The sequence below is a fragment of the Oncorhynchus mykiss genome, chromosome 16, assembly GCF_013265735.2.
Source record: "Oncorhynchus mykiss isolate Arlee chromosome 16, USDA_OmykA_1.1, whole genome shotgun sequence".
NCBI classification, from domain to species: domain Eukaryota; kingdom Metazoa; phylum Chordata; class Actinopteri; order Salmoniformes; family Salmonidae; genus Oncorhynchus; species Oncorhynchus mykiss.
This window is the reverse complement of record NC_048580.1, coordinates 55,140,261-55,284,439: the sequence shown is the minus strand read 5'-3', so window position 1 is coordinate 55,284,439 and position 144,179 is coordinate 55,140,261. Positions and strand designations below refer to the sequence as shown.

At 44.8% G+C, this 144,179-nt stretch overlaps 1 protein-coding gene across 3 annotated transcripts; it reads left to right on the top strand.

Annotated features, from left to right (window-relative positions):
* The first annotated feature begins 29,087 nt into the window (after positions 1 to 29,087).
* sema3b (sema domain, immunoglobulin domain (Ig), short basic domain, secreted, (semaphorin) 3B) lies at positions 29,088 to 117,677 on the top strand. 3 transcript variants are annotated; one of them, XM_036947325.1, is made up of 18 exons: positions 29,088 to 29,379; positions 82,257 to 82,625; positions 83,766 to 83,923; positions 85,167 to 85,229; positions 100,675 to 100,794; positions 101,265 to 101,358; positions 101,775 to 101,894; positions 102,841 to 102,983; positions 107,693 to 107,807; positions 107,989 to 108,058; positions 108,242 to 108,386; positions 111,485 to 111,704; positions 112,017 to 112,108; positions 112,230 to 112,271; positions 112,507 to 112,658; positions 112,966 to 113,021; positions 113,564 to 113,703; positions 113,866 to 117,677. In XM_036947325.1, the coding sequence occupies exons 2-18, from the start codon at positions 82,439 to 82,441 to the stop codon at positions 114,364 to 114,366; spliced, it is 2,418 nt and encodes an 805-aa protein (XP_036803220.1). In that variant the 5' UTR covers positions 29,088 to 29,379; positions 82,257 to 82,438; the 3' UTR covers positions 114,367 to 117,677. The 3 variants fall into 3 exon arrangements, with proteins under 3 accessions (XP_036803220.1, XP_036803218.1, XP_036803219.1); XM_036947323.1 differs by having other exon boundaries at positions 29,089 to 29,379; positions 112,501 to 112,658; XM_036947324.1 differs by lacking the exon at positions 29,088 to 29,379 and adding an exon at positions 75,140 to 75,754 and having other exon boundaries at positions 112,501 to 112,658.
* Positions 117,678 to 144,179: the final 26,502 nt, after the last annotated feature.

Genomic DNA, 144,179 nt, shown 5'->3' with positions numbered 1-144,179 from the left:
GTAGCCTGTTTTCCCCATTTTGGTTGTCAGTGATTATTTTCTGTGTCTGTGTTTCGTTTTCATTTTGTGTAGTGTTCAATTAAAAATCTGACGAACACTTACCACGCTGCGTATTGGGCCGATCCTTCTTACTCATCCTCAGACGAAGAGGAGATTCATTACAGAATCACCCACCACAACCGGACCAAGCAGCGTGGTAACCAGGAGCAGAGGTTTCTGGACTCCTGGACATGGGAGGATATTTTGGACGGTAAGGGACCCTGGGCACAGGCTGGGGAATATCGCCGCCCCAGGGAAGAGCTGGAGGCAGCAAAGCAGAGCTATGAAGCCGGCTCAGCGCATCTGGTCTCCAGTGCGTCTCCTCGGCCCGGGTTATATGGCACCAGCCCTACGCACGGTGTCCCCGGTTCGCCAGCACAGCCCAGTGCGGTCTGTTCCACCCCGCCGCACTTGCCGGGCTACGGGGAGTATCCAGCCAGGACAGGTTGTGCAGGTTCTGGAGACCTCCAGTGCGCCTCCACGGTCCGGTCCATCCGGTGCCTCCTCCACGCCCCGGGCCTCCGGTGGCAGCCCCACGCACCAGGCTGTCTCTCCGTCTCCTCCCTCCAGGTGCTCCCTCCTGTCCAGCGCTTCCAGAGTCTCCCTCCTGTCCAGCGCTTCCAGAGTCTCCCTCCTGTCCGGAGCTGCCAGAGCCGCCCATCTGTCCTGAGCTGCCAGAGCCGCCCGTCAGTCAGGAGCTTCCAGAGCCGCCCGTCAGTCCTGAGCTGCCAGAGCCGCCCGTCAGTCCTGAGCTGCCAGAGCCGCCCGTCAGTCCTGAGCTGCCAGAGCCGCCCGTCTGTCCTGAGCTGCCAGAGCCGCCCGTCAGTCAGGAGCTTCCAGAGCCGCCCGTCAGTCAGGAGCTTTCAGAGCCGCCTGTCAGTCAGGACCTGCCAGAGCCGCCAGTCTGTCCTGAGCTGCCAGAGCCACCCGTCTGTCCTGAGCTGCCAGAGCCGCCCGTCTGTCCTGAACTGCCAGAGCTGCCCGTCAGTCAGGAGCTGCCAGAGCCGCCCGTCAGTCAGGGGATGCCGGAGTCGCCCTTCACTACGGCGCTGCCAGAGTCGCCCTTCACTCCGGCGCTGCCGGTATGGCCTGGTATGGTTCTCAATCAGAGGCAGCTGTCGATCGTTGTCTCTGATTGAGAATCACACTTAGGTAGCCTGTTTTCCCCATTTTGGTTGTGGGTGATTATTTTCTGTGTCTGTGTTTTCCACACGGAACTGTTTCGTTTTCATTTTGTGTAGTGTTCAGTTTGTTCAATTAAAAATATGACTTACCACGCTGCGTATTGGTCCGATCCTTCCTCCTCAGAAGAGGAGGACGAAAAGCATTAGTGTGGTGTGTGAGGGATTGTTTGTCATGTGTGTGGTGTGTGAGGGATTGTTTGTCATGTGTGTGGTGTGTATGGGATTGTTTGTCATGTGTATGGGATTGTTTCGTGTGTGGTGTGTGTAAGGGATTGTTTGTCATGTGTTTGGTGTGTATGGGATTGTTTGTCATGTGTGTATGGGATTGTTTGCCATGTGTGTGGTGTGTGTGTGGGATTGTTTGTCATGTGTGAGGTGTGTGTGGTAGAACATGTGGAGCTCATACTTCTGATTCACCTCCTCCACTGGGCACCGCAGCCAGTCAGTTCAGACAATTACACATGGTCCATGACACGGTGACAAGCATCATAGTTTGTCCCGGCCCTGTGTGTGTGTTTGAGTGATATGTAATACACCTTACATTTAGCTTTATACCTGCCCTTCGGGCTGAACAACACACTCTTGTGAAGAGAAAAGATGTGTGACTGTAGTGTATAGCTTTGGGGTTAGATGGCAGGCTCTTTATTCCGGGCCACGCGAGGCTCACGGAAATGTAATATCCTGCTGTTTATTTGGCCTGATTGGTCACAGATGATTCACCCTGCTAATACTCAGCACATGCATCCACTGACACAGCTATAGGGACATCACTCTGATGAATAGACCCTGTGGACAGGGGCAGGGTTCCCAGTGTACTATTAGTTCTGCTGTGGTGGCAGTCACTATGCTCCCATTTACTATGTAGTCAAGAGGGGCAGAGAGGAATTGAAATGGGGTTAGCACAGAGGCTACAGCACTGAAGTGATTCCCCTATAAGATGCATTTACCGTCAGAGTCCATTCAGCAGAATATATGCTCAAGCAGAACGTAGTGCTTCAGCGACGTGTCACCTTGTATCTGGGCTTCTGATTTTCAGAACCCAGACAGTAGCAGTGACAGGACTGTGCATGTTTAAAGGCAAATTGGTATGTGTGTGTGTGTTTAATGACACTATGCTGCATTCATGTCTGTGTTGTTACAGTATGTGTTAATAACATTTAGACTACGTTACCCAGCAGGCTGTGCGGGAGGGAGATGGTTAAAGAATGCCTTGCATGGCTAAACATGGAGTTTTCTAGCTGAAGGATATGTTCATTAAAAGTAGTTAAACCTACGTCCCGGTTTGTCATTATATAAGGAACAAACATAACGATGTCCACTTTAAATGGAGAATGTATGAATATATACAGTGCCTTCAGTAAGTTTTCTGACCACCACATTCTGTTGTGATACAGCCTGAATTCAAAATGGATTACATATGTTTTTTCTCAAACATCTACACACAATACTCCATACATGATTTTAGACATTGTAGCACATTTATTGAAAGTGAAATACAGAAATATCTCATTTACATATGTGTTGGTTCTCAGTGATGTGTTGTGTTGGATTTGCCTCATACCTAACGCTGCCACGCCCTGACCTTAGTATTCTTTGTTTTCTTTATTGTTTTGGTTAGGTCAGGGTGTGACATGGGTGATGTATGTGTTTTTGTCTATGTCTAGTTGCCTGTGTCTGCACTAGTTTGATATAGCTTCACGTTCGGTTTGTTGTTTTGTATCGTTTGTTACGTGTTCTTCGTCTTCATTAAAAAACATGTATTCATCTTACCTTGGTCTCCTCCATATGACGAACGTGACAAACGCTTTGTATTCAGGACATAAAGAGTAGACTACGTTACCCAGTTTAATGGCTTAAACTTTGTAACTGTTTTAAACTCACCATTGGCCTCGTTGTGAATTCCCTGAGCGGTTTCCTTCCTATCCGGCAACTGAGTAAGACGGGTGCCTGTATGTTTGTAGTGACTGGGTGTATTGATACACCATGCAAAGTGTATTTAATAACTTCACCATGCTCAAAGGGATATTCAATGTCTGTTTTTGTTTTTTTACCCATCTACCAATGGGTGCCCTTCTTTGCGAGACATTGGAAAACCTCCCTGGTCTTTGTGGTTGAATCTGTGTTTGAAATTCACTGCTCAACTGAGGGATGCTACATATAATTGTATGTGTGGGGTACAGAGATGAAGTAGTCATTTGAAAATCATGGCAAACAATATTATTGCACAGAGAGTGAGTCCATGCAACTTATTATGTGACTTGTTAAGCACATTTTTACTCCTGAACTTAAGCTTGCCATAACAAAGTGTTTGAATACTTATTGGCTCAAGACATTTCAGCTTTTCATTTTTTATTCATTTCTTAAAACATAATTCCAATGAGACTTTATGGGGTATTGTGTAGTAGGCCAGTGACACAAAATCTCAATTGAATCTATTTTAAATTCAGGCTGTAACACAACCAAATGTGGAAAAAGTCAAGGGCTGTGAATACTTTCTGAAAACACTTCAAATATTGCAGAATGACCTGTGATAGGACTGCACTTACACCCATCACTCGCTCCACACACACACACACACACACACACACACACACACACACATGGAAGGAGATAAATATGGAGAGGGTTAAGACCTGCTATTAATGGAGGGTCCAGGCACACATCTGCTTTACCAATGTGGGTCAGACAGAGAGAGAGTTTAACTGCTTCAACACAGAGACACCATATACACCCATCACAGCTAACCACAGAGGGTGTGGAGAAGAGAGAGGGGAAGGAAAATGGGAGGGAGAGGAGAGGAGGAAGGGGTGGGAAAGAGGGAGAGAAGGGGAAGGAGAGGGAAGGTGGAGCCAGAGAGAGATGGGAAGGGAGGAAAAGACGAGCACGATTGCAAAAAACAAAGAAAAAGTGGCCAAGAAGAAGGAAAGGACTAAGTTTATGGAAGGGTCCCAAAAAAGACTAATCAAAACAAAGAAAGAATAGGAAATACAGCAAATGTTCAAATTATGACACAGATTCCTATCAATGTGGAGGACATGTGATGCTCTAGTCATTTGTGTATCATTGATTTCACCTTGCCGGCCATCTGGTGGGAAGTATTTGCCAGACAGGAGCAGGGTCTTCCTCTTGATAGGAGCAGCATGTCTCCCTGGCTTCTGATTGGCTGACAGACAGGAAGTGTAGCAGAGGAATGTGTCTGGTTTGAGGATGGAGACCAAGTGCTCAGTGTTCAGCTCTACAGTTATTGAGTTATTATTATGGAGTAATGGAGGCTGGTCTGCCAGGAAGGACTAGGCATAAACTGTGGATGAAACTCAGGGAACCTTCCCAGGTGTGTGTGTTTACTGTGTTTGGGCGCGTGTGCATGTGTGTGTGTGTGTGTGTGTGTGTGTGTGTGTGTGTGTGTCGGGCGGGGATGTGTTGATGTGGGTTGTGTTAGAGTGTTTGGAGTTCTGACAGGTCCAGATGGACCCATAAGTAGGAGGCTCCCCAGTAATCTAAAGGAGATCAAGGGGGTAGAGTGGTGGTAAGGTGGTGGTTGGGTGCGGGGCTGGGGCTAAGGCTGGGGATAAGACTGGGATAAGGCTGGGGCTAAGGCAGGGGATAAGACTGGGATAAGGCTGGGGATAAGGCTGGGGCTAAGGCTGGGATAAGGCTGGGGCTAAGACGGGGGTTAAGGCTGAAGGCTGGGGCTAAGGCTGGGGCTGGGGATAACGCCAGGGCTGGGGTGAAGGCTGGGGCTGTGGCTAAGCCTAGGGCTAAGACTGGGCTAAGTTTGGGGCTGGGGCTGGGGCTAAGACTGGGCTAAGGTTGGGGCTGGGGATAACGCCAGGGCTGGGGTGAAGGCTGGGGCTAAGCCTAGGGCTAAGACTGGGCTAAGGTTGGGATAAGGCTAAGGCTGTGGATGGGGCTAAGGCTATGGCTGGGGCTAAGGCTGGGGCTGGGGCTAAGGCTGGGGCTGGGGATAAGGCTGTGGTTAAGGCTGGGGATAAGGCTTGGGCTAAGGCTGGGGGTTAAGACTAGGGCTGGGGATAAGACTGGGGCTAAGACTGGAGCTGAGGATAGGGCTGGGGATAAGGCTGTGGCTAAGACAAAGGCTAAGGCGGGGATAAAGCTGTGGCTGTGGATGGGGATAAGGCTAGGGCTAAGGCTGGGGCTGGGGCTAAGGCTGGGGCTGGGGCTAAGGCTGGGGCTAAGGCTGTGGCTAAGACAAAGGCTAAGGCCGGGGATAAAGCTGTGGCTGTGGATGGGGATAAGGCTAGGGCTAAGGCTGGGGCTGGGACTGAGAGTAAGGATGAGGCTGAGACTGGGGCTGGGACTGTGTGAGGCTGTTTGTGTCAGGCAGAAGGTGCTGAGAGGTGTGTGTTGGTAGAGAAACAGCACCAGGTTAGGATTGGTATCAGGAACAGGTCAGGAAAACAGATTAAAGAGCAGAGAAGAAAAGTTTGTACAATGTGATCGAAAAAGACGGGAGGGAGGGGGAGAAAGAAAGAGAATGATGAGGAAAGCAAGGTGGGTAGAGGGATTAAAGTGAGAGAAAATGGGGATGGGGATGGATAGATAGAGGAATGAATTTGAGGCGTTTGATATCATTGGTCCTTTCCCCCTGCTGTCATGATGCAGGTAATGTGCAAGTAAGGAAAGAAGGAAGGGAGAGAGGAGGGTAGAGTAAGGGGGAGAGGGGTCGGGGATGTGATTTCTGGGTGTCTGAAGTCTGGATTTGAGGTTGAGAAATAAAAGCAGCTGTAGTCTTTTAAAGCAGCACATTAAAACACATAGCAGCACTGGTTCCGAGGGGCGAGGAGGGTAAAAGAAACCTTGAAGTAACGAAAGAGAGAGAAAATACCTTATAAGACAGTGTTTCCCAACTCCAGTCCCTCAGTACCCCCAACAGCACACCTTTCTGTTGTAGCCCCAGACAAGCACACCTGACTCAACCTTTTGAGGGCCTGATGATTCGTTGTCCAGGGTTACGATAAAAATGTTGAGCCATTGGGGTACTGGTGGACTGGAGTTGGGAAACACTGGTATAAGAGGTTAAAGGTAGGAGCAGGGGAAACAAGTAAAAATAAAGAGGATTAGAGAGGATGATACAGGAGTTAAATGGATCCTTTTTTATTTAACAGTAATGTAGAGAATATGGTACATGTTGGATGGTTGGAGCTGATTGCTCAGATATTAACAGTGAAGTGAGTGGCTCATTGATTGTGGCTGAAACCACATTTAAAGCATCACGTGTCTTTCAGTGTTCCTTTTCTAACTCTTGTTTATTGACTTGCTATTGGTGGTTTCACTATGAGTCATCCTCTTACATCAGAGTCACTCGTTAAACACGTTGGGTTTCATTTACTATGCAATGAGCTCACCAGTGTGTGTGTGTGTGTGTGTGTGTGTGTGTGTGTGTGTGTGTGTGTACTATAAGTGAGGGGAAGTCACAGGGCAAGTCACTGTGTGGTCTAGTTGTGGTCCAGTTGAGTGGGTGTTACGATCCATGGTTCCACTGATCAACAGAATAAAACCATGCAAACAGACGCTGTGTTCTCTGAGGGGTGACAGGACAGTGGGAGGAGGTGACAGTAGTATTCCTCAGAACAGACAGACCATCAGTGTGTGTGTATATGTATGTGTGTGTGTGTGGACGTGTTTAACTATTCTTGTGGGGATCAGAAGTCCCCGCAAGAATAGTAAACAAACAAAAATTTGACCAATTGGGGACATTTGGTTGGTCCTCACAAGGTCAAATGCTATTTCTAGTGGGTTTAGGGTTAAGGTTAGAATTAGGGTTAGGGTTAGGAGCTAGAGTTAAGGTTAGGGATAGGGTAAGAGTACGGGTTAGGGTTAGTTTTAGGGTTAGGTGTCAGGGAAAATAGGATTTTGAATGGGACTTTTTATTTTTTATTTCACATTTATTTAACTAGTTGAGAACAAGTTCTCATTTACAACTGCGACCTGTCCAAGATAAAGCAAAGCAGTTCGACACAAACAACAACACAGAGTTACACATGGAATAAACAAGCGTACCGTCAATAACACAATAGAAAAAAAAGAAAGTCTATATACAGTGTGTACAAATGGCGTGAGGAGGTAAGGCAATAAATAGGCCATAGTAGTGAAGTAATTACAATTTAGCAAATTAACACTGGAGTGATAGATGAGCAAATGGTGATGTGCAAGTAGAAATACTGGTGTGCAAAAGAGCAGAAAAGTAAATAAAAACTATGGGGATGAGGTAGGTAGATTGTGTGGGCTATTTACAGATGGGCTATTTACAGATGGGCTATGTACAGCTACAGCAATTAGTTTGCTGCTCAGATAGCTGATGTTTAAAGTTAGTGAGGGAAATATGTCTCCAGCTTCAGCAATTTTTGCAATTCGTTCCAATCATTGGCAGCAGAGAACTGTAAGGAATGGCGGCCAAAGGAGGTGTTGGCTTTGGGGATGACCAGTGAGATATACCTGCTGGAGCACGTGCTACGGGTGGGTGTTGTTATCGTGACCAGGGAGCTGAGATAAGGAGCAGCTTTACCTAGTAAAGACTTATAGATGACCTGGAGCCAGTGGGTCTGGCGACGAATATGTAGCGAGGGCCAGCCAACGAGGGCATACAGGTCACAGTGGTGGGTGGTATAAGGGGCTTTGGTGACAAAACGGATGGCACAGTGATAGATTGCATCCAGTTTGCTGGGTAGAGTATTGGAAGCAATTTTGTAAATGACATCGCCGAAGTCGAGGATCGGTAGGATAGTCAGTTTTACAAAGGGTATGTTTGGCGGCATGAGTGAAGGATGCTTTGTTGCGAAATAGGAAGCCGATTCTAGATTTCATTTTGGATTGGAGATGTTTAATATGAGTCTGGAAGGAGAGTTTACAGTCTAGCCAGACCCCTAGGTATTTGTAGTTGTCCACATATTGGACATAGTCAGAACCGTCCAGAGTAGTGATGCTAGTCGGGTGGGCGGATGCGGGCAGCGATCGGTTGAAGAGCATGCATTTGGGTTTACTAGCGTTTAAGCAGTTGGAGGCCACGGAAGGAGTGTTGTATGGCATTGAAGCTCGTTTTGAGGTTAATTAACACAGTGTCCAACGAAGGGCCAGATGTATACAGAATGGTGTTGTCTGCAAAGAGGTGGATCAGGGAATCACCCGCAGCAAGAGCGACATCGTTGATGTATACAGAGAAAAGAGTCGGCCTGAGAATTGAACCCTGTGGTACCCCATAGAGACTGCCAGAGGTCCGGACAACAGGCTCTCCGATTTGAAACACTGAACTCTGTCTGAGAAGTAGTGGGTGAACCAGGCGAGGCAGTCATTAGAGAAACCAAGGCTGTTGAGTCTGCCGATAAGAATGTGGTGACTGACAGAGTCAAAAGCCTTGGCCAGGTCGATGAAGACAGCTGCACAGTTCTGTCTTTATCGATAGCGGTTATGATATTGTTTAGTACCTTGAGCGTGGCTGAGGTGCACCCGTGACCAGCTCGAAAACCGGATTGCATAGCGAATGAAGGTACGGTGGGATTCGAAATGGTCAGTGATCTGTTTGTTAACTTGGCTTTCAAAGACTTTAGAAAGGCAGGACAGGATGGATATAGGTCTGTAACAGTTTGGGTCTAGAGTGTCACCCCCTTTGAAGAGGGGGATGACCGCGGCAGCTTTCCAATCTTTAGGAATCTCAGACGATACGAAAGAGAGGTTGAACAGGCTAGTAATAGGTGTTGCAACAATGGCGCCGGAAAACTTTAGAAAAGGGTCCAGATTGTTTAGCCCAGCTGATTTGTACGGGTCCAGGTTTTGCAGCTTTTTCAGAACATCAGCTATCTGGATTTGGGTGAAGGAGAAGCTGGGGAAGCTCGGGCAAGTTGCTGCGGGGGGTGAGGAGCTGTTGGCCAGGATTGGGGTAGCCAGGAGGAAAGCATGGCCAGCCGTGCTTTAGCCAGGACTAAATTGTGTGGTTCCACAAGGTTAGCTGTACAAGAATATGTGTGTGAGTGCACGCGCGTGTGTGTAAAACAAAGATCAATCAGGATGATAATGTACCTTCATACATACACTCACTCACTCACTCACTCACCCTCTCTCTCTCTCGCTCGCTCGCTCCCTCTCTCTTTCTCATGGCATGACATCATTACACACAAACATGTGGACATAATACCCATTCTCCCCCTCACACACCCATGATGGTGCCTCTGTGGGTAACTGATGGTCCGTCTCCTCTCTGTGTCTTTGTTGCGTCTGTATCAGGTCTGTATCAGGTCTGTATCAGGTCTGTATCAGGGTTGATGTGAATAGTTGTGTGACTGGCAGCCTACAACATACTGCCTTCTCTTACAAAGCACATGGTAGTATTTACCTTCTCTAATCATTCCCAGTCCTTCTCTTCTCTCCTCTTCCCCTCTATCTACATGAATGGAATGATGTCATCCGCTCCCGTTTTGGCTTTTGTGGCCAGTCTGTGTGAGTGCAGCAATTCAAGTGTGTTTGGTGGGCAGTATGGGTGTGTGTGTATGTGTGTTTTGGATTTAGACAACATTAATAATTATGATAGAGCACTGATCTTCAGGACTGGGGAGTGATGGGGTGTAGTATAGAGGTAGTTGGGTTGGGGTGTGAAGGGGTGTAGTATAGAGGTAGTTGTGATGGGGTCTAGTATAGAGGTAGTTGGGTTGGGGTGTGAAGGGGTGTAGTATAGAGGTAGTTGTGATGGGGTCTAGTATAGAGGTAGTTGGGTTGGGGTGTGATAGGGGTGTAGTATAGAGGTAGTTGTGATGGGGTGTAGTATAGAGGTAGTTGTGATGGGGTGTAGTATAGCGGTAGTTGGGTTGGGGTGTGATAGGGGTGTAGTATAGAGGTAGTTGTGATGGGGTGTAATATAGAGGTAGTTTGTTTGGGGTGTGATAGGGGTGTAGTATAGAGGTAGTTGTGATGGGGTGTAATATAGAGGTAGTTTGTTTGGGGTGTGATAGGGGTGTAGTATAGAGGTAGTTGGTTTGGGGTGTGATAGGGGTGTAGTATAGAGGTAGTTGGGGTGGGGTGTGATAGGGGTGTAGTATAGAGGTAGTTGTGATGGGGTCTAGTATAGAGGTAGTTGGGTTGGGGTGTGATGGGGTGTAGTATAGAGGTCGTTGGGTTGGGGTGTGATAGGGGTGTAGTATAGAGGTAGTTGGGTTGGGGTGTAGTATAGAGGTAGTTGGTTTAGGGTGTGATGGGGTGTAGTATAGAGGTAGTTGGGTTGGGGTGTGATAGGGGTGTAGTATAGAGGTAGTTGGGTTGGGGTGTGAAGGGGTGTAGTATAGAGGTAGTTGTGATGGGGTCTAGTATAGAGGTAGTTGGGTTGGGGTGTGAAGGGGTGTAGTATAGAGGTAGTTGTGATGGGGTCTAGTATAGAGGTAGTTGGGTTGGGGTGTGATACGGGTGTAGTATAGAGGTAGTTGGGTTGGGGTGTGTAGTATAGAGATAGTTGGGTTGGGGTGTGATAAGGGTGTAGTATAGAGGTAGTTGTGATGGGTCTAGTATAGAGGTAGTTGGGTTGGGGTGTGATACGGGTGTAGTATAGAGGTAGTTGGGTTGGGGTGTGTAGTATAGAGATAGTTGGGTTGGGGTGTGATAAGGGTGTAGTATAGAGGTAGTTGTGATGGGTCTAGTATAGAGGTAGTTGGGTTGGGGTGTGATAGGGGTGTAGTATAGAGATAGTTGTGATGGGGTCTAGTATAGAGGTAGTTGGGGTGTGATGGGGTGTAGTATAGAGGTAGTTGGGTTGGGGTGTGATAGGGGTGTAGTATAGAGGTGGTTGGGGTGGGATAGGAGTGTAGTATAGAGGTAGTTGTGATGGGGTGTAGTATAGAGGTAGTTGGGTTGGGGTGTGAAGGGGTGTAGTATAAAGGTAGTTGTGATGGGGTGTAGTATAGAGGTAGTTGGGTTGGGGTGTGAAGGGGTGTAGTTTAGAGGTAGTTGTGATGGGGTGTAGTATAGAGGTAGTTGGGTTGGGGTGTGCGTGCGCTGTGTGTCTGTGTGTGTCGGTGTCTCTGAGTGTGTCTGTGTGTGCCGGTGTCTCTAAGTGTGTCTGTGTGTGTTGGTGTCTCTAAGTGTGTTTGTGCATTAGTGTGTGTGTGTAGACTCAGGGGAATTGTCTGGGATGTTGGCCATCATCACTGTTGTCTCTGTATGTGTCGGTGTCTCCAAGTGTGTCGGTGTCTCTGAGTGTGTATGTGCATTAGTGTGTGTGTGTAGACTCAGGGGAGTTGTCTGGGATGTTGGTCATCATCACTGTTGTCTCTGTGTGTGTCGGTGTCTCTGAGTGTGTCTGTGTGTGTCTGTGTCCCTGAGTGTGTATGTGCATTAGTGTGTGTGTGTAGACTCAGGGGAGTTGTCTGGGATGTTGGCCATCATCACTGTTTTCTCTGTATGTGTCGGTGTCTCCAAGTGTGTCGGTGTCTCTGAGTGTGTATGTGCATTAGTGTGTGTGTGTAGACTCAGGGGAGTTGTCTGGGATGTTGGTCATCATCTCTGTTGTCTCTGTGTGTGTCGGTGTCTCTGAGTGTGTATGTGCATTAGTGTGTGTGTGTAGACTCAGGGATGTTGGTCATCATCACTGTTGTCTCTGTGTGTGTCGGTGTCTCTAAGTGTGTTTGTGTGTGTCGGTGTCACTGAGTGTGTCTGTGTGTCTCTAAGTGTGTCTGTGTGTGTCGGTGTCTCTGAGTGTGTCTGTGTGTGTCGGTGTCTCTGAGTGTGTATGTGCATTAGTGTGTGTGTGTAGACTCAGGGGAGTTGTCTGGGATGTTGGCCGTCATCACTGTTGTCTCTGTGCTCATTTCAACAGAAGTAACCGTCTGTGACTGGCTGCTCTTCTCTCGTCTGCTAGGCTGGGGGGCTTACATAAGCCTTTTTACTGTCCCTAGGGGATCCCCCCATCTTCCTCCTCTCCTCCTCATCCTCCCTCCATCCAACACACCCCTCCCTTATCCCTCTAACACGCATACTCATCTCTAGCACATTCTCTCCATCCCTCCAGCAGGCTTACCTATCCTTACAACACAGCTCTCTGTTCTGTCCCTCTGGCACACATCCTTATCCCCCCGAGGAGCGTTCCTTATCCCCCCGAGGAGCATTCCTTATCCCCCCGAGGAGCGTTCCTTATCCCCCGATGAGCGTTCCTTATCCCCCCCGAGGAGCGTTCCTTATCCCCCCCGAGGAGCATTCTTTATCCCCCTGAGGAGCGTTCCTTATCCCCCTGAAGAGCGTTCCTTATCCCCCTGAGGAGCGTTCCTTCTCCCCCCGAGGAGCGTTACTTATTCCCATAACACACTCTCTCCCCCCCTGCAACATACCCATTAATTCCGAATACTTTCATCCCTCTCCCCTACAGTGTTTTCTGTAGTTAATGAATCTCTGTGCATTGAGATGTGCCTGTATTCCCCCCCCCCCCCCCCCCGGGTATGACGTAGTAAATATATCTTACCTTTCCTTTTTATCATTGTTCCACATTCCTCTATTTCTGCTCCTCTTTTCCTGTTCCTGTTATAGTCTATTTTCTCCTCCATCTTCATATCCAGCCCAGTCACTGTCACCGTATGAAGGCCAGCTCTGATAGATAGGAAGTAGTCAATGTGTAGAAGTGGTCCGTGTGTAGAAGTGTTGCTCAAGGACACTCAAACACTGATAAGTGACGGGACAAAACAATCTTACAGGGCCCACGCCCAGAAGAACCTTGAACACACACACACACACACACACACACACACACACACACACACACACACACACACACACACACACACACAATGTTATACCCACACACTCTCCTACATTGTAGCTGGCCTCTCTTTTCCCATGGCCCTATGAGTGTGTTTGGTCTGAGAGCGGCAGGGCTTATCTCTGTCGTGTCACAACAGCCCCGTTTGTGTTGGAGGGGATTTGCAACCTGTAGGGCAACAGGGCCACTTTGCCACCAGGGCAGGGCCAGGCAGGGCAAGGACAAGAGGACCACAGGAGCAAAGGTTAAGACTGCAGCACTCAAACAATACAGCCACATCACACGCAACAATGTTAGAGAAAGAGTGTGCAGAAGAGATGCCACACTGTCATACCCTGATCTGTTTCACCTGTCCCTGTGATTGTCTCCACCCCCTCCAGGTGTTGCTTATTTCCCCCAGTGTATTTATCCCTGTGTTTCCAGTCTCTCTGTGCCAGTTCGTCTGGCATGTTCAGTCAAGTGAACCAGCGTGGTTTTCCCCGTACGCTATTCTCTTTTGCTAGTCTTCCCGGTTCTGACCACCGCCTGACTCTGCTTGATCATCCTTCCTGCCCTGACCTTGAATCTGCCTGCTCTTCAGGACCTATTGGACTCTGAAATGGTTTTGACCTTTTGCCTGTACATGACCCTTCTCTTGCCTATCCCTTTTTGTATTAATAAACAGTGTAAGACTCCAACCATCTGCCTCCTGTGTCTACATCTGGGTCTCGCCTTGTGCCTTTGATACACACCCACTTCTACGTACCGTAAAGACACTCTCACCCAAATATCTTGTCCACTAAAATGTTGCATTTTTTCACATGGATTTAGGCAATCTTATCTCTTCATCTATTCCCTTTAGAACAAGGATAGGAGTCACTTCCGCTGCCTTTTGAGGTATTATTCAGTTAGCAGTTTGACAGGACACCATGATAGTGTGTAGTGTTTCTTTGGGGCTTTCTTTGGGTCTGAAGTGGCACCTGATTCCCTATGGGTCCTGGTCAAAAGTAATGCACTGTATACGGATTAGGGTGCCATTTCGGTAGCGCCGAGTGATTCACCAAAATGTTGGTTATTTCTCGCTTTTTAAACAACTAATTGACCGATGACAGTTCCATTTTTTTAAATTCCACTTAATTCATTTTTTTTTCTGTGAGTTCAATGTGCACATTGCACAGTTTCTCTAGAGATAAATCAGATCAAGCCCGAACTGTGTGATGTAGTAGGGAGTTGTAGTTTCCAACAGGCAAATATTCTACATAGTTTAGTGCAGGAAACTTGGAAATTAACTACAGTGTCCATAATCCATTGCGCGCCTACTTGTCCTGTCTGTGTTTCTTTTAGGCCTGCTATGGAAGAGATGGATAAATATGCGTTCGAGAGAGATAGAGAGCAGTTGTTTGGTGAGGTATCACTACCTGAAAATACATGATCTAAGTGATTGATTATTCGTATTCAGCAGTCATAAAAGGATGCCTTATTTACTTTGAAGAACTACTAAAATAGTGAATTTGTCAGACAGCATAGGCAGCAGCTGTATACAGATGATAGATTCTAGATTCCATTGATCTACATTTCTTTTTCCATTTGTTTTGTTTTGATTGTACACACCTGGTTCCCATTACATTTGAATTATTTCCCTATTTAACCCTCTGGAGCCATCATGGTTTTGTGTGTGTTTATTGTTGTCAGTTGTCTCATTTATGTAATTATGGATATTCGTTCCCCTTGTTGGAAGATTATTTTTGAGTAAAGTTACTATTATTACTCATCTCTGTGTCCTGCGCCTGACTCCGCCTTACCCACATCACCTAGACTCTGACAGAAACACGCACCATCAAATGGATTCAGCAGGTGCACACAGCCCTCTACCTATGGAGGAGCGTGTCCACCAGCACGCGACTATGTTGCAAAGTCTCTGCACAGCCATGGATCGCGTGCTGCAAACCATGGAGAGATGGGAGAGAGGGGGTTTTCCAGCAAACCCATCATCATAACCATCATAACCCCAGCTCCCACAACAACCCACACCGCTGTCCACCCCTCCTTCACCTGGATCCAGTGAGATTCGGCTCGCGCTCCCGAGGGTATACGATGGAACGGGTGCCAGGGGTTCCTACTCCAGCTGGGGCTCTATCTGGCAACCGTTCACCCAGCTCCTTCGGGACGCGAAAGTGTGAACGCCCTCATCTCCTGTCTGACTAGTAGAGCACTCGAATGGGCGAACGCAGTCTGGTGAAGGGAAGGACAGATGTTGGACAATTATGAGGATTTTACCCTCCGCTTCCGGGCGGTTTTCGATCATCCAATTGAAGGGAGAGGGGCGGGGGAACGCTTGTATCATCTCAGACAGGGGATGAGGACTTTCGAACTCTGGCCGCCGGCACGGGATGGAATGAGCGGGCCCTGATCGGACACTACATGTGTGGTCTACGCGAGGATGTTCGTAGGGAGCTAGCCTGCAGGGACACCACCCTTACCTTTGACCAGCTGGTAGACCTATCCATCAGGCTGGATAACCTGTTGGTCTCCCGCGGACATCCAGATCGGGGTCCGTCAGTTCCATCCCCCAGCACATCAGATCCGACACCAATGGAGCTAGGAGGTGCTGCTATGAGGGGAACCGGAGGGGGGCATTCCCTTCACCACCTTTGGCCACAGAGGACACACTGGTGGTCGGTGCTGGGGAGGTTCTCCAGCGAGTCGAGGCAGCAGGCAGGGCACTGGTGGATCATCCCAGGTGACTAGGCACCCGACTCACCCAGAGCTTCCTGTTTCGCACGTGTGTATAAAAACATTTCCTGAGATTTCCCCGCATTCCCAGCATAAGGCGCTAGTAGAGTCAGGTGCAGCTGGGAACTTTATTGATCGGTCATTTGTAATTAGATTAGGGATCCCTATTGTTCCTGTTGATGTGCCCTTTCCTGTACATGCCTTAGATAGTCGTCCTTTAGGGTCGGGACCGATCAGGGAGGTCACAGCTCCACTATGTATGATAACGCAGGGGAATCATAAGGAGAGAATTGGTCTCTTCCTGATCGATCCACCTGCATTTCCTGTGGTGTTAGGGCATCCCTGGTTGGCCGATCATGATCCCACTATTTCGTGGAAACAGGGGGCTCTCAAGGGATGGTCACGTCAGTGCTCAGGGAGGTGTGTAGGTGTTTCCATAGGTTCAACTAAGGTGGAGAGTCCAAACCAGGTCGCCACTATGCACAGCCACTCTGAGTGAAGGTGACTCAATTACCACCCCTTCGACTGGGGGATTGTGCGATAAATCTCCTGGTATACGCAGAACATCCCAGAGTCACGTGTAATCCTTTGTCACAGCAGGAGACGGCGGCTATGGAAACATATGTCTCCAAATCTCTGGGACAGGGATACATTCGGCTCCCATTACCTCTTTGCTAAAGGGGGGGCCAGTGCGACTGCAGTGGTCAGCTGGGTCGGACAGGGCTTTTGGTCACCTGAAGGCTCTGTTTACCTCGGCTCCCGTGCTGGCTCATCCTGATCCCTATTTGGCATTTATAGTAGAGGTGGACGCGTCCGAGGCTGGGAAAGGAGCTGTGCTGTCTCAGCGCTCGGGTACGCCACCAAAGCTCCGCCCCTGTGCTTTCTTTTCGAAGAAGCTCAGACCGGCGGAGCGAAACTATGATGTAGGTGATTGGGAGCTGTTGGCTGTTGTCAAGGCTCTGAAGGCGTGGAGGCATTGACTTGAGGGGGCTAAACACCCTATCCTCATCTGGACTGACCACCTCAATCTGGAGTACATCCGGGCGACAAGGAGACTGAACCCTCGTCAGGCAAGGTGGGCCATGTTTTTCACACGTTTTGTTTTCACCCTTTTCTACAGACCAGGTTCCCAGAACGCTAAGGCATACGCACTGTCCCGGATGTATGACACAGAGGAATGGTCCACGGATCCCACTCCCATACTTCCGGCTTCTTGCCTGGTGGCACTGGTGGTATGGGGGGTGGACGAGGACATCGAGCGGGCGTTATGTACAGAGCCCACTCCCAACCAGTGTCCAGTTGGGCATCTGTATGTTCCGTCTGCTGTCCGTGATCGTTTGATCTGTTGGGCTCACACGTCACCCTCCTGGCATCGGTCGGACAGTGTGCTGTCTTAGTGGGAAGTACTGGTAGCCCACTTTAGCTAAGGACGTGAGGGTTTATGTTTCTTCCTGCTTGGTGTGCGCCCAGTGCAAGGCACCTAGACACCTGCCGAGAGGGAAATTACAACCCCTACCCGTTCCACAGCGGCCGTGGTCACACCTATCGGTGGATTTCGTGACGGATCTTCCTCCGTCACAGCGAAACACCACGATCCTGGTTGTTGTGGATTGGTTTTCTAAGTCCTGCCGTCTCCTCCCTTTGCCCGGTCTCCCTACGGCTCTACAGACTGCGGAGGCCCTATTAACCCACGTCTTCCGGCACTACGGGGTGCCTGAGGATATAGTTTCTGATCGGGGTCCCCAGTTCACGTCTATGGTCTGGAGGGTGTTTATGGAACGCCTGGGGGTCTCGGTCAGTCTCACCTCAGGTTTTCACCCTGACAGTAACGGGCAGGTGGAGAGAGTTAACCAGGATGTGGGTAGGTTTCTGCGGTCCTATTGCCGGGCAGTGGGTGGCTTTCATCCCCTGTGCAGAGATGGCCCAAAACTCCCTCCGCCACTCCTCCACTAACCTATCTCCTTTTCAATGTGTACTAGGTTATCAGCCGGTCCTGACACCGTGGCATCAGAGCCAGATTGAAGCACCTGCGGTGGACGAATGGTTTCAGTGCTCGGAAGAAACATGGGACGCTGCCCATGTGCGCCCGCAATGGGCCATCAGGCGGCAGAAGGCGAGCGCCCTGCAGGAAGCTGGGTCCGCGGTTTGTGGGGCCATTTAAAGTCCTGAGGAGACGGAACAAGGTTTGTTATAGGTTACAGCTCCCTCCTGATTGCAGTATTAACCCCTCGTTCCATGTGTCTCTCCTCAGGCCGGTGGTGGCTGGTCTGTTCCAGCAGTCTGAGGTGCGGGAGGTTCCCCCACCCCCCTGGACATCGAGGGGTCCCCGGCGTATACTGTGCGAGCCATCATGGACTCAAGGCGTTGGGAGGTCCGTAGGAGATGGAGGACAACCTGGATCCTTCCTTACTGCAGGAATTTCACCGTCTCCAACCGGCTCGTCCTGCACCTCGTCCTACGGGTTGTCCCCGAGGCCGGTGTCGGCGCGCTGCTGGAGCCGCGTGTCAAGGGGGGGGGGGGGGGGGGTGGTTACTGTCACGACTTCCACCGAAGTTGGTGCTTCTCCTTGTTCGTTCGGCGGTCGACGTCACCGGCTTTCTAGCCTCCACCGATCTACATTTCTTTTTCCATTTGTTTTGATTGTACACACCTGGTTCCCATTACATTTGAATTATTTCCCTATTTAACCCTCTGGAGCCATCATGGTTTTGTGCATGTTTATTGTTGTCAGTTGTCTCATTTATGTGATTCTGGATTTTAAAATGGATTAAAATGGATTAAATAATTTTTTTCCCCTCGTCAATCTACAGACAAAACCCCATAATGACAAAGCAAAAACAGTTTTTTTTATAAATGTTTGGTGATATATACTTTGTTAAAGCTCATTTGGCAGTGATTACAGCATAGAGTCTTTTGGGTATGACGCTACAAGATGGCAAACCTGTATTTGGGGAGTTTCTCCCATTCTTCTCTGCAGATCCTCTCAAGCTCTGTCAGGTTGGATGGGGAGCGTCGCTGCACAGCTAGTTTCAGGTCTCTCCAGAGACGTTCGATCGGGTTCAAGTCCGGGCTCTGGCTGGGTAACTCAAGGACATTAAGAGACTTGTCCCGAAGCCACTCCAGTGTTGTCTTGGCTGTGTGCTTAGGGTCGCTGTCCTGATGGAAAGGGAAGCTTGGCCCCAGTCTGAGGTCCTGAGTCCTCTGGAGCAGGTTTTCATCAGGGATCTCTCTGGACTTTGCTCCGTTCATCATTCCCTCAATCCTGACTAGTCTCCCAGTCCCTGCCACTGAAAAACATCCCCAAAGCATGATGCTACTACCACCGTGCTTCACCGTAGGATGGTGCTAGGTTTCCTACAAACGTAACGCTTGGCATTCAGGCCAAAGAGTTCTATCTTGGTTTCATCAGACCAGAGAATCTTGTTTCTCATGGTGAGTCCTTCAGGTGCCTTTTGGCAAACTCCAAGTGGGCTGTCATGTGCCTTTCACATGCCTTTAATTACTCTGAGAAAAACGGTAGACTTTCAGGTACTCATTACTACTAAAACAGGATCTAGGTGGTAAGTATAAAGATCCAGTCCATTTAAAAAAAACTGGACACTTCAATGTTGCCATGTGAAAATCCTGGCGAAATGCATAGCACATAGAATAAAAACGGTTTTACCAATACAACAATTACTTGAAACAATTGAACATTATGAAACATTGAAGATACCAGGCCTGGTCATCATAGCAGATTTTACGAATGCGTTGGATAAAGTACGACAAGAATTTATATTTAAATGTCTGGATTACTTTAATTTTGGTAAATCTCTTATATAGTTGGTTAAAGTTATGTATAGCAACCCCAGATGTAAATAATGGTTACTTCTCAGAAAGGATTGAGCTTTTAAGAGGAGTAAAACAAGGCTGTCCATTGTCTCCATATCTATTTATTATGGCCATTGAAATGCTGCTATTAAAATTAGATCCAACAAGAACATCAAGGGGTTAGAAATCCAGGGAATAAAAACTAAAGTGTCAATGTATGCTGATGCTGAAGTTATTTCTTAAGTCCACAATCTGGATCACTGCACAGTCTCCTTGACGATCTTGATCACTTTTCTAGCCTCTCTGGATTAAAACCTAACTATGACAAATGTACCATATTACGTATTGGATCGTTAAAAATACATTGTTTAAACTAACTTGCAGTTTACCAATAAAATGGGAGGATGGAGAAGTAGACATACTTGGTTTTCACATTTCAAAAAATATAAATGAACTTACCACAATTAATTTCAATAGAAATGTATTCAAATAGATACGATTCTGCAACCATGGAGAGGTAAATACTTGTCTATTTATGGAAAAATCACATTGATTAACTCTTTGGTCCTATCACTGTTTACTTGTTTACTAACGGCACTGCCTACTCCAGATGACTCGTTTTTTAAATCTAATGAGCAAAAAATATTTCATTTTATTTGGAATGCTAAGCCAGACAAAATTAAACGTGCCTATTTATAATGAATATGAGTTTGGGGGGGGGGGGTAAAATTGTTAAATATTAAAGCTTTTACACCTCTCACTAAAAGCTTCACTCATACATAAATTATACTTCAACCCAAAAATGGTCTCCAGTAGATTATTAAGAAAGGCTCATCCTTTGTTAATAAATGGCCCTTTTGCCTTCATACAGATTACAACATCTCATTCCAAACTAATTGAAAATAAATGTTCATTAAAGTACTTAAAAAAGCCATATTGTACAAAGCTGGTTACAATTTCAGTTTTATCCTCCAGAAAATATATAACAAATATTCTGGTTAAATTCAAATATACTGATGAATAAAAAAAACATTCTTTATTGATTATTATATTTATTATATATTATATTATTATATATTATATTTGTTAATGTTATTATGAATATATAAGGAGGGGTCCTGTCACATATGCAGTTATGGAAAATATATGGGAATATCTGCTCAATCCAAATTTACAACCAACTGATTGCAGCACTACCACAAAAATGGAGGAGGCAAGTGTAAAAGAGAGAAGGCAGGGAACTTGTTTGCCTGCCAGGTATTAAAGATACAAATTGGCTGAAAGGAACTAGCATAAATAGAAAAATATACCAGTTTCATCTGAGGACAAAAATGTTGGCAGCTGCGCCATACAAATGCAAAATATAAAAGAGGACCTTTCGATGTACCAATTCCATGGCATATACAGTGCCTTGCGAAAGTATTCGGCCCCCTTGAACTTTGCGACCTTTTGCCACATTTCAGGCTTCAAACATAAAGATATAAAACTGTATTTTTTTTGTGAAGAATCAACAACATGTGGGACACAATCATGAAGTGGAACGACATTTATTGGATATTTCAAACTTTTTTAACAAATCAAAAACTGAAAAATTGGGTGTGCAAAATTATTCAGCCCCTTTACTTTCAGTGCAGCAAACTCTCTCCAGAAGTTCAGTGAGGATCTCTGAATGATCCAATGTTGACCTAAATGACTAATGATGATAAATACAATCCACCTGTGTGTAATCAAGTCTCCGTATAAATGCACCTGCACTGTGATAGTCTCAGAGGTCCGTTAAAAGCGCAGAGAGCATCATGAAGAACAAGGAACACACCAGGCAGGTCCGAGATACTGTTGTGAAGAAGTTTAAAGCCGGATTTGGATTCAAAAAGATTTCCCAAGCTTTAAACATCCCAAGGAGCACTGTACAAGTGATAATATTGAAATGGAAGGAGTATCAGACCACTGCAAATCTACCAAGACCTGGCCGTCCCTCTAAACTTTCAGCTCATACAAGGAGAAGACTGATCAGAGATGCAGCCAAGAGGCCCATGATCACTCTGGATGAACTGCAGAGATCTACAGCTGAGGTGGGAGACTCTGTCCATAGGACAACAATCAGTCGTATATTGCACAAATCTGGCCTTTATGGAAGAGTGGCAAGAAGAAAGCCATTTCTTAAAGATATCCATAAAAAGTGTCGTTTAAAGTTTGCCACACGCCACCTGGGAGACACACCAAACATGTGGAAGAAGGTGCTCTGGTCAGATGAAACCAAAATTGAACGTTTTGGCAACAATGCAAAACGTTATGTTTGGCGTAAAAGCAACACAGCTCATCACCCTGAACACACCATCCCCACTGTCAAACATGGTGGTGGCAGCATCATGTTTTGGGCCTGCTTTTCTTCAGCAGGGACAGGGAAGATGGTTAAAATTGATGGGAAGATGGATGGAGCCAAATACAGGACCATTCTGCAAGAAAACCTGATGGAGTCTGCAAAAGACCTGAGACTGGGACGGAGATTTGTCTTCCAACAAGACAATGATCCAAAACATAAAGCAAAATCTACAATGGAATGGTTCAAAAATAAACATATCCAGGTGTTAGAATGGCCAAGTCAAAGTCCAGACCTGAATCCAATCGAGAATCTGTGGAAAGAACTGAAAACTGCTGTTCACAAATGCTCTCCATCCAATCTCACTGAGCTCGAGCTGTTTTGCAAGGAGGAATGGGAAAAAATGTCAGTCTCTCGATGTGCAAAACTGATAGAGTCATACCCCAAGCGACTTACAACTGTAATCACAGCAAAAGGTGGCGCTACAAAGTATTAACTTAAGGGGGCTGAATAATTTTGCATGCCCAATTTTTCAGTTTTTGATTTGTTAAAAAAGTTTGAAATATCCAATAAATGTCATTCCACTTCATGATTGTGTCCCACTTGTTGTTGATGATGTTGTTGTTGATGTTGTTGATTCTTCACAAAAAAATACAGTTTTATATCTTTATGTTTGAAGCCTGAAATGTGGCAAAAGGTCGCAAAGTTCAAGGGGGCCGAATACTTTCGCAAGGCACTGTAGTTTATGATTCAACACCTAGATTCAATATAAGGTATTATATAAAATTAATAATTATAAAATAAAATAATAAAACACCATCATCCCAGACACCCTGGACCCACTCCAATTGGGCCGCACCCAGTTGGTGAGAGTATGCAACAACACATCCACCACACTGACCCTCAGCACAGTGACCCCTCAGGGTTGCGTGCTTAGTCCCTTCCTGTACTCCCTGATCACCCACGAATGTGTGGCTGAGCACAGCTCATCATTAAATCTGCAGATGACATGACGGTGGTAACCCTGATCACTGACAACGATGGGAAAAAATTATCTCACTGTTGCCGCTTGTTATAGAGCCCCCCCAGCTCCCAACTGTACCCTGGACACCATATGTGAATTGATTTTCCACCATTTATCTTCAGAGATGGTACTGTTAGGTGACCTAAACTGGGATATGCTTTAATCTCCGGCCGTCCTACAATCTAATCTAGATGCCCTCAATCTCACACAAATTATCAAGGAATCTACCAGGTACAACCCTAAATCCGTAAACACGGGCATCCTCATAGATATCATCCTGACTAACTTGCCCTCTAAATCTCAGCGATCACTGCCTCATTGCCTGCGTCCGTTCTGGGTCTGCGGTCAAACGTCCACCCTTTATCACTTTATCACTGCTCCCTAAAACACTTCTGCCTTTCTAAACGACCTGGCCTTGGGTATCCTGGAAGGATATTGATCTCATCCCGTCAGTAGAGGATGCCTGGTTTTTCTTTAAAAATGCCTTCCTCACCATCTTAAATAAGCATTCCACTGTCAAAAAAAATTAGAACTACAGATGTAGCCCTTGGTTGTCTCCAGACTTGACTGCCCTTGACCAGCACAAAAACATCCTGTGGCGCACTGCACTAGCTTCGAATAGTCCCCGCAAAATGCAACTTTTCAGGGAAGTCAGGAACCAATATACACAATCAGTTAGGAGAGCAAAGGCTAGCTTTTTCAAACAGAAATTTGCATCCTGCAGCACTTACTCCAAAAAGATTTGGGACACTGTAAAGTCCATGGAGAATAAGAGTACCTCCTCTCAGCTGCCCACTGCACTGAGGCTAAGAAACACTGTCACCACTGATAAATCCACAGTAATCAAAAATTTAAATAAGCATTTCTCCACGGCTGGCCACACTTTCCACCTTGCTACCCCAACCCCGGCCAACAGTGCTGCTCCCCCTGCAGCAACTGTCCCAAGGTGCCTACCCCCCCGCTAAAGTCTTCAAAAGCCAAGTGAACAAACAGATCATGGACCATCTGGAATCCCAACGTACCTCCTCCGCTATGCAATCCGGTTTCCGAGCTGGTCAAGGGTGCACCTCAGCCACGCGATATCATAACTACCATCGATTAAAAAAAGAGTACTGTGCAGCCGTCTTCGTTCCACCTGGCCAAGGCTTTCGACTCTGTCAATCACCGCATTCTTATCGGCAGACCCAACAGCCTTGGTTTCTCTAATGACTGCCTCGCCTGGTTCATTAACTGCTTCTCAGATAGAGTTCAGTGTGTCAAATCAGAGAGCCTTTTGTCTGGACCTCTGGCAGTCTCTATGGGGGTGCCATAAGGTTAAATTCTCGGGCAGACTCTTTTCTCTGTATACATCAATGATGTCGCTTTTGTTGCTGGTGATTCTTTGATCCACCTCTATGCAGACGACACCATTCTGTATACATCTGGCCCTTCCTTGGACACTGTGTTAATAAGCCTCCAAACGAGCTTCAATGCCATACAACACTCCTTCCGTGGCCTCCAACTGCTCTTAAATGCTAATAAAACTAAATGCATGCTCTTCAACCGATCGTTGCCCGCACCCTCACCCGCTCGCCCTCCTAGCATCACTACTCTGGACGGTTCTGAATATGTGGACAACTACAAATACCTAGGTGTCTGTAAACTCTCCGTCCTGACTCACATTAAGCATCTCTAATCCAAAATGAAATCTAGAATCGGCTTCCTATTTTGCAACAAAGCCTACTTCACTCATCCTGCCAAACATACCTTCGTAAAACTGGCTATCCTGCCGATCCTCGACTTCGGCAATGTCATTTACAAAATAGCCTCCAACACTCTATTCAGCAAATTGGATGCAGTCGTTCACAGTGCCATCCGTCTTGTCACCAAAGCCCCATATACTACCCACCATTGCAACCTGTATGCTCTCGTTGGCTGGTCCTCGCTACATATTCGTCGCCAAACCCACTGGCTCCAGGTCATCTATAAGTCTTTACTAAGTAAAGCTCCGCCTTATCTCAGCTCACTGGTCACCATAGCAACACCCACCCGTAGCACGTGCTCCAGCAGGTGTATTTTACTGGTCATCCCCTAAGCAAACACCTACTTTGGCCGCCTTTCCTTCCAGTTCTCTGCTGCCAATGACTGGATCAAATTGCAAAAATCACTAAAGTTGGAGACTTATATCTCCCTCACTAAATTCAAGCATCGGCTGTCAGAGAAGCTTACCGATCTCTGCAGCTGTACTCAGCCCATCTGTAAATAACCCATCCAAACAACTACCTACATCATCCCCATATTTTTTTATATTTTTTCTACTCTTTTACACACCAGTATTTATACTTGCACATCCTCATCTGCACATCTATCACTCCAGTGTTATTTGCTAAATTGTAATTACTTCACCACTATGGCCTATTTTTGCCTTACCGCCTTACTTCATTTGCACACACTGTATACACATATACACATTTTCTATTGTGTTATTGACTGTACGCTTATTTATTCCATGTGTAACTCTGTGTTGTTGTTTTTGTCGCACTGCTTTGCTTTATCTTGGCCAGGTCTCAATTGTAAGTGAGAATTTGTTCTCAACTGGCCTATCTGGTTAAATAAAGGTGAAATAAATGTTAAAAAATGAAGAGGTGTGGGAGTCAGGGTTGTGATAGTGGTGGTGTTGGGAGGACAGTGTAGAAGGGAAGAGAGGATCGTAAACAGAGAGCGGAGGAGTGGATAGGAGTATATCAGTATAGCAGCTCAACAGGCAAGGGAGGGAGGGATGGAGGGAGTTGGAGTGATACACCCTGGTCTGGCTGATTCCTGGTCCGGGTGCCTGCCTGTCACTCCTGGATCCGCCTCTTGGACAGCCCCCCAGCCTCATCCTGGGAGCATCGCCCAGTCCACAGCACTGGGAACACCCCCCAACCCCCTTCCCAGATCATTGTGTTTTCCATCTCCCAGAGAATGATCTGGACCGCCTGGCTTGGTCCGTGGTTGGCTCAAATGTAGGAATGTAAAGGGTTTCCTAGCCACCCGTTTGTTTTGGTACCATTTAGGACACAACCTTCTTCTCTTAGCAACCACAAACATGTCTCCCACCGTCCGTAGCTATAAGGTTATTGTTCGTTCTGTAGCATTCTGTTGGAGTAGTTGGGATATTATCACTGTGAATGTTTTGGAGGGAAATGGAGGTGAGTTGTAGAGAGTAAATCTGTCTATCCTCTCCTCCATGGTCACCACATTAATCTTTAATGTAAAGTTGTATCTTAGATTCTTATGCGGCTCCTCTCTCTGCTTCTCACTGACCAGGCCTGGGCCTGTAAGGGAGAGACGGGGAAACATGCCCAGGGTAGTCTTTGAAGTGTAAAATACAAGCCTTTTTATGTTCAGATGTTAAATATTCATATATAGGAGGCAAACATGCGTCCTGGAGAGGAGAGTGTGCTCTTTGAGTTTAGAGAAAGGTTCCATGCGTAGATGGTTGTCTGTGTGGGGGGAAAGAGGGTAAATGTTAGGTATAAACATGTAAACCGAAATAAATAGGGAAAATAGCTATGTATTTTTCATACACTGCTTGGGAAGTGGGATGGTATGGGGCAGATATTCAGTGTGAGACTGTCCTCTCTGTACCTCTTCCAATAGACCCTCACTCAATAAATTCAGTGTCAGAAAGAGGGCAAGTTTATCTGGGACCTTTGTATATTTCATCTGAATGCATACATGTGTCTGGGAGTCTATAATGTACCAGTGTGTGAAAATGTGGTGTTCTTGAATGAACCACTGTCTTTTTGTATGTGTGTGTGTGTGTGTGTGTATACGCGTGCGCGTATGCACTCAAATCTGTGGTGTTCTTGAATGAACCACTGTCTTTTTGTGTGTGTGTGTGTGTCCACGTATAGTGTGTGTAAGAGGTGGAGAGAGAGGGTAGGGTAAGCCATTGTATAGTATGTGTAAGAGGTGGAGAGAGAGGGTAGGGTAAGACATTGTATAGTGTGTGTGTAAGAGGTGGAGAGAGAGGGTAGGGTAAGCCATTGTATAGTGTGTGTGTAAGAGGTGGAGAGAGAGGGTAGGGTAAGCCATTGTATAGTGTGTGTAAGAGGTGGAGAGAGAGGGTAGGGTAAGACATTGTATAGTGTGTGTGTAAGAGGTGGAGAGAGAGGGTAGGGTAAGCCATTGTATAGTGTGTGTAAGAGGTGGAGAGAGAGGGTAGGGTAAGCCACTGCGATGCAGAATTAAGGACAGAAAGGTCTTTCTAGGAGTAGCAGTGTGTCAGACAGACAGACAGACAGACAGACAGACAGACAGACTTTATAGTTGACGACGGCATGCTAGATGGAGAGGTTTGGGTATAGAGGCCATGCGTAAATAGAGAGCGAGAGAGAGGGAGGGACAGAGGGAGGGAGAGAGAGAGAGAGAGAGAACAAGAGAGCGAGAGAGCGAGGGAGGGAGAGAGGGAGGGAGGGAGGGAGGGAGGGAGAGAGGGAGGGAGAGAGAGAGAGAGGGAGGAAGAGAGGGAGGGAGGGAGGGAGGGAGAGGAAAGGTGGTTGAGTGAGATGGAAGGAGGGAGGGTGTCGGTTGAGACTGGCTTCTTTGTTCTAAGGTCATAGTGTGCTGGAGTAGTGAGAGAACATGGGGGTATGGCTGGACTAAAGACATACGGCTTGTTCCTGGTATGGGGAGCATCTGGAACACAGACCATAGTAGGACTAAATAAATCTAACAACAATTAACAGTCACGGCACGGCATACACAAAATACCTCACAAATCCATTCAGAGAAATTTAGCATAATCCACAAAATCTGTAGGAAAAAGTAGAATATGAATCCCACACTACAATTAGCTGTACTAAAAAACAATGTAGGCAATGATGGCTGTGTTTGTGTGTGTGGTCACAATGGACAATGTGGGCCAGGTGCTGTGGCTCTGCTTATGTTATACCTGTGATTGTGTTGATGACAACAGTACCATGACCTTTTCACACGCATACGTCCGCGTTGTGACATCAGAGTAATCCTGACAGTTTATCTGCCCCGAGTCTGGTGTCGGATATCATAGACCTACTTTGACCACACACACACACACACACACACACACACACACACACACACACACACACACACACACACACACACACACACACACACACACACACACACACACACACACACACACACACACACACACACACACAAACACCTGCTGGTCCAAGCATCTGCTAGATGGCAGAGAGACTGATGTCGATATATGAATGTGATCATTGATTGTGTGTCTCATGTTCAAGGCCACTGTTTTTCCTTGTTCAATATTCTATGATTAGCATTCGATGTGTAGCCTCTCTTCCAAGGACCATGTGTGTGTGTGTGTGTGTGTGTGTGTAATAATGAGTGCTGCTGACTGGCATTACTGACTAGTTCCCTTCCACACCCTCTAGAGATGGACGTCTGCACGGTGCCAGTGAGATGACAGCCTGTCCACAGTGTGTGTACGACCCTGCAGCAGATGTGTGTGTATGTGTCAGATTGGCTTGCAACTGATGTTCTGCCACACCCCTATGTCTCAGAAATGGTAAATGAGAGTATAGTGTGTGTGCCTTTTCTCAACAATATGGTGTCACTGTTTGTTTTCAGCTATTTACATTTGATATATGTGCGTGTTATTTTCTGTATGTGTGTGTGTGTGTGTGTATGTGTGTGTGTGTGTGTGTGGTTAATATGTTGCTGTGGCTCCAAATCGGTTGTGAACAACCGGGTTAATGATTAACCTCTTTAAATACTTTAAGTGAGACCCAGATCCAGACTCTCAACCTACTGTAGACTACAACCCAGTGTCAGCCACATACTTAACCCTTACCCTGACCCTCAGCATCAGCCCAACCCAAGAGCCATAGCTAGCCAAAATAGTTCCCACTCTCAGAACCAGTCAAATGAAAGTGAAGCTACAACACACGTAGAGCCACGTAGAGATCACACCACTGAGCAGACACAGAGAGAAGTCAAAGAGCCAGCTGTAATAACAAAACATGTGGGACTTGGGGGGTGGGAGAGGAGAAGAGAGAGAGGGAACGAGAGGAGAGAGAGGGAGAGAGAGGGAATGAAAGAGGAGAGGAGAGAGAGGGAATGAGAGAGAAGGAATAAGAGAGGAGAGGGAGGGAAGGACTTTACCTTTGGACCATTACAGAGGGAGTGGCTTCAAAAGAAGGAGGAGGGTGTGTGTGTGTGTGTGTGTGTGTGTGTGTGTGTGTGTGTGTGTGTGTGTGTGTGTGTGTGTGTGTGTGTGTGTGTGTGAGAGAGAGAGAGAGAGAGGGAGAAGGAGAGGGAGAGAGCCGTTGAGCAGTGGGAGAGTGATAAAGTATATCAGTCAAAGAAAGAACCAAAAGGCAGAGGGAAAGAGTGTGAGAGAACTACTATGCTCTGTCCCACTCCATGAATGTATTCCCCTTTTCTACAGCCGAGAGAGAGAGAGAGACTACCTTTCCTTACTCTGGACTCTACTGCTCCACCATGGCACCTGTCACAGACAAAGAGACACGGACCTAGGAGCGCTACAGTACCAGGAACACACAGAGTAAGACATTCCTTTCCTTATTTCCCAGTGGTTGTTATTGGGGTGTGTTTATCATGTGTCTGTTTTTTAAACAGTAGTTTGGGAGCAGAGTGTTTGTCAGTGTGGTTGTGTTTGTGTGAGTGAACTGGTCAGTGTTGTTGTAGTGGAGTTAAAGGTTCATGTTTGCCTTGCTCACAGCCTAGTGGTGTTTTTCAGTTGGAAAGTGTGAGAAAGTGGTCCTTTTTCAGTTGGAGATTCAACATTTCTCACAACAGTTCTCTGAAAAGCCAGTGCTTGTGCTAGAGTGTCAGTTTGAAGTAAAAGTAAGCATATTTAGTACATATTTCCATTTGCCTGTTCAGATGATTTTTCCTAATATTGACCAGCGGGACAAAAGAGGATTCTCTCTCTTTACACCTGAAATCCCATACAGCCCAACTCTCTCTCTCTCCCTCCATCCCTCCCCATCTTCCACACGGTCACTTCTGCACTTTCATCTAATTTAGCTCTGGCTTTTATCTCCTTTCTGCACGTTTTGTAAATGGCTAATTTTAACGAAGGGAGTTTATTCCTCTCTTTCTTTGTCTCTTTCTCTCCTTTCTCTAAAGAAGTGCAGATTACATTGAGAGTCTCCCTCATACAGGCAGCTAATATCTGAAACCAATATTGTATTTTATCTGTGTGTCTGTGTCTGTCATCTCCAATAATCCTTGGTAGCTTCAGCCTTTTAACCCAGTGTGTTACTCAAAGACCCCATCTCCCCCTGGATACTGAACGCTCCTGAGCATCTCAGCTTAACAGTATGACTGTGTCTGAGTCTCTATGGAGTGCTCTACTGTAGACATCTGTGGTTCTAGTCAGTCTATTTCTCTGCTTCTCTCTCTCTCACTCACTCACTCACTCACTCCTTGTGGTGAGTGCAGGCCAGAGGCTGGGCTACAAAGCGGCGGTGACTTTGGCGGTGTGGTGAGACTCTGTGTCTGTGTGCTTTGGGCTGGACGGGAATGTTACACATCACAGGGAGGGAGGGAGGGAGATGTAGAAAAATAGAGAGTGGAATAGGGAGAAAAATAGAGAGAGTGGAATAGGGAGAAAAATAGAGAGAGTGAAATAGGGAGAAAAATAGAGAGAGTGGAATAGGGAGAAAAATAGAGAGAGGAAGTGGGAGAAAAATAGAGAGAGTGGAATAGGGAGAAAAATAGAGAGAGGAAGTGGGAGAAAAATAGAGAGAATGAAAAACAGACAGAGAGGAAGAAAGACATACAGTAGCAATGCCAGTTTTCTTTGTTTGAAATATTTAATGGATGCTTGCTGATCTTTTGAAATATTGACTTGTTTGCTGCAGCTGGAGGGTCTAAAGAGGAGACAAGTTGTTCTGTCATTCACATAAAAAGCTAAATGCTGTCATCATCAACATTTTATCAGATGTATTTTTATTTTCAATCCAGTTGAATAAATGTAACAGTACAGGCATTTGATATGATACTCACTGCAAAACTAAATCAGATGCTTCATCATTTGATTTACACTGCTAATGATCCCTGGTAATGATACACTGCTAATGATCCCTGGTAATGATACACTGTTAATGATCCCTGGTAATGATACACTGTTAATGATCCCTGGTAATGATACACTGTTAATGATCCCTGGTAATGATACACTGTTAATGATCCCTGGTAATGATACACTGCTAATGATCCCTGGTAATGATACACTGTTAATGATCCCTGGTAATGATACACTGTTAATGATCCCTGGTAATGATACACTGTTAATGATCCCTGGTAATGATACACTGTTAATGATCCCTGGTAATGATACACTGCTAATGATCCCTGGTAATGATACACTGTTAATGATCCCTGGTAATGATACACTGTTAATGATCCCTGGTAATGATACACTGCTAATGATCCCTGGTAATGATACACTGCTAATGATCCCTGGTAATGATACACTGTTAATGATCCCTGGTAATGATACACTGTTAATGATCCCTGGTAATGATACACTGTTAATGATACACTGTTAATGATCCCTGGTAATGGTACACTGTTAATGATCCCTGGTAATGATCACTTGCCCCTTATGTTTTCCCTTGAATTAATCTGTAAAGGAGGAAGAACGGTTTGAGAGAAATGGTTTTAGGGAACAACTTGGCAAAGGAAGACTGTTTATATAAACAAAGAGCCTCATACAGTAGGTACAGTGAGGTCAGGAGTGTTCTGACCAGGAACAACTTGGCAAAGGAAGACTGTTTATAGAAACACAGAGCCTCATACAGTAGGTACAGTGTGGTCAGGAGTGTTCTGACCAGGAACAACTTGGCAAAGGAAGACTGTTTATATAAACACAGAGCCTCATACAGTAGGTACAGTGAGGTCAGGAGTGTTCTGACCAGGAACAACTTGGCAAAGGAAGACTGTTTATAGAAACACAGAGCCTCATACAGTAGGTACAGTGAGGTCAGGAGTGTTCTGACCAGGAACAACTTGGCAAAGGAAGACTGTTTATAGAAACATAGAGCCTCATACAGTAGGTACAGTGTGGTCAGGAGTGTTCTGACCAGGAACAACTTGGCAAAGGAAGACTGTTTATAGAAACACAGAGCCTCATACAGTAGGTACAGTGTGGTCAGGAGTGTTCTGACCAGGAAAAGCTCCTGATCCTCTAGTTATATAAGATCACAGTGCAACCATGTGGGATTGAATAGCCTGACTAGATCAGTTAGCGTCATCAGGTACAGATAACATGACAACGATACACTGAACCAGGGTTGAAACAGAGGCTAGAAGGGCCAATCTCAGTTCAGCATCAGAAGCTTTAGGGTAAAAGCAGTTCAGAACAGTGTACTAGCAGTGTACCAAACAACAAGGAAGTCCACCTGACCTTTCTCTCTCCTTCAGATGTATATCAGTCATAGCAGCCGATCCCGTGCTGCGGGCTCAGTGCGAGAGGGAGGGGAGTGACTGTGACATGGACTAAACAGTGTGGAGAGTATGGGTGGGTGGATCAGAAGCTCTTTGGCAAGCTGAAGCCTCATTCCCTGCTTGTCTTGGACACACTAATGCGTCCTCCTCTCTCTACCTCTGCTTCTCCTTATATTTGCCTTAATGTGCAGAGCCGTATGTGTGTGTTTGTACCCTGGCATATGTGTCTACATATACAGCATGTGGCAGAATTTGTGTGCAGTGTGTGTGTGTGTGTGTGTGTGTGTGTGTGTGTGTGTGTGTGTGTGTGTGTGTGTGTGTGTGTGTGTGTGTGTGTGTGTGTGTGTGTGTGTGTGTGTGTGTGTGTGACGTGTGACGTGTGTGTGTGACGTGTGTGCGCATTTGGGGTTCAGGCTGCAGGTGAGAATCCATCACCTCCACTATGGAGAAAAAGCCAGAGGTGAAGGAGAGGAGAATTAGATAGCTTTACAATAGGAGATGAGAAAATAACGAGTCTCTCCCCCTCTTCTCCTCCCCCCATCGGCCCCTCAGAGCTGAGGTAAAGGGAGCGTTCGCCTGCCTCGGGGGCTTAGAGAGGGGATTTGGCTGTTCTGCCGGGTGCCTGCCTGATAACGAGACAGCCAGGCCTGCTGATACGCTGCTGAGTGCAGTACAGCGCCCCTTACCTGTCACTCCTCACCTGTCACACTCTGGTGCCACCGGCGGCCGAGATGACACACACACACACACACACACACACACACACACACACACACACACACACACACACACACACACACACACACACACACACACACACACACACACACACACACACACACACACACACACACAGGGCCTACCACAGAGCTGCAGGAGTGTTTTTGTGTGCAACTGCAGCATCTTTACAGTTTGGTGTGTGACAACTCCCAGTAAACCTCTCAGTCAACGTAGAGAGGAAATGAATCCAGGCTCTTGCGGCACGTCTGGTATTCCATTCAGTGAGCATCACACTATGCAGTTAAATATTTTCCCCTCGCTATACTCACACCTCTCTGTCAGGCTAGTTTAGGATAGGAAAAGCCCATTCACCCTCATTCAGGCCACAGGATGGATATATTGTATAAAGCATGTTATTCCCCCCAGTCCTCTCCCATCTCCTTCTCATCCTGTTGTGGCAGTGCCAGTCAAAGTTACAGCTGTTGGGATACAAGATTCATATTCAAGTCAAAGCCCTTAACTGCACCTAGCCATCAATAACAGAACTCCATGAAGAGAGAGGAGTGGAGGGGAGAGGATAAGGGGAAAGAGGAGGGGAGGGTGATGTAGGAATAAGAGAGGAGGATAAAGATGGAAAGAGAGAGGGAGAGAAGAGCTGAGAGTATGAGAAGAGAAATCAGCAGGTTAGAGGAGGGGGAATAGAAGAAATTAAAAGGGGAGCAGAGCAGATCTCTTCCATTAATGTGATCCTCCCTCCTCCCCTATTCCTCTCCTCCTTTCACCACCTGTGTTCTCACTCACCGCTGTTTACCCACCCTTCCTCCCTTCCTCCCTCCATCCCTCCATCCCTTTCTACCCCATTGCCACTTAATCCTCCTCACTATCTCTCACCCCCATCCTTCTCCCCTACCCCTTATTTCACCTCTCACCCTTCTGACCTCGGTCGCTAGCTCTCCCCGCACTCCACTCTCTCACTCCCCTATTCACCCTTCCTGATGCCTACACACCTTCTGGTGCTTAAGTTATTAGCCAGACCTAATCAACCTGCAACCATGCAGTATGGGGTGTGATCTGTGATTTTGTGTGTTTGTGTGTGTGTGTCTATACTGTATGTGTAGGGTGTGTGTGTCTATGTGTAGGGTGGGTGTGTCTATATGTGTAGGGTGTGTCTATATGTGTAGGGTGTGTCTATATGTGTAGGGTGGGTGTGTCTATATGTGTAGGGTGTGTCTATACGTGTAGGGTATGTGTGTGTGTCTATATGTGTAGGGTGTGTGTGTGTGTGTGTGTCTATATGTGTAGCGTGTGTGTGTGTGTGTGTCCTTATGTGTAGGGTGGGTGTGTGTGCACACGCGTGTGTATGTGTATATGTGTGTTAGGGCCGGGACAATACCAGTATTGTGATACTCGTTAGTATCGTGGAAAACAGACTTAATGTTGGAAACAAACATCATTATGTTTTCGTCCAGAGTCGCATTTATTTATTTTCCAAATTATAACACTCTATATTTTACATACAGCAGTTTTTGAAAGGCCTAAAGAGTTTGGTTTCCTTCGTGTTTTCATTTTTGACATGGAAAAAATATAACGATATTGGTATCGTCCCGGCTCTAGTGTGTATGACTGCCAAATGCATGTGTGTATAGGGTGATGCTGGTGCAGAATGGATGTGGCCAGGCTATGGCTTTTAGCCCATCCTCCCAGTCTCCCAGCTTCTCTCCCAGCCATCTAGCCTGCTAATTGAACCTGTCCCAGGAGGAGGGATCATTCCACATTTTTAATTTGGCTTTTCCTCCTGATAAAGCACCACCCCCACTCCTCCTTCTCTATCACTCTCTACATCGCCCTCTCTCTGTCACAGTCAGACACACACACACACACACACACACACACACACACCGAGACACCCATTTATTTCAGTGTAAGCCAAAGCAGCAGTAGAGGGCTTAGTCTACCCAGCTGCAGCCAGCAGAGATAGACTCTCTGAAGGTGAACCCCATAGTGAGGGAGAGGAGGGGACGAAGGGCCCTTTTGAGTTGTGTGTAAGTGTTAGTGTGCATGTGTTTGTGGGGAGGGTATGTGCTTTAGATCTGTGAAGAGAGAGGCCTTTAGATCAGAAATGAAAATAGAGAACAGGCACATTTATTGATAGTATTATATCTGTGTTTGTTTACCTACATGTGCATTATATTAGATGTGTGCATAGTTTAGGTATTTGTGTTTCTGTTAATAAGAACTTATACTGGAACAACAAACAAATGCATTGAAAAGCTTTCTGTTAGCAAATTCCACAACAAAAGGATTAACATGAAAAACAATACTTAAGCCAGTTTGCACAGCAGAGACATGGTGAAGCCAATAGACCGAGGGGTAGGGAGTACAGTAACAACACACTGAACCAGATCCCAGTACAATAAGACTAGAGACTAACGCTTCCTTTGAAGTGGTCCTCATTACAATGTAATTCTGTAGATGGTAATTAGCTAGATAGCTAGCTAGCTAGTTGGTAGACCTAACAAAAATGCCAGAGAAGCTAACGTTAGCTAGCTACTCTAGCTGGCAAATACTACTTATGCTAAATCGTCCAGCAGAATTCATGTATACAAAAAAGCTAAACAAATTGCATGGAAAACTTACTTTATGTCTCATGTGTTGACGTTTTTGTCTTGTCTACAACACTTTGTTTCTTTCACAGCAATCTTTCATGTCTGGATTTTCTTTAATGTCTGGATTCTTTTTTTAAACATATTTTTTTATCATTATTTTTTATTATGAACAAAACAAATACAAAACCAGAAACATACAAAGAAGAGTACATAAACCTAACAGACAGAGTATTACATATCGAGACACATGTTCAATTTGTCAAAAAGTTTGATGGTACGTATTGCTTTTTTGTTTTTACACTTCCTGATCATTTTGAAATAAAGAACGTGAAGAGGGGTTTGTTCTCCGCCCACTTCCTTTTATGGATAAAGAATCTTCCATAAAAAATAAACAAATGAACAATGAAGTTAATTCAGGGTCCATATCATTTGGATCAAAATAAAACATAATATCAGAGTCTTTCAAATTAACATTAACAGGGGTTTCTTTTAAAATCTTCAAACTCACTCCAATATATTCTGACATGGTAATATCTTGACATAGTTTTCTTATATACATGCTATTACATTTACATGTCAATTCTTTCTAACTGAATTGAGAATACAAAATCCTCAACAGTTGCACTTGGAGTACTGTTATATTCTCCTAAAAGAAGAATAGCACCTTTAGGGACAGCTCTAACAACAATTTGATACTCCTCGGGAGTGAATATAACATTGTGTGTTCTCATGAATTCTGGATAATCATATAGTTGTCCATCATTATTCAATAGTTGTTTAACCCAGAAAATGCTGTTGTCAAACCAGTTCTGGAAAAAAAGACTTGTTTTTGTATTTTCTGTATTTGTTATTCCAGTATATCTATGTGGGGGAAATGATGTTTGTGTATGAGGTTCCAAGCTAGAAGTACTTCTTTATGACGGTCAGAAAGCTTAATAGGGATCTTACCCACATAAATGTTGCATTTGAGTAAAACCACCAATCGGTTGGAATATTAAATTAGGGATTATATTCCAAATGCAATCCATATTTCTTAAATACTTTTGTATCCATTTGATCTTGAAGATTATATTAGAGGTGTTAAAATCCAGAGCATTCAACCCTCCCTCGCGTTGGGTGCTACGTATTGCCGCTTTTCTTAAATAATGAGGTGTATTCCTCCATATGAAGTTAAATCATTTAGTATCAACCATATTAGTTACTGACAGAGGAACATCCAAGGCAAGGCAATAAACTAATCTGGACAAACCTTTAGATTAGTACAAGTCCAGATAAAGAAACATCTCTTAATAACCAGGAGTTAAATCTCTTTCTAATTTTCTCTACAATAGGAGAGAAGCTTAAACTGGTCCTTTCTTTCTGGTCTTTGTTAACTTTAATACCAATATATGTGATCACATCTTTTACAGGGATATGACATACTGAGTTTAAGTCCCATCTTTTACAGGGATATGACATACTGAGTTTAAGTCACATCTTTTACAGGGATATGACATACTGAGTTTAAGTCACATCTTTTCAACGCAAATAACTCACAAAAAGAAAGAAAGGAAAAGAAATCATCCAAGACCTCCGAAACAAAATGGTATACCTCCACAAGTCTAGTTCATCCTTCTGAGCAATTTCCAAACGCCTGAAGGTACCACGTTCATCTGTACAAACAATAGTACGCAAGTATAAACACCATGGGACCATGCAGCCGTCATACCACTCAGGAAGGAGACGTGTTCTGTCTCCTAAAGATGAACGTACTTTGGTGCGAAAATCCCAGAACAACAGCAAAGGACCTTGTGAAGATTCTGGAGGAAACAGGTACAAAAATATCTATATCCACAGTAAAACAAGTCCTATATTGACTTAACCTGAAAGGTCGCTGAGCAAGGAAGAAGCCACTGCTCCAAAACCGCCATAAAAAAGCCACACTACGGTTTGCAACTGCACATGGGGACAAAGATCCTACTTTTTGGAGAAATGTCCTCTGATGAAACATAAATAGAACTGTTTGGCCATAATGACCATCGTTATGTTTGGACGAAAAAGGGGGAGGCTTGCAAGCCGAAGAACACCATCCCAACCTTGAAGCACGGGGGTGGCAGCATCATGTTGTGTTGGTGCTTTGCTCCAGGAGGGACTGGTGCACTTCACAAAATGAGATGGCATTGTGAAGAGGAAAATGATGTGGATATATTGAAGCAACATCTCAAGACATCAGTCAGGAAGTTAAAGTTTGGTCACAAATGGGTCTTCCAAATGGACAATGACCCGAAGCATACTTCCAAAGTTGTGGCAAAATGGCTTAAAGACAACAAAGTCAAGGTATTGGAGTGGCCATCACAAAGCCTTGACCTCAATCCTATAGAACATTTGTGGGCAGAACTGAAAAAGCGTGTGCGAGCAAGGAGGCCTACAAACCTGACTCAGTTACACCAGCTCTGTCAGGAGGAATGGGCCAAAATTCACCCAACTTATTGTGGGAAGCTTGTGGAAGGCCACCCGAAACGTTTGACCCAAGTGAAACAATTTCAAGGCAATGCTACCAAATACTAATTGAGTGTATGTAAACTTCTGACCCACTGGGAATGTGATGAAAGAAATGAAAGCTGAAATAAATAATTATCTCTACTATTAATCTGACATTTCACATTCTTAAAATTAAGTGGTGATCCTAACTGACCTAAGACAGGGATTTTTTTCTAGGATTAAATGTCAGGAATTGTGAAAAACGGAGTTTAAATGTATTTGGCTAAAGTGTATGTAAACTTCCGACTTCAACTGTACATGTGAGAAGGCTTTAATACACTCATTAGCTTTCCTGACTTCCTTATGATCTTTCATAAAAAATGGTGGTGTCGTCAGCCAATTGTGAACATTTTATCTCTTTATTTTGTATCTGAATACCCATGAAACTATCCTTATTGATATGAAGTGCCATAACTTGTGTGAACAATCAAAATAACAGAGGAGAAATTGGTCATCCTTGTTTAAATCTTTGTCTTATGTCGAATCACTGTGAAGTTCCATGGGATAATTTAACAGAATTGTTTTCATTACACTTTGAAAATGTTGACCAAAACCCCAAAAATCAAAGACTCAAAAATAAAATAATGTTCAACTGAATAAAAAGCCTTGTAAAAAAGCCTTTTACAAATAAAATAAAGTATATGCCATAATGTGCACCTTGTAGTCTATCATGTCAAATACTAGTCGAAAATGATTACATAATATACACTTCCGTTCAAAAGATTGTGCTCACTTACAAATGTCCTTGTTTTTGAAAGAAATGCAAAAATGTTCTCCATTAAAATAACATCAAATAGATTAGAAATACAGTGTAGACAATGTTGTAAATCACTATTTTAGCTGGAAAGGGCTGATTTTTAATGGAATATCTACATAGGCGTACAGAGGCCCATTATCAGCAACCATCACTCCTGTGTTCCAATGGCACGTTGTGTTAGCTAATCCAAGTTTATAATTTTAAAAGGTTAATTAATCATTAGAAAACGCTTTTACATTGTCCTGATTAAAGAAGCAATAAAACTGGCCTTGGACTAGTTGAGTATCTGGAGCATCAGTGTTTGTGGATTCAATTACAGGCTCAAAATGGCCAGAAACAAAACTTTCCTCTGAAACTTGTATCCCGGAGTCGCCTCTTCACTGTTGACGTTGAGACTGGTGTTTTGCGGGTACTATTTAATGAAGCTGCCAGTTGAGGACTTGTGAGGCATCTGTTTCTCAAACTAGACACTCTAATGTACTTGTCCTCTTGCCTAGTTGTGCACCGGGGCCTCCCACTCTTTCTATTCTGGTTGAGCCAGTTTGCGCTGCTCTGTGAAGGGAGTAGCACACAGCGTTGTATGAGATCTTCAGATTGAGCCTGTAATCGAACCTGCAAATGCAAGCTAAAATAGTAATTTACAACATTAATAATGTCTACACTACATTTCTGATCAATTTGATGTTATTTTAATGGAATAGCTTATCTTTCAAAAACAATTACATTTCTATGTGACCCCAAACGGTAGTGTGTGTGTGTGTGTGTGTGTGTGTGTGTGTGTGTGTGTGTGTGTGTGTGTGTGTGTGTGTGTGTGTGTGTGTGTGTGTGTGTGTGTGTGTGTGTGTGTGTGTGTGTGTGTGTGTGTTTTGGGCTCCGTCCCTGTCATGTTCATAAAGTACTCTATTTTTGGAAGAGAAATATAAATAATTATTTCGTATTCCTGCACCTGTCTCCTATCATTATACAACGTGACATCTTCAAATTCTTGAAATAATATCCTGTTTTGTTTGTTGGATGCATAGATGTTCCCTAATAACATTTCACTGTTCAAATTCACTGTTAAAATGAACCAACATCCAGTGGTGAGTCTTACGACTGATGACCTTCCCTTTAAATGCACCCCTTATAACTGCTATATTGTAGAAAGTCCATGTCTGCATTGAACCATTTGCAATACATGATAATAGCCTTAAGTTTGAGTAAATTACGAATACCCCTGACCTGAATTGAACAAAGAGATAAAGACAAACTTCAACCAACAACCTTGTTATGCTAATATAAGCTTTTCCTAAGCATATGTAACTCAAAAGGATTTCCATCCCATTATTGACCCCTCCAACAAAAAACAAAGAAATACTGGTCATAAAGTTACCAAATTATTCTTACTCCCACAAGGGGGAGACATTGTGCAGACCTTACAATAAGCAGTTATTCACCCATACTTACTGTTAGTTTACCAGTTTTCAGGTCAGCCTTTTCTCATTCACTTACTATAAAATGATGCTTTTCACCTGGCAATTAGGCAGTGTTTAGGCCTACGAGTTCTGTCTGAGTCACATTTCTTTCCCATCTATCCCATCATTTCTTTCCTTCCACACTGACCTTCTCAACCTGTTCTTTGCGAACTGTCACATGACCTCAGTGTCCACAAATCTGGGCCCTTTCAGTGTTGTTTCGAGGGTGTTGCGCACATGGGTAGATGTTGACATAAATGATTAACAATGTTAAAAATAAATGCACCAATTTATTATTTATTTATTTAACCTTTTTTTTAAACTAGGCAATGCCAATGCATCCCATCCAAACGTGAGAATGTTCCTCAACAGTGAAACCCTGGCAAGGTTACATGATGGAATAAGAGTTTGTCCTACGAACTTTTGAATTGCATTTATACACTATTTGGAAAGCATGAATGACTGTCTCTCAATTTTAACCATACCTGTTTATTAGTGTATCAACATGTTTTATCGATGGTTAAAGTAATTGACCCTTTGTCAAATGCACTGTTAATTTATCTAACAATTTAAAGATCTTTTTTCATGTGAACCATTTGTGAACAAGTTTTTGACATTGGGCCGGGGCATTAGAATCCAGAGCCCTTTATTGCAGCATTGTGAATTGCAGCAGGGTTTTGAATTGGCTACCACTTATCCCATGGTTTGTGCAGGCTGAAATGTACAGGCCCTGAAATATGATGCACTGGGATATATGGTTGGGATGCTATCGGAAACTTTAATATTTGTAAGAAGCAAGGTAAAAAGCATTCGTTGTTACACTGCAGTAGTGCAGGGGTAACTACTGCACTGAAACCATACAGGTGTAACTACTACACTGAAACCATACATGGGTAACTACTGCACTGAAACCATACAGGGGTAACTGCTGCACTGAAACCACACAGGGGTAACTACTGCACTGAAACCATACAGGTGTAACTACTACACTGAAACCATACATGGGTAACTACTGCACTGAAACCATACAGGGGTAACTACTGCACTGAAACCATACAGGGGTAACTACTGCACTGAAACCATACAGGGATAACTACTGCACTGAAACCATACAGGGATAACTACTGCACTGAAACCATACATGGGTAACTACTGCACTGAAACCATACAGGGGTAACTACTGCACTGAAACCATACAGGGGTAACTACTGCACTGAAACCATACAGGGATAACTACTGCACTGAAACCATACAGGGATAACTACTGCACTGAAACCATACAGGGATAACTACTGCACTGAAACCATACAGGTGTAACTACTACACTGAAACCATACATGGGTAACTACTGCACTGAAACCATACAGGGATAACTACTGCACTGAAACCATACAGGGGTAACTACTACACTGAAACCATACAGGGGTAACTACTGCACTGAAACCATACAGGGGTAACTACTGCACTGAAACCATACAGGGATAACTACTGCACTGAAACCACACAGGGGTAACTACTGCACTGAAACCATACAGGGGTAACTACTGCACTGAAACCATACAGGGATAACTACTGCACTGAAACCATACAGGGATAACTACTGCACTGAAACCATACAGGTGTAACTACTACACTGAAACCATACATGGGTAACTACTGCACTGAAACCATACAGGGGTAACTGCTGCACTGAAACCACACAGGGGTAACTACTGCACTGAAACCATACAGGTGTAACTACTACACTGAAACCATACAGGTGTAACTACTGCACTGAAACCATACAGGGGTAACTACTGCACTGAAACCATACAGGGATAACTACTGCACTGAAACCATACAGGGATAACTACTGCACTGAAACCATACAGGTGTAACTACTACACTGAAACCATACAGGGGTAACTACTGCACTGAAACCATACAGGGGTAACTACTGCACTGAAACCATACAGGGATAACTACTGCACTGAAACCATACAGGGGTAACTACTGCACTGAAACCACACATGGGTAACTACTACACTGAAACCATACAGGGATAACTACTGCACTGAAACCATACAGGGATAACTACTGCACTGAAACCATACATGGGTAACTACTGCACTGAAACCATACAGGGATAACTACTGCACTGAAACCATACAGGGATAACTACTGCACTGAAACCATACAGGGATAACTACTACACTGAAACCATACATGGGTAACTACTGCACTGAAACCATACACGGGTAACTACTGCACTGAAGTCATCTAGGAAGGGTACCCTACTGAGCATCGAGAGGGGGTGAGATGTGGGTGAGTGATGGTACAACACTAGGCCTTACACTTGCCTATTTATGTCCCCTCAGTCATTGCAGTATGAATGTGTGTAGCCTTGGTGACGGGCTGTGTGTGAAGTGCTGTCAATGTTCCCCAGGGCAGAAAGCATGGCAGGTATACAGCAGGGTATTCACAGATATAAAGATAGTCTGTTCTCCCAGGGTGGAGGCCCAGAGAAGGGAAGGGGTGGGGTGGGGTCTTTCCATGTGGCCCCTGATTGTGATATGTGAAAGGGATGGTGAGTGGGTACTGGGTTGCCAAACACAGGGGCCCTTTGTGTCCTTCACCGCCTGTATGTTTACCAGTCACTCCGCGCGCCCCCTACCAGAGACCAAGTTCATTAAGCAAGGCCCACAGGAGAGTGTGTGTGTTTGGGGCGGAGATGACGACTGTCTGAAACGTGCATTCCCTGGCTGATTAGAGGGATAGGGAGTGTGTGTGTGTGTGTGTCTGAGAGAGTGTGTGTCTGTACGTGTGACAGCGTCTGCGATGGATTGCGTGTGTGTGGAATGTGGCTGCTGACGAATGCACAGGGGAGTGTTTGGGAGGAAGAAGGGAGGATGAGGAAAGGAATGAGGTAGAACAGAGAGGAGAGGGGACAGTGACAGATTGCTTAGAGATGTGTTGTAGCAGGCCATTTCAGCCTAGCATATAGCCTTTCCCAGCCTAGCCTGAGTTTGGCCATGGTGTGTCTCGTTCCGGCAGGTTGACATTTGTTGTCATGACTCTTGGAGGTAGAACTGAGCCATTAGATAGGTCAGCTGCATTCTGGAGGGCAGGGCAAGTCAAAATGTGCAAGTCAAAATTGTGGGTCTTCATTTATAAGGTTAGGGCTAGGCATGAGGTTTAGCAGTGTGATTAAGTTTAGAGTTAAGGTTGGAGTTAGGTTTAAAATCAGATATAATGACTTTGTGGCTGTGCTAGCTAGTGACCACTCTACAGAGCTACCTCCAGAACAAGATTAATGACAAAAACGCTAACATGCGTCGTTCCGCCTCTTTCTCTGTGGTAATAGGGATGGACAGAGAAGGTCCTCCTAGGTTTTAGCCAAACATACAGGACTACCCCCCTCTCATCCCCTCGACACCCTCACCTTTAAACTTTCACCTCCGCCCTGATAGGCCATTTAATACCCCGAATTATGACTTCCACTGGAGGCCATGCTATTGGTTAAAATCAAAGGTTAAGCATGACAGACGTCACACAGTATGCTGTGTGTGTGTGTGTGTGTGTGTGTGTGTGTGTGTGTGTGTGTGTGTGTGTGAGAGAGAGAGAGAGAGAGAGAGATAGCTGGGGTAGTGAGTGACCATCAGGCAGGAGGAAACTCAACGTGGGTAAATGGGCAAGTTGAGACTTGATGTGACACACACCTTATTTGCATTCCCAGGCATATAGTTCTGTAATTACCTCTCGTTACGGTAAGAGTCCATTTGAACAGATGTATGCATACCTGTCCACATGTGCCAACACAGCACACTTAATCACAAACTGTAGGCATACCAGAACACAGAGACACACACCCCCTTCACTAGAGTCCATTGGCCTGGCTTGACACACAGACACCCAAAGCCCTCAATAACCCTTAGCTGTAACCCCTCTTTAATGGAGAAGTGTTGCTTACAGATATGGGAAACAATGTTATGAATAGGTGAGTCAGAGTATGGTTAAGGTATGGTTAAGGTATCAGTTAGTGTAGGTCTTGTTGTGTGTGTGTGTGTGTGGTGTGTGTGTTTGGGGCCTCCTTACACACACTGACACACAGCAGAGCCCACCCTGGATATGTGAGAACCTCACTCCCTCCACTCTGGGGCACTTCATCACCTGTCAGTCTCACTCACCTGCAGGGAGCGCAGGGAGGGGAAGGGTTAACCCCTGGTTATCATCATCATCATTCCTCTGCTCAGTGTCTCATATTAACCTTACATTGTGTCCAAACCCTGCTCTGATTCAAACCCTGCTCTGATTCAAACCCTGCTCTGATTCAAACCCTGCTCTGGTTCAAACCCTGCTCTGATTCAAACCCTGCTCTGATTCAAACCCTGCTCTTAATTCCAGCCCTCCTTTCAGTGTTGTGCATAATGTTGCTGTGCCGTCTCTATGCATCAGCTAATGCGCGTCAGGGAGCACAGGGCTGTGTGTGTGTGTCCATGTGTGAGTGTCAAGCCCTAACACACACTCTCCACGGGGCTAGGTTCTCATGTCCATGTTTCACAGAAGACAGGTTCTGAATAATGGAATATGGCTGAGGAGCCAGAGAACGAGAGGAGGTGGAATGAACAGAGTAGGAGAATCAAATCAAAATCAAATAAAATGTATTTATATAGCCCTTTGTACATCAGCTGATATCTCAAAGTGCTGTACAGAAACCCAGCCTAAAACCCCAAACAGCAAGCAATGCAGGTGTAGAAGCACGGTGGCTAGGAAAAACTCCCTAGAAAGGCCAAAACCTAGGAAGAAACCTAGAGAGGAACCAGGCTATGTGGGGTGGCCAGTCCTCTTCTGGCTGTGCCGGGTGGAGATTATATCAGAACATGGCCAAGATGTTCAAATGTTCATAAATGACCAGCATGGTCGAATAATAATAAGGCAGAACAGTTTAAACTGGAGCAGCAGCACGGTCAGGTGGACTGGGGACAGCAAGGAGTCATCATGTCAGGTAGTCCTGGGGCATGGTCCTAGGGCTCAGGTCAGTTGAAACTGGAGCAGCAGCACAGCCAGGTGGACTGGGGACAGCAAGGAGTCATCATGTCAGGTAGTCCTGGGGCATGGTCCTAGGGCTCAGGTCCTCCGAGAGAGAGAAAGAAAGAGAGAAGGAGAGAATTAGAGAACGCACACTTAGATTCACACAGGACACCGAATAGGACAGGAGAAGTACTCCAGATATAACAAACTGACCCTAGCCCCCCGACACAAACTACTGCAGCATAAATACTGGAGGCTGAGACAGGAGGGGTCAGGAGACACTGTGGCCCCATCCGAGGACACCCCCGGACAGGGCCAAACAGGGAGGATATAACCCCACCCACTTTGCCAAAGCACAGCCCCCACACCACTAGAGGGATATCTTCAACCACCAATTTACCATCCTGAGACAAGGCTGAGTATAGCCCACAAAGACCTCCGCCACGGCACAACCCAAGGGGGGGGGGGGGGGTGCCAACCCAGACAGGATGACCACATCTGGGAATCAACCCACTCAGGTGACGCACCCCCTCCAGGGACGGCATGAGAGAGCCCCAGTAAGCCAGTGACTCAGCCCCTGTAATAGGGTTAGAGGCAGAGAATCCCAGTGGAAAGAGGGGAACCGGCCAGGCAGAGACAGCAAGGGCGGTTCGTTGCTCCAGAGCCTTTCCGTTCACCCTCCCACTCCTGGGCCAGACTACACTCAATCATATGACCCACTGAAGAGATGAGTCTTCAGTAAAGACTTAAAGGTTGAGACCGAGTTTGCGTCTCTGACATGGGTAGGCAGACCGTTCCATAAAAATGGAGCTCTATAGGAGAAAGCCCTGCCTCCAGCTGTTTGCTTAGAAATTCTAGGGACAATTGGGAGGCCTGCGTCTTGTGACCGTAGCGTATGTGTAGGTATGTACGGCAGGACCAAATCAGAGAGATAGGTAGGAGCAAGCCCATGTAATGCTTAGTAGGTTAGCAGTAAAACCTTGAAATCAGCCCTTGCTTTGACAGAAAGCCAGTGTAGAGAGGCTAGCACTGGAGTAATATGATCAAATTTTTTGGTTCTAGTCAGGATTCTAGCAGCCGTATTTAGCACTAACTGAAGTTTATTTAGTGCTTTATCCCGGTAGCCGGAAAGTAAAGCATTGCAGTAGTCTAACCTAGAAGTGACAAAAGCATGGATGAATTTTTCTGCATCATTTTTGCGCTGACTTGTCGCCTGTGTGTCTGCGGTCGATGTGTGTGTGCGTATGTGTGTATGTACAGTGCCTTGCGAAAGTATTCGGCCCCCTTGAACTTTGCGACCTTTTGCCACATTTCAGGCTTCAAACATAAAGATATGAAACTGTATTTTTTTGTGAAGAATCAACAACAAGTGGGACATAATCATGAAGTGGAACGACATTTATTGGATATTTCAAACTTTTTTAACAAATCAAAAACTGAAAAATTGGGCGTGCAAAATTATTCAGCCCCTTTACTTTCAGTGCAGCAAACTCTCTCCAGAAGTTCAGTGAGGATCTCTGAATGATCCAATGTTGACCTAAATGACTAATGATGATAAATACAATCCACCTGTGTGTAATCAAGTCTCCGTATAAATGCACCTGCACTGTGATAGTCTCAGAGGTTCGTTAAAAACGCAGAGAGCATCATGAAGAACAAGGAACACACCAGGCAGGTCCGAGATACTGTTGTGAAGAAGTTTAAAGCCGGATTTGGATACAAAAAGATTTCCCAAGCTTTAAACATCCCAAGGAGCACTGTGCAAGCGATAATATTGAAATGGAAGGAGTATCAGACCACTGCAAATCTACCAGGACCTGGCCGACCCTCTAAACTTTCAGCTCATACAAGGAGAAGACTGATCAGAGATGCAGCCAAGAGGCCCATGATCACTCTGGATGAACTGCAGAGATCTACAGCTGAGGTGAGAAACCCTGTCCATCGGACAGGGTGGCAAGAAGAAAGCCATTTCTTAAAGATATCCATAAAAAGTGTTGTTTAAAGTTTGCCACAAGCCACCTGGGAGACACACCAAACATGTGGAAGAAGGTGCTCTGGTCAGATGAAACCAAAATTGAACTTTTTGGCAACAATGCAAAACGTTATGTTTGGTGTAAAAGCAACACAGCTCATCACAATGAACACACCATCCCCACTGTCAAACATGGTGGTGGCAGCATCATGGTTTGGGCCTGCTTTTCTTCAGCAGGGTCAGGGAAGATGGTTAAAATTGATGGGAAGATGGATGGAGCCAAATACAGGACCATTCTGGAAGAAAACCTAATGGAGTCTGCAAAAGACCTGAGACTGGGACGGAGATTTGTCTTCCAACAAGACAATGATCCAAAACATAAGGCAAAATCTACAATGGAATGGTTCAAAAATAAACATATCCAGGTGTTAGAATGGCCAAGTCAAAGTCCAGACCTGAATCCAATCGAGAATCTGTGGAAAGAACTGAAAACTGCTGTTCACAAATGCTCTCCATCCAACCTCACTGAGCTCGAGCTGTTTTGCAAGGAGGAATGGGAAAAAATGTCAGTCTCTCGATGTGCAAAACTGATAGAGACATACCCCAAGCGACTTACAGCTGTAATCGCAGCAAAAGGTGGCGCTACAAAGTATTAACTTAAGGGGGCTGAATAATTTTGCACACCCAATTTTTCAGTTTTTGATTTGTTAAAAAAGTTTGAAATATCCAATAAATGTCGTTCCACTTCATGATTGTGTCCCACTTGTTGTTGATTCTTCACAAAAAAATACAGTTTTATATCTTTGTTTGAAGCCTGAAATGTGGCAAAAGGTCGCAAAGTTCAAGGGGGCCGAATACTTTCGCAAGGCACTGTATGTGGACACCTGCTCGTCGAACATTTCATTCTAAAATCATGGGCATTAATATGGAGTTGTTCCCCCCTTTGCTGCTATAACAGACTCCACTCTTCAGGGAACGCTTTCCACTAGTTGTTGGAACATTACTGCGGGGGCTTGCTTCTATTCAGACACGAGCATTAGTGAGGTCGGGCACTGATGTTGGGAGATAGTCGGGGTTCCAATTCATCCCAAAGGTGTTCGATGGGGTTGAGGTCAGTGCCCTGTGCAGACCAGTCAAGCTCTTCCACACTGATCTCCACAAACCATTTCTGTATGGACCTTGCTTTGTGAAACGGGGCATTGTCATGCTAAGTCAGGAAAGGGCCTTCCCCAAACTGTTGCCACAAAGTTGGAAGCACAGAATTGTCTACAAGGTTTGTCTATGGAGATTGCATGGCTGTGTGCTTTATTTTTTTTACACCTGTCAGCAACGGGTGTAGCTGAAATAGCCAAATCCACTAGTTTGAAGTGGTGTCCACATACTTTTGGTGTGTGTGTGTGTGTGTGTGTGTGCGTGCGTGCGTGTGTGTGTGTGCGTCTGTGTTTTCTGTATTGGGCCTTTATTTGTCGGGGTTTGCATGTTTTTTTTAACGTATGAATGCAAGTCTGTGATATAGATGATATGATGTATGTGTCTGTCAACGGAGTGTTTAAACTATTGAGGGTCTAATCTCCAAAGCATTTATTCAAAGATGTCTAAGACAGCTAACTCTAACCCTAGAGGCCCCTCTGCAAGCAAATCACTCAAGAGTGACTTCGAAATTGGACATCTATCCATGTCCTGAGGCTGTCGGGAAATGCATTCAAAACCAGTCACTAGGGGCACCAGTGCTATTACCATCAAGTAGGCTTGGGTTTTGCTAGTGGGTTGTGAACGGAGGTGGTGGATGGGATTAATCCAAGACTCTGGATCAATCCCAGTGGTGGACACTTGTTCATAGTTTTTTATTTTTTTACCCTTACCTTACCATTTGGAATGAGTGCAATAAACACAATGTTTTAACCCTATCCAAAACCTTAACCCTTCGAAATTTGACATTTGGAGCAACTTCGAAATTTGATGTTTGGCGAAACGGAACAATGTTGAGCAGGAGGAGTCAACCCATAAACACTTCCAAAACACTTTGACATTTGACGTTTGGAGCAACTTTGAAATTTGATGTCTAATTCTGCAGTGAGACTGTGAGAAAATGTTACCCTCTGTACAACTCAATACATGCCACACGCACACTGCCACCTGAGCAGAGATAGAGGCCTGTCATCCAGCTCTAATGGACCTGTCAGGGAGGCCCAGCCCTGTGGCAGTAGATCTGAGTGTAAGGGGCGGCAGCTGGAAGCATAGCAGGGATTTACAGGGCCAGTAATACAGGGGCACTCTGGACACACAACCCCAGCATGAGGCTCATATACAACCAGGCTGAGGGGAAGCTGATGGGAGGTTAAGGGGCCAGAAAGGGCCAGGGAGGGAGAACAAAGGGCAGTGTGATGCATTTTTATGGAGGTGGCATGAAGGAGGCATTCTGCAGACAGACAGACAGGGGGTGAGGCGGATTGGGGGGGGTTGTTCACTCAGGAGGACTTTAGACAATTAAATGAATTCCAGCCTCCATACTTCTGGAACTTCCATGAAAGCTTCCACACACGTTAGGCATTCTGGAGGGTAGGGCAAGTCTGTGCCAGTCTCTGTCTCTGTCTCTGTCGCTCTCTCTCTCTCTCTCTCTCTCTCTCTCTCTCTCTCTCTCTCTCTCTCTCTCTCTCTCTGCTTCCCTCAGTTTTACTGTGGAATCAGCGTTGTCACTGCACTCATCAGCTACTGGTCTCTCTGTGTGTGTGTTTGTGTCTGTCTCTGTGACACCTGATACCCTCTAATCCTGTCTCTCTGAACAGCCTGCTGGTTTAACCGCTCTTGCTGTTTCTCTCCAAGCTGTCAGACTGTAGTGTTTGTGTGTGTGTGTGTGTGTGTGTCTTTCAGAAATGAGTACTGTCACAGTGGCAGTCTCACACACAGTCTCATTACATTACCAGTTGCTAAGCATTCACACTAATTACCTTTATTTATTTATTTTTTATTTCACCTTTATTTAACCAGGTAGGCAAGTTGAGAACAAGTTCTCATTTACAACTGCTACCTGGCCAAGATAAAGCTGAGCAGTTCGACACATACAACAACACAGAGTTACACATGGAGTAAAACAAACATACAGTCAATAATACAGTAGAAACAAGTCTATATACGATGTGAGCAAATGAGGTGAGAAGGGAGGTAAAAGGCAAAAAAAGGCCATGGTGGCAAAGTAAATACAATTGGGTGCAAAGAAGCAAATAAAATAAATAAAATAAAATAAATACAGTAGGGAAAGAGGTAGTTGTTTGGGCTAAATTATAGATGGGCTATGTACAGGTGCAGTAATCTGTGAGCTGCTCTGACAGCTGGTGCTTAAAGCTAGTGAGGGAGATAAGTGTTTCCAGTTTCAGAGATTTTTGTAGTTCGTTCCAGTCATTGGCAGCAGAGAACTGGAAGGGTAGACGGCCAAAGGAAGAATTGGTTTTGGGGGTGACCAGAGAGATATACCTGCTGGAGCGCGTGCTACAGGTGGGTGCTGCTATGGTGACCAGCGAGCTGAGATAAGGGGGGACTTTACCTAGCAGGGTCTTGTAAATGACCTGGAGCCAGTAGGTTTGGTGACGAGTATGAAGCGAGGGCCAGCCAACGGGAGCGTACAGGTCGCAGTGGTGGGTAGTATATGGGGCTTTGGTGACAAAACGGGTGGCACTGTGATAGACTGCATCCAATTTGTTGAGTAGGGTATTGGAGGCTATTTTGTAAATGACATCGCAGAAGTTGAGGATTGGTAGGATGGTCAGTTTTACAAGGGTATGTTTGGCAGCATGAGTGAAGGATGCTTTGTTGCGAAATAGGAAGCCAATTCTAGATTTAACTTTGGATTGGAGATGTTTGATGTGGGTCTGGAAGGAGAGTTTACAGTCTAACCAGACACCTAGGTATTTGTAGTTGTCAGAGTCAGAGCCGTCCAGAGTAATGATGTTGGACGGGCGGGCAGGTGCAGGCAGCGATCGGTTGAAGAGCATGCATTTAGTTTTACTTGTATTTAAGAGCAATTGGAGGCCACTGAAGGAGAATTGTATGGCATTGAAGCTTGCCTGGAGGGTTGTTAACACAGTGTCCAAAGAAGGGCCAGAAGTATACAGAATGGTGTCGTCTGCGTAGAGGTGGATCAGAGACTCACCAGCAGCAAGAGCGACATCATTGATGTATACAGAGAAGAGAGTCGGTCCAAGAATTGAACCCTGTGGCCCCCCCATAGAGAATGCCAGAGGTCCAGACAACAGACTCTCCGATTTGACACACTGAACTCTATCAGAGAAGTAGTTGGTGAACCTGGCGAGGCAATAATTTGAGAAACCAAGGCTGTCGAGTCTGCCGATGAGGATGTGGTGATTGACAGAGTCGAAAGCCTTGGCCAGATCAATGAATACGGCTGCACAGTAATGTTTCTTATCTATGGCGGTTAAGATATTGTTTAGGACATTGAACGTGGCTGAGGTGCCCCATAACCAGCTCTGAAACAAGATTGCATAGCAGAGAGGGTATGGTGAGATTCGAAATGGTCGGTAATCTGTTTGTTGACTTGTCTTTCGAAGACCTTAGAAAGGCAGGGTAGGATAGATATAGGTCTGTATGGGTCAAGAGTGTCCCCCCCTTTGAAGAGGGGGATGACCGCAGCTGCTTTCCAATCTTTGGGAATCTCAGAAGACACAAAAGAGAGGTTGAACAGGCTAGTAATTGGGGTGGCAACAAATTCGGGAGATACTTTTAGAAAGAAAGGGTCCAGATTTTCTAGCCTGGCTGATTTGTAGGGGTCCAGATTTTGCAGCTCTTTCAGAACATCAGCTGACTGGATTTGGGAGAAGGAGAAATGGAGAAGGCTTGGGCGAGTTGCTGTGAGGGGTGCAGTGCTGTTGACCGGGGTAGGGGTAGCCAGGTGGAAAGCATGGCCAGCCGTAGAAAAATGCTTATTGAAATTCTCAATTATAGTGGATTTATCAGTGGTGACCGTGTTTCCTATCTTCAGTGCAGTGGGCAGCTGGGAGGAGGTGTTCTTATTCTCCATGGACTTTACAGTGTCCCAGAACCTTTTTGAGTAAGTGTTGAAAAAGCTAGCCTTGGCTTTTCTAACTGCCTGTGTATATTGGTTTCTAGCTTCCCCGAAAAGCTGCATATCACGGGGGCTGTTCAATGCCAATGCAGAACGCCATAGGATGTTTTTGTGTTGGTTAAGGGCAGTCAGGTCTGGGGAGAACCAAGGGCTATATCTGTTCCTGGTTCTAAATTTATTGAATGGGGCATGTTTATTTAAGAAGGAAGGCATTTAAAAAAAATATCCAGGCATCCTCTACTGATGGGATGAGATCAATATCCTTCCAGGATACCCCGGCCAGGACGATTAGAAAGGCCTGCTCGCTGAAGTGTTTCAGGGAGCGTTTGACAGTGATGAGTGGAGGTCGTTTGACCGCTGACCCATTACTGATGCAGGCAATGAGGCAGTGATCGCTGAGATCTTGGTTGAAGACAGCAGATGTGTATTTAGAGGGCAAGTTGGTTAGGATGATATCTATGAGGGTGCCCGTGTTTACGGTTTTGGGGAGGTACCTGGTAGGTTCATTGATAATTTGTGTGAGATTGAGGGCATCAAGCTTAGATTGTAGGATGGCTGGGGTGTTAAGCATGTTCCAGTTTAGGTCGCCTAGCAGCACAAACTCTGAATATAGATGGGGGGCAATCAGTTCACATATGGTGTCCAGAGCACAGCTGGGGGAAGGGGTTGGTCTATAGCAGGCGGCAACGGTGAGAGACTTGTTTTTAGATGGCTGGAGCGGAATCAGTGGAATGGTATCAAACACATGGTTTCCAGGTGTAGGGTTAGAGAGCTGGGGGTTATGTGGAGGTAAAGGCATGTATTGGGGGGTGTAGGGTTAGAGAGCTGGGGGGTATGTGGAGGTAAAGGCATGTATTGGGGGTGTAGGGTTAGAGAGCTGGGGGGTATGTGGAGGTAAAGGCATGTATTGGGGGTGTAGGGTTAGAGAGCTGGGGGGTATGTGGAGGTAAAGGCATGTATTGGGGGTGTAGGGTTAGAGAGCTGGGGGGTATGTGGAGGTAAAGGCATGTATTGGGGGGTGTAGGGTTAGAGAGCTGGGGGGTATGTGGAGGTAAAGGCATGTATTGGGGGAGTAGGGTTAGAGATCTGGGGGGGGGGTAGAGGCGTGTATTGGGGGTGTGGAGGAGGTATAAGCATGTATTGGGGGAGTAGGGTTAGAGAGCTGGGGGGTATGTGGAGGTAAAGGCATGTATTGGGGGAGTAGGGTTAGAGATCTGGGGGGTATGTGGAGGTAAAGGCATGTATTGGGGGAGTAGGGTTAGAGATCTGGGGGGTATGTGGAGGTAAAGGCATGTATTGGGGGGTGTAGGGTTAGAGAGCTGGGGGGTATGTGGAGGTAAAGGCATGTATTGGGGGAGTAGGGTTAGAGATCTGGGGGGTATGTGGAGGTAAAGGCATGTATTGGGGGGTGTAGGGTTAGAGCGCTGGGGGGGTATGTGGAGGTAAAGGCATGTATTGGGGGAGTAGGGTTAGAGAGCTGGGGGGTATGTGGAGGTAAAGGCATGTATTGGGGGAGTAGGGTTAGAGATCTGGGGGGTATGTGGAGGTAAAGACATGTATTGGGGGGTGTAGGTGGTTTAGGTGGCGAGTGGTAGGCCTGGCAAAGGGGCCTTAAAGATTTGATACTCCATTGGACTTCCCCTCTCTTCCAGCACACTGCAGGATGCAGCAGGGTGTTGAGTTTTCTGGTTTACCAGTGACCACAGCACCCTGCTGTTCAGCTCCACAATGGTGGTTGAACAGTGGAACGCAAACACACCTCTTCAGGGGAACCATGAGGGTACAACGAGGGGCGGTCTGACCAGACCAGGGCAGTAAAGTTGGGGTTGTTCCAGTCATTGCTCACCATAGTCATAGGTAGAGTGCTTGTGTGTGGGGGTATGTGTAAACAGTCCAGTGTGTTAGTGTGTGTAAGCCCAACTATTCCTCTGTTCCACGTCAGTGCCACTTCACCATAGATTTATTAAGGACCAAACATACAGCTCTCCCATTGTCTTTAACTGAGGCCTTCATTAAATGTGACTGGCTATTGGCAAGTATCTCTTTTATCTTGACTCAATGCACGGACCGACTGGCCGGTGTTGGCCTCAAGGAAAAATATGTGCCGGTTTGTTAGAAATGCCAGGGACGATATTTGGTCCCAGTCTGCCCCTGGCTCAATGGATTGCACAGGTGTTTGTGAGAGGAGAGAGATGATAGAGAAGAGAGAAGAAACTACACAATTTGTGAGCAGAGCTATTCCTCTTTCCTATGCTTATTCCTTTGGGCCATCTTTCTATCTCTCTTTCTCTTTCCCTCCCTGTATCTGTCCATATTTCTCTGTGTGTTCCTCAATGGATATTCCATATGAGGTTGTCTGTCTGTATGCCTGTCTGTCTGGTAATGGACTCCAGTCCCCTCTCCCACAGAGGCTCTTCTGACTCCTCTCTTTCCCAATGAGTCTGTCCTACATGTGTTTCAACACCATTATGTGATGTATTTACTCTGCTTTAGACAGTGTGCTGTCTGCTGCATCTGCCTTACACCAGCAGACCATGTATAAGTGTATGGCCAGATGAGTTCTCCATGTTAGACACAAGATAGAGAGGTGCCCTGTCATTGAGAACCATTACCAATCTCATGCTCATGCTCATCATGAGTTATGCAGCGCTGTGGTTCTCCTGTCAAAAGGGAAGCCAGCAATGCTCACTGTGGGTGGCTCCACAGAGCTAACCCAGAACATACAAGTCGGAGGTTTACATACACTTAGGTTGGAGACATTAAAACTCATTTTTCAACCACTCCACAAATTTCTTGTTAACCAGCTATAGTTTTGGCAAGTCGGTTAGGACATCTACTTCGTGCATGACACAAGTAATATTTCCAACAAGTGTTTACAGACAGATTATTTCACTTATAATTCACTGTATCACAATTCCAGTCGGTAAGAAGTTTACATACACTAAGTTGACTGTGCCTTTAAACAGCTTGGAAAATTCCAGAAAATTATGTCATGGCGTTTTAAGCTTCTGATAGGCTGATTGACATCATTTGAGTCAATTGGAGGTGTACCTGTGGATATATTTTGAGGCCTACCTTCAACATCAGTGCCTCTGCTTGACATCATGGGAAAATCAAAAGAAATCAGCCAAGACCTCAGAAAAAACATTGTAGACCTGGTTTATCCTTGGGAGCAATTTCCAAACGCTTGAAGGTACCACGTTCATCTGTACAGACAATAGTATGCAAGTATAAACACCATGGGACCACGCAGCCGTCATACCACTCAGGAAGGAGACGCGTTCTGTTTCCTAGAGATGAATGTACTTTGGTGCAAAAAGTGCAAATCATACCTGAAGGAAACAGGTACAAAAGTATCTATATCCACAGTAAAACAAGTCCTATATTGACATAACCTGAAAGGCCGCTCAGCAAGGAAGAAGCCACTGCTTCAAAACCGCCAAAATAAAGCCAGACTACGGTTTGCAACTGCACATGGGGACAAAGATTGTACTTTTTGGAGAAATGTCCTCTGGTCTGATGAAACAAAAATAGAACTGTTTGGCCATAATGACCATCGTTATGTTTGGAGGAAGAAGGGGGAGGCTTGCAAGCCGAAGAACACCATCCCAACCGTGAAGCTCGGGGGTGGCAGCATCATGTTGTGGGGATGCTTTGCTCCAGGAGGGACTGGTGCACTTCACAAAATAGATGGCATTGTGAGGTAGGAAAATTATGTGGATATATTGAAGCAACATCTCAAGACATCAGTCAGGAAGTTAAAGCTTGGTCGCAAATGAGTCTTCCAAATGGACAATGACCCCAAGTATACCTCCAAAGTTGTGGCAAAATGGCTTAAGGACAACAAAGTCAAGGTGTTGGAGTGGCCATCACAAAGCCCTGACCTCAATCCTATAGACAATTTGTGGGCAGAACTGAAATAGCGTATGCGAGCAAGGAGGCCTACAAAGCTGACTCAGTTACACCAGCTCTGTCAGGAGGAATGGGCCAAAATTCACCCAGCTTATTGTGGGAAGCTTGTGGAAGGCCACGCGAAACGTTTGACCCAAGTGAAACAATTTCAAGGCTATGCTACCAAATACTAATTGAGTGTATGTAAACTTCTGACCCACTGTGAATGTGATGAAAGAAATAAAAGCTGAAATATATCATTCTCTCTACCATTATTCTGACATTTCACATTCTTAAAATAAAGTGGTGATCCTAACTGACCTAAAGCAGGGAATTTTTGCTAGGATTAAATGTCAGGAATTGTGAAAAACGGAGTTTAAATGTATTTGGCTAAGGTGTATGTAAACTTCCGACTTCAACTGTATCTACAGCGCTCGCTCAACATTCCCCCGGCCAGCTTTGTCTTAGTGTTATGTGTCCTGTGCATCCAGTCATATTTTATGGCTAAATAGTGTCTTTATTAGCCTGGAGTCAGAGTTGTGTGCTCTAGGGTTACAGGCATTTACAATGGAAAATAAAACGCTCCTTTCTTCTTTTTCCCCCCAGAAGTATTTTTATGTTTGGGTGTGTTGTATTTTTAAACCTCTGGTACCCTTTTGGCACAGCTCATGGTGCAGATCATTCAGAAGAGATAAAGAAAGGGAAGAATGGTGTGAGTAAAAGAGAAAGACAGAGAGAGAGAAAGAGAGAGAGAGAGAGAGAGAGAGAGAGAGAGAGCCTTGGAGGGAGGGAAAAATAGATGGATAGAGAGAATGAAAGAGAAAGAAAAACAGAGAGTCAGAATGGGAGAATCCCACAAATGGACAGCAGCTGTGTGTCTGAGTGAGTGACACATCGGCCAGTTGTGGACGATATTAAAGAGATGGAAGCTCTCCTCTTCCATACATAGTCACTGTATGACAGTAGCAATCCTAGTCAGCTGTGGAATAGCACTTCACGGCTTCAAGCTGGGTTTTTTATAGGTGTAGTGGAATGTAAAGACCTGTCCCATCACACAGTATTTGATGGCTTGATACACTGCATTGGCTGAGGTAAGGTTGTCTTGATAAGTGACAGGTAGATCAGGAATGTTCTAGAATGTTCTCTGAATGTTTTCTGGATGCTCAGGAGGTTCAACTTAACAGTTGAACTTAAGTCTCTCTCTCTCTCTCTCTCTCCCTCCCAACTCCTCTCTCTCTCTCTCTCTCTCTCTCTCTCTCCCTCCCTCCTTACTCTTACATCAGCTTCCTGCTGTTAGCGTCCCAAAGTTTGAACAGCTTTGTTTTTCCCTCTGACATATTGGAGCAGAGATAGAGAGGAGAGGAGGTGAGGCTGGGCGGGGTCAGGAGCAGATGCAGAGGGATTGGACTTGTGGATGGAACTAACACTCTTTTACTGAGAACACTCCTCTAAACTAGCCTCTGCTCTTGGCAGGATACCTGCAACCTCAAAGAGGGAGGGAAGGAGGGAGAGAGAGAAAACGGGAGGGAGTGAGAGACAGAAAATTGGGTAAACAGAAAGAGAAGGTGGTAAAGAGAGATTAGAAGAACAATTTGATAGTATTTCTGTAAAATCTAATGCTCCATGAGCAGACTCTATATGTGTTATTTGTGTGCTGTATGTAACTGGACGTGTTTGGTTAAAGTTAAGCTGTTTAATCAGTCTATACTTCAGCTTGGCATCAGATGAAAAAAGCGCTGTGTGTCTCTACAAGTCTATATGAGTTCCAGATATCCTTCCAGTTTTTATTTTCTTGGTTTTGTGCGTGTTCTCTTTGATGTTGGGCTATGTTAATGACAACTATTGATACTCTGATATAAGGTGATTTCCCATGGCAGTGTGTACATGTGGCAGTGTGTAGATGTGGCAGTGTGTAGATGTGGCAGTGTGTACATGTGGCAGTGTGTAGATGTGGCAGTGTGTACATGTGGCAGTGTGTACATGTGGCAGTGTGTACATGTGGCAGTGTGTACATGTGGCAGTGTGTAGATGTGGCAGTGTGTACATGTGGCAGTGTGTACATGTGGCAGTGTGTAGATGTGGCAGTGTGTACATGTGGCTGTGTGTACATGTGGCAGTGTGTACATGTGGCAGTGTGTACGTGTGGCAGTGTGTAGATGTGGCAGTGTGTAGATGTGGCAGTGTGTACGTGTGGCAGTGTGTACATGTGGCAGTGTGTACGTGTGGCAGTGTGTACATGTGGCAGTGTGTACGTGTGGCAGTGTGTAGATGTGGCAGTGTGTAGATGTGGCAGTGTGTACATGTGGCAGTGTGTACATGTGGCAGTGTGTAGATGTGGCAGTGTGTACATGTGGCAGTGTGTAGATGTGGCAGTGTGTACATGTGGCAGTGTGTACGTGTGGCAGTGTGTAGATGTGGCAGTGTGTAGATGTGGCAGTGTGTAGATGTGGCAGTGTGTAGATGTGGCAGTGTGTACGTGTGGCAGTGTGTAGATGTGGCAGTGTGTACGTGTGGCAGTGTGTACATGTGGCAGTGTGTACGTGTGGCAGTGTGTACGTGTGGCAGTGTGTAGATGTGGCAGTGTGTAGATGTGGCAGTGTGTACGTGTGGCAGTGTGTACATGTGGCAGTGTGTAGATGTGGCAGTGTGTACGTGTGGCAGTGTGTACATGTGGCAGTGTGTAGATGTGGCAGTGTGTAGATGTGGCAGTGTGTACGTGTGGCAGTGTGTACATGTGGCAGTGTGTAGATGTGGCAGTGTGTAGATGTGGCAGTGTGTACGTGTGGCAGTGTGTAGATGTGGCAGTGTGTAGATGTGGCAGAGTGTACGTGTGGCAGTGTGTAGATGTGGCAGTGTGTACATGTGGCAGTGTGTAGATGTGGCAGTGTGTACATGTGGCAGTGTGTAGATGTGGCAGTGTGTACATGTGGCAGTGTGTACATGTGGCAGTGTGTAGATGTGGCAGTGTGTACATGTGGCAGTGTGTAGATGTGGCAGTGTGTACATGTGGCAGTGTGTACATGTGGCAGTGTGTAGATGTGGCAGTGTGTACATGTGGCAGTGTGTAGATGTGGCAGTGTGTACATGTGGCAGTGTGTACATGTGGCAGTGTGTCTGTCTACTTTGTTTGCATTTGTGCGTTCACATATCTGTACATGGGAAATGTGTTACTGTGCTTTGAAATTCTCTGTGTGGCTGGGCAGATTTCTGATTGCCCTCTTTCATTTAGCTGTATAAAGGTGGAGCTGGAGGTGGATGCAGTGTGGATATGGGAGGTCTGGGCCCCTCCTTTCCCCCAGTCTGCTCTCCTCCTCTGGGCACCTCATCCATCATTGGCTCTGGCCTCTGATTGCCTTCAATTACACTTTAATGGAGGGGATTTCTGCCCCGGCGAGACAGCACTTTATACACACCGCACCTGAGCTCCCTCTCTTATTGTGTGTGTGTGTGTGTGTGTGTGTGTGTGTGTGTGTGTGTGTGTGTGCGCGCACTTGTATGTGGGTGCGGACAGGCTTTATAGCCCAAATATAAAAACAAAATTGCCTTCAAAACAGAGTTGAAAAGGCTTGAATCAACTATTTCATCTGAGTTGAAAAGGCTTGAATCAACCATTTCATCTGAATTGAAAAGGCTTGAATCAACCATTTCATCTGAATTGAAAAGGCTTGAATCAATCACTTCATCTGAGTGGAAACGGCTTGAATCAACCATTTCATCTGAGTTGAAAAGGCTTGAATCAACCATTTCATCTGCCTCAGCTACTATTTAAACACACATGCTTTGATGTATAGTGAGAGTGAATCTGTTTGCATTTCCTATATGCCTGTCATTTCAAAAAGGGTTTCTGTGGGTACTGTTGGTGGTGTGTGTGTAATCACCTGTGTGTGTCCATGGGACTGTTGCTCTGCCCAAACCTTCTGTCGCTGAGCCTGTCTCAGATTTCTCTTGGGTATGTACGCACATGCACACGCACGCACGCACGCACGCACGCACACACACACACACACACACACACACACACACACACACACACACACACACACACACACACACACACACACACACACACACACACACACACACACACACACACACACACACACACACACACACACACACACACACACACACACACACACACACACACACACACACACACACATATCTTTCCGGGGTGGCTTGCTGTGGCTCCAGAGCCTGGGGTTATTAATCTGTCTCTGAGTGTTGCTGAAAGCAGCCTGTCTGCCCGGATCACTGCCCATCAGGATGAGCGTCTCGCTGGCCTGCTAGACTAGCCTTGTGCCTGTCTAGTCTGGCCTTAACAAGACAGGTCTGCCTGCCTGCCTGCAGTATGGGGAAGGGGGATAGCTAGGATCATTAGGATCCCTCTGCTGCCTGTGGAGTCTTTGAAGCACCAATTGCGCTACCTGCCTGCATTCCCAGTTCTACACTGCTATGTCAGCACAGCCAGCGGTTTCATTACTAATCTTCATTATGGCTTCGCTGTGTGCTCTAGGCATTTTCTACACAGATATTTCTCACTGTGTGTTTAAATGTGTGTCTGTATGTCATGCTGAGTGTATGCCAGCTGGTTATCCTATAGGTTATGCTCACAGAATGACTTCCACACACTTCATTCTCGACATTCTAACATAGTGAGCGCTGTACATAGACTCAGTGCGTTGATGTTAACCACTCTCCAACGAGGAGGGGTGAGTCTGTGTGCGGGAGTGTGTTTGTGCACGTGTGCATTTGTCAAATCAAATCAGTCTGTGTATGTGTGCATGCGTGCACGTGTCTGTGTGTGTGTTTGTGTGTGCGCGTTTGTGTGTGTTTGTGTGTGCGCGTGTGCGCGTGCATGTGTGTGTGTCTGCTCCCTGCATCAGGGCCACAGAGTTGGCCAGGAGGAGAGAGGGCAGAGGGAGGTTAGGAAGGTCATCACCCTCCCAGATGGAAGGGAATAAATGAGGAGAGCAGGTTACATCCAGAGAGAAACAGATACAATGAGAGAGGGAGAGAGAGAACAAACTTTCCAGCGTCTGTGAGTAAGGGAAAAACAAGTGGAGGGAGGGAAGGGGGAGATAAGGGAAGAGGGAGAGAAGGAGAGTGATAGAGGAGAAAAAAGAAAGAGACAGGAAATAAAATACACAATGAAAGACGAGTGCCGTGCTCTGCTCCTTCCTGAGTGTGTGTGTGTGTGTGTGTGTGTGTGTGTGTGTGTGTGTGTGTGTGTGTGTGTGTGTGTGTGTGTGTGAGTGTGTGTGTGAGACAGAGAGAGCGAGAGAGAGGGAGAAAGAGAGCGAGAGAGGAGGGAGAGGGAGACAAAGAAAGGGAGAGGGAGAAAGAGAAAAAGGGAGAGAGTGAGAGAGAGTGAAACGGAGAAAGAGAGGGAGACAAAGAAAGAGAGGGAGAAAGAGAGAGAGAGAGAGAGAGAGAGAGAGAGAGAGAGAGAGAGAGAGAGAGAGAGAGAGAGAGAGAGAGAGAGAGAGAGAGAGAGAGAGAGAGAGAGAGAGAGAGAGAGAGAGAGAGAGAGAGAGAGAGAGAAGAAGTTTGAGGTCGTAGAGCAGAGTACTCGTTCTCCAGTCTGCCTGCCTCAGTGTGGCCTCCAGCTGATGCTGGAGCTGAGGCTGCCATATTAGCATCATTTCACCTGGAGAGGCTCCATCAAACATTATCCCATCTCAAGAGGGTGCCAGAGCTGAGTGGTGGAAGGTGTACAGTGTGTGTGTGTACTGTATGCGTCCGTGCATGTGTACTTGCTTGCTTGGTTGCATGCATATGTGTGCACGCAACCAAGCAAGCAATATGTGTTTATATGTGGGTGGTAAGAGTGGAAAATCTCTCTCAGGTGATTTCCCCAGTTTCATCTCCATTCCCCGTCAGATCAAAATGCCGTTATCACCTGCTGCAAGGCCCTGTGCTTCAGAGAGAGGAGAACAACCAGATGTATATTTAATCATCAGTTGTGGGAAAGAGAGAGATCTTTGAATCACATTCCAAAGGGGACCTGCTGCATTTCCCACCCCTGTGACTCTAGGAAAGTAGGGTTTGGGTCTGGTAGAGGGGAGGGGAGGGGGAGGGTGGAGGAAAGTAGGGTTTGGGTCTGGTAGAGGAGAGGGGGAGGGTGGAGGAAAGTAGGGTTTGGGTCTGGTAGAGGGGAGGGGGAGGGTGTGACACTAAACCCCTGCCATGTTTAAAGGTGCTCTAATCCACTCAGTTAACCTCCTTACCTGATCACATCAAAGGGGATAGGGGATTAGTGGTGAGGGAGTGGGCCCTAGGGAGTGGGCCCTCAGTGGACTAGGGGACAGTGTGTCCAGGCTGGGCTCAGAGGCCCGTGACATGGATGACCCCCAGGAGACTCACACCATGGAAGAGAGATAGAGAGAGGGATTGAGAAATGGAGAGAGTGAGGTAGAGGAGATAATGGAAGTCATATCCTGTCACAAACTCGGATACCTCCTGCATCTCAACCTGTTGCTTCAGCCTGTTGTTTCCTGAGTTAAATTTGTTTTGTGTGTGTTTGTGTCATCACCTGCTACCAACTAGCCAGTTAGCTAGTTGCAATGGACCCCGCTTCGCCTGGAATAGCTAATGAACGTCTCCAGTGCTGTAGAAGCTGTGTTTATTACGCTCTTGTCCGCGAAAGTGTTGACAATCCGGAGTTCCAATGCAGAAATTGTTTGCTAGCGGAGGATTACAGGAATGAGGAGGCTCAGCTTCACAAGCAAATCTTGATTCTGCTCGAACTTATGGGGAAAACACAAATTGGAACATTCTCGTTCTCAACTCCTATGGCTGGATGCTGCTGGGCCTGATGGATGTTTTCCCGCCTTGTCATCTGTCCCTATCCGAATGGTCTGTGCTACCTGGAACTTGCCTGCCAAGGAAGTCATCTCCATCTGCTTCTCCTCCCCCATCTTGTAGTCCAGTAGACGGAGAACAGCAAAAAGATTGTTCCAATCAGAGCTGATCCGATGCCACAAGTCGTGGAAACCGAAGGCAGGGAAATGCTGCTAAGTCGACGGGAGTGACTGCGAGTGGTTTGGACCAGATTGGCCTAAGGAATAGCTTTGCTGCACTGGTGCCTGATCTACCTGCGCCTTCATCGCTGGAATTGCCTGTATCTGTGACGGCAGTGCTGACTCCAACTACGCTGACTCCAGCAGTGGCTTCGTCATGGAGTTTGGTTCCTTTCCACCTCTCTCTGGACCTGACAGGGCACTGCCTGCTGTAGGAGGTCTGGACCTTTCGCCGGGACCAGCGGGCGTACGCTATCTTGTTCCTTATGAACCTGGGAAAGGTTCAATGAATTGTGTGAGGGGTAGGAATGGGAGGATGTATGTGACATCAACAGAGGTATATTTTCTAGGTGATTTGAATATTGACTGTCTTTCATCAAGCTACCCACTCAAGAAAAAGCTTCAAACTGTGACCAGTGCTTGCAACCTGGTTCAGGTTATAAGTCAACCTACCAGGGTTACAAAGGAATGAAATAATGAACATATATTGACCACATCTTTAATAATAGTTAGGGATAGGCGGGACGCAAATGTCTCAACTGGCCAATTGCCAGGGAAAATGCAGAGCGCCAGTTTCAAATAAAATATTATAAAATTCAAATTTTCATTAAATCACACATGTAAGATACTCAATTAAAGCTACACTCGTTGTGAATCCAGCCAACATGTCAGATTTTAAAAATGCTTTTCGGTGAAAGCATAAGAATCTATTATCTGATAGCCTGCCCCATCTGCACCAGCAGCAAACAAAGGGGTTAGCATATTTCAACCCTGCAGGCGCTACACAAAACGCTGAAATAAAATATAAAACAAAACTTTGACAAGCTTCTTTTGTTGGCACTCCAATATGTCCCATAAACATCACAATGGGTCCTTTTGTTCGATTAATTCCATCCATATATATCCAAAATGTCCATTTATAAAGCACGTTTTATCCAGAAAAAAACAGCTTACAAAAAACGCAACGTCACTACAAAATATTTCAAAAGTTGCCTATAAGCTTTGCCAAAATGTTTCAAACTCATTTTGTAATACAACTTTAGGTATTTTTAAACGTTAATAATCGATCAAATTGTAGACGGGGCAATCTGTGTTCAATACAGGAATGAAAACAAACCAGCGCCACTTTTCACGTCTTGCGCAACTCACAAAAGTGTACCCAGTTCCGAGTTGGCCTACTTCTTCATTGCACAAAGGAATAACCTCAACCAAATTCCAAAGACTGGTGACATCCAGTGGAAGCGGTAGGAACTGAAAACAAGTTCCTAAGAAATATCCCTTGGCAATGACATGTCAGGGAATAGAGATTCTGAACAGTTAGTCCTCGGGGTTTTGCCTGCTACATAAGTTCTGTTATACTCACAGACATGATTCAAACAGTTTTAGAAACTTCAGAGTGGTTTCCATCCAAATCTATGAATAATATGCATATCTTATATTCTTGGCATGAGTAGCAGGAAGTTAAAACTGGGCACGCTATTTATCCAAAAGTGAAAATGATGCCCCCTAGCCCCAAGAGGTTTTAATAATGCTGCAGAAATTAGCTTTAAAGCAGTATCCAAATCCATTGTATGTAGTGATCACAGTATAGTAGCCTAGGAAAGCCAAAGTTCCAAAGGCTGGTCCTAATATAGTGTATAAAAGGTCAAACAATAACTTTTGTAGTGATTCATATGTTGATAATGTTAAGAATATTTGCTGGTCTGTGGTGTGTAATGAGGAGCAACCAGACGCTGCACTTGACACATTTATGAAATTGCTTATTCCAGGGACTGTAAAAACTGTTAAATTCCCTTGGATTGATGAGGAATTGAAAAATGGTATGGTTGCGAGGGATAGGGTTAAAGGTATGGTAAATAAGTCTGGCAGCACAGCTGATTGGCAAACTTACTGCAAATTGAGAAATCATGTGACTAAACCGATTAAAAAGAATAAGAAACTATACTATGAAAACAAAGATAAATTATATAAAGAATGATAGTAAAAAGCTTTGGAGCACCTTGAAAGAAATTTTGGGCAAACTCAGCTCCATCATTCATTGAATCAGATGGCTCATTCATCACAAAACTTGACTAACTATACTTTCTAACTATAACTATACTAACTAACTATACTTTCAGCGCACTTATAGGGAAGGACATTCAACAAGCACAGCACTTACACAAATTACTGATGATTGGCTGAGAGAAATTGATAATAAAAAGATTGTGGGGCTGTTTTGTTAGACTTCAGTGCATTATCGATCGTCTGCTGCTGGAAAAACACGTGTCATAGCTTTACACCCCCTGCTATATTGTGGATAACAGAACACAGAGGGTGTTCTTTAATTAATTGGAAGCCTCTCCAACATAATCCATGTAGAATCAGGAATTCCCCAGGGCAGCTGTCTAGGACCCTTATTTATTTTTTAAACTATCTTTACTCACGACATGCCCCTGGCTTTGAGTAAAGCCAGTGCGTCTATGTATGTGGATGACTCAACACTACACAGGTCAGCTTCTACAGTGCTGAAATGACTGCAACACTTAACAAAGAGCTACAGTTAGTTTCATAATGGGCGGCAAGTTAGTCCTACATATTTCAAAAACAAAAAGCATTGTATTTGGAACAAATCATTCACTAAACCCTAAACTTCAACTAAATCCTGTAGTGAATAATGTGGAATTTGAGCAAGTTGAGGTGACTAAACTGCTTGCAATAACCCTGGATTGTAAACTGTCATGGTCAAAGCATATTGATACAGGGCCTCTCGGGTGGCGTAGCGGTCTAAGGCACTGCATCACACTGCTAGAGGTGTCACTACAGATCTGGGTTGTGTTGGCCCAGCATCATCTGGGTTAGGGAAGGGTTTGTCCTTGTCCAATCACACTCTAGTGACTCCTTGTGGCGGCCGGGCACATGCACGCTGTACAATGTTTCCTCATTGGTGTGTCTGACATCCGGGTTAGGGGGGCATTTGGTCAAGAAGCAGTGCGGCTTGGCAGGGTCATGTTTCGGAGGACCCATGGCTCTCAACCTTCACCTCTCCCGAGTTGCAGCGATGGGACAAGACTGCAACTACCAATTGGTTATCACGAAATAGGGGAGAAAAGTAGAAAGTACAAAAAAATACAAAATGAAATAAACAAATAAGACATATTGATACAATAGTAGCTAAAATGTAGAAAAGTCTGTCCATTATGAAGCGGTGCTCTACCTTCTTAACAACACTATCAACAAGGCAGGTCCTACAGGCCCCAGTTTTGTTGCACCTGGACTACAGTTCAGTTGTGTCGTCAGGTGCCACAAAGAGGAACTTAGGAAAATTACATTTGGCTCCAGACAGGGCAGCACGGGTGGCTCTTAAATGTACACAGAGAGCTAAAATGTATGATAAGCATGTAAATCTCACATTCTCATTGAGATTGACTTCATCACTACTTGTTTTTGTAAGAACTGTTGACAAGCTGAATGCATCGAGCTGTCTGTTTAAACTACTGGCCCACAGCTTGGACACCCATGCTTGGACACCCACAAGACATACCAGCAGAGGTCTCTTCACAATCCCCAAGTCCTGACCAGACTATGGGAGGCACACAGTACTACATAGAGACATGACTACATGGAACTCTATTCCACATCAGGTAACTAGTGCAAGCAGTAGAATCAGATTTTGGAACATAGGAGACTGTGAAGACACACACACACACACACACACACAGGTACAGACACACGCATACACACACACGCATACACACGCACTCTACACACACGTATTTTGTAATGTTGTTGTATGGTGTTATTATGCATTTTGTATTGAAGATACGTAGTGGTGTAATAATGTTATATGATGTACTGTTTTATATTTTGTTTTATGTGTAATGTACAGTAAGTGCCTTAATGTGTTTGGACCCCCTGAAGAGTAGCTGCTGCATTGCAGGGATCGTTAATAAATACAAACACAAAATCGTGAGAGATGAGGAAGCGGTATTCAGTGGGGACCACATTTTAACCACAAATTCTGGTGACCTCACCCCACTTCAAATCAAATATCACAACCTTGAAATCTGTAAATGTAGATTGTCACATCAATAAATAACCTTCAATTAATTACATTTTCATCTCAAATTAAGACAATTAATAAATCATACCAATAAATAAATGTACTCAATAAAATTGTATTTTGGAATTTATCTATTTCAAAAACGTTTGTATATTGTCTAAATTTGTGGTTCCCCCTACCCAGTAAAAAAAAAAAAACACTTGGCAACCCCACTGCAATTCCCCCTCGACCTTACTAGTGGTCACGACCCCGACTTTTAATAACATTGATATGGCCTTTATAGCTATCTTTTGTCATGGCTTGCTAATGAAAACAGAGGACTAATTGTTGTGCCAAGTTATAGTCTCTGTAAGGGCAGCACACACACTCAGTCACGTCACACTGTCTACCGTGCCTGTTTTATCCTTCAACCCTCCCTGGGCGGCAGTGACCTCATCTAATTTATTCTCTGTGCCCGGCTCTGCCCATAATGAAACAGACACTCATAAAAGTCCTAAGTCATTTATGACCGGACTTTGGCCTGCCTGCTTGGCGGAATGGCCCGGCATCAACCAATCAGTGTTGCTCTGTGTCTTGGGCCAATCGGATGTGGGCTCCGTGATGAGATTAGTGCGAGGTGACACAGCTGGCGGAATAGCTCAGGTCGCCATGGCACTAATGATCCACTTAGTCCTGGAATTTGTTTTATGTCGTGTCACTGTGTCACGGATGTTAGCCACTGCATAGCAAGCCGACCCTGGCAGCCATCTTAGGGAAAAGGTCCACAAGTGCTGGTGTCCCCTTGACTCGTGTTCCTTTGACTAGTGTCCCATTGACTGGTGTCCCCTTGACTCGTGTTCCTTTGACTAGTGTCCCATTGACTGGTGTCCCCTTGATTGGTGTCCCCTTGACTCGTGTTCCTTTGACTAGTGTCCCATTGACTGGTGTCCTGTTGATTGGTGTCCCCTTGACTTGTGTTCCTTTGACTAGTGTCCCATTGACTGGTGTCCCCTTGACTCGTGTTCCTTTGACTAGTGTCCCATTGACTGGTGTCCCCTTGACTCGTGTTCCTTTGACTAGTGTCCCCTTGATTGGTGTCCCCTTGACTCATGTTCCTTTGACTAGTGTCCCATTGACTGGTGTCCCCTTGATTGGTGTCCCCTTCTGTCACTCTTCCTCTGCCCTCCCTTCCTCTCCCTCTACCCCTCTGTGTATTTGTGCATGTAAGCCTACAGTTGAAGTCGGAAGTTTACATACACTTAGGTTGGAGTCGTTAAAACTTGTTTTTCAACCGCTCCACAAATTTCTTGTTGACAAACTATAGTTTTGGCAAGTCGGTTAGGACATCTACTTTGTGCATGACACAAGTCATTTTTCCAACAATTGTCTACAGACAGATTATTTCACTTAAAACTCACTGTATCACAATACCAGTGGGCCAGAAGTTTACATACACTAAGTTGACTGTGCCTTTAAACAGCTTGGAAAATTCCAGAAAATTATGTCATGGCTTTAGAAGCTTCTGATAGGCTAATTGACATAATTTGAGCCAATTGGAGGTGTACCTGTGGATGTATTTCGAGGCCTACCTTCACACTCAGTGCCTCTTTGCTTGACATCATGGGAAAATCAAAAGAAATCAGCCAAGACCTCAGGAAAAAAACATTGTAGACGTCAACAAGTCTGATTCATCCTTAGGAGCAATTTCCAAACGCCTGAAGGTACCACATTCATCTGTACAAACAATAGTACGCAAGTATAAACACCACTCAGCCATCATACCGCTCAGGAAGGAGACGCATTCTGTCTCCTAGAGAATAACGTATTTTGGTGCGAAAAGTGCAAATCAATCACCGAACGAACGGGTCTTCCAAATGAACAATGACCCCAAGCATACTTCCAAAGTTGTGGCAAAATGACTTAAGGACCACAAAGTCAAGGTATTGGAGTGGCCACAACTCCCTGACCTCAATCCCATAGCAAATTTGTGGGCAGACTGAAAAAGCCTGTGCGAGCAAGGAGGCCTACAAACCTGACTCAGTTACACAAGCTCTGTCAGGAGGAATGGGCCAAAATGTACCCAACTTATTGTGGGAACCCGAATGTTTGACCCAAGTTAAACAATGTAAAGGCAATACACTCAATTAGTATTTGGTAGCATGTGAACTTCTGACCCACTGGGAATGTGATGAAGGCATTTGGTACTGTGAATTTCACAGGCGTCAGAATGTGGCTATTTGAGGGATACTCCAACTATGCAAGCAGCTGCTGTGCTGATGCAATATTAATGCAACAATTACATCATTCTAAACGTAACAGCAGTATGTGTTCAGTAACCCAGGTCTTGTGAATGAGCTGACCCTTCTGTTTTATTTTGACCACATCATATACATTATCACATTGTGAATGATTTTATCTTTATTTAACTAGGCAAGTCAGTTAAGAACAAGGAACAGTGGGTTAACTGCCTGTTCAGGGGCAGAACGACAGATTTGTATCTTGTCAGCTCGGGGGTTTGAACTTGCAACCTTCTGGTTACTAGTCCAATGCTCTAACCACTAGGCTAACCACTAGGCTACCCTGCCGCCTGTCCGTTATCAACCAGAATCCTAGCAGTCTAACCACATAACTAGCCAATCAACCATCACATGTCAGATTATGATGCTCTGTCTTCTCATTCAGGGAAGTTGCGTACCAAATGTTTTGCACACATATTACTGCTTGACTGACTGACTACCTGACTGACTGACTGACTACCTGACTGGCTGACTACCTCACTACCTGACTGACTGCTTGGCTGTCAGCCTGACTGGAGGAGTCTTGTTGTGTCTTGGGCATGTGTGACGTGGTGGGAGGATAGGGAGAATAATTAACAGACTTAATTGGCTGTGACAGTAACCTCAACTCAACGCAATGTCAACACTCACACAACCGAACTGAAAAAAAGAATTGTGAAACTTTGAAATAAAGATCATTTTTTTTCATCCTACAGCAGACATTCTTTTAGATTGGATATAGTTACCCAGTAAGGTTGACCCAATTAAATGCAGAAACAAGGCACTATTTGACAATTTCACGGCATATAATATTGTGTATAGTCTACCACTTAGGTCAGGACTATTTACTCCATGTACCATTGTTAGACCAGGGCTGATTTACTATAAATAATGTAGGGTGGCTATAGGATGACTATAGGATGGCTATAGGAAGGCTATAGGATGGCTATAGGATGACCATAGGATGGCTATAGGATGACTATAGGATGGCTATAGGATGACTATAGGATGACCATAGGATGGCTATAGGATGGCTATAGGATGACTATAGGGTGGCTGTAGGATGACTAAAGGATGACTATAGGATGGCTATAGGATGACTATAGGGTGGCTGTAGGATGACTAAAGGATGGCTATAGGATGGCTATAGGATGGCTATAAGATGACTATAGGGTGGCTTTAGGATGGCTATAGGATGGCTATAGGATGGCTATAAGATGACTATAGGGTGGCTATAGGATGACTAAAGGATGACTATAGGATGGCTATAGGATGGCTATAGGATGAGTGGTAAAATAGGTTTATGATGTAGGGGGCAGAAAGTGCTCATGGAACACAAGACAAAAGGAGACCCACAGGAGACCCAGCATCCCTCTCACCAGGGAGGGGTTGTCATGGCCACAGGAAGGGGTCAGGAGGTTGCCCATCAGGGGGTTCATGGGGCAGGTCAGGACAGGGGTGGGGCAGGGGGGATGGGAGCAACTTTGTGCCTGCTGTCTCACCCCTTTGTCCCTCATGCCATCAGCGAGGGCCACGCCTGGCAACTGTCCTTGGCACTCTGCCAGCCCCCCTGCACGCACGCACAACACACACGCATGCTCACAGACACGCACACACGTCACAGATAGCTCAGAGATGAGCAGACATATCTTACCAGGTGTGTTAAGCATTCTTAAATATATTTGTGTGTTTGTGTTTTTGCGTAAGGAGAACTCCCATCATGGTCATGAATAGTAGAACTTACTAGTAGAAAGCACACCCGTATTCTGTAAATGTGTGTAAATGATCTTATTTACATGTGTCCTGTAGTAGTGGAAGCTCTACTCAGGATTTATTCAAATGCCACCGAAGAGAATGGCTGATGGTTCTACATGCCCGTAATCAGTTGTTCTATTTTGTTAAATTTTTTGGGTTGTTTGTAACTTGTTTTTTTAACTTATTTTGTGCATAATGCTGCTGCTACTGTCTCTTATGACCCAAAATAACTTCTGGACATCGGGACTGGGATTACTCACCACGGACTGGAAGATGCTTTTTCATTTAACCAGTCCGACGAGAAAGATATACTGCTCTCCTGGGAACAGTCCCAGATCTGTTTTACACTGATGCTACTCTCTGTTCATCATATATGCATAGTCACTTTAACCATATCTACATGTACAAACTACCTCATTAAGCCTGAATAACAGGTGTCTGTATGAAACATGTAGGTATTACAGCGAGTCAATGGTACTCTGCTACTCTTTTTTCAAATGTCTTTTTACTGTTGTTTTATTTCTTTACTTACATACACACACACACACACACACACACACACACACACACACCTTTTTTCCCCGCACCATTGGTTAGAGCCTGTAAGTAAGCATTTCACTGTTGTATTCGGCGCAAGTGACAAATAAACTTTGATTTGATTTGATCCCCGTCATTTGCGTGAAGAAAAGACGGAGGAGAAGAGGAAGCAGATCAGGCTGCCTTTTGAGAATCCGTAGGTGAGCGAGTAAACTCCCATTGCCATCAATTCTACTTGCTAAAATGCAATCATTGGAAAAGAAAGTGGATGACCTACGATTATCCTACCAACGGGACCTTAAGAACTGTAATGTCCTATGTTTCACCGAGTCATGTCTGAACGACGAAACGGACAATATAGAGCTGGAGGGATTTTCAATGCACCGGCAGAACAGAGAAGCTACATCTGGTAAGACGAGGGGTGGGGGTGTGTCTTTTTGTCAATAACAGCTGGTCCGTGATGTCTAATATTAAAGAAGTCTCGAGGTATTGCTCGCCTGAGGTAGAGCTAAGCTGTAGACCACACTATCTACATTATTCATAGCCGTCTATTTACCACCACAGACCGATGCTGGCACTAAGACCGCACTCAACCAACTCTATAAGGCCATAAGCAAACAAGAAAATGCTCACCCAGAAGCGGCGCTCCTAGTGGCCGGGGATTTTAATGCAGGCAAACTTAAATCAGTTTTACCAAATTTTACCAGCATGTCACGTGCAACTAGAGGAAAACAATCTCTAGACCACTTTTACTCCACTCACAGAGATGCATACAAAGCTCTCCCCCGCCCTCCATTTGGCAAATCCGACCTTAATTCTATCCTCCTGACCATTGACTCGCTCAATTCGTAAGTGGCCAGATGATGTTGATGCTACGCTACAGGACTGTTTTGCTAGCACAGACTGGAATATGTTCCAGGATTCATCCAATGGCATTGAGGAGTATACCACCTCTGTCATTGGCTTCATTGGTAAGTGCATCGATGACGTCGTCCCCACAGTGACCGTACGTACATATCCCAACCAGAAGCCATGGATTACAGACAACATCCGCATTGAGCTAAAGGCTAGAGCTGCCGCTTTCAAGGAGCGGGACACTAATCGGGACGCCTATAAGACGAAACACCAAACAAGCAAAGTGTCAATACAGGAGTAAGATTGATTCCTACTACACCAGCTCTGACGCTCGTCGGATGTGGCAGGGCTTGAAAACCATGACAGACTACAAAGGGAAACCCAGACACGAGCTGCCCAGTGACGCGAGCCTACCAGATGAGCTAAATGTATTTTATGCTCACTTCGAGGCAACCAACACTGAAGCATGCACGAGAGCACCAGCTGTTCTGGATGACTGTGTGATAATGCTCTCGGCAGCCGATGTGAGCAAGACCTTTAAACAGGTCAACATTCACAAAGCCACGGGGCCAGATTATTTACCCGGACGTGTACTCAAAGCATACGCAGACCAACTGGCAAGTGTCTTAACTGACATTTTCAACCTCTCCCTGACTGAGTCTGTAATACCTACATGTTTCAAGCAGACCACCATAGTCCCTGTGCCCAAGGAAGTGAAGGTAACACACCTAAATTATTACCTCCCCATAGTACTCACGTCGGAAGCTGTGAAAGATCATGGCTCACATCAACAGCATCCTCCCGGATTCCCTAGACCCACTCCAATTCTCATACCGCCCCAACAGATCCACAGATGACGCAATCTCAATCACACTCTACACTGCCCTTTCACACCTGGACAAAATGAACACGTATGTGAGAATGCTGCTCATTGACGACAGCTCAGCATTCAACACCATAGTGCCCACGAAGCTTATCACTAAACTAAGGACCCTGGGACTAAACACCTCACTCTACAACTAGATCCTAGAGGCAACAACTTGTCTGCCACACTGATCCTCAACACTGGGGCCCCTCAGGGGTGTGTACTTAGTCCCCTCCTGTACTCGACCACGACTGCGTGGCCAAACACGACTCCAACACCATCATTAAGTTTGCTGACGACACAACAGTGGTAACGATGAGACAGCCTGTAGGGAGGAGGTCAGAGAACTGGTAGTGTGGTGCCAGGACAACAACCTCTCCCTCAATGTGAGCAAGACAAAGGAGCTGATCGTGGACTACAAGAAAAGGAGGGCCGAACAGGCCCCCATTAACATCAACGAGGCTGTAGTGGAGTGGGTCCACATCACCAACAAACTATCATGGTCCAAACACACCAAAGACAGTTGTGAAGAGGGCACAACAACACCTTTTCCCCCTCAGGAGACTGACGGGATTTGTCAAAAAGTTCTTCAGCTGCACCATCGAGAGAATCCTGACTGGTTGCATCACAGCCTGGTATGGCAACCCCTCGACATCTGACCGTAAGGCGCTACAGAGGGTAGTGCGTACGGCCCAGTACATCACTGGGGCCAAGCTTGCAATAATAGGTGGTGTAAGAGGAATTGCCATAAAATTGTAAGACTCCAGTCACCCAAGTCATAGACTGTTTTCTCTGCTACCGCACGGCAAGCACTAACGGAGCGCCAAATCTAGGACCAAAAGGCTCCTTAAAAGCTTATACCCCAAAGCCATAAGACTGCTGAACAATTAATCAAATACCCCCTGCATATAGCCTCGTTATTGTTATGTGATTGTGTTACTTTTCATAACTTTTAACTTTAGTTTATTTGGTAAATATTTTCTTAACTCTTCTTGAACTGCACTGTTGGTTAAGGGCTTGTAAGTAAACGTTTCACGGTAAGGTCTACACTTGTGGTATTTCTGCCTGTGTGACACACGATTTGATACCTGCATGTGACTGCTGTAGGTTATCTATTCATCTTCCCTGTATGAGTGTATGGGATGTGCCAGTCTACCATGTATGTGTGCATTGATCTATATCTAAATTCAGATGCCATCTGACTCGTAGACAGAGGGTTGTGACATGGCTTGTGGTTCCCTTCTATCTGTCCCGGCAGATGTGTTTATATGGGCTTCATGTGTGTACAGCATGTACGAATGGTGTAAATATGAGTACTGGATGGCTAAGATGTCAAATGGAGAACTCCCGCTCTGCCTCTTTAACTTCCCTTACACACACCAGCACATTACCCCGCCCCTTTCTTTTCCCCTCCCCTCGTCTTACCTCCCACCTTTTCCTCGCTCACACCCCCCTCCCTCTCTCTCTTTGTGTTCTTGAATTACGTCCATTATTCCTGCTCCTACTCTGAGTCCTTGTGCTTCCTATGTTCCTCTGTATAGTGGAGAGAGTGTATGGTGGAGTTGTGTGCTTTCCTGAGTGGACCGAAGTGCTTGCTATAGCAGCTGACTGGTATACTGACTCTGTCTTCATTTCACCTCCTCACCCACCAGCCCTGTCTGCTTTGACTAACTGACTCACTGGATTTCCCCCAGATGTGATGCTCCTGTCTTGTATTGTTCCCCCCTGAGGCTGTACACCTAGTGTTTCAGAGAGGACTCTACCTTTACTGCTCTGTGGATTCTACTAAAGGATTTTTATCCTACCTCTGGGGTTTGTGTAGTTTTAGTGCAGTATGTCAGACAAAGTGAGTGTGGGGGTATGTGTAAATGTGTGTGAGGATGTGTATGTAGCTGCTATGTGTGAGTGAGTAAATTAGTGTGTAAAAGTGTGTGTGCATCTCAAGGAACAAAAGGAAAATAATAGTTTTTGTTCCTGGTATTGATAGATGGAATAGATAGATGGATACCTTGTTGGACAGTAATAGTGTTGAGGAGGTATCCATGGGACACTTTGCGCTTCGGACCATGACTGGGTCAGGTGGACACTGAGAGGGAACGCTGTTGCCTTGGATGCAGAAGGAGAGGTGAGTTCCTTTGGGGGCATTTAGGGATTTTGGACTTTTGGGATTTTGGACTTCTTCCACTCACACAGCTGAAGTCAGTTACTCTCTCAGTGTGTCCAAACTGATCCAAATGGCTGGGAACCAGGTACCAACCAGGCACCAGCTGAGCCCCAGCCTTTCTGCCTCTCTGCCCACAGCCTTCCTGCCTCTCTCCCCCTGCCTCCCTGCCTCTCCCCTCAGGGCTTATACAAGGGCAAAGACCACCTGCCGTCAGGCTCTCTGTGTCTCTCACCCCTCTAAACCTGTTCATGTGACTGCAGCTGTGTCCTTTTCCATGCTTTATAATCCTCCTTTGCTTTTATTCTCTCTGTTGGCTTTTGGTCGGAGTCCAGTCAGTCTTTCCCCCAAGAACAATTGTCTCCTTTCTCCCTCTCGCTCCTTTTCTCCGTCCCCCCTCTTCCCCCTTCGCATAGCGCAGACAGCCGGGCTGAAATAGTCTCATGACACGCTGCAACTCCAGTAATTGTGTTCTCCTCACTCCCAGCTCTCTCTTCTCTATTGTATTTAGTCACACCTCTCATTGTTTTGGACCACAGGTTAACAGTTGTTGGTATTGATTTGGAATTCATACCCCTCTGACCCTACTTTTTCTCAGACTCTAGCCTGAAGGACGGACTTCGACATTGTCTTTTATTTTTTATTTTTTCTACAGTATTTATATGTCTCTCTCTCCTTCCCTCTCACACTCTCTCTCCTTCCCTCTCACACACTCTCTCCTTCCCTCTCACACTCTCTCTCCTTCCCTCTCACACTCTCTCTCCTTCCCTCTCACACTCTCTCCTTCCCTCTCACACTCTCTCTCCTTCCCTCTCACACTCTCTCCCCTTCCCTCTCACACTCTCTCTCCTTCCCTCTCACACTCTCTCTCCTTCCCTCTCACTCTCTCTCTCCTTCCCACTCACACTCTCTCTCCTTCCCTCTCACACTCTCTCCTTCCCTCTCACACTCTCTCTCCTTCCTTCTCACACTCTCTCTCCTTCCCTCTCACACTCTCTCTCCTTCCCTCTCACACTCTCTCTCCTTCCCTCTCACACTCTCTCTCTCCTTCCCTCTCACACTCTCTCTCCTTCCCTCTCACACTCTCTCTCCTTCCCTCTCACACTCTCTCTCCTTCCATCTCACACTCTCTCCTTCCCTCTCACACTCTCTCCTTCCCTCTCACACTCTCTCTCCTTCCCTCTCACACTCTCTCTCCTTCCCTCTCACACTCTCTCCTTCCCTCTCACTCCTTCCCTCTCACACTCTCTCTCCTTCCCTCTCACACTCTCTCTCCTTCCCTCTCACACTCTCTCTCCTTCCCTCTCACACTCTCTCTCCTTCCCTCTCACACTCTTGGCTAATGAAGCTGAAATACATACTAAGTGTCAGGCGGCCAATTGTTTTATTAAGATGCATAATGGTGCTTGTGGGGAGGCTCAGAGCTCAGTGAGGATGGGTTGTAGTGCTTTGAGGGGCTGACAATAGTACCCTTCAACTGACGGGAGCTTAAGGAGACATGGGGGACAATGGGACCTGGCCTTTATATCTCAGGACAGGAGCTGCTGACAATCCAACTCTCTCTCTCTCTCTCTCTCTCTCTCTCTCTCTCTCTCTCTCTCTCTCTCTCTGTGTGTGTGTGTGCTAGTGTGTGTTTTAGTTTAGACCCTACGCTCCTTCCACTGATGCTCTCTGCAGTCTACTCATTAACATGTAAGGTGTCTCTCCTTTAAACAAATGAATGGGCAATGTTTTTGCTATGGCAGATTTTCTGTGGTAAATCTATATAAAAGCATGTTGGACCGGTAAAGAGAGGTTCCCTGCATAACTTACACGTAGCTGATTGTGAGTAGTGTTCTCTGTGTCAGAGTTAATGTGGCACTTCTGGTCCCTCACTGTTCTGTTCAACTCTGGGAGCTGGGACTTTATGAGAGCCCTGCTGTCTTAACACCTCAGTAGGTCCATTATTCATGCTCTGCCGTGCCAAGACCATACACTGACTCCTGCACTGATATAGGTCTGTGAGCTGGGACTCAGATATAGGACTGTGAGCTGGGACTCAGATATAGGGCTGTGAGCTGGGACTCAGATATAGGACTGTGAGCTGGGACTCAGATATAGGACTGTGAGTTGGGACTCAGATATAGAACTGTGATTGGGACTCAGATATAGGTCTGTGAGCTGGGACTCAGATATAGGACTGTGAGCTGGGACTCAGATATAGATCTGTGAGCTGGGACTCAGATATAGAACTGTGAGCTGGGACCAAATATATAGAACTGTGAGCTGGGACTCAGATATAGAACTGTGAGCTGGGACTCAGATATAGGACTGTGAGCTGGGACTCAGATATAGGACTGTGAGCTGGGACTCAGATATAGGACTGTGAGTTGGGACTCAGATATAGAACTGTGAGCTGGGACTCAGATATAGGACTGTGAGCTGGGACTCAGATATAGGACTGTGAGCTGGGACTCAGATATAGGATTGTGAGTTGGGACTCAGATATATATCTGTGAGCTGGGACTCAGATATAGAACTGTGAGCTGGGACCAAATATATAGAACTGTGAGCTGGGACTCAGATATAGATCTGTGAGCTGGGACTCAGATATAGGACTGTGAGTTGGGACTCAGATATAGAACTGTTAGTTGGGACTCAGATATAGAACTGTGAGCTGGGACTCAGATATAGAACTGTGAACTGGGACTCAGATATAGATCTGTGAGCTGGGACTCAGATATAGAACAGTGACCTAGGACTCAGATATAGATCTGTGAGCTGGGACTCAGATATAGGACTGTGAGCTGGGACTCAGATATAGGACTGTGAGCTGGGACTCAGATATAGGACTGTGAGTTGGGACTCAGATATAGATCTGTGAGCTGGGACTCAGATATAGAACTGTGAGCTGGGACCAAATATATAGAACTGTGAGCTGGGACTCAGATATAGAACTGTGAGCTGGGACTCAGATATAGATCTGTGAGCTGGGACTCAGATATAGAACTGTGAGCTGGGACCAAATATATAGAACTGTGAGCTGGGACTCAGATATAGATCTGTGAGCTGGGACTCAGATATGGAACTGTGAGCTGGGACTCAGATATAGAACTGTGAGCTGGGACTCAGATATAGAACAGTGACCTGGGACTCAGATATAGATCTGTGAGTTGGGACTCAGATATAGATCTGTGAGTTGGGACTCAGATATAGATCTGTGAGTTGGGACTCAGATATAGATCTGTGAGCTGGGACTCAGATATAGAACTGTGAGCTGGGACTCAGATATAGAACTGTGAGCTGGGACTCAGATATAGATCTGTGAGTTGGGACTCAGATATAGATCTGTGAGTTGGGACTCAGATATAGAACTGTGAGCTGGGACTCAGATATAGATCTGTGAGCTGGGACTCAGATATAGAACTGTGAGCTGGGACTCAGATATATAACTGTGAGCTGGGACTCAGATATAGAACACTTATTTTTAGTGCCCAGATTTTAGGCTAAGGACTATGTTGTCGGTTGTGCAGGTATGTTGCGAAGGTCAGTAATATTTCTGCCTCCCTACTCCAAACCATACCACACACACACACACACACACACACACACACACACACACACACACACACACACACACACACACACACACACACACACACACACACACACACACACACACACACACACACACACACACACACACACACACACACACACACACACACACACACAGCAGCGGATAGGCTGTGATGCTTTTGTGGGTTAGAGAGCCTGTGGATACATTAACTAGACCTAGACATCTGGCTCTCCATCCCTCCCAGGTCTCACATTTAAATGTTCTGTACTGGGACCACACTACCTCCCTACTGTGTAAGCCCAGCCTAATGGGGTCTTGACTGAGGGTAACACTTTAACAGACAGTCGCAGGTAGAGCCAGAGGCAGAGAGGCAGTGATTTAGAGCAGAGTTCAGGCCCACATTAGTCCATCTGAGGACTTCAATATGTCCTGGCTTCTGGTGACGAGCCCTGGGGGAACTGGATATGGGGAAGAGCAACAGATGACTGTGTGCTGGAAGCAAGAGGCCACCGACCGTCCATCTCCTCTCCTCTGTCTTTCTCCTATCTGTCTCATTCGCTCTCTCTATCCCCCTCTCTTTCTCTCTATGAGGAGTGCGGAAGTGGCTCAGAGAGAGAGAGAGAGAGAGAGAAAGAGAGAGAGAGGGGTTAGGAAACTCAAGTGTTGAGTGTTGAGGAGCTCAGTGTGTCTATTGGTCAGTGGGGATGTTAAAACAGAATGTATGACCATATTAGAGAGACATATTTCCCTCAGATTACACAGATCCACAAAGAATTTGAAAATAAATCCACTTTTGATAAACTGCCATATCTACTGGGTGAAATTCCACAGTGTGCCATCACAGCAGCAAGATTTGTGACCTGTTGCCACAAGAAAAGGGCAACCAGTAAATAACAAACACCATTGTAAATACAACCCATATTTATGCTTATTTATTTTCCCTTGTGTACTTTAACCATTTGTACATTGTTACAACACTGTATATAAACATAATATGATATTTGTAATGTTTTTATTGTTTTGAAACTTCTGGATGTGTAATGTGTAATGTTTTCTGTTAATTTTGATTGTTTATTTCACTTTTGCATATTATCTACCTCACTTGCTTTGGCAAAGTTAACACATGTTTCCCATGCCAATAAAGCCCCTTGAATTGAATTGACACAGAGACAGAGACAAATAGGAGAAAGACAGAGGGGATAGAGAGACAGAGACAGAGACAAATAGGAGAAAGACCGAGGTGATAGAGAGACAGACAGAGACAGATAGGAGAAAGACAGAGGGGATGGAGAGAGAGACAGATAGGAGAAATACAGAGGGGATAGAGAGAGACAGACAGACAGAGAGAGAGAGACAGATAGGAGAAAGACAGAGGGGATAGAGAGACAGACAGAGACAGATAGGAGAAAGACAGGGGGGATAGAGAGAGAGATAGAGGCAGATAGGAGAAATACAGAGGGGATAGAGAGAGAGAGAGAGAGGCAGATAGGAGAAAGACAGAGGGGATAGAGAGATAGAGACAGATAGGAGAAAGACAGAGGGGATAGAGAGAGACAGACAGAGACAGATAGGAGACAGACAGAGGGGATAGAGAGACAGACAGAGACAGAGACAGATAGGAGACAGACAAAGGGGATAGAGAGACAGACAGATAGGAGACAGACAGAGGGGATAGAGAGAGAGACAGATAGGAGAAAGACAGAGGGGATAGAGAGAGAGAGACAGATAGGAGAAAGACAGAGGGGATGGAGAGACAGAGACAGATAGGAGAAAGACAGAGGGGATAGAGAGAGAGACAGAGACAGATAGGAGAAAGACAGAGGGGATAGAGAGCGAGACAGATAGGAGAAAGACAGAGGGGATAGAGAGACAGAGACCGATAGGAGAAAGACAGAGGGGATAGAGAAACAGACAGAGACAGATAGGAGAAAGACAGAGAGAGAGAGAGAGACAGACAGAGAAAGAGACAGGAGAAAAAAATGAGAGTGGAGGTAACAAGAAGAAAGAATGAGAAGGAGAGAGGGAGTCGTATTGTATTGAAGGTGCCAACAGGGAGGTTACTGAGGTACAGTAATGTTCAAGTAGGCTATTTCCAGTGAAACACTTTATTGTTGTGGCTGTCTGAGGAGAGGGTTCAAAGCGGTGAAAGATTCTGATTGTATGTGTGTGATGTGCATTCCTTTGTGGTGTGTGTGCGTGTGTGCTTGTGTGTGCCTGCGAGTGTGTATGTGAGAGTGCATGTCCATTTTCTGTACGCTAGTGCATGTGAAAATGTGCACTGTACAGTATGTGTGTCACATACCAGGAGCCTGGTAAAATAGCTGTAGAAGTGTCCATACACACACATATCACAGCATCCTATCACTTTGACTGGCCAGTTCATTTGCAGTGCACTTCATTAGTGGTTGCCGGTAATGAGGAAAAGTCATCTGGTGTAAAATGATCTGCCAGTTGGATAGCAGAGACACATAGAGGAATGAGAAGACATGCCATCCCAGGCCGTGTTGGCGCTGCCACAGAGGGGGCGCTTGTGTTGGGGATTAGACTGGACATGGCACTGGGCCACCCAACATATCTCACCCTACATATCTTTCACTGGGCCCCTACCACACCCAGCTTACCATGTCCTCCCCATCCCCTGCCACCCATAGAGGTGACCAGGGCTGGGTGTTTGATGGGCCTTGGATGCTGTCCCGTAATGTGAATCGATTACAGCTGGTCTTTATAGAAGCTGGCATTAACAGGACTGGGGCTGGGCATCAGCCATTAGCCTCTATGCCTGACTAAAATTACCTCCTGGTGCTAGAAGAGGAAGGAGGGGAGGAGTGGAGGAGGGGAGGGTGGGGTAGAGATCGACCTTTGTCGGCCGGCTTTGTAAAGTGTGCCTCTCTGCTTGATAATTTTTAGGTTCCAGTGCCACTGTGAGAAGCTGCTTCAGTCCCATCAGAGCTGAGAGGTGTACGGTACAGCAGACGCAGAACAGGGAACGCCACACTACACAGGAAGGCTGAGAACCGATTGGAGAGGAGCGTGACGACAACATCCCAACCCATTCCAACGCTACTGGCTACTGCCAACCCCAGGACGCCATGATGATGACCGTAATGATGATGATGGCGATGATGGTGACATGTAGCTCCCTGCTCCTCTTGGGGCTCAAGGCCTCCCAGGTCTCGTCCAGCGGAATCCCCAAGACCAGCGACTCCTCTTCACCCTCCTCGTCCTCCTCACACCCATTCTCCTCCTCCTCCCCTCGCATGAAGCTCTCCTACAAAGGTATGGCCTGCTCCTGCTATGCTCCAGTTACTATAATATAGAGGCATATCCTTTTCATAAACACCTCTGAACAGTAGCCAGCAGGACTAATGTGGTTACTGTTGTTCTTGGCCGGGCTCCCTGGAACAGGGTTGGGTTCTGTCTCATGAGTCACTTCAATGTAAGATGTCAGCTCAATGATGAACAAACCCACACAAATTAGGTGCTTTTCTATCCTGCACAAAACACAAGGCCCCAGTGTGTGTGGGGGGGGTGTGTGTGTGTGTGTGTGTGTGTGTGTGTGTGTGTGTGTGTGTGTGTGTGTGTGTATGTGTGACAGGGACATCATCATCCCAATCTTTCTTTTACACAAAGTAGCTACTTTACCAGCAGTTCAGAAACCTACAAGTGTTCCAGAACTGCTACTCATCTACAGGATGGCACAGGCCCTGTTCGGAGAATGTGCCATTAAATCATGGGATATCCCTGTCTCCACGGTGACAGTTGAACACTGACAGGGTTCCCCAGCGAGAGAGGAGATTAGGCCAAGGAGAGGAGAGCATGACACTTGCAAGGCTAGGGCTGTGGGTTGATATTCATCGAGTCACCCTTACATTACTGTGAGAAGCTTTGGATAAAAGTGTCTGCTAAACGGCATATATTTGTATTGTTACATTATGAGAAGAGAAGAGAGAGGAGGCTTCAATTCTCCAGATCTTAGAAGCCCTGCTGAGACAGCTGATTCCAAAGCTGGAACAGAGACCAGGCTGCTGAGGGGAGGACGGCTCATAGTAATGGAAGGAACAGAGCAAATGGAATGACGTAAACCATGTGTTGAATGTATTTGATACCATTCCAAATATTCCGCTCCAGCCATTACCACGAGCCGGTCCTTCCCAATTAAGGTGCCACCAACCTCCTGTGCCATTCTGACGAGTGGAACCACTGCCCTGGACTGACCCTGGCAGTAGAACTAAACAACCACTTCCAGTTGTATGGCCTTGTAAAAAATGTCATAACCATCAAATAGGGACTCATTTATCGACATAAGCAGAGCAAAACACCTATTTGCTCTGATGAAAAATGTACATTTCAGGGCCCTTTTGACTAGGAGAGTTGAATGTAATGTCTGTATGATCCACTGTGTGTGTTGTGTTTCAGAGCTACAGCAGTTCCATGGCGTGCGGCGGTTCGAGCTGGAGCGCTCGTGCTGTTTCAGCGCTCTTTTGTTGGATGAGGAGAGAGGACGGCTGTTTGTGGGCGCACGCAACTTCCTCTTGTCACTCAGCCTGGATAACATCGCCAAGCAGGAGCACAAGGTCAGTCTGCCTGTCATCCATTAATCAATCAATCAATGACCAATTTACCCCATGCTATGTGAAAATGTTTACACTAATGTTAGTGAATATCATAAATCGGACATTTTCATGAAACTGAAAAAGTAATTTTACATTGATATTTCCTGTGTGTCATTTGACATACATTCAAATGGTCCAATGATCCATTTTGTAAAGAATGTGATGTTAAAGATAAGATGACCCAGGTTTGGACACACAGATATCTTTGTTATGGTAGATAATCGGATAGATAAGACAGCACTCTGCTATGTCATGGTGAATTAGTGTTGCTCTAGCGTGTCACAGTTGTGCTGACAGACTGATGGATCTCATCTCACTCATCCTCTCGGAGCAGACATGGGGATCAAGGGTTACCATGGCGATTTGGGGGTCACACAATCTCTGATTACCTGTCAACACCTCTCTCACACACATGCACACACGTTCAGACACATGCACACACACACACATACGTTTGTTTTACTATCCTTGTGGGGACCAAACAATTGACTCCCATTCAAAATCCAGTTTTCCCTCACCCCTAACCATAACCCTATACCCTAATCACAAACCCCTAACCCCTAACCCTAAACCGAACTCCTAATCCTTAACCCTAACCCTAACCCTGATTCTAACCCTAACCCTAATTGTAAACCCAAAATGTGCCTATTCCTTGTGAGGACCGTTGAAATGTCCCCACTTTAATTGTTTTAATTGTTTTACTATCCTTGTGAGGACACACACACGCACGCACGCACGCACGCGCACACACACACACACACACACACACACACGCGTAACTCACTAACCCATACCCTATAACCAACCTAACATTCACCCTTATAACCCTACACTTTACAGGGTCTGTAGGTTCTTGCAGACTGTGAAATCTGAGTGCTGAGCAGATTGTTTGACTCTGTTTGTGGTTTGGTGAGATATGATTTACAGCTTGTTTTCGCACTAGTGGCTCTCTTGTCGTTAAAGCTGTTTTCGCTCGTGGTCGTGTGCTTTTCTACTGTGTGACTTGTGGATTCTCAGCTCTATCATGGTGTGGGGGCCTGGAAGAGAGGAAGAGAGGAAGAGTGATAGAAAGGAGGAGAGAAGAGAGACGCTCCCTCAGAAATGTCCCTCAGGGTGGCGGGCAGGCCTGTCCCTGCTTGAGGTCACGACACCAGACCTACCTCCATCCTGCTGCCTCCTCTGACCTCTGACCTGTGCATTTCAGATCTATTGGCCAGCCCCGGTGGACTGGAGGGAGGAGTGTAACTGGGCAGGAAAGGACATCAATGTGAGTAACAGCCACTGCTACCATCAAAATACTTTATTTAGGTTTTAATGAGGTTTTAAACTCTCATGTTTATTCTGATATACAGTATCTCACAGAGGCAGACAGTACATTGTTTCCTGTGACTTTGAGGATGTAAGACTTCTCAGACAGAAATAAACCAGCTGTGAAAGGTCACTTTCCAACACTACTCTCATTCAATATCACCACCCAGTTAAAGCCACAGTATGTCCGGACACATCTCACACTCTGATTTCCCAATCCTCCTTTTGTCTTTCACCCACTCACATAGAGCGGAAGTGTTAGTAACTACAGTGTGCTGTATGTCAGTGAACTAAAGGTTTGGTTGACTGGGTTGTTTGTGTTGGATGGTGAATGTGTGTGACTGTCCAATCCTCTCCATTGTTCTGACCTGGGGCCTGAACGCTCCTTTCTCTGGCTGTAGGTGGGTACAGACAGGGTAGGGTTCCACTGACACACCCTACAAACTCCTTAGGCCACTCAGACCACCCAAATATACACTTTGCACATCTATCTCTCTCACTTCAAGCTAAATGTGTGTCTGTATGTGAGTGTGTATATTCACATAATGCATGTTCGTGGATGTGCTTGTGTGTTCGTGCACATTCGTGCGTGCGCAGGATCTGTGTGTGAATGTGTGGAGCTCTGGATAACAGAAATCCCTAATCAGTATGATTACACAGCTGGAGGAGACCGACAACGAGCCCCATTCATAATGCACAACTGGCTCCTGTTTCACCTAAAGAACTGTGTGTGTGTGTGTGTGTGTGTGTTGGAGAGAAAAGAGGTGAGGAAAAGACAGAATGAACAAAGGAAAGAAGTAAGGTCACATTAGGGCCCAAGATAAATGCTTTCATTGTATTTTCCCTCCTCTTTCTCTCTCCTCCGTTTCCTCCCTTTTCTCAATATCACATGGTGACCCTGACCATGTGTGTGTCTCTGACTGTGGACGTGTGCCTACATTCATCTGTCTGTGTGTGTGTGTGTGTGTGTGTGTGTGTGTGTGTGTGTGTGTGTGTGTGTGGATTAGGCAGTGTCATTATCTGGTCTCCTGGGTGTTTGCTCTGTGGTGTGTTGTGTTTAAATAAAGACACAGACAGACTACACCAAGCATCACTGATTGACGTGGGTGTCTGAATGCACTGAGAAGGATGAAACCAGCTGTTTGTCCTCTCTCTCTTTCTCTCCTTTCTTTTTCATAAAATATGTAGGTGAGGTTTTGGTCTTCTGTCTGCATTTGTTTTAAGTCCTATTCGGCCGGGATTCGTTTTACTGGGGAGATCAGGTGATGTTGGGGGCGGCAGGTAGCGACAGGTAGCGACAGCCTAGTGGTTAAAGCGTTGGGCTAGTAATCGAAAGGTTGCTAAATCAAATCCCTGAGCTGAAAAGGTATAAATCTGTTGTTCTGCCCCTGAGCAACCCACTGTTCCGAGGCCGTCATTGTAAATACCTGCCTAGTTAAATAAAATAAAAATGTAATTTGGAGGTCAGGTAATGTAATTATGTGCATGAGCACAAAACACCACACATGTCATTTTAGTCCTGTATTTCAGTAATTTTTATATGGCAGGAGAGTAACAATTCCAGCCAGAATAATTTACAGTTTTTTGGCAATTTTATTTTTTTTATTTTTTTTTATTTCACCTTTATTTAACCAGGTAGGCTAGTTGAGAACAAGTTCTCATTTGCAACTGCGACCTGGCCAAGATAAGGCATAGCAGTGTGAACAGACAACACAGAGTTACACATGGAGTAAACAATTAACAAGTCAATAACACAGTAGAAAAAAAGGGGAGTCTATATATACATTGTGTGCAAAAGGCATGAGGTAGGCAAATAATTACAATTATGCAGATTAACACTGGAGTGATAAATGATCAGATGGTTATGTACAGGTAGAGATATTGGTGTGCAAAAGAGCAGAAAAATAAAAATAAATAAATAAAAACAGTATGGGGATGAGGTAGGTGAAAATGGGTGGGCTATTTACCAATAGACTATGTACAGCTGCAGTGATCGGTTAGCTGCTCAGATAGCAGATGTTTGAAGTTGGTGAGGGAGATAAAAGTCTCCAACTTCAGCGATTTTTGCAATTCGTTCCAGTCACAGGCAGCAGAGAACTGGAACGAAAGGCGGCCAAATGAGGTGTTGGCTTTAGGGATGATCAGTGAGATACACCTGCTGGAGCGCGTGCTACGGATGGGTGTTGCCATCGTAACCAGTGAACTGAGATAAGGCGGAGCTTTACCTAGCATGGACTTGTAGATGACCTGGAGCCAGTGGGTCTGGCGACGAATATGTAGCGAGGGCCAGCCGACTAGAGCATACAAGTCGCAGTGGTGGGTGGTATAAGGTGCTTTAGTGACAAAACGGATGGCACTGTGATAAACTGCATCCAGTTTGCTGAGTAGAGTGTTGGAAGCAATTTTGTAGATGACGTCGCCGAAGTCGAGGATCGGTAGGATAGTCAGTTTTACTAGGGTAAGTTTGGCGGCGTGAGTGAAGGAGGCTTTGTTGCGGAATAGAAAGCCGACTCTTGATTTGATTTTCGATTGGAGATGTTTGATATGGGTCTGGAAGGTGAGTTTAGAGTCTAGCCAGACACCTAGGTACTTATAGATGTCCACATATTCAAGGTCGGAACCATCCAGGGTGGTGATGCTGGTCAGGCGTGCGGGTGCAGGCAGCGAACGGTTGAAAAGCATGCATTTGGTTTTACTAGCGTTTAAGAGCAGTTGGAGGCCACGGAAGGAGTGCTGTATGGCATTGAAGCTCGTTTGGAGGTTAGATAGCACAGTGTCCAAGGACGGGCCGGAAGTATATAGAATGGTGTCGTCTGCGTAGAGGTGGATCAGGGAATCGCCCGCAGCATGAGAAACATCATTGATATATACAGAGAAAAGAGTCGGCCCGAGAATTGAACCCTGTGGCACCCCCATAGAGACTGCCAGAGGACCGGACAGCATGCCCTCCGATTTGACACACTGAACTCTGTCTGCAAAGTAATTGGTGAACCAGGCAAGGCAGTCATCCGAAAAACCGAGGCTACTGAGTCTGCCGATAAGAATACGGTGATTGACAGAGTCGAAAGCCTTGGCAAGGTCTATGAAGACGGCTGCACAGTACTGTCTTTTATCGATGGCAGTTATGATATCGTTTAGTACCTTGAGCGTGGCTGAGGTACACCCGTGACCGGCTCGGAAACCAGATTGCACAGCGGAGAAGGTACGGTGGGATTCAAGATGGTCAGTGACCTGTTTGTTGACTTGGCTTTCGAAGACCTTAGATAGGCAGGGCAGGATGGATATAGGTCTGTAACAGTTTGGGTCCAGGGTGTCGCCCCCTTTGAAGAGGGGGATGACTGCGGCAGCTTTCCAATCCTTGGGGATCTCAGACGATATGAAAGAGAGGTTGAACAGGCTGGTAATAGGGGTTGCGACAATGGCGGCGGATAGTTTCAGGAATAGAGGGTCCAGATTGTCCAGCCCAGCTGATTTGTACGGGTCCAGGTTTTGCAGCTCTTTCAGGACATCTGCTATCTGGATTTGGGTAAAGGAGAACCTGGAGAGGCTTGGGCGAGTAGCTGCGGGGGGGGGGGAGCTGTTGTCCGAGGTTGGAGTAGCCAGGCGGAAGGCATGGCCAGCCGTTGAGAAATGCTTGTTGAAGTTTTCGATAATCATGGATTTATCGGTGGTGACCATGTTACCTAGTCTCAGTGCAGTGGGCAGCTGGGAGGAGGTGCTCTTGTTCTCCATGGACTTCACAGTGTCCCAGAACTTTTTGGAGTTGGAGCTACAGGATGCAAACTTCTGCCTGAAGAAGTTGGCTTTAGCTTTCCTGACTGACTGTGTGTATTGGTTCCTGACTTCCCTGAACAGTTGCATATCGCGGGGACTATTCGATGTTAGCGCAGTCCGCCACAGGATGTTTTTGTGCTGGTCGAGGGCAGTCAGGTCTGGAGTGAACCAGGGGCTATATCTGTTCTTAGTTCTGCATTTTTTGAACGGAGCATGCTTATCTAAAATGGTGAGGAAGTTACTTTTAAAGAAAGACCAGGCATCCTCAACTGACGGGATGAGGTCAATGTCCTTCCAGGATACCCGGGCCAGGTCGATTAGAAAGGCCTGCTCACAGAAGTGTTTTAGGGAGCGTTTGACAGTGATGAGGGGTGGTCGTTTGACTGCGGCTCCGTAGCGGATACAGGCAATGAGGCAGTGATCGCTGAGATCCTGGTTGTAGACAGCGGAGGTGTATTTGGAGGGCCAGTTGGTCAGGATGACGTCAATGAGGGTGCCCTTGTTTACAGAGTTAGGGTTGTACCTGGTGGGTTCCTTGATGATTTGAGTGAGATTGAGGGCATCTAGCTTAGATTGTAGGACTGCCGGGGTGTTAAGCATATCCCAGTTTAGGTCACCTAACAGAACAAACTCTGAAGCTAGATGGGGGGCGATCAATTCACAAATGGTGTCCAGGGCACAGCTGGGAGCTGAGGGGGGTCGGTAGCAGGCGGCAACAGTGAGAGACTTATTTCTGGAGAGAGTAATTTTCAAAATTAGTAGTTCGAACTGTTTGGGTATGGACCTGGAGAGTATGACATTACTTTGCAGGCTATCTCTGCAGTAGACTGCAACTCCTCCCCCTTTGGCAGTTCTATCTTGACGGAAGATGTTATAGTTGGGTATGGAAATCTCAGAATTTTTGGTGGCCTTCCTGAGCCAGGATTCAGACACGGCAAGGACATCAGGGTTAGCAGAGTGTGCTAGAGCAGTGAGTAAGACACACTTAGGGAGGAGGCTTCTGATGTTGACATGCATGAAACCAAGGCTTTTTCGATCACAGAAGTCAACAAATGAGGGTGCCTGGGGACATGCAGGGCCTGGGTTTACCTCCACATCACCCGCGGAACAGAGAAGGAGTAGTATGAGGGTGCGGCTGAAGGCTATCAAAACTGGTCGCCTAGGGCGTTGGGGACAGAGAATAAGAGGAGCAGGTTTCTGGGCATGGTAGAATATATTCAGGGCATAATGCGCAGACAGGGGTATGGTGGGGTGCGGGTACAGCGGAGGTAAGCCCAGGCACTGGGTGATGATGAGAGAGGTTGTATCTCTGGACATGCTGGTTGTAATGGGTGAGGTCACCGCATGTGTGGGGGGTGGGACAAAGGAGGTATCAGGGGTATAAAGAGTGGAACTAGGGGCTCCATTGTAAACTAAAACAATGATAACTAACCTGCACAACAGTATACAAGGCATATTGACATTTGAGAGAGACATACAGCAAGGCATACAGTAATGACAGGTGTTGAATTGGGAGAGCTAGCTAAAACAGTAGGTGAGACAACAACAGCTAATCAGCTAGCACAACAACAGCAGGTAGAATGGCGATTGATTAGGCAGAGAGGGTCGGATTAACTACACACAGAGCCTAAATGCGGCTGGGGCCGACAGATAAAACATAAACAAGCAGAATGGATTACCGTGAATTAATGGACAGTCCAGCATGCATCAGCTATGTAGCCAAGTGATCAGTGTCCAAGGGGCAGCGGTGGATGGGGCAGGGAAGCTGGACTGGCGAGTGTTATCCAGGTTAGAAAACTAACAATGACTAAATAGCTTGTAGCCAGTTAGCTGGTTAGCTTCTGAAGGTTCTTGAGTGTGTTCTAAAAGTGTAAAGATAATAGCGGTTCCGTATCACATTGGGTGAGGCAGGTTACCGGAAGGTATAAACAAATAAAAAATCGAAAAGGGATAGAAAGTAAATATGGGTTCAGTGAGTGTTTGGGACGCGGCGATTCAGATGGTTAGCAGGCCTGTGCTAACAAGCTAACAGTTAGTAGACGGTGCTAAACACGGTAGCAGTTAGCGGACCGGGCTAAACAAGCTAGCAGTTAGCAGTCCGAATTTGCATGCAAGGAGATAGCAAGGGCTAGAGAGTTAGCCTTTGGGGACGTCGCGATGGGGGGAGTCTGTTTATTCCTCTTCATGCGGTGACATCAATGGACCGGTCGTGGGTCTGGATATTGTAGCCCAGGAGCTCAAAATGTTCCGTTTGCGATGGGAATCCGGGGGTGAAAAATAAAAATAAAATAATAGATAGGTCCGTTATGCTCTGGTTAGAGTCGCGTTGTTCGAACTGGCGAGAGCTTTCCGAGCTAAAGGTTAGTTGATGACCGGTTAGCTGACCGGTTAGCTGAAGACCGCTAGCAATGTTTTGCTGAAGCTGGTAGTTAGTTTGCTAGTTGGCTAGCTTCAGTTGAGGGGTTCCAGATCCGAAGTAAATATAAATACTTTAGGAAAAAAAGCTACGTTGGGTGAGGCGGGTTGCAGGAGAGTATTTAGAAGAAGTTGAGGTTCAGCAAAAAGTTTTAAAGATATGTGAAGAAAACAAACGATATATACAAGGAACACGACAACACGTCCTACTGCTACTGGTAACACTAGTCCCATGCCAATCGAAATTCCATGCCCATCCCTGTGTTTTGATAGAAATGTTGGAGTTTGACAGGTGTTGCTCACGGTTTGAGCAAGAAAAGAATACCTGATTTGGTACATTTTATGACGTGCTGCTCATAGCCTAGAAATGAAGGGCCTAAATGTTTTTTACAGTCGATGCTTTTATGACGTGCTGCTCATAGCCTATAAATGAAGGGCCTAAATGTTTTTTACAGTCGATGCTTTTATGACGTGCTGCTCATAGCCTAGAAATGAAGGGCCTAAATGTTTTTTACAGTCGATGCTTTTATGACGTGCTGCTCATAGCCTAGAAATGAAGGGCCTAAATGTTTTTTACAGTCGATGCTTTTATGACGTGCTGCTCATAGCCTAGAAATGAAGGGCCTAAATGTTTTTTACAGTCGATGCTTTTATGACGTGCTGCTCATAGCCTAGAAATGAAGGGCCTAAATGTTTTTTACAGTCGATGCTTTTATGACGTGCTGCTCATAGCCTAGAAATGAAGGGCCTAAATGTTTTTTACAGTCGATGCTTTTATGACGTGCTGCTCATAGCCTAGAAATGAAGGGCCTAAATGTTTTTTACAGTCGATGCTTTTATGACGTGCTGCTCATAGCCTATAAATGAAGGGCCTAAATGTTTTTTACAGTCGATGCTTTTATGACGTGCTGCTCATAGCCTAGAAATGAAGGGCCTAAATGTTTTTTACAGTCGATGCTTTTATGACGTGCTGCTCATAGCCTAGAAATGAAGGGCCTAAATGTTTTTTACAGTCGATGCTTTTATGACGTGCTGCTCATAGCCTATAAATGAAGGGCCTAAATGTTTTTTACAGTCGATGCTTTTATGACGTGCTGCTCATAGCCTAGAAATGAAGGGCCTAAATGTTTTTTACAGTCGATGCTTTTATGACGTGCTGCTCATAGCCTAGAAATGAAGGGCCTAAATGTTTTTTACAGTCGATGCTTTTATGACGTGCTGCTCATAGCCTAGAAATGAAGGGCCTAAATGTTTTTTACAGTCGATGCTTTTATGACGTGCTGCTCATAGCCTATAAATGAAGGGCCTAAATGTTTTTTACAGTCGATGCTTTTATGACGTGCTGCTCATAGCCTAGAAATGAAGGGCCTAAATGTTTTTTACAGTCGATGCTTTTATGACGTGCTGCTCATAGCCTAGAAATGAAGGGCCTAAATGTTTTTTACAGTCGATGCTTTTATGACGTGCTGCTCATAGCCTAGAAATGAAGGGCCTAAATGTTTTTTACAGTCGATGCTTTTATGACGTGCTGCTCATAGCCTATAAATGAAGGGCCTAAATGTTTTTTACAGTCGATGCTTTTATGACGTGCTGCTCATAGCCTAGAAATGAAGGGCCTAAATGTTTTTTACAGTCGATGCTTTTATGACGTGCTGCTCATAGCCTGGAAATGAAGGGCCTAAATGTTTTTTACAGTCGATGCTTTTATGACGTGCTGCTCATAGCCTAGAAATGAAGGGCCTAAATGTTTTTTACAGTCTATGCTTTTATGACGTACACTGCGGATCGCAAAAATATTCCTCAATTCAAATATAATGGCGACACTTTACAAAACATGGTTTGGTATGGTAAAGAAAGTTGGGAAACAAGCTCGAGTTAACAGTGATGCCCTGTTATCGACCTGAATATCTTCTCTACTAGAATAAAAACCTCCAGGCTTCTCTCTTAACTGTACATTTATTGAAAAAAATGAACAATTACAGAAGGCAGTTTGTAAAAAGAAACTATCCCATCCGAATCGTCTGCTGGAATAACGGGGTAAAAATTACATAATCAACGTACTCTATTAACACTAGTCCCGTGCGAATAGGACTTTAGGAGAAAAGGTGGGCTATGCCATAGACAGTGTAACTCCATAAGCTCATAAGTCAGCCGACTGTGTGGTCCTAATATCACCTGAGAGACACACACACACACACACACACACACACACACACACACACACACACACACACACACACACACACACACACACACACACACACACACACACACACACACACACACACACACACACACACACACACACACACACACAGTGATCTCACTCTTGACCCCTAATTATAGTGCAGTGTGTGTCTCTGCAGGGAGTGGCCTGAACCAGGGCAGGAAAGAAAAAAAGAGTTGTCTTTAAAACAAGTTCTCTCTCTTTTCCGCTTTCACTATCTGTCCTCTTTTTTTCCCCAGAGAAACAAAGAGACTAATTTCATTTTATGGCTGAGTCAGGACTGTCTTGGTCCTGTCTCTCTGCCTCTCACAAATGTGCTCCGTTTTCACAGGGTAATTCTCAGCCCAATGTAGCCGAGGCACCCAGCAGCTTAGCTCGTTAAGAATCAAAGTAATATTCTGTACGCACTTCACACAGTAAACCGGTCACAAAGGATGAGGACAGATCTATTTCAATGTCTTCGGCTTTCTGCTAGACTGCTTAACCTGCAGTCCTAGCCAAACGTTAACGTGAAATGTTGTCTGGTAATACATAGGATTCATTCCGGACTTGCTAAGTACAATGGCATTGTGTAATGGCAAAATAATTAGCCAGCAAAACTGTCCAAGGGTATGCTTTGGATTTTATTCATTTTTTTTACTGCTCAAAATGATTTCCTTCTACTGTAAAGTGCTTATTATGGGAGCACCCTGCCACTGTGCACCGTGTTATTCTTAGTCATTAACATTATTAAAGGAAGGAATTTCCTGGATGGTTTCTCTATCCTGGTTCTCACAGAGCTCTATTGTACCAACCCCCTGACTGTCAGAGTGCCACTCTCTTACCACAGACCAGCCAAGCGTTCAGCACTCTGAGAGTGAGAGAGAGAGAGAGAGAGAGAGAGGTAGAAGGGGATGGGGGGTAGAGAGATATAGGCAGTATGTATAGTATAGAAGGATAAAGACAGACAGACAGAGAGAGAGAATAAAGAAGATGAGAGAAATGAATAGGTAGAGACAGAGATAGAGGTGGGAGAGAGAAAGAGAAAGGAAGGGAAAGAGAGAGAGTAGGATAAAAACAGAGAGAGAGAGAGTCACCGGCCCTTGTGTGCTGTAGTAACCTGCCCTGCGTAGTGGCAGTGATGTGCATGTTCTCAGTCAGAGGAGAGGAGTGTTTAATGAATGGGTTATTGTGGGGTCAGGGGTCAGGTGACCCATGTGAGTGGAGTCAGGGAGAACCCTGGCTTCTGACGTTGGGATCACTGACTCAATTCCCCCCTCCCTCTCTCTCTTAAAGCCTCTTCTCTTCATACCTTTTTTCTCTTCTCATTCTCTCTCTCTCGCTTCTCACTCTCCCTCGCTTCTCACTCTCTCTCTCGCTTCTCATGTTCTCTCTCACGTTCTCTCTCTTGCTTCTCATGTTCTCTCTCTCGCTTCTCACTCTCTCGCTTTCGCTTCTCTCTCTCTCTTACAGTATCTTTCTCTCTCTCTCAAACACTCTCTTTCTCTCTCTCTCTTTTATCTCTTTCTGTTTATACCCTTCAACTCATAAGGCTTTATTGACAAGGGAAATGTGTTTAAATTGCCAAAGCAAGTAAAATAGATAATAAACAAAAGTTAAATAATTAACCAAAATGAACAGTGAACATTTCAAAGGAATAGAGGTAATTCAAATGTCATATCATGGCTATGTACAGTGTTGTAACGAAGTGCAAATAGTTAAAGTACAAAAGGCAAGGCTATGCTCAATAGCAAGACAATGCTCAATAGCAAGGCAATGCTCAATAGCAAGGCAATGCTCAATAGCAAGGCCATGCTCAATAGCAAGGCCATGCTCACTAAATCTGTACACAGTTAAAGCATTTCTTAATTTTGGGTCAGTCACAATGATCAGGTATTCTGTCGCTGTGAACTCTCTGTTTAGGGCCAAATAGCATTCCAGTTTTTGCTCAGTTTTTTTGTTAATTCTTTCCAATGTAACAAGTAATTCTCTTTTTGTTTTCTCATGATGTGGTTGGGTCTAATTGTGTTGCTGTCCTGAGGTTCTGTGTGGTCTGTTTGTGTTTGTGATCAGAGCCCCAGGACCAGCTTGCTTAGGGGTCTCTCCTCTAGGTTAATGTCTTTGTAGATGATGGCTTTGTAATGGAAGGTTTGGGAATCGCTTCCTTTAGGGGGTTGTAGAATTTAACAGCTCTTTTTGGATTTTTTATAATTAGTGGGTATCATCTTAATTCTGCTGTGCATGCATTATTTGGTGTTGTATGTTAGTCACGGAGGATGTTTTTACAGAATTATGCATGTTGTCTCAATTTGGTGTTTGTCCCATTTTATGAATTCTTGGTTGGTGAGCGGATCCCAGACCTTACAACCATAAAGGACAATGGGTTCTAGAACTGATTAAAGTGTTTTGATGTTCCTTTTGATGGCGTAGAAGGCCCTTCTTACCTTGTCTCTCAAATCGTTCACAGCTTTGTGGAAGTTACCTGTGGTGCTGATGTTTAGGTGGAAGTAGGCATGTTTTTTTGGTGTGCTCTAGGGAAATGGTGTCTAGATGGAATTTGTATTTGTGGTCTTGGGAACTGGGCCTTTTTTGGATGACCAGGAGATCTAAGTGCTGCTGTAGACCCTCCATGGTTGGGGAGAGAAGCACCAAATCATCAGCAAACAGTAGACATTTCCCTCACCAATTTGTTGATATACATGTTGAAGAGGGTGGGGCTCAAGCTGCATCCCTCTCTCACCCCACGGCCCTGTGGAAAGAAAGTGTTGTGTTTTTTTGTTTTGTTTTGTTTGTCAATTAGGGTGTGCAGGGTGAATACGTGGTCTGTCGTATGGTAATTTGGTAAAAAGCCAATTTGGCATTTGCTCAGCACACTGTTTTCGCTGAGGAAAGAACTAACCTGCTGTTAATAATAATGTTGAGGATTTTCCCAAGGTTGGGTTGAAGGGTTTGTGTTTTGTCCTGTAGTTCATTCAATGTAATTGAATGGGTTCTGATAGTCTTTAATAGGCTGTGGATCTGTAATTGATCATGTATTTGTTTTTGATGTTTGTTTTTTGTTATAGAGACACACATAATGGAGAAGTGGTTTATCCATACATCTCCGTTTTGAATAGATAACTTTTCGTGTTGTTGTTTGTTTAGTGTGTTCCAATTTCCCCAGAAGAGGTTAGATTCTATGGATTTTTCAATTACATTGAGCTGATTTCTGCCATCCTGTTCCTTATTTTTTCCGTAATGAATTTCTGTATTGTTTTAGTGATTCACCATAGTGAAGGCGTAGGCTCAGATTTTCTGGGGTCTCTATGTTTTTGGTTGGATAGGTTGGATAGGTTTCTCAATTACTTTCTTAGGTTTTTGCATTCTTCATCAAACCATTTTTCATTGTTGTTCAATTTCAATTTCTTTTCTTTTTTTTATTTAATAGGGAAGTTAAAAGTCAAATATAATATTTGGCCTTCCCTGACAAATTTATACCTTGGGGGGGGGGGGGGGGGTAGGTGTTTGTCCCCCTGTGTGCTGAGAGTGTCAGGTTAATGTCCAGTTCTGGCATTTAGGTCGTCACAGAGTAGTACATCTCTCTGCGTCTGGAAGTGGTTCATCTCTCAATCTAGGATAGAGAAGCTGTCATCGTTAAAGTATTAGTGGAGGTTGGGCCTGTTGCTCTGCTCATGGCCTGGACATATGTGCGGCTGTCATCTTGAGGTCCTTGCTGAGGGGGCGGAGGCATGGGGGGAGGGCAGAAGAGGCATAGGTCTGATCTGGAAGGGTTTGGCCAGGGTTTGCTTGGGGGGGGTGTAGGTCTCCTTGCCGCTGGTTCTCCCGGTACAGGTCCTTCGGAAGGGGGTATCGCAGGTCTGGGAGGGTGTCTTGCTGGTCTGTGCGGGGTGTCCGTTGCTCCGTTGCTCTGTTACTCCTGTGTGAGATGCTGGGGCTCCAGTTGAGGGTGATGTCACCCTTTCTCTCTCTCTCCTCCACATTGCCACACATCAAAGCCTCCCTCTGTCTGCCCACCAGCCCTGTGTGTGTGCGCGTGTGTGTGTGTGTGTGTGTGTGTGTGTGTTAGAGTGTATGCAATAGGGCTGCAATACCAGAGGGTCTGCCTCCCCCCTGGTCTCTGACAACCCCCCCATTTCTGACCCCCCTTTGGTCTCTGACCCCCATGGTCTCTGACCCCCATGGTCTCTGACACCCCCGGTCTTTGAAAGCGCCAGGCTCTGTGAAGCCCTTTGTTCCAGACCAGGGCAGCAGGGCTGTGTGTGTCTGGGTTAATGAGGCAGAACTCCGGTTAGCAGGCAGGGCCAGGCTGGGCTACAGCGTCACTGGGTACATAACCCTGTATGTCACTCATTGGGCGGGGCACAGCCAAACAGGGATAAAGACAGAATAGAGAGAATAGAGACGACTGGTTAACAAACATGTCTAAATTCTGGTTCAACATCAAACACTCACATACAGGCTTAAAGTTTAGTGACACGCACATGCACACATACACACACACACACACACACACACACATACATACACATACTACACCAATGATAGGTGGACTATTCAGTGTATTATATTTATTGAGGAGAAGAAATTACCTCATATATTTTCCCTCCTAGCATTAATAGCTGAAGGCTACAGGCTTTGTAACCCCCCAGATTGACCCAGAGGGACACTGGCTAATCACAGAGAACAGGACTAGGTGGATGAATCAGACACTAAGTTCATGTATGTACACTGACTTATAGGCAAATAGAGACACTGACAGAGAGAGGAGCCGACACACACGAGAAAGAAAAGATACATTGATATATCCCCAGTGTGGTGTCAGCTCTCTTTGTAAACCTCTTCTCCGGTGTTCCCCCGGGGTCCAGATGGATAAGGGGTGAAACTTGACCCTGGACAGACAGATGTGATGTGTGTGTTCGTGCATGCATACGTACGTGCGTGTGTGTGCCTGTGTCTCCGTGTGTGTTGTTCAATAGCTGGTGTCTGGGGGGTTACTCCACACGCTGGAACCAGTGACCTGCTCAGATGAGCAGATAGAGGAGGGTGGGAGAGGGGTGGGGGGATGGCCCCATAGATAATTACAGTATGGGAGTGGAGAACAGAACAGCTGGTGCCGCACTAAGGGACTGAAGGAAGGGGCAAGTGTAGAGTGGGGGAGTGGTTGTTAACCTCTCTGGCTGTCTCTATCAGAGGTAAAGGCCTTGGTCCGTCTGTTAGGGGTAAACATGGTTGTATGGAGTAAGATGGGTTCCTTTTAAACCTCTCCTCTCCTTTAACCTCCCTGTGTGTGGCTCAGTCACGGCCTGTAGAGTTTACTCATTAACTCAGGGCCCATTGTGCAAGGTGTCCCACCATGCCTGCCCTCCCTGCCCTGGGCCTGTGGAGCTTGTGTTTCAGCTGCACACTGTTATTCCTGGGGGTCAAAGGGCACCTAGTGCAGGATGTTACGTCAGGGCTTTGTTTTGTCAGTGACCACCGACTTTCTAGAAACGCTGGTATGCTATAGCAAGTGGCCATTATGGGGGCAACGGGCCTTTGAGGGGTAGGGTTAGGGTTAGGGTTAGGGCTAACCCTAACCTTCTACTATCCTCTATTCCATTCTACTCCCTTCTACTCCCCTCTACTCCTCTCGACTCCCCTCTGCTCCCTTTCGCTCCCCTCCACTCCCCTCTACTCCTCTCTATTCCCCTCTACTCCTCTCGACTCCCCTCTACTCCCCTCCACTCCCCTTCCCCCTACTACCCTCGACTTCACTCTACTCCCCTCTACTCTGCTCGACTCCCCTCGACTCCCCTCTGCTCCCCTCTGCTCCCCTCCACTTCACTCCACTCCCCTCTACTCCCATCTGCTCCACTTTCTCCCCTCTGCGCCGCTCCTCTCCACTCCTCTCCACCCTTCTCCACTCCCCTCCACTCCTCTCCACTCCCCTCTACTCCCCTCTACTCCCCTCTGCTCCCCTCTGCTCCCCTCCACAACCTCTCCACTCCCCTCTACTCTTCTCGGCTCCGCTCTACTTCCATCTACTCTTCTCTACTCCTCTCTGTTCCCTTCCGCTCCACTCCACTCCCCTCCCCTCTCCTCCCATCCCCTCCCCTCTACTCCACTCGACTCCACTCTAATCCTCTCTACTCCTCTCTGCTCCCCTCTACTCCCTTCCGCTCCCCTCCACTCCCTTCTACTTCACTCTGCTCCCTCCCACTCCCTCCCACTCCCTCTACTCCCCTCTACTCCCCTCTGCTCCCCTCCACTACTAACTAATCCCTTCTACTCCCCTCTGCTCCCCTCCACTACCCTCTATTCCCCTCTGCTCCCTTCTGCTCCCCTCCACTCCCACCGACTCCGCTCTACTCCCATCTGCTCCCCTCTGCTCAACTCTGCTCTACTCTGCTCCCCTCCCCTCCGCTCCCTTCCGCTCCCCTCTGCTCCTTTTTAGGTCTGCTCTTCTTTCCTCTGCCTTGCTCCTCTCTGCTCTCCTCTACTGCTCTCCGCTCTGCTCTGTTCTGCCCTCCTCTGCTCTACTCCACTCTGCTCTGTCTTGCTCCTCTCTGCTCTCCTCTACTGCTCTCCGCTCTGCTCTGTTCTGCCCTCCTCTGCTCCTCTCTGCTCTTCTCTGTTCTTCTCTGCTCTCCTCTCCTCTCGCCTCTCCTCTCCTCTCTTCTCTGGCGTCACTGAGGCTGATATCACTGCCAGGAGGCCACTTAGTCATAACTGATGACCAGGATCACTGTGTAATACAACAAGATACCGAAGGGGACAGTTTATGTCAGACAGAACGGCAGCAGTGGATATGAGGAGGGGAAGGAGGGAGGAGGGAGATGTGGTGCAGACAGGAGAAGAGAATAATAATGTTTTACAAGCAGGCAGTGTAAGATATGTGAAGAATGCACATCATTAAATGCATTGTGAAGGTAGAAAGTTAAAGTAAAATGAGGGGATGCTCTGTTGATGGAGCTTGTAACTGAGGGAAGGGACATTGTTGAACTGGTGTGTGTGTGTGTTTGTATTGCAGACAGACTGTGTGAACTATGTGAAGATAGTGCACCACTACAACCGCACCCACCTATATGCCTGTGGAACCGGGGCCTTCCACCCCACCTGCGCCTTCGTAGAGGTGGGACAGAAGATGGAGGTAAGAGGCACACATACAAGAAAACACACACACACCTCCAGCTCATCTGTCATCTTCCTATTTCCCAGTTCTCTCTCTCTTTCATCCACACACAAGTAGAGACCATGGATGAGATCCTATCTGATCACCTGTTATATATCTATGATGGTTCTACTCTGCACTGTAACCCCCCTCTCCCTCCCCTCTCTCCCCCTCCCTCTCTCTCCCCCCCTCTCTTTCCCCCCTATCTCTCTCCCCCTCCCTCTCTTCCCCCCCTCTCTCCCCCCTCCCTCTATTTCTCCCCTCGCTCTCTTTCTACCCCCTCTCTCTCTCCCCCCTCTCCCTCTCTCTCCCCCCTCTCTCTCCCCCCTCTCTCTCTCCCAACTCTCCCTCTCTCTCCCCCTCTCTCTCCCCCCTCTCTCTCCCCCCCTCTCTCCCCCCTCTCTCTCTCTCTCTCCACCCTCCCCCCTCTCCCCCTCTCCCCCCTCCAGGACTATGTGTTCAGGATTGACCTGTCCAAGGTGGAGGATGGGAAAGGGAAAAGTCCATATGACCCCCGTCACCCTGCAGCCTCAGTACTGATAGGTGAGTTTTGCATTTCTGTCAGCCTCTCAGACAGAGTAGGTGGAAGTTTCTCCTTATCTGATACAGCGTCAAAAGCTTGTCATCCTCTTAACGGTTTAGAATGGTAAATAGCTTAGGTAATCTGATCCTAGATCTGTGGTTAAGGATACATTCAACCTTTAGGCTATCAGCCTACTCTACTAAATGTAATTCCTATGACTGTGATGTGTGCTTGTCCCACCTAGCTACCTAAGATGAATGCATTAACTGAAAGTCGCTCTGGATAAGAATGTCTGCTAGATGACTAAAATGTACACAAGTACACGCCTTCAAGGCGTCTTTTGGTAGTACGAGATGGCACCGCAGCCACTTACAAAGGTACTATAAATTCATAGCGTAGCAACTGCATGTTGTCCCCCTCTCTTTCTGTCTCTAAGGTGATGAGCTGTATGCGGGTGTGGCCACAGACCTCATGGGACGAGACTTCACCATCTTCCGCAGTCTGGGGGGACGACCATCCATCCGCACTGAACAACACGACTCACGCTGGCTCAACGGTGAGTGTGTGTATGTGTTGAGTGTGTGTGTGTGTGTTGAGTGTGTGTATGTGGAGTGTGTGTATGTGTTGAGTGTGTGTATGTGTTGAGTGTGTGTATGTGTTGAGTGTGTGTGTGTGTTGAGTGTGTGTTGAGTGTGTGTATGTGGAGTGTGTGTGTGTTGAGTGTGTGTGTGTTGAGTGTGTGTATGTGTTGAGTGTGTGTGTGTGTTGAGTGTGTATGTGTTGAGTGTGCGTGTGCGTGTGTGTTGAGTGTGTGTGTGTTGAGTGTGTGTATGTTGAGTGTGTGTGTGTGTGTGTTGAGTGTGTGTGTTGAGTGTGTGTATGTGTTGAGTGTGTGTGTGTGTTGAGTGTGTGTGTGTTGAGTGTGTGTGTGTGTTGAGTATGTGTGTGTTGAGTGTGTGTATGTGTTGAGTGTGTGTGTGTGTTGAGTGTGTGTGTGTGTTGAGTGTGTGTATGTGTTGAGTGTGTGTATGTGTTGAGTGTGTGTGTGTGTGTTGAGTGTGTGTATGTGTTGAGTGTGTGTATGTGTTGAGTGTGTGTGTGTGTGTGTTGAGTGTGTGTGTGTTGAGTGTGTGTGTGTTGAGTGTGTGTATGTGTTGAGTGTGTGTGTGTGTGTTGAGTGTGTGTGTGTTGAGTGTGTGTGTGTGTTGAGTGTGTATGTGTTGAGAGTGTGTGTGTTGAGAGTGTGTATGTGTTGAGTGTGTGTACTGTTTGTCAGTATGGATGTGTAGCTGCCTATATAAGTATATGTTGTTGATACTATTAACACGATTCCTACGAGACCAAGTTTGTCAGCATATCTCTAATTGTGTATGATTGTGTGTGTATCAAGTGGTAACATTTTCTATGAGATACACACACATATAATGGCTCATATAAGTGAATGTATAATACCTACTGTGCCTTATAGTGCATTATAACACATGCAGTGTTTTCTCCTCCAGAGCCTAAGTTTGTGGGTTCGTTCTGGGTGCCAGAGAGTGAGAACCCAGACGATGATAAGATCTTCTTCTTCTTCCGGGAGACGGCGGTGGAGGCTCAGGGTCTGGGGAAGTCCACCTACTCCCGTATCGGACAGCTCTGCAGGGTGAGAACACCACTCAGATTATACTGTACCTGTACTGTATTACATCTTATACTGTACCATACTGTACCATACTGTATCATACTGTATCATACTGTATCATACTGTACCATGCTGTATCTTACTGTACCATAATGTATCATATTGTATCATACTCTACCATACTTAATCATACTGTATCAGACTACCATACTTAATCGTACTTCACCATACTTAATCATACTGAATCAGACCTGACCATACTTAATCATACTGCATCAGACTGTACCATACTGTATCATACTTAATCATACTATATCAGACTGTACCATACTTAATCATACTGTAGCAGACTGTATCATACTTAATCATACTTTATCATACTTAATCATGCTGTATCATAGTGTACCATACTTAATCCAGGCGCTGTGTCAGATTTCAGAAAAGGCTTTACGGTGAATGCACACCATGCAATTATCTGAGGATAGCGCCCCGCATACAAAAGCATGAAAAACATATTTCAAGCAGGCAGGTGTGACACGCGCTTCAGTCAATAATCCACCCAGTTTCGCTCCATCAAAATGCATACAAAATGAATCCCAAACGTTACTATTAACCTTTTCCAAACAAGTCAAACAACGTTTATAATCAAACCTTAGGTACCCTAATACGTAAATAAACAATACAATTTAAGACAGAGAATCGTTATTATCTTTACCAGAGAAAAATACCAAAGAACACGCTATCTTCTACAAGCTTGGAAACACTACATCCAAAATGGGAGCCACCAAGGAAAACTACAATTTCTGGCTCATTTTTCCAAAAACCAGCATGAAACTCTTTACAAAGACTGTTGACATCTAGTGGAAGCCCCAGGAACTGCAATCTGGGAGGAGTTCACCTTATAATAAAAGTGACAGCCATTGAAAACGGTGGTAGGCTAAACATTTTCTTTTTTGGTATGGTTTGTCCTCGAGGTTTCGCCTGCCATATCAGTTCTGTTATACTCACAGAGTTTTAACAGTTTTAGAAACTTTAGAGTGTTTTCTATCTAAATCTACCAATCATATGCCTGAGTAACAGGCAGTTTACTTTGGGCACACTTTTTTCACCCGGACGTGAAAATACTGCCCCCTAACCAAGAGAGGTTAACCTCACTGGGATATTCGGGACGGTAGCGTCCCACCTCATCAACAGCCAGTGAAAGTGCAGGGCGCCAAATTCAAAACAACAGAAATCTCATCATTAAAATTCCTCAGCATACAATATTTTACACCATTTTAAAGATAAACGTCTCGCTAACCTCTCTAGGGTATGTGGGACACTAGCGTCCCCCCTAGCGTCCCACCTGGCCAACATCCAGTGAGAGCGCCAAATTCAAATACAGAAATACTCATTATTATTATCATTATATATAAAAATTCAGAAAACAAAACATATTTTACATAGGTTTAAAGATGAACTTCTTGTGAATCCAACAACGGTGTCAGATTTAAAAAAATACTTTACAGTGAAAGCATACCTTACGATGATTTGAGAACATAGCCCAGTTGACAAATCATTACAAACAGTAACCAGCCAAGCAGAAGAGTTACACAACTCAGAAATAGAGATAAAATTAATCCCTTACCTTTGATGATCTTCATATTGTTGCACTCAGAAGACATTCATTTACTCAATAAACAAATAAATATTGAGTAAATGAATGTCTTCTGAGTGCAACAATATTTGTTCGATAAAGTCTCTTTATATCCAAAAACCTCCGTTTTGTTTGCGCGTTTCCTTCAGTAATCCACATGCTCAAACGCAGTCAAAACAGACAGACAAAAAAATCCAAATTGTATCTGTAAAGTTCATAAAAACATGTCAAATGATGCTTATATTCCATCCTCAGGTTATTTTTAGCCCAAATGATCTATAATATTTCAACCGGACAATATCGTCGTCAACGTAAAAAGTAAACAAGAAAGGCACTCTCTCGGGATTGCGCATGAAAAAGCTCTGTGACACGTCAGGGTCCACTCATTCAGACTGATCTTGCTCCCTCATTTATCAGAATACAAGCCTGAAACAATTTCGAAAGACTGTATAGTGTTCTCTATCCAAATCTACCAATTATGTGCATATCATATCTTCTGGGCCCGAGCAGCAGGCTTTTTAATTTGGGCATGCTTTTCATGCAAAATTCCGAATGCTGCCCCCTACCCTAGAGAAGTTAATCCAGCCACAGTGTCCAATTTCAAAAAGGCTTTATGACGAAAGCACACCAAACGATTATGTTAGGTCAGAGCCAAGTCACAGAAAAACACAGCCATTTTTCCAGACAAAGAGAGGAGTCACAAAAAGCAGAAATAGTGAAAAAAAATTATCAATAACCTTTGATGATCTTCATCAGATGACACTCATAGGACTTCATGTTACACAATACATGTTGTTTTGTTCGATAAAGTTAATATTTTTATCAAAAAATCAGAGTTTACATTGGCGCGTTACGTTCAGAAGTTCCAAAACATCCGGTGATTTTGCAGAAAACCACATCAATTTACAGAAATACTCATCATAAATGTTGATGAAAATACAAGTGTTATGCATGGAACTTTAGATAAACTTCTCCTTAATGCAACCACTGTGTCAGATTTCAAAAAAGCTTTACCGAAAATGCACACCATGCAATAATCTGAGTACAGCACTCAGAGACCAAAACAAGCCAAACAGATATCCGCCATGTTGTGTAGTCAACAGAAGTCAGAAATAGCATTATAAATATTCACTTACCTTTGATGATCTTCATCAGAATGCATTCCCAGGAATCCCAGTTCCACAATAAATGTTTGATTTGTTCGATAAAGTCCCTCATTTATGTCCAAATACCTCCTTGTGTTAGCGCGTTTAGTACACAATCCAAAATCACGATGCGCAGGCAAGTCCATGCGAAAGTTCAGACGAAAAGTTATATTACAGTTCGTAGAAATATGTCAAACGAAGTATAGAATCAATCTTTAGGATGTTTTTAGCATAAATCTTCAATAATGTTCCAACCGGAGAATTCCTTTGTCTATAGAAAAGCAATGGAACGCGAGCTAACTCTCACGTGAACGCGTGTCACGATCTCATGGCACTCTGCCAGACACCTGGCTCAAACAGCCCTTATGAGCCCCCACTTCACAGTAGAAGCATCAAACAAGGTTCTAACAACTGTTGACATCTAGTGGAAGCCTTAGGAAGTGCAATATGACCAATATCCAACTGTATCTTCGATAGGGCATAAGTTGAAAAACTACAAACCTCAGATTTCCCACTTCCTGGTTGGATTTTTTCTTAGGTTTTTGCCTGCCATATGCGTTTTGTTATACTCACAGACATAATTCAAACAGTTTAGAAACGTCAGAGTGTTTTCTATCCAAATCTACTAATAATATGCATATATTAGCAACTGGGCCTGAGTAGCAGGCAGTTTACTCTGGGCACCTTATTCATCCAAGCTACTCAATACTGCCCCCCAGTCCCAAAGAAGTTAATCATACTGTATCAGCATGAACCATACTGTATCATACTTAATCATACTGTATCATACTGTACCATACAGTATCATACTCTACCATACTGTACCATACTTAATCATACTGTACCATACTTAATCATACTGTATCAGACTGTACCATACTTAATCATACTTAATCAGACTGCACCATACTTAATCATACTTAATCATACTGTACCATACTGACCATACTTAATCATACTGTACCACACTACACCATACTTAATCATACTTATCATACTGTATCATACTGTACCATACTGTACCATACTTAATCATACTGTATCATAATATACCATACTGTACCATACTTAATCATACTGTATCACACTGTACCATACTGTATCATGCTTAATCATACTGCACCATACTTAATCATGCTGTACCATACTTTATCATGCTGTACCATACTGTATCATACTGTATCACACTTTACCATACTGTATCATGCTTAATCATACTGTACCATACTTTATCATACTGTACCATACTTAATCCTTGCTGTACCATACTTTATCATACTGTACCATACTTTATCATGCTGTACCATACTGTATCATACTTAATCATACTGTACCATACTGTATCATACTTAATCATACTGCACCATACTTAATCATGCTGTACCATACTTTATCATGCTGTACCATATTGTATCATACTGTATCACACTTTACCATACTGTATCATGCTTAATCATACTGTACCATACTTAATCATGCTGTACCATACTTTATCATACTGTACCATACTTAATCATGCTGTACCATACTTTATCATACTGTACCATACTTTATCATGCTGTACCATACTTATTCATACTGCCCCATACTTTAACATACTGTACCATACCTAATCATGCTGCCCCATACTTTATCATACTGAACCATACTTGATCATGCTGTACCATACTGTATCATACTTAATTATACTGTACCATACTGTATCATACTTAATCACACTCTACCATACTTAATCATACTGTACCATACCGTACCCTAGTCAATACTATTCCATACATTCATAACTTTTCCTTCGCCTCTGGTGGACACATCCAGTGTATTGTGTCATTGACACTGTTTTGTATACAACATTGTTCAATGTTTATTGTTCATACAACAGTTACATATTATTACGGGTATCTTGACTTTATAACATTGGTCTATAATATCTATTTGGTTTGTTGTTGCAGAATGATATGGGTGGCCAGCGTAGTCTGGTCAATAAGTGGACCACCTTCCTGAAGACTCGTCTCATCTGTTCTGTGCCAGGCAGTGACGGCAGTGACACCTACTTTGATGAGCTCCGTAAGTAACCGTTAAAGTCTGAGTTCGTTATCTGATCCTAGCTCTCACTCCAGGCTATATCTGGGCAGGGGATATCTACACAACCAATGAAGATTCATCTGAGCTAAATGGACAGAGCGGGAGGTTATGTTTGTGTTTCTCTGACCTTTGACCTTTGACCTTACCTGTGTACCTGCCACAGGGGACGTATTCCTGCTGCAGACCAGGGACAGGAAGAACCCTCTGGTCTACACCGTCTTCTCTACCTCTAGGTCAGAGTTTAAACAAGGCGATGTATTGAGTTATTCTGTGTGTGTGTGTGTGTGTGTGTGTGTATGTGTGTGTGTGTGTGTGCATGTGTCTTCCCACCCTGTGTGTTACTGTAGTTCCTGACTATGATAGTGTGTTTAATAGTAGGCCTTGTCTCTAACTGTGCGTCCCCTGACTCCCAGCAGCAGTGTATTCAAGGGATCAGCTGTGTGTATCTACACCATGAATGACATCCGCAGAGCCTTCCTGGGGCCTTTCGCCCACAAAGAGGGGCCAAACTATCAGTGGGTGCCCTTCCAGGGCAAAGTCCCCTACCCACGCCCTGGCATGGTACGTAGCTCTGTGGAAATTTACTGAACGCAGATGGCTACCCGTTGTTTCCACAATTCACTGAACAGAAAATACATCCACCCCAACTCTGCAGGTTTTGCTGCGAAGACACAAAATCATTTGTTGTCGCAGGTTCAGGAATGGCTGAAGAATTGCAACCTTTACCTGGAGTTAACTCTACCAATAGCACTGCTGGGTGATCTGAAAAGTCATAGTCATTCGATCCATAAAATATTAATACTCTTATCAAAAAATGTCATCGTTAATTTACAATCTGAATAAACTATGAGAATAGAAAGGTTTAGAACTTCTGTCAAATAAATATTTCTGTCAGCTAGGAATCAAAACGGGATGGTCTTCAGAGATAGATGGGAGGGGTTGAGGGGAGCTGAAGGTTTGGACTTAAAGCAAACAAAATGTAACTCATGTAAAATATACTGTCCGTAAAATGTATATAGTATGTATGTATAAGATGGAAGTAGAAGCCTAAGTGTTGTTGTCCATTATTTTACTCCAATTAGGGGAGGGGTGGTTGGGTTAGGGGACAATAATAAAGAAGTAAAATATATTTAAAAAATATGTATTTTAAAATTATATATTTATTTACTAAATTATATATATATGGGGGATTGGAAATGATGAAGACAATTGCATTGATAGAAGCCACAATATATCTGCAATATTAAAGCTGATCTACCCACAAAAAAATATATATAAAAAATAAACAGGGATATCATAATAGACAATGACTCAAGTAAAAGTGAAAGTCACTCAGTAAAATACTACTTGAGTAAAAGTCTAAAAGTATTTGGTTATAATTATACTTCGGTATGAAATGTAAAAGTATAAATAATTTCACATTTCTTATATTAAGCATTCCAGACGGCACAATTGTCTTGTTTTTTAAATTTATGGACAGCCAGGGGCAAACTCCAACACTCAGGACATAACTTACAAGCAAAGCATTTATGTTTAGTGAGTCTGCCAGATAAGAGGCAGTAGGGATGACCAGGGAAGTTCTCTGTTTAGTGAGTCTGCCAGATAAGAGGCAGTAGGGATGACCAGGGAAGTTCTCTGTTTAGTGAGTCTGCCAGATAAGAGGCAGTAGGGATGACCAGGGAAGTTCTCTGTTTAGTGAGTCTGCCAGATAAGAGGCAGTAGGGATGACCAGGGAAGTTCTCTGTTTAGTGAGTCTGCCAGATAAGAGGCAGTAGGGATGACCAGGGAAGTTCTCTGTTTAGTGAGTCTGCCAGATAAGAGGCAGTAGGGATGACCAGGGAAGTTCTCTGTTTAGTGAGTCTGCCAGATAAGAGGCAGTAGGGATGACCAGGGAAGTTCTCTGTTTAGTGAGTCTGCCAGATAAGAGGCAGTAGGGATGACCAGGGAAGTTCTCTGTTTAGTGAGTCTGCCAGATAAGAGGCAGTAGGGATGACCAGGGAAGTTATCTCTGTGTGTGTGTGAATTGGACCATTTTTTGTCCTGCTAAAGCATTCGAAATGTAATGAGTACATTTGGGTGTCAGGGAAAATGCATGGAGTAAAAAGTACATTGTTTTCTTTCGGAATATAGTAGAGTAAAAGTAGTCAAAAATACAAAAAGTAAAATACAGACACCCCCAAAAACAACTTACATGGTACCCTAAAGTATTTTTACTTAAGTACTTTACACCACTGCAAACAGACTCCCCAGAAGCAGCATAACTTTACCCCTGGTGTAAACAGACAGGCCTTTTTTCACACTTCTTTTCTCCCATTAGCCCCCATTACTTACAACCTCTCTGGGATATGTGGGACGCTAGCGTCCAACTTGGCCAGAAGCCAGAGAAAATGTAGAGCGCCAAATTCAAATAAATTACTAGAAAAATCAAACTTTCATTAAATCACACATGTAAGATACCAAATTAAAGCTACACGTGTTGTGAATCCAGACAACATGTCAGATTTCAAAAAGGCTTTTCGGCGAAAGCAAGCGATGCCATTTTCTGAGCATAGCACCATAGTAAACAAAAGAGAGAAAACATTTCAACCCTGCAGGCGCGACACAAAACTCAGAAATAAAAATATAAATCATGCCTTACCTTTGACAAGCTTATTCTGTTGGCACTCCAATATGTCCCATAAACATCACAAATGGTCATTTTGTTTGATTAATTCCGTCCATATATATCCAAAATGTCAATTTATTTGGCGCGTTTGATCCAGAAAAACACCGGTTCCAACTTGCGCAAGTTGACAACAAAATATCTCAAAAGTTACCTGTAAACTTTGCCAAAACATTTCAAACTACTTTTGTAATACAACTTTAGGTATTTTTTAAAGTAAATAATTGATAAAATTGAAGACGGGATGATCTGTGTTCACTACAGGAAGACAATAAACTCAAGCATGCTTTCTGGTCTTGTACCTCTATCAAACAGTACACATGAAGTGACACTTGTTCAAGATGGCCGTAATTCTTTATTATACAAAGGAATAACCTTAACCAATTTCTAAAGACAAGTGACATCCAGTGGAAGCGGTAGGAACTGCAAGCAAGTCCCTTAGAAATCTGTAAACCGAATGAAACCTCATTGAAAAGAGGGTGACATAAAAATTAAAACATCTGAATGGTTTGTCCTCGGGGTTTCACCTGCTACATAAATTCTGTTATACTCACAGACATGATTCAAACAGTTTTAGAAACTTAAGAGTGATTTCTATCCAGATCTACTAATAATATGCATATCTTATCTTCTGCGGATGAGTAGCAGGCAGTTGAAATTGGGCATGCTTTTCATCCAAAATTCCAAATGCTGCCCCCTATCCTAGAGAAGTTTTAAAGATACAGCATTTGACAGCGCAGTCAATTAAAATAATAAACATTAAGTTCATAGATCATAGAAACGCATATTCTCTACATACAATGTTTTGTCTAGGAATGACCTTTTACCCTTTTAACCTTTAGTTAGAGGACCATGTCTGTTTTTCACTTCAGACTCATTTAGATAGGCCTATATGTGTAACGTTTGTTACAGCCTGTTTTAACTCATTTTAACCTCCCGATAACCTCATAATAACCTTATAATAACCGCTGTGCTGTTACTCTGTTTGACCCCTTAGTGCCCCAGCAAGACGTTCGGCAGTTTCGAGTCCACGAAGGGTTTCCCTGACGACGTGATCCAGTTTGCGCGTCACCACCCTCTGATGTTTAACCCTGTATACCCCCTGAACCGCCGGCCAGTCTTCCTGAGGACCAACGTAGACTACAGCTTCACCCAGATCGCTGTGGACCGGGTGGGCGCCGCCGACGGGCAGTATGACGTCATGTTCATTGGCACAGGTAACTACTTATATGTAGCCCTTACTCGTTATGCTTAGATCTGTTTGTGCTCTTGCCAACTTCATTGCTGTCATTTTCAATCCAAACATTTTGCATGACAATTCCATTAGGAGTTGTCAAGAGAGCAGAAACAGACTGGCATCCACACTTATACACACTTATACTGATAACAGTGTAAGTGTGCTTTGTTTTCCCCACATTGGCACTTCTGTGTGTTATACTAAGTAGAGTGTATAAAATGAGCCGTGTGTATATGGAATAGTAAGCAGGGATAGAGTGTGTGATCCAGTCTGAAACCTGTCTGTGTTGTAGACAAAGGGACAGTGCTGAAGGTGATCTCTGTACCTAAAGAGAGCTGGAAGAACATGGAGGACCTGCTACTGGAAGAGCTAGAGGTGTTCAAGGTGAGAGGACCCATCCATCATGCTGCCTCCGTATGTAGAAATTGTTGAGTATATTATGGAAGTATATAGTCGTGTATTATATTTAGGAGTGGGATAATTAACCATTTATTCTTCTCTGCAGGATGCCTCATCCATCATTAACATGCAGATCTCCTCAAAGCGGGTAAGAGACACTTACCTCTAAAGAATCTGTTAAGCATCTTCTTAGGGGCATAGAAAGGTGGGGGAGAAAATACAAAAATACATTTGAAATGAGAAAAGAGCTGAGAGCTAACATAACATCCGAAGGTTAGGCACCAATGTACGAGCTCTCCAAGATGAATTCCAAGATATTTAATATCCATTTGACTGTATGTCACTTTGCTCCTCTATCTCTCTCTCTCTGCCCATAGCAACAGCTGTATGTGGGTTCAGACACGGGTCTGGTCCAGGTTCCTCTGCATCGCTGCAGTGTCTATGGGAAGGCCTGTGCTGAGTGCTGCCTGGCCAGAGACCCATACTGCGCCTGGGACGGCACCTCTTGCACCCGCTACCTTCCCAACACCAAACGGTACACAAATTTCCAAATTCTAACGTACAACCTAACATGCTATCTTCCCAACACCAGATTTTAAACAACCTACAGTATATGCTATTTGCCCAACAATGGACCCTAACCAACCTTACCCACTACCTTTAAAACTGTGAACATCACCAAACCTGATCCTCTACCCAGTCAACTCTAAACTCCCCAACCCTACTCTTAGTGTACATACCCCAATGGACTACTACCCTAGTCATTATAATCACAAGAGATCCGACATAGCAACGCTTTGTACTCTGTTCTATCAACACTTCACTTTGTTCTTATTTTCCAGACGTTTCCGTCGGCAGGACGTGAGGAATGGAGACCCCAACACCCTGTGTTCAGGAGGTAAGACTCTTTCACTCTGCTGTCACTCCCGAACTCAGACTTTCACAGAAATTAGGCGGATGTCAATAGGAGATTTGCAGAAAAGTTTTAGTTACACACTCTGATCTCAAGTTAGCAGTCAGCGCACTGTGACCAGGATCTAAGTCCCTCTCCCATGCTCCCACTCATAGAGGGCAGGGTGATTAGTGGGATTCTGTGCCATAATCTCTCTTTGGCCCGTGCCAAAGCCACATCCTGACCTCACTCACCCCTACATCCCAGACTACAATAGAGCATTCTGTCACTCACAATGACATGAATTATTATACAAATTACCCAAATGGCACGACATGGTGATTTCACACAATTATGTCATATCATGTGCTCAGTGAGGGTGTTGCACAAGAAAGGGAAAGGTCTGTGTGATTATCTCAGAGTTTGGATGGCATATTAACACCCATGCACATTTACTTACACTACTGGAAATAATAAGTTGTCAACCTCAAGACTGTAAAATAAATGTTGAATAAAATTGCAATCTAACATTATCTGATGGGGTACAGACCACCACAAGCACCGCGTGGCAGAGAGGAGGCTGTTTGGGGTGGAGGGGAGCAGTACCTTCCTGGAGTGTATCCCCAAATCCCTGCAGGCCAGAGTGACCTGGACCTTCCAGAAACACCCCCACAACCCCAGGGAAGAGGTGAGAGCACATAGAGGGAGGTTACAGTTAACGGCTGTACAGTCGAGAGGTCATTCATAGTAACTCTTTCCCCTCCAATAATGATTTTTTTTAAAGTGATTTTTGGTTCACATGGACTGTTTCAAGCTCTAATCTTCAGTTGTGTGTGCTTTAATCATCCAGCTGCGTCTAGATGACCGTGTCCTGCACACAGAGCGGGGACTGTTGGTAAGGAGGGTACTGAAACGTGACACGGGCCTCTACCAGTGCCACGCCATGGAGCATGGCTTCACCCAGACCCTACTGGACATCACACTGGAGGTAGTACCCTCCTCTTCCTCCTCCCCCTCTCCACCCGCTGACCCTCTCCTCCGATTGGACCCCCGTAGCGGCGGCCCACCCTCCACCAGTCAGAAGATGTGGTACCGGGACTTCATGCAGCTGGTGGACCACCCCAATCTTAGCACCGTGGACCAGATCTGCGAGCAGGTCTGGGCGCGCAAGAATGCCCAATCGGGAAAGAGCTTCCCGGCTTCTCCTGCCAAACAGGCCCCGCCGCTCGGCCCTGTGGTCCAGGCCCCTAACAAGAAGTGGAAGCATCTTCAGGACATCCGCAAGGGGAGGAACCGCCGAACCCACGACGGGAAGCCCTCCCCACGAGCACCGCGAAGCGCAGGGGAGTAACAACAGTCAGAGAGAGGAGAAGGAGAGGGACTGATACAGACAGAGTTTAGGGAGAGAGGAAAAAAGAGGAGGAAAAGAGAGGGACAGAGACTGATAGAGACCAAGGACTTATGGAGGGGGTCAACCACACACACACAGCACCTCCTTCTTTGTGAATATTTACCTTCCGACACCCCACTATCTACTGCCCCATGATGCTTCACTCTTCCCTGACACCTGACCCCTGACTACCACCCCTTGCTTGTATTGCCTCCTATTAATACCCCATCCTAATTCTATCTGCCCCAGCTGTCAGTCACTTTGTATGCACTCTGCTGGAGAGCTTCTGATAGAGACCTCACCACAGCAGAATAAACTGAACAGACAGCCAGACAGACAGACAGCCAGACAGACAGCCAGACAGACATACAGACAGACAGACAAGTTAAAGGATGGCTCAGTGTGTGTAACTCAATCTCTCAACGGAAATACAACTGGCTCGTAACTGGAATATCAGAACGGAAACAGACATACACACATTTACAACCCATGATGACAATGAATTTGATGATGATGTGGATGACAAATCGTGAGATGGACAAAAACAATGGGATCAAGACAGAATACACATAACTCCAAATGCAGATTGATCCACGTAGATATAATCACATTTCACGTGTTTTATATGCAAAGATAACATAATGTAGACGTGTGCTTTGTGGTAGAGCTAGGCTTTGATATACTTCTTAGCATTTTGGTCCAAACAACTACAGATTGGAGAAGGCACTATACTGTCATTCCAGTGTATATAGAGTACTCACCATGAGGGTAGATTCTGAAGCAGAGAGAGTGTACAGGATCAATAGAATGGTTCTATTGTGATTTTGTTTTACAAAATGGCTGACAAGGTAGAGCAAGTGGAAGGTATTCTACATATATGTTCATGGGGTGACAAGAAATATGTTTTATGTTTTATTTAGTCTTTTATTTAAATGACCTGTGTATTTTCTGATTGTAATGACTTGTGTTGTGTGCTGACACAATTACATGTGGGAGTTGAGATGGTACTAATGACAGACTGCACAACATCAATGTGTAGGTGGGATTGCAAGGCCTTGTGAAAGAATAGTAAACTTTAAATACGACATCCCATCTTTGGGCTAAAAGCATGATATTTATGTGTGAAAACATCTTGATTCTTATTCTAAATGGTACCTACTTTGTTCTTTTACACTGTTTATGTAGATGTTTGTGTGCATGTGTGTGTGTGCGTGTGTGTGTGAGTGTGTGCATGTGTGCGTGTTGGCAAGAGAGCTGAAGAGTGTTTCTGGTCAATTCCCTGCTATGTAATATGTCCATCATATCATAAACACATACAGACAAATATCACCACTGAGGTGCCAAGAATTGCAAAAAATGACCGTTTTGTCTGAATTCAAGGACAATAATCAGGTACAATAAAACAAAATGATAAAGTACAGACATAAGAACTCCCCTCCTTGCTGCTTTTTCTGTAGGCCCGTCTCTGTGTGTCAATTACACAGGATACCGTCGCTGCCTTGTGTTCAGCGAAACCTGTTTGTCCTCTGTGAAGTGGTGTGAGTAGAGCGCAACCTAGTGATTTTTCCGTGTACAGACCTGGCCTGGTCCAAGGACGTTCTGTGGTGATTCAATATACTGACATATAGTCTGTTGTGAAAGACAAGTGGCTTTGTAATATAAAACATGCTTTTACTTTTTCCCTTATCCCAATGGAATCTACGAGAGCGTTTAGATGTATTAAATCCTGTCTGTTATTTATACCTGCTTTATAAACATGTCATTATTAATAAGTTAAGTGGACTGTAGTTTTGTGCTCTTTAATTGCATGACCAATGTTAGTGGCTACATATGGACATTGGAGACTTTGGCTGCCTCCCTAAATGGTACCCTATTCCCTAAAGTGCACTGCTTTTGACCAAGGCCTACAGGGTTCTGGTCAAAAGCAGTGCACTATGTAGGGAATAGGGTGCCATTTGGGACAAACCCTTTGAGATAGCCCAAAGGTCTGCAGATGGCGATATTGAGTCATTTCATCTTACCGTCCAAATGGAATGGAATGCAGCCGGCTGTACACTCATGTCCCACGTCGACCTGTTCCTACATAAAACATTCTCCATTCAGGCTACAAATGTATACATTTCATCCTTAACTTGACTTAATGGTGAGAAAGCAGATAGAAATAGGGAAAATATGCATACTTTATGAAACACCATTTTAATGCTAGTCCTGGATGATGCATATCGTGTTTAGCCAATCAGGTTGCAGCAATACGCAACATCCAAATATAATAAAATCAAATTGTATTGGTCACATAAACATATTTAGCAGATGTTATTGTGGGTGTAGCTAAATGCTTGTTTCTAGCTCCAACAGTGCAGTAATATCTCACAATTCACAACAATACACACAAATCTAAAAGGAAAATAATGGAATTAAGGAATATATAAATATTAGTACTAATATTTAGCTACTCTACCATGATGGTGGAAAATAGTGTTTCATAGTGAAAGTACGCATATCTTCCCTGTTTTTTCTCTCTACCTTCTCGCAATGAAATTGGGTTAAGGAGAAAATGGACGCCGTGGCAGCCTGAATGGAGAATGTTTTATGTACGATCCGTTGCAGGGGGATGGGAGTGTGTACATTCCCTGTGGATGGTAGGATGAAACCACTCAATATCGCCATGTGCCGGCCTTTGGGCTACTTCTGAGAGGTGCGACTGAGTTGAGAAAGCACAATGTCAATATGGTTATGCTATGTATTTATGTGTGCAGATAAGCTAATATGATGTGGAGGATTTTTTTGTTTTCTTGTAGAGACTAAGGGCTCTATTCAATCTGTATTGCTGAAGTGGGAGAGTTTGCACACTATAAATGTTAAGGCAGTTTCCGATTGAGCTGCCTTTAAATTTCAATCACGCTGTAACGCTGTACTTCTGTGATACAGATTGAATAGAGCGCTTATATTTGTACCATAGGCCTACACATTCTCCCAAAAATACCATAATTTTAAAAATCTTTCTGTAAATGTTGCTATTCCTTGCTATGTTACGCACCCCAACATTATTTCTGAGAGAGAAAGAGTGTGTGTGTCTGTGTGCGTGCGTGAGTGTTTTGTGTATATTTGGGGGAAAGGAGAGCTGATATTGGTTTTAAGGAGGAGAGGTGGTCTGTGAAGACAGTTCAAAGTTCAAGGCCAAAGTTGACATGGTGCACTGTATTACTTCCAAAGTTCTTTGTGGATTGTTATGTCAGATTGTTTTTAACACAATAAAATACCCAGTTACTTTACATCTGAGGAGTTTATTGTCATATGTCGTCTACTATGTTTTACACTACTACTGAGTATTACAGCACAACAATGGTATTTAGGCCTGCAGCCTTACATCAACAGCCAACAACTATGCAATTGGTATTTCGTACACAGGATGGCATCCCTGTATCGACAGAGGAGAGGGGGGGGCTCTGTGCCTGTACTGTGGGGAAGTGGGAGCCCCGTTTCACTCTCCTCTTCCCATTATCTACAAACCAATCTGTGCCTTCATGTCCCCCAACCCCTTATAGGCCACCACTGCCCCTTAACCCCTTCATATCACTGGGCCCTTGACATTCTCCAGGAGCGGCTTTTGTGGAAAAGGGGGGTTAGTGGAGCAACCATACCAACATTATGCTTCACATTCTTCATAGAAATATCATAATGGCCCTGCTGTCACAGAGCTGATCAATGTTCATGCCCATGCACAAATACACACATGTACAAACAACACACACACACACACACACACACACACACACACACACACACACACACACACACACACACACACACACACACACACACACACACACACACACACACACACACACACACACACACACACACACACACAGTGCATTCGGAAAGTATTCAGAACTCTTGACTTTTCCACATTGTATTACGTTACAGCCTTTTTCAAAAATGGATTGAATTGTTTATTTTTCTCATCAATCTACACATAATATCCAATAATGTTAAAGCAAAAACAGTTTTTTCAATTTTTTGCAAATGTGTAGAAAATAATTATGAAATATCACATTGACATATTACTGTATTGCTGAAACTGGCATTCCATTAGCCCCCCCCCCCCTCCCCCTGTTCCCCTTACCGTGCTTGCTAGTAGAGAAGGGCTTGGTATGTGTGTATAAACTCATGAGCTGGGAGGTCCGTGGGGTCCTAGGACCAGCAAGCCTAATTGAGGACTCATTTCCGCAGCCTGTTTTACAGGGTTACAGAGGGGCTTAGATTAACATGCAGTTGAGTACCTCATGCCCTCTCCTGAGATTACAGGGCACTCTCAGAGGGGCACACATTGCACCAGCATGTAACAGGATAGTAGTATACACTGTTTGAATGTTTGGTTTTTTAAATATTTTAATTTAATTTATTTAACCCTTATTTTACCAGTAAGTTGACTGAGAACACATTCTCATTTACAGCAACGACCTGGGGAATAGTTACAGAGGAGAGTAAGGGGAATGAATGAGCCAATTGTAAGCTGGGGATGATTAGGTGACTGTATGAGGGCCAGATAGGGAATTTAGCCAGGACACCAGGGTTAACACCCCTACTCTTACGATAAGTGCCATGGGATCTTTAGTGACCACAGAGAGTCAGGACACCCAATTAAGATAGCGGCATCCAACACAGGGCAACGTCCCCAATCATTGCCCTGGGGCATTGGGATATTTTTTACACCAGAAGAAAGGGTGCCTCCTACTGACCCTCCAACACCACTTCCAGCAGCATCTGGTCTCCCGACTGGGACCAAACAGGACAAACCCTTTCCCTAACCCTAACTTCATGTCCATACCCCAGGTCAATCCTAACCCTAACTTTATGTCCATACCCCAGATCAACCCTAACCCTAACTTCATGTCCATACCCCAGATCAACCCTAACCCTAACATCATGTCCATACCCCAGCTCAACCCTAACCCTAACTTCATGTCCATACCCCAGCTCAATCCTAACCCTAACTTCATGTCCATACCCCAGATCAACCCTAACCCTAACTTCATGTCCATACCCCAGATCAACCCTAACCCTAACATTAGCTTCATGTCCATACCCCAGCTCAACCCTAACCATAACGTCATGTCCATACCCCAGCTCAATCCTAACCCTAACTTCATGTCCATACCCCAGATCAACCCTAACCCTAACGCCATGTCCATACCCCAGATCAACCCTAACCCTAACTTCATGTCCATACCCCAGATCAACCCTAACCCTAACTTCATGTCCATACCCCAGATCAACCCTAACCATAACGTCATGTCCATACCCCAGATCAACCCTAACCCTAACTTCATGTCCATACCACAGCTCAACCCTAACCATAACGTCATGCCACTAACCCTAACCCTAACGTTAGCTTCATGTCCATACCCCAGCTCAACCCTAACCATAACGTCATGTCCATACCCCAGATTAACCCTAACCCTAACGTCATGTCCATACCCCAGCTCAACCCTAACCCTAACGTCATGTCCATACCCCAGATCAACCCTAACCCTAACGTTAGCTTCATGTCCATACCCCAGCTCAACCCTAACCATAACGTCATGTCCATACCCCAGCTCAACCCTAACCCTAACGTCATGTCCATACCCCAGATCAACCCTAACCCTAACATTAGCTTCATGTCCATACCCCAGCTCAACCCTAACCCTAATGTCATGCCCATACCCTAGCTCAACCCTAACCCTAACATCATGCCCATACCCCAGATCAACCCTAACCCTAACGTCAATACCGTACACCAGCTCAACCCTAACCATAACGTCATGTCCATACCCCAGCTCAACCCTAACATTAGCTTCATGTCCATACCCCAGCTCAACCCTAACCCTAACGTCATGTCCGTACCCCAGCTCAACCCTAACCCTAACTTTAGATCCTAACCCTAGTCAAAACCATAACCCTAACCCTAACTTTAGCTCCTAACCGTAGCCAAAACCATAACCCTAACCCTAACTTTAGATACTAACCGTAGCCAAAACCATAACCCTAACTTTAGATCCTAACCCTAGTCAAAACCATAACCCTAACCCTAACTTTAGCTCCTAACCGTAGCCAAAACCATAACCCTAACCCTAACTTTAGATCCTAACCCTAGCCCCCCCCAAGTTCTTTTTTCACTGATTATCATGCACCTAAGAGAATGCTAACATAATAATATTAATTTGATGGGGGCTTATAGTTGTCCTATTTCAAATTTGTTTTTGCATATCACAACTCCCCGAGACACCCTCTGAGAGTGGGGTCACAGCCAGGGTCACCCTAAAGCTCAAGGGCACATCGAAAAAGAAATTCACATTGTTGGCTCTGCGATTGGAACAAGCAACCTTTAAGTTAATGGCCCAACACTTTTACCGCTAAGCTACCTACCTAACTACATAATTTGATTTTAATTTAATTTATTAGGATCGCCATTAGTCAACGCCAATGGCGACAACTAGTCTTACTGGGAACCGAAACATAACGAAAAAGACATTACAGACAAAAGGCTTTACAATTTACATACATACATGGTTGTGTGTGTGTGTGTGTGTGTGTGTGTGTGTGTGTGTGTGTGTGTGTGTGTGTGTGTGTGTGTGTGTGTGTGTGTGTGTGTGTGTGTGTGTGTGTGTGTGTGTGTGTGTATGTGTGTGTGTGTGTGTGTTGTTTGTACATGTGTGTATTTGTGCATGGGCATGAACATTGATCAGCTCTGTGACAGCAGGGCCATTATGATATTTCTATGAAGAATGTGAAGCATAATGTTGGTATGGTTGCTCCACTAACCCCCCTTTTCCACAAAAGCCGCTCCTGGAGAATGTCAAGGGCCCAGTGATATGAAGGGGTTAAGGGGCAGTGGTGGCCTATAAGGGGTTTGGGGACATGAAGGCACAGATTGGTTTGTAGATAATGGGAAGAGGAGAGTGAAACGGGGCTCCCACTTCCCCACAGTACAGGCACAGAGCCCCCCCTCTCCTCTGTCGATACAGGGATGCCATCCTGTGTACGAAATACCAATTGCATAGTTGTTGGCTGTTGATGTAAGGCTGCAGGCCTAAATACCATTGTTGTGCTGTAATATTCAGTAGTAGTGTAAAACATAGTAGACGACATATGACAATAAACTCCTCAGATGTAAAGTAACTGGGTATTTTATTGTGTTAAAAACAATCTGACATAACAATCCACAAAGAACTTTGGAAGTAATACAGTGCACCATGTCAACTTTGGCCTTGAACTTTGAACTGTCTTCACAGACCACCTCTCCTCCTTAACCAATATCAGCTCTCCTTTCCCCCAAATATACACAAAACACTCACGCACGCAGACAGACACACACACTCTTTCTCTCTCAGAAATAATGTTGGGGTGCGTAACATAGCAAGGAATAGCAACATTTACAGAAAGATTTTTTAAATTATGGTATTTTTGGGAGAATGTGTAGGCCTATGGTACAAATATAAGCGCTCTATTCAATCTGTATCACAGAAGTACAGCGTTACAGCGTGATTTAAATTTAAAGGCAGCTCAATCGGAAACTGCCTTAACATTTATAGTGTGCAAACTCTCCCACTTCAGCAATACAGATTGCGCGCATCTATCAGTTACACATACAGTACATGTCAGTACATAAATAGTCACACAGGTCACCTGGGGAAAAGATTTGAATGCACCTTTATGACTGTTGCTTCCAGGGTTGTTTTTCACATCATTACAACCCTAAGGGGCAAACTTTATGGGGCCACCACTGGGCCACTGGAATGTGTCAAGGAGAGTGATCTCCTCATCTCAGCTCTCAGCGTCCTGGCCGGGGGAAGAAGAGATAGAAGGGGGGAAGAGAGATATTTACAGTATATACAGTATACAGGGATAGAAGGAGAGAGAGAGAGAGAGAGAGAATGAGAATGTAATCTGGCAGAAAGACAGTGGGGACTGAGGCAAGTGGCTTCTACATCCAGCAGTCATCATAGGAGAATCATAATTTCTCTTCCTCTCACTCAATGATTTAAGCACTGCGCTTTACTGCCCGAGGAGAGGCCAAGTCTTTTCATTTACTGTGTAATACTCACTGATTTTCCCTAACTTCCTAATGTAGCTTTCTTACTGAGCTTATTCATTATTTTTCCTTAGCCAAGCAGGACGTCTACAGTATATGTTTTAAGGTGCAGTCTGAATGAGTCTGGCCTCTGTGGTTAAAGAGTTAAAGAGAGGGCCAGTGTCCAGTGCAGGCAGTATGGTGGAAAAACCCTGAAAAGTCTCTCACTCTCCCTCTCCCCACTGCATTGTAACAACTACTTAACGACACATAAACGCAAACACACACACACACATACCCCCCACCCCCCACCATGCAGTGACAGGTCTAATGATGAATGGTTCTAATTAGAAGTAATTATCTCCCTCTTGTTGGAGTGATTAACCCCAGTGTGTTGTGTTGGAGAGAGTGTTGACATAAAGGAGGCAGGGTTTCAGTGACAGCCCTCTCTCGCTCCCTCCCCTCCCCTCCCTGAGCCCTGGACCCTGGGCCACGAGCAACGCTGACAGATCTAAGCCACAACCACAACACCACACAACCCAAACACACACCAACAGAAAGTGTTTCTTTAAAAAACAAACAGCAAGAGGTGGGCAGAGAGCGAAGGAGAAGAACACGGAGAGGAGAGGACAATGAGCAGAGTGTGTGGGGGAGAGGCAGAGAGAGACAGAGAGAGGCTGGGAGAGGCTGAGAGAGGCAGAGAGAGGCCGAGAGAGACAGGGAGAGGCTGGGAGAGGCAGAGAGAGACAGAGAGGCTGGGAGAGGCAGAGAGAGACAGAGAGAGACATAGAGAGGCTGGGAGAGGCAGAGAGAGACAGAGAGGCTGGGAGAGGCAGAGAGAGACAGAGAGAGACATAGAGATGCTGGGAGAGGCAGAGAGAGACAGAGAGAGGCTGGGAGAGGCAGAGAGAGACATAGAGAGACTGGGAGAGGCAGAGAGAGACAGAGAGAGGCTGGGAGAGGCAGAGAGAGACATAGAGAGGCTGGGAGAGGCAGAGAGAGACAGAGAGAGGCTGGGAGAGGCAGAGAGAGACAGAGAGAGACATAGAGATGCTGGGAGAGGCAGAGAGAGACAGAGAGAGGCTGGGAGAGGCAGAGAGAGACATAGAGAGGCTGGGAGAGGCAGAGAGAGACAGAGAGAGGCTGGGAGAGGCAGAGAGAGACAGCGAGAGGCTGTCTACCACCTCAAGGCTACCTACCACCTCAAAATAATGTGATGTCATCTAGCTGTCTGCTTCTCTGTGATATAGCGTGCCTATGGCCTTTTATTTGTTTTTATTTATTTCACCTTTATTTCACCAGGTAGGCCAGTTCAGAACAAGTTCTCATTTAGAACTGCGACCTGGCCAAGATAAAGCAAAGCAGTGCAACACAAACAACAACACAGAGTTACACATGGAATTGTCACGTTCTGACCATAGTTCTTTTGTGTTTTCCTTGTTTTAGTGTTGGTCAGGATGTGAGCTGGGTGGGCATTCTATGTTGTGTGTCTGGTTTGTCTATTTCTATGTTTGGCCTGATATGGTTCTCAATCAGAGGCAGGTGTTAGTCATTGTCTCTGATTGGGAACCATATTTAGGTAGCCTGTTTTGTGTTGGGTTTTTGTGGGTGATTGTTTCCTGTCTTTGTGTTTTATGCACCAGTTAGGACTGTTTCAGGTTTTCACGTTTATTGTTTTGTATCCTGTTCATGTTTTAGTTAACTTATTAAATTAACATGAACTCTAACCACGCTGCGTTTTGGTCCGCCTCTCCTTCCCAGTAAGAAAGCCGTTACAGGAATAAACAAACATACAGTAAATAACACAATAGAAAAAAATCTATATACAGTGTGTGCCCAATGAGGTAAGATTAGGGAGGTAAGGCAATACATAGGAAGTCATGGCGAAGTAACTACAATTTAGCAATTAAACACTGGAGTGATAGATGTGCAGAAGATGAATGTGTAATTAGAGAATCTGGGGTGCAAAGGAGTGAATAAATAAATAACAATATGGGGATGAGATACTTGGATGGGATATTTACAGATGGGCTATGTACAGGTGCAATGATCTGTGAGCTGCTCTGACAGCTGATGATTAAAGTTAGTGAGGGAGATATGAGTCTCCAGCTTCAGTGATTTTTGCAATTCGTTCAGGTCATTGGCAGCAGAGAACTGGAAGGAAAGGCAGCCAACGAGGAATTGGCTTTGTGGGTGACCAGTGAAATAAACCTGCTGGAGCGTGTGCTACGGGTGGGTGCTGCTATGGAGACCAGTGAGCTGAGATAAGGCAGGGCTTTACCTAGCAGAGACGTATAGATGACCTGGAGCCAGTGGGTTTGGCGACGAATGTGAAGTGAGGGCCAGCGAACGAGAGCATACAGGTCACAGTGGTGGATAGTATATGGGGCTTTGGTGACAAAACGGATGGCACTGTAATAGACTGCATCCAATTTGCAGAGTAGAGTGTTGGAGGCTATTTTGTAAATGACATCGTCAAAGTTAAGGATCGGCAGGATAGTCCGTTTTACGATGGTATGTTTGGCAGTATGAGTGAAGGATGCTTTTTGTTGTGAAATAAGAAGTCGGTTCTAGATTTAATTTTGGATTGGAGATGCTTAATATGAGTCTGGAAGGAGGGTTTACAGTCTAACCAGACACCTAGGTATTTGTAGTTGTCCACATATTCTAAGTCAGAACCGTCCAGAGTAATGATGCTGAACGGGCGGGCAGGTGCGGGCAGCGATCAGTTGAAGGGCATGCATCTGTGGTCTGAGTGTTAGGTTCAGACCACAGCACATTAGAAAATACATTATCTCCATTATGTATTCTAGTCTCTCCTGGATGGAACGGTATGGTGGATAGACTAAACTGGCACCCACTATCAGAGAAAGTTGCATTCTCTTACTATCCAATCCATCAATGACTTCCCCTATGTCCAGTAATGTGCTTTCCGAAGCAGAACTACATTGTGTTGCTTTGCGCTACATTGAACTGTGCTGTGCAGAGTAAATAGAGCAGGGTAGTGTGTTTGAGCTACTGTAAGTGAGCGGACAGGAATATATGGCTATAGTGGACAATGCTTACGGCAGGGCCCGCACCCACAGGAAGGAAGTAGCACGAGAAGGTGGCTCTCAGAACTGGAGACATCCTGTGATTACAATGAAAGACGGCTGAGTGAGCTGTGACAACACTGAAATGTAGGGAAATGATTTAACTCATAAGCCATTCATTATTAGTTCTGATGTGTTTTCCTATTGATTTACCCTAATTTGTTTGTATTAGCACGGGATGTAACAGGTTTAAGTGTGTGCGAAAGAGAGGAAGTGAGTGAAGGAAAACAACTGAGAGAAAGAGAGTTTGACTGTATCTGGTATCCATTGTATGACCTACTTCTGAACAGTGTATCTCAGGTTCCTTAGGTCGCTGTGTTATTACTTAGCACAGCTGGTGCAGTTATCACACGGCTGGAGTCACACACTGCCTGTTCCTGCTTTTTCACATCACACTCTACCCAGCCTGCGCTGCGGCCCACTTTGGTCATTAGTTCTGAGATAACACACACGCACGCACGCACGCACACACACACACACACACACACACACACACACACACACACACACACACACACACACACACACACACATCCTCTGTACTGATTATGACTGTGTTGCACTATCTGGGAGATTCCCATATTGGCTCACAGCAAATGGTTGCCTGTAAATGACAAGAGTTCTTCCCTGTATGACTGTAGTGGGTCATGTTCTGGGAAGAGCAAGATGACGAAAACGAGTCATCTTTTGGCATTAAAGTTGAACCTACTATCAAAATGTGTCATTTTTTAAATACAAATCAATATTTCAGCAATAGCTGGTAGAGATCATAAGGAATTGCACAGCATGAGGAATTCTTTCAAAGACACTAAAATAATTAATTAACATGCCGCTCGCAGGCACACAAGCACGAACACGCACGCACGCACACACACACACACACGAACACACACACACACACACACACACACGAACACACACACACACACACACACACACACACACGAACACACACACACACACACACACACACACACACACACACACCATAGCGCCATTCAAGTTCATCCTTAAACTAAGGACCCTGGGATTAAACACCTCCCTCCGCAACTTGATTCTGGACTTCCTGACGTAGGAAACAACACATCCTCCATGCTGACCGGGGGCCACGACAGCGTGGCCGCACACGACTACAGCACCATCATTAAGCAACCTCTCCCTCAACGTCAGCAAGATTGTGGAAATTCACATAAATGGGACTGTAGTGGAGCAGGTCTAGATCTTCAAGTTCCACATCACTAAGGAATGATCATGGTCCACACACACCACCAATACAGTTGTGAAGAGGGCACCACAATGCCTCTTCTCCACCAGGAGGCTGAAAAGATTTGACGTGGGACCTCAGATCCTCAAAAAGTTCTACAGCAGCATCTTTGAGAACATCTTGATGGGCTGCATCACCGCTTGGTATGGCAACTGATTGGCATCCAAGCGTAAGGCGCTACAGAGGGTAGTGTGTATGACCCAGTACATCACTGGGGTCGAGCCACTGCCATCCAGGACCTCTATTGCACGTTGTGTCAGAGGAAGGCCCTGCAAATTGTCAAAGACTCCAGCCACCCAATGATAGACTGTTCTCTCTGCTACCGCACAGCAAACGATACCGATGCACCAAGTCTGGAGGCAACAGGACCCTGAACAGCTTCTACCCTCAAGCCATAAGACTGATAAATAGCTACTTAAATAGTTAACCAATAGATACCCGGATTATCTGCATTGACTCTTTTGACATATACTGCTGTTACTGTTCATGTTCTATCCTGTTGACTAGTCACTTTATCCCTATCTACGTGTACAGTGCATTTGGAAAGTATTCAGACGCCTTGACTTTTTCCACATTTTGTTACGTTACAGCCTTATTCTAAAATTGATTAAATCGTTTTTTCGCTCATCAATCTACACACAGTACCCCATAATGACAAAGCAAAAACAGGTTTTTAGAGGTTTTTGCAAAAGCCCGGAATGGAGCATCGCTTGAGAGACCTGAATATAGCAGTGTAGCAACGCTCCCAATCCAACCTGACAGAGCTTGAGAGGATCTGCAGAGAATCATGGGAGAAAGTCCCCAAATACAGGTGTGCCAAGCTTGAAGCGTCATACCCAAGAAGACTTGAGGCGGTAATCGCTACCAAAGGTGCTTGAACAAAGTACTGAGTAAAGGCTCTGAATACTTACACTACCGTTCAAAAGTTTTGTTGTTACAACATGAATTCAAAATGTATTAAATATACGCTTTTTCTCACCCATCTACACACTACACCCCATAATGACATAGTTTTTTAAATGTTTGCAAATTTATGTTTGAAAATGAAATACTTAGATAAGTGTTCACACCCCTGAGTCAACACATGTTAGAATAACCTTTGGCAGCAATTACAGCTGTGACTCGTTCTGGGTAAGACGCTAAAGGGGCCGATTCCGACCCAAGTTAAGTGAACGTAAATAGAATGGTCCTTTATATGTCCTTTTTATGCCCTTTCTCTCTATGCGTATTCTGACCTTGAACTTAAGCATGGGAATAACATGCTAGTCACCAACTATTCATTTAGAGTGGAGATCAAATAAATGAAGGTGTGGCTGAGGTGTATATTTGGCATTGTGTTTTAGGTTATTGTCCTGATGAAAGGTGAATTTGTCTCCCAGAGTGTGTTGGAAAGTAGACTGAACCAGGTTTTCCTCTAGGATTTTGCCTGTGCTTAGCTCCATTCCGTTTATCTTTTTATTCTAAAGAACTCCCTAGTCCTTCCCGATGACAAGCATAACCATAACGTGATGCAGCCACCACCATGCTTGAAAACACAGAGTGGCACTCAGTGACGTGTTGTGCTGGATTTTCTCCAAACATAACGCTTTGTATTCAGGACATAAAATGAATTTCTTTGCCACATTCTTTTGTTGTTGCAGTTTTAATTTGGTGCCTTATTGCAAACAGGATGCATGTTTTTAAATATTTTTATTCCAATCCCTACAACTACCTCATTCTTCTACTGTATATGTGTTCCAGAAGTACTGATACTGGTCACATTCGAGTGTACTGGGATGTTGATGTGACATTGAGTAGCTGAGGTGCATGTTAGATAGACATTTTACCACAGATCCATTAGTCTATCCTTTTTTCTTATGCGCTCAACCAAGGCTTCAATGCTTATAGCTAAATAAATGGGGATAGTGGATATCCTTTCCTCAACCTTTTAGAAATAGAGCACTATCTACAATATACCTTTAAATGGCTATGTTCCAAGTTAATGTATGTTTTACTTAAACAAAAGTCGAATGGGGTTTTCCAGCTTCTGAATCTGGCAGGTAAATGTTGCCAGGAAATGGTGATGTTTCGAATAGGCCTAGCTTGTTCATAATGGCTGAGATCCATAGAGCACGTAGGGACGATGAAACAATGGAAGCCCATTCATTTAAATGGTTGTGAAATGGGCATGGTGACTGTCAGGCAATGCAAGCATGGGCGAGGGAGCGTGAACAGAGCAGGACCTAAATTGGGGAAAGGTGAACTTTATTCAAATAGTCTGCGATATGAACACTGGCGGCAGTAAACCCTAAACCACCAGTGGTCGGTTGATAACAACAAAGCCCCATATCAGATTATTTTGAGTACATTAATATGAGAGAAAAGTTAATGTATTGTTGTGTTAGATGGAGATCAAAGGGACAAACCCTTCCAACTTGAAAGTTCACCTGAACAACATCCACAAAGAAGCAGTCAAACAATTTGACAAAGTCAGACAGCCACAAGAGCTAGCTGCTGCGTTGACAATGCAAATGGCAACCTCTTCCCCAGGACAACAGAGCAGAAACCTGGCAACCTCATTTCAATGAGTATAAAAAAAGAGAAGAAGCATTGATTCAGTTATTCATTGAGTCTGGTAAGTACACAAGACTAGCCTCCCATGCCTAGGCTACTTTCTGTCCCTAATAGGGTTGGGTGGTATCCCGATTGTCATATCCTCATATTGTCCTTCTCTCACACCGGGAATTATGGTATTACCGGCTTAGTACACAAGGGGCACCAAAAAATGCAAAAAGGACCATTGGGCGTCTATTGACAGAATTCTAACAAAATTAGCACAAGTAATAGCGAATTTCCTTGGAGGCTACTAGCTAAATATGCTAACGAGCGCAAACAAAAATAAACAAATTGCAAAGGGAGGCAATTCAGCTTATAAAGTTATACATATATATATATATAGGTAGGAGTTACCGAATGTCATTTCTGGTCACTTACATGCAAATGTGAATGAGAAACAGTGCAAATGAAAGTTTTGATGCATGCTTGTCTGAAGGAAGAACAATACTGTGTGCACACTGTGTCTATGTGGAGTCTGGGAGTTGCTAGGGAAACTGCCTGCTCTGCTTGGAGAAGATAGGGGAGGAGCAGACAGCCCCAGATCTGACAATAAAAAACGCAAGGAAATCAAACTGCAGTGGCAGCTGTACAGAATTCATCCAAAGGGCTTTGACTTCTCAAGCACGGCAGGAATAATATTAATTCAGCCACTTGCTTAGATAACTAGCAAGTTAAATTTAGGAGTCGCCCTAATCTTTGGTAAAAATGCAACATTAACTTTAAGCAAAACATTTGGAAATTTGGCTAATGATATTCTTTCTATGGTAAACATTAGCAATATCATGGTCAGGCACAGTTTTTTTTATACCTTGCTTTTACATTGTAAGCTCATTTACTTGTATGGCTGCCAGCCAAATAGTGTCACAATTCTGTTGTCATCTGATGACAATGAAGCTATTTTCTGCTGAATGTGTTGCACTAATTCATTTTCTGTGAAGGACAACTATAGTTGCATGTCCCTGATCACTTGATTGAAGCAAAAAAAGCAATGACTTTGCAAAATAATGTGACAGGGGAAATGAATAACGCAATCTGCTTTATCTCCAACATATTCCACAAGTTGACTGCAGGCATTTACTTAAAAGTAGCTACAAATATGGAAATATGTTGAAAAAAAATTTTTTTAATAAAAAAAATCCCGTGGCTATTTCCAAATACCCCGGTATACGCTATACCCACCAAGCCTAGTCCATAATACTACAACTGAATCTTAAAATAAAAAAACTAAAATAAATGTTTCTAGAAAATTAAAACTTACTAGTAAGTCAAGTCTGAATACTAACAAACTAAACAGAATTATATATATATATACATATATATTTTAAATGTATATAAATAAAAGCAAATATAAAAACACAACTATAATAACCTTGTATCAGTCTTCTTCCACCTCTGTCTGTGTGTCTGAGTCCCACCAGAGGAGAGGTGAGGTCTGCCCCTGGCTCTACTGGCAGCTGAAGAGTGCCAGTTACACACAAACTGTCTGTCAGACCCAGAACTTTGTCCCAACCTTCTGCCTCCCAGAACACCAGGTTGGCAGTTTGACTGCAGGTTGGGTCTAGAGACAGAAATCTGATCTGGGAACAGTCCTCAGATCCTCTCATGTCTGATTCTGGTGGACGTTTCAAAGACTTCATAGACCAGACGGTTGTCAAAGGCTATGAGCTGTTTGGATTGGGCTCTGTGGATGTTGTTTTTTCTCTGGTGCAGTGATTACCCTGTAGACGGACTCAACCTCTATTACATCCAGGTTGAAGCCATGACTAGCAGTGGTTTAACCATTGCCAATTTCATCTGTGCTCTATAGCAAACACAACCCCGGATGACGTGTTGCTGCAGATACATGCTGGGATTTCTACACCTGATAAACCACAATGTGGACATAAGTCTGTACATGGCACATTCATGGAGCAGCAGTATCTCTATAGACAGTCAACTAACAGGGTGTGTTTTGTGTATGAATCAACACCAGCAATTATGTCCCCAGAGTGATGTTGGATTGGGCCTGTGGCATTATTACAGTGTTTTATATTGTCTAAACGTTATATAAAGTGTGTTTATGGGATGTTAAACAGGGATAGTGGTTATGTAAGTTTGTGCGTACTAGCTGGTGAAACCATTAACTAAGGCATGTACATTATAACGTCATTTCCGGTCACGACTTGCAGACTTGTTTTTGAGTTGCTGTGCGTTTTGTTGCCAACCTGTTTTGCTACCTGACAAATTTACGGTTTTTACTTTTTAATTACCGTTTATATTTTTGTTTTTTCCTACTCAACTTTTTCACTCCGGACGCTTTATCTGGACACGATTCGTCAGGACCTCAAACAGCCGAAGCTAAGTAGTAACATTAACATGATGCCTTCTAATTGTAGTCGCTGTACTCGCCTTACGGCGAGGATAGCTGTGCTACAAGCCCAGCTTCAGACGCAATCGCTAGGCAAGGGTAATTTCAGTGTAGGAAAGGATGAGACCGCGTCTGTGCCACCAGTAAGTACAGATAGTAGTATAAATCCCCTGGCACAGTCCCCGCAGCCGGACAACTTTCTCACGGTTTCTGGAGGGAAATGCTGTAGGAACGCTCAACCGGTGTCGCTCATTCAGCCGACAGAAACTTTCAACCGGTTTTCCCCATTAAGCAGCGGGTCGGAGTCAGAGGCCGAGTCTTCTCTGGTCTCTACTCCTCCCGTTACGGGGTCTGAGACGCCGAAGCTTCCCACCATTAGCTCTGACAAATTGAAAACTCTAGTCATTGGCGACTCCATTACCCGCAGTATTAGACTTGAGAATCATCCAGCGATCATACACTGTTTACCGGGGGGCAGGGCTACCGACGTTAAGGCTAATCTGAAGATGGTGCTGGCTAAAGCTAAAACTGGCGAGTGTAGAGAGTATAGAGATATTGTTATCCACGTCGGCACCAACGATGTTAGGATGAAACAGTCAGAGATCACCAAGCGCAACATAGCTTCTGCGTGTAAATCAGCTAGAAAGATGTGTCGGCATCGAGTAATTGTCTCTGGCCCCCTCCCAGTTAGGGGGAGTGATGAGCTCTACAGCAGAGTCTCACAACTCAATCGCTGGTTGAAAACTGTTTTCTGCCCCTCCCAAAAGATAGAATTTGTAGATAATTGGCCCTCTTTCTGGGACTCGCCCACAAACAGGACCAAGCCTGACCTGCTGAGGAGTGACGGACTCCATCCTAGCTGGAGGGGTGCTCTCATTTTATCTACCAACATAGACAGGGCTCTAACTCCTCTAGCTCCACAATGAAATAGGGTGCAGGCCAGGCAGCAGGCTGTTAGCCAGCCTGCCAGCATAGTGGAGTCTGCCACTAGCACAGTCAGTGTAGTCAGCTCAGCTATCACCATTGAGACCGTGTCTGTGCCTCGACCTAGGTTGGGCAAAACTAAACATGGCGGTGTTCGCCTTAGAAATCTCACTAGGATAAAGACCACCTCCATTCCTGTCATTATTGAAAGAGATCATGATACCTCACATCTCAAAATAGGGCTACTTAATGTTAGATCCCTTACTTCAAAGGCAATTATAGTCAATGAACTAATCACTGATCATAATCTTGATGTGATTGGCCTGACTGAAACATGGCTTAAGCCTGATGAATTTACTGTGTTAAATGAGGCCTCACCTCCTGGCTACACTAGTGACCATATCCCCCGTGCATCCCGCAAAGGCGGAGGTGTTGCTAACATTTACGATAGCAAATTTCAATTTACAAAAAAAAAAATGACGTTTTCGTCTTTTGAGCTTCTAGTCATGAAATCTATGCAGCCTACTCAATCACTTTTTATAGCTACTGTTTACAGGCCTCCTGGGCCATATACAGCGTTCCTCACTGAGTTCCCTGAATTCCTATCGGACCTTGTAGTCATAGCGGATAATATTCTAATCTTTGGTGACTTTAATATTCACATGGAAAAGTCCACAGACCCACTCCAAAAGGCTTTCGGAGCCATCATCGACTCAGTGGGTTTTGTCCAACATGTCTCTGGACCCACTCACTGTCACAGTCATACGCTGGACCTAGTTTTGTCCCATGGAATAAATGTTGTGGATCTTAATGTTTTTCCTCATAATCCTGGACTATCGGACCACCATTTTATTACGTTTGCAATTGCAACAAATAATCTGCTCAGACCCCAACCAAGGATCATCAAAAGTCGTGCTATAAATTCACAGACAACACAAAGATTCCTTGATGTCCTTCCAGACTCCTTCTGCCTACCCAAGGACGCCAGAGGACAAAAATCAGTTAACCACCTAACTGAGGAACTCAACTTAACCTTGCGCAATACCCTAGATGCAGTTGCACCCCTAAAAACTAAAAACATTTCTCATAAGAAACTAGCTCCCTGGTACACAGAAAATACCCGAGCTCTGAAGCAAGCTTCCAGAAAATTGGAACGGAAATGGCGCCACACCAAACTGGAAGTCTTCCGACTAGCTTGGAAAGACAGTACTGTGCAGTACCGAAGAGCCCTTACTGCTGCTCGATCATCCTATTTTTCTAACTTAATTGAGGAAAATAAGAACAATCCGAAATTCCTTTTTGATACTGTCGCAAAGCTAACTAAAAAGCAGCATTCCCCAAGAGAGGATGACTTTCACTTTAGCAGTGATAAATTCATGAACTTCTTTGAGGAAAAGATTATGATTATTAGAAAGCAAATTACGGACTCTTCCTTAAATCTGCGTATTCCTTCAAAGCTCAGTTGTCCTGAGTCTGCACAACTCTGCCAGGACCTAGGATCAAGAGAGACACTCAAGTGTTTTAGTACTATATCTCTTGACACAATGATGAAAATAATCATGGCCTCTAAACCTTCAAGCTGCATACTGGACCCTATTCCAACTAAACTACTGAAAGAGCTGCTTCCTGTGCTTGGCCCTACTATGTTGAACATAATAAACGGCTCTCTATCCACCGGATGTGTACCAAACTCATTAAAAGTGTCAGTAATAAAGCCTCTCTTGAAAAAGCCAAACCTTGACCCAGAAAATATAAAAAACTATCGGCCTATATCGAATCTTCCATTCCTCTCAAAAATTTTAGAAAAGGCTGTTGCGCAACAACTCACTGCCTTCCTGAAGACAAACAATGTATACGAAATGCTTCAGTCTGGTTTTAGACCCCATCATAGCACTGAGACGGCACTTGTGAAGGTGGTAAATGACATTTTAATGGCATCGGACCGAGGCTCTGCATCTGTCCTCGTGCTCCTAGACCTTAGTGCTGCTTTTGATACCATCGATCACCACATTCTTTTGGAGAGATTGGAAACCCAAATTGGTCTACACGGACAAGTTCTGGCCTGGTTTAGATCTTATCTGTCGGAAAGATATCAGTTTGTCTCTGTGAATGGTCTGTCCTCTGACAAATCAACTGTAAATTTCGGTGTTCCTCAAGGTTCCGTTTTAGGACCACTTTTGTTTTCACTATATATTTTACCTCTTGGGGATGTTATTCGAAAACATAATGTTAACTTTCACTGCTATGCAGATGACACACAGCTGTACATTTCAATTAAACATGGTGAAGCCCCAAAATTGCCCTTGCTAGAAGAATGTGTTTCAGACATAAGGAAGTGGATGGCTGCAAACTTTCTACTTTTAAACTCGGACAAAACAGAGATGCTTGTTCTAGGTCCCAAGAAACAAAGAGATCTTCTGTTGAATCTGACAATTAATCTTAATGGTTGTACAGTCGTCTCAAATAAAACTGTGAAGGACCTCGGCGTTACTCTGGACCCTGATCTCTCTTTTGAAGAACATATCAAGACCATTTCAAGGACAGCTTTTTTCCATCTACGAAACATTGCAAAAATCAGGAACTTTCTGTCCAAAAATGATGCAGAAAAATTAATCCATGCTTTTGTCACTTCCAGGTTAGACTACTGCAATGCTCTACTTTCCGGCTACCCGGATAAAGCACTAAATAAACTTCAGTTAGTGCTAAATACGGCTGCTAGAATCCTGACTAGAACCAAAAAATTTGATCATATTACTCCAGTGCTAGCCTCTCTACACTGGCTTCCTGTCAAAGCAAGGGCTGATTTCAAGGTTTTACTGCTAACCTACAAAGCATTACATGGGCTTGCTCCTATCTATCTCTCTGATTTGGTCCTGCCGTACATACCTACACGTACGCTACGGTCACAAGACGCAGGCCTCCTAATTGTCCCTAGAATTTTTAAGCAAACAGCTGGAGGCAGGGCTTTCTCCTATAGAGCTCCATTTTTATGGAACGGTCTGCCTACCCATGTCAGAGACGCAAACTCGGTCTCAACCTTTAAGTCTCTACTGAAGACTCATCTCTTCAGTGGGTCATATGATTGAGTGTAGTCTGGCCCAGGAGTGGGAGGGTGAACGGAAAGGCTCTGGAGCAACGAACCACCCTTGCTGTCTCTGCCTGGCCGGTTCCCCTCTTTCCACTGGGATTCTCTGCCTCTAACCCTATTACAGGGGCTGAGTCACTGGCTTTACTGGGGCTCTCTCATGCCGTCCCTGGAGGAGGTGCGTCACCTGAGTGGGTTGAGTCACTGATGTGGTCATCCTGTCTGGGTTGGCGCCCCCCCCCCCCCCTTAAGTTGTGCCGTGGCGGAGGTCTTTGTGGGCTATACTCAGCCTTGTCTCAGGATGGTAAGTTGGTGGTTGAAGATATCCCTCTAGTGGTGTGGGGGCTGTGCTTTGGCAAAGTGGGTGGGGTTATATCCTTCCTGTTTGGCCCTGTCCGGGGGTGTCCTCGGAGTGGGCCACAGTGTCTCCTGACCCCTCCTGTCTCAGCCTCCAGTATTTATGCTGCAGTAGTTTGTGTCGGGGGGCTAGGGTCAGTTTGTTATATCTGGAGTACTTCTCCTGTCCTATTCGGTGTCCTGTGTGAATCTAAGTGTGCGTTCTCTAATTCTCTCCTTCTCTCTTTCGGAGGACCTGAGCCCTAGGACCATGCCCCAGGACTACCTGACATGATGACTCCTTGCTGTCCCCAGTCCACCTGGCTGTGCTGCTGCTCCAGTTTCAACTGTTCTGCCTTATTATTATTCGACCATGCTGATCATTTATGAACATTTGAACATCTTGGCCATGTTCTGTTATAATCTCCACCCGGCACAGCCAGAAGAGGACTGGCCATCCCACATATGCTCTCTCTAATTCTCTCTTTCTTTCTCTCTCTCGGAGGACCTGAGCCCTAGGACCATGCCCCAGGAATACCTGACATGATGACTCCTTGCTGTCCCCAGTCCACCTGACTGTGCTGCTGCTCCAGTTTCAACTATTCTGCCTTATTATTATTCGACCATGCTGGTCATTTATGAACATTTGAACATCTTGACCATGTTTTGTTATAATCTCCACCCGGCACAGCCAGAAGAGGACTGGCCACCCCACATAGCCTGGTTCCTCTCTAGGTTTCTTCCTAGGTTTTGGCCTTTCTAGGGAGTTTTTCCTAGCCACCGTGCTTCTTCACCTGCATTGCTTGCTGTTTGGGGTTTTAGGCTGGGTTTCTGTACAGCACTTTGAGATATCAGCTGATGTACGAAGGGCTATATAAAATAAATTTGATTTGATTTGATTTGGCACTGTCGAGGAGTACTGTAGTGAACTACATGTAGTTCAACTATGTAGTAATATAACTACATTTTGCAGTAGCTTGGCGGTAGTTGAACTAAAAGCAAATATTGGTAATGTTTTCCGTAGTTAATTTCATGTTTGCCATGTGGAGGTGTGGCTTACTACTGGACCTGCACGCTGCTTTCTTGTCAAAATAGAATAATGGTGAAGCAGCCAAGAATTCATTTCATTTTTCATTATCAAACCTGCCCAATTGTCACTTGAAACAGTGTTAAATAGGCAAAATGACACATTCTGTTGACATCTGACACCAGAGTGATCTGTTCTCGCAATTTGTAGTCTGACATTTCAGATTTAGATATGATAATTTACCAGAAAGTAGTTTGGATGTAGTGAACTACTTTTTCAAAGTACATTTAGTTATGTAAACTATATACAGCTATAGGGTAGCTTAACTTCTTCCAGTGTGAAGTAATTGGTAGCTTGGTAAACTATATTTTCAGAGTAGCTTCCCAACACTATCTATAGGGGTACTTTCTCTGCCTGTAAGCATTTTTTTCATTTACATTTTAGTAAATTATCAGAGGCTCTTAACCAGAGCGACTTACAGGAGCAGTTAGGGTTAAGTGCCTTGCTCAAGGGCACATCGACAGATTTGGCACATAATCGTCGCTGGGCCTGTTTTAGTGTGTACATTTTATATTTACTTAACACAATGGAATAGGTAAGGTTGACATGGAGTTGTATGGCCCAGCATATCACAATGCAACGTCATTACAGCATCCATATTAGGAAACCCCTTAGTTGTCAAAAAACGCTCTAAAGCCTTGTTCACGTTGCAGGCCTTAATGCCCAAATCTGTCTAAAGCCTTGTTCACGTTGCAGGCCTTAATGCCCAAATCTGTCTAAAGCCTTGTTCACGTTGCAGGCCTTAATGCTCAAATCTGTCTAAAGCCTTGTTCACGTTGCAGGCCTTAATGCTCAAATCTGTCTAAAGCCTTGTTCACGTTGCAGGCCTTAATGCTCAAATCTGTCTAAAGCCTTGTTCACGTTGCAGGCCTTAATGCTCAAATCTGTCTAAAGCCTTGTTCACGTTGCAGGCCTTAATGCTCAAATCTGTCTAAAGCCTTGTTCACGTCGCAGGCCTTAATGCTCAAATCTGTCTAAAGCCTTGTTCACGTCGCAGGCCTTAATGCTCAAATCGGTCTTGTTTTTCAACAAGCGACCAAATCGGATTTGTGTGTGTGTGTGTTCAGACAGCAGTAATTTGCTGATGTAGCCGATGTGAAATGGCTAGCTAGTTAGCGCTGGTGGCGTTTCAATCGGTGACGTCACTTGCTCTGAGTCCTTGAAGTAGTAGTTCCCCTTGCTCTGCAAGGGCCGCGGCTTTTGTGGAGCGATGGGTAACGATGCTTCGAGGGTGACTGTTGATGTGTGCATAGCGTCCTTGGTTCGCGCCCAGGTCGGGGCGAAGGAACGGGCGAAAAGTCTATACTGTGACACTGACATGGCTATGCTAGTTGTCATAGTAACAAAGGATGGGTGAGCAGTGGTGAAGGCTGGTTGGTGGTGCTCGTGCTTCCTATCACTCAGAACATGTACAGTATTTATACATATAATTTTGTAGCAATTGAAGGTGACAACAACACCTTCCATTGATGTTTCACAGTTGCTTTGAACGTTCAAAATCATAGTGTAAAGCCTCAACAAATAAGATGATCCAAATGTCAAAGTTATTTTTGATTAGCCACAGCAATCAACTAGGTACTGTAGCTGTGTAGCTTTCTAGCTCATTCACTAATGTGTTTGTAAACAATCAACATGCTAGTTAACTACCACATGTTCTTGTCAAACTGTCAACAGGGTAGCTAGTAAGCAACAAGACATGTCAAATATCAGTCTAAAAACACTTGAAGGCAAATAAATCAGATTTGACTGTTCAGGCACACGCATATTAGGGCTGACTGGCTATCGTTCAGGCAAACAAGAAAGAAGTGCACTCAGGCTATCCAGAAGGCCAAAGTTAGTTACTTTAAAAACTCTTAAGGATCTGGCCCTTTTTTTCAATTTTCGCCTAAAATGACTTACCCTAATCTAACTGTGTCACGCCCTGACCTTAGAGAGGGTGTGATTTGGGTGGGCATTCTATGTTCTTTTTTCTATGTTTTGTATTTCTTTGTTTTGGCTGTGTATGGTTCTCAATCAGGGACAGCTGACTATCGTTGTCTCTGATTGGGAACCACACTTAGGTAGCTTTTTCCCACCTATGTTTTGTGGGTTGTTATTTTCTGTTTAGTGTTTTCTGCACCTGACAGGACTGTTTCGGTTTCGTTTATTCTCTTTGTTATTTTGTTCCAGTGTTCAGTTCAATAAAAGTCATGAACACTTACCACGCTGCGCTTTGGTCCTTCAGACGACGACACCCGTTACAAACTGCCTGTAGCTCAGGCCCTGAGACACCATTTGAAAGGAAACACTTTGACGTTTGTGGAAATGTAACATAACACATTACATCTGGTAAAAGATAATACAAAGAAAGAAAAAACTTTAAAAATGTGTATCTTTGAAAAGCAAGAGAAAGGCCATAATGTATTATTCCAGCCCAGGTGCAATTTAGATTTTGGCCACTAGACAGCAGAAGTGTATGTGCAATGTTTTAGACTGATCTAATGAACCATTTCATTTCTGTTAAAAATGTTGTATCAAGACTCCACAAATGTGCCTAATTTGTTTATTTATTAGGAGTTCTCAGTTCTCTCTCTCTGTGGGTCGAACCCCAAGAAGTTCTGGAAAACGGTTAAAGACCTGCAGAATAAACCCTCCTCCTCACAGCTGCCCATGTCCCTTAATGTTGATGATGTGGTTGTTACTCACAAGAAGAACATGGCTGAGCTCTTTAATCACCACTTCATTAAGTCAGGATTCCTATTTGACTCAGCCATGCCTCCTTGCCTGTCCAACATTTCCTCATCTCCCACCCCTTCTAACGCAACTACCCCGATGCTCCTCCCTCTTTTTCCCCCCCTGCCCCGCTACAAAGTTTCTTCCTGCAGACAGTCTCTGAGTCTGAGGTTCTCAATGAGGTTCTTAAACTTGACCCCCAAAAAACATCTGGGTCAGATGGTTTAGACCCTTTCTTTTTTAAGGTTGCTGCCCCTATCATCACCAAGCCTATCTCTGAGCTTTTTAACCTGTCTCTCCTTTCTGGGGAGGTCCCCATTGCTTGGAAGGCAGCCACAGTTTGTCCTTTATTTAAAGGGGGAGATCAGGCTGATCCTAACTGTTATGGGCCTATTTATATTTTGCCCTGTTTATCAAAAGTGTTGGAAAAAACTTGTCAATAATCAACTGACTGGCTTTCTTGATGTCTATAGTATTCTCTCGGGTATGCAATCTGGTTTCCGCTCAGGTTATGGATGTGTCTCTGCAACCTTAAAGGTCCTCAATGATGTCACTGTTCCCCTTGATTCTAAGCAATATTTATTTTTTATTTTGAATCCCAGGCCCCCGTCCATGCAGGAGGCCTTTTGCCTTTTGGTAGGCCGTCATTATAAATAAGAATTTGATCTTAACTGACTTGCCTAGTTAAATAAAGGTTAAATAAAACAATACAAGTCTTATGGCCAGGAATCAGATTTGTATCTGACTTCAAACCACCTACAAAAGTGGTTTGAAATGTGGGCTGAAACATCAGATTCAACGTGCTTATTGGCTGTTCAGACCGAAAAAAAAAAGAACAGATTTAAATCAGATATGCAAAAAAATTGGGTTTGAGTCACTTCAAACTGTCGATATGAACAAGGCTTAACAGTCCTGGATATCCCTCCCACACTAGCTTGCCTGGCACCCGGGCTTCCTCAAAAAAGGTAAAATTATTGAAGGAGACCCACCTGTTTAAGCTAAGCCTTGGTGGCTCCTAACGAGCACCTAACGTGACTGTAACCGGTGTGCAATGCTGATCTTAACGAGTTAAGGGCCTTAAGTGAAATGGCTGCAGCAGCTGGAGTTCCCATCACCCCTGCTGTGTGGATAAAGAGGGTTTATGGGGGATTGGGTCCAACGGTGCCTCTACGGTTAATGCTGCTGCCCATAAGTCTGACCCACTAAAGCTGTGTTTACACAGGCAGACCAATTCTGATATTTTTTCCACTAATTGGTCTTCTGACCAGTCACATCAGATCTTTTCACAAATCTTTTTCATAGGTGATCTGATTGGTCAAAGTCCCACTAAAAAAAAAATCAGAATTGAACGGCCTCTGTAAACGCAGCCTATGTCCCTCCGACAATGTCACATTGTACCACTCTGCCGTTTTGTTTCACACAGTGAAGAATGAGGACAGAATGGGCTGAGGTGTTTTGCAGTTTCAGGACAGGCTCTGTGGCTGTGTCTGTGCTCAGGTTGTCAAGGTTTTTAGGTGATTGGGTTGGGTTTATGAGACCATGTCTTTTGCTTCCCCGACAAAAAACTAAAAACAATTCTAAGCTTTTATACAGATGTTACCCTGGCAATTACGCTACAATTACACGCAAGAGTACCTTCATTGATAACAATAACAAGGCTGGGGGCTGGAGTTCGCCAACTAGGAGTTCAAAAATGAAATGCACCATAACCTACTGCACATTTACACTCAAATAGGGCATATCTAATGTTTACACTCAAGAAACCATTTTATCCTAAAATCAATTAAATCTATTTCAGACTCATTGGCTGTGTTTACTCAGGCTGCCCAATTCTGAACTTTTTTTCACTAACTGGTCTTTTGACCAATCAGATCAGCTCTGAATAAAATCTGATGTGAAAAGAGCTGATGTGATTGGTCAACAGACCAATTAGTGAAATAAATATCACATTTGGGCTGCCTGTGTAGACAAAGCCCCTGAGATGTTACTCAGGGATAGTATTACAATTGATTTGGCATACTTCATTAGCCTGCTCCAAACATGCCAACAACAGACAAAACATTGAACACTGCACTGCCAGATGACAAACAGACACACTCATACACAGAGCAGCCGCTGATCCCTGGACACAACTACCTTGCTGCAAAGGCACGCACGCAAGCAAGCATCTTGTAGATTGATAAAAGCAGTCTGGTCTGTCTGTGTGATTGCATTATTCCTGGCTCTGATCAGGACTCTCCTTCCTCTCTGACCTGACAGAACTAACGTCTACCACTGGACCACAACCCCCATACACCCACTCCCTACAACAACATCCCACACACTTGCCTACAACTCTCACAGCCTTAAAAAGCAACAAATCCCTTTGAAAACGGCCTATGTGATATGAATATTAGTCAGAAACAGTTATTCTAGTGTCAAAATTGACTTCAAGGTGTAAACAGGATAAGTTTGGTCTTAAAGTCAGTCTCGTCTAAAATGGAGTTTGGAACATCCGTGTGTCACAATGGGTAAATTAAGGTTGGATTTTGATTTGAAAATGTACATTTGCCCACTAACCTGGGGTGAACAGATGCGGTGATTGCTCTCTATCCAATAGCATAGACAATGAGGCAGACCTGCTCAGCAGCCCGACTTTGTTTACGTAAGACAAAATGCAATTTTTTTTACTTGAGAATAATGCACCAAATACCTTAGTTAGATTTACAATTGCCAACTGAAACATTCTCAGTAAAAACTTAATTTAATCACAGATTTCCTATATTATCTTAGACTCATTCAGGGAATTTTGAGGAAGTGAAATATGCTTCCGTCTCTACAGTGTCTCAAGGGGGACAAGCATCATTAACCAAACGTGGAATTGGCCAGGAAACACACTGTCACACCCTGACCATAGTTTGCTTTGTATGTTTCTATGTTTTGGTTGGTCAGGGTGTGAGCTGGGTGGGCATTCTATGTTACATGTCTAGTTTGTCTAGTTCTATGTTTGGCCTGATATGGTTCTCAATCAGAGGCAGGTGTTCGTCATTGTCTCTGATTGGGAACCATATTTAGGTAGCCTGTTTGGTGTTGGGTTTTGTGGGTGATTGTCCTTAGTGTCCTTTTTCTGTCGTGTGTATGTGCACCAGTATTAGGCTGTTTGGGTTTTGGTGGGTGATTGTCCTTATGTCCTTTTCATATCGTGTGTATGTGCACCACTATTAGGCTGTTTCGGTTTTCGTTACGTTTATTGTTTTGTAGTTTTTGTATTAGATTCGTGTTGCTTCAGTTTCATTAAACATGGATCGCAATAGCCACACCGCATTTTGGTCTGACTCTCTTTCCCATACAGAAAACCGTGACACACACCTCCAAGACGAAAGTCTTGTTTTTCTAATTGGCAACAGAAAACCACATGTGCCAATCTGCTTGTTCATTGGCTCGTTAAACCATTCCCCACCCCTATAGGCCCACAAATTTACAACACCACAAACCCACCACAACTTGGTCCCTAAACGTCACCACGCAAAACATCACAGAAGCTCTCCTACAGAAAGACAGACAAGTGTATGGGAGTCAGCAAGAAAATGCAGTCAGAGGTTTATGTTTGGGGGAAGAAATGCATTTATACAGTACCAGTCAAAAGTTTGGACACACCTACTCATTGAAGGGTTTTTATTTATACTATTTTCTACATTGTAGAATAATAGTGAAGACATCAACACTATGAAATAACACACATGGAATCATGTTGTAACCAAAAAAGTGTTAAACAAATCAAAATATATTTTATATTTGAGATTCTTCAAAGTAACCACCTAGATGACAGCTTTGCACACTCTTGGAATTCTCTCAACCAGCTTCATGAGGTATTCACCTGGAATGCACTTCAATTAACAGGTGTGCCTTGTTAAACACTTATTTGTAGAATTTCTTTCCTTCTTAAATGCATTTGAACCAATCAGTTGGTAAGGTGGTAGGGGTTGGTATACAGAAGATAGCCCTATTTGGTAAAAAACCAAGTCCATATTATGGTAAGAACAGCTGAAATAAGCAAAGAGAAACGACAGTCCATCATTATTTTAAGAAATGAAGGTCAGTCAATCAGTAAAATTTCTAGAACATTGAAAGTTTCTTCAAGTGCAGTCGCAAAAACCATCAAGCGTTATGATGAAACTGGCTCTCATGAGGACCGCCACAGGAAAGAGTAGGTGAACGGATGATCTCCGAATGTGTGGTTCCCACCGTGAAGCATGGAGGAGGATGTGTGATGGTGTGGGAGTGCTTTGCTGGTGAC

Excerpts from the sequence above, each read along its gene's own strand:
- sema3b (XM_036947323.1), top strand. The coding sequence starts at position 82,439 with ATGATGATGACCGTAATGATGATGATGGCGATGATGGTGACATGTAGC. Across the intron at positions 82,626-83,765 it reads CATGAAGCTCTCCTACAAAG|AGCTACAGCAGTTCCATGGC; the intron begins GTATGGCCTGCT and ends GTTGTGTTTCAG. Across the intron at positions 100,795-101,264 it reads AGGTGGGACAGAAGATGGAG|GACTATGTGTTCAGGATTGA; the intron begins GTAAGAGGCACA and ends TCCCCCCTCCAG.